Consider the following 135,361-nt stretch of genomic DNA (forward strand, 5'->3'; position numbering starts at 1 on the left):
TGGCTCTTTCGGTTCAGCTGAGTCTAGTTTCCAGCTTCCAAAGCTTGTTGATTTTGCCTCATTTCCTTTTGGACTAACCGTGTTTGCATGTAAAAAAATACATTTGCTGTTGTTTTCATGGGGTTTCTGGAGGATACAGAAGTAGATGCACATGTTCAGTCTTCCATCTTCATCCAGAAGCCTGCATTCCACCCTTCTAAGTGAAAAAAAAAAAAATCTGATATTTTGATTCCCATCTGAATTAGACACCATGTAATCAGGGAACAAAACCACATACTTATCTTAATAGATAGAATGTAACATAAAGAATTGTTAATCAGGTGTAAAGAATTGTTAACACAGTGACTGACAAAGCTAACAAAAGAATCTCAGCTATTATGGAGATAGAAATTGCAGGAAGCAGCTACCACCCCTAGGCCTGGAGGAAAAAAGAGAAGAAATTGGAGTTATTAGAACTTAGAAACATAGTGAAACGGCCTCACGGAGCTGAAATTCAGACCTCTGAGGAGGAGCACTTCTTACCTGGGGCTGATGCCCTCGAGGGGACAGGCTGAGGCTGGCTGTGACTGTGCTGGCCTCAGCTGCTTCTGGACTGGACGCTGCTCTGGGGTGAGGAAGAAGCATTGTGACACCAACAGGCAGAGGAAGCCAACAGGAGTGGACAGAAATGCGCATGTGCATTCCTCCTCCTCCAGCCTCGCAGTCTCTCCCGAATGGCCTTATTGTCAGAGCCTAAAAGATATCCAGCTCGCAAAGGAGAGACGTGGTGCGCGGCACCCACTCCCAGCATCACAAAGCCACCCAGAAGGCAGGGCTTGAAGCTGAGTGACAATAGCTTAGTAACTAGTATAGTCTCTTCCTTCTGGTACTTGGATGTGTATGCATCCCGTTAAGCTTACAGAGAACTTGCCTACACAACAAAATACACTGTTTCCACCTTCTCACAAAACTATTCTCACTTCTCCCCAAATGGGGAGATACAAAGTCCAAATGCAATTGTATCCATATGTGGGAGCTGGTCTCACTATTTATTCCTGAGCTGCATTAATTACTGATCAAATTCAAATTTAGTCATAGTCCCATCCAAATATTCTGTTTCTAAACACTACCTTTTAAAAAAAAATTAATAGGGTATAGTTGCTTTACAATATTGTGTTAGTTTCTACTGTACAGCAAAGTGAATCAGCTATACATATACATATATCCCCTCTTTTTTGGATTTCCTTCCCATTTAGGTCACCACAGAGTACTGAGTAGAATTCCTTGCGCTATATAGTAGATTCTCTTTAGTTATCTATTTTATACATAGTGTCAATAGTGTATATATGTCAATCCCAATCTCCCAATTCATCCCCCCACCCCTTTTCCCCATTGGTATCCATACGTTTGTTCTCTATGTCTGTCTCTATTTCTGTTTTGCAAAAAAGATCGTCTATACCATTTTTTTTCAGATTCCACAAACATGCATTAATATATAACATTTGTTTCTCTCTTTCTGACTTAATTCACTCCGTATAAACAAGACAAAAAAGACAACCCTCGGAATGGGAGAAAATATATGCAAACGAAGCAACTGACAAAGGATTAATCTCCAAAATATACAAACAGCTCATGCAGCTCAATATAAAAAAAACAAACAACCCAATCAAAAAATGGGCGGAAGACCTAATAGACATTTCTCCAAAGAAGACGTGCAGATGGCCAACAAACACATGGAAAGATGCTCAACATCACTAATTATTAGAGAAATGCAAATTAAAACTGCAATGAGGTATCACCTCACACTGGTCAGAATGGCCATCATCAAAAAATAAAAATTATCTTTTGACCCCAGTTTTCCTCCTTACTTTCCCTCAGTTGGTTCAGAATTTGGGGTGAGAAGAGAGGGGTATTATATACTGACCTCTTTTTTTTTTTTTTTAAGGCTCTTTATTGGAATATAATTGCTTTACACTCGCACCAGTTTTTGAGGTACACCAAAGTCAATCAGCTGTATTTATACACATATCCCCAAATTCCCTCCCTCCCGTGACTACCCCCCACCCTCCCCTCCCCGGCCCTCTAAGGCATCACCCACCATCGAGTTGATCTCCCTTTGTTACTGACCTTCTTAAACACTAACAGGTATGCTTATTGTCAACAAGTTTATCAGCTACTGTGCCAGTTTACATTCATTCCCAAGACCAGTATAAATGAGTTCTGGCTGTTCCCCATCATCCGCTCAGTATTGTCAGACAAATGTTGCCAATTTATGAATGAAAAATTGTATCTCATTATTGTTTAATTTACATTTTCCTTATTGGGGAGGCTGAACATGTTTTTGCCGTTTGCTTATTGGACTTGGGTTTCCTCTTCTGCTCATATTTTTTGCCCATTTGTCTAATTTTTTCTTCTCAATGATTTGTAGGAATTCATAAAATTTTTTTGGTGAAACATTTGAAACATACAAATGAGAATAGAGAATAATATTAAAAACACGTTTCCATCACCCAGCTTCATTAAATTGTCTTATTTGTTTTCATTCATTGTCTTATTTGCTTCAGATTAAAAAAAAAACAGAGACACATACACAGTGGACACTCTGCATCCATGGGGGGTCCTGTAACCAATCCCCCATGGATCCTGAGGGATGACTGTATACACCTGAGATCCTTTTGGTTCCTTTTTCCCATCCTGCTCTCCTCTACCCCTCCCACAGTAATCACTATCATGAATTTAATGTTTACCATTCTCATGCACAGTTTTTATACTGAGTAGGAGTTATATTCTGGATACTAATCTTTTGTTAATTTTATGCATTTTGAATTGCAAATATCGTCTCATTCTGCGCTGTGTTTTTCACTTTGCTTATGGTGTTTTTTGATATTTGAAAGTTTTAAATTTTAATGTGATCATATTTATCATCTGTTTCCTTTATGGTTTGTGCTTTTTGTGTTATATTTTAAAAATCCTTTATCTTTCCTCTACTCTTTTGGTGGATGTATGTTTTATCTCCTTGATGAATGTCTATGGTCCCTTGAGGAAAGAAAGACTCATGATTTATAAACTTCTTTCATCCTCTACAATGTTAATTCCAGTAATTTCCAACTGGTAGGTCAGAAAGACCCGATTGGTGACAGTAGTTTGTTGTCTTTCTCTGCAGATTGGGCTGTAGCTGCTGCTCTCTTTAGTCACCATCTTGGGTCCTTTCCTCTCTTTTCCTTTTTTTTTTTCCATATCTGCGTTTCTCCTTCTCATTCTTTTACACAGGACTAACAAGTTTAGAAGCGTATCAGTTGCAGAAAACTATTAAAAATAAAGGAGATTAATTGGCTCATACAGGTGGAGAGTCCTTGGACTTCAGCTTTGATTCAACAGGTCCTTGATGTGAGCACTAAAGGAACAAATAAGATATCTCTCTATCTTTCTGTCCTATTTCCTACCTGGTCAGCTTTATTCTAAAGCTTGTTCTCCCTCACAGCCACATGATAGTTTTATGCCTAATTCAGGATTTCTCAACCTTGACACTAGTGACATTTGGGCTGGATAATTTGGGGGCTGGGAGTCTGTTTTGAGTGTTGTAGGATGGTAAGAAACATCCCTGGGCTCTACCCATTAGACACAAATAGCATTCCTCCTCCCCACCCTGAGCTGTGACAACCAGATGTCTCCAGACATTGTCAAATGTCTCCTGGGGGTGAAATCACCCCTGGTTGAGAGCTTCTATCCTAATTAGATAAACTTGAATTGCATGTCTGGTCTTGGAATAATGAGAGCTGGCTGAGGGATAAAGGTGCTAATTGGCTTAAGCTGATCTGGATTTATTTCTAGAGCTGGCTCGACTTTTGGTCTGTTTTGATGAAGGGCAGAAACTAAAAAGAAAATCTAGGTGTTAGTAGAAAGGGGGACAGTGGAAGCACTACTGGGTAGTCAAGCAACAGCCATCCCCAGAAAAATCTGATCTGAGACCCAAAGGGACAGCTAAGCGACCCAATCAAAGCTAAGCTCTCACCATTAGCTCTTCCATTATAATAGAAAGAGAGGGAAGGAGGGAGGGAGGGAGGGAGGGAGAGACACAGAGAGAGGGAGAGAGAGAGAGATTTGGTGTTTCTTTTCATAAGAGCACTCATTTCATCATGAGGACCCCCCCCCCCCCCCGCCATTACCTATCTAAACGTAATTATCTCCCAAAGGCCCTAAATAAGTCACATTGGGATTTAGGGCCTCAACATGTGAATTTTGGAGTGGACATAGTTCAGTACATAGTATTACTATTTGGAATTTTGGTAATTAGGATTCATTTAGAGGATAAATAGAAATTATATTCTTCTGTTATAGATTAGCCTCTGATCAGCAGCTATGCCCATCAATGAATTTTTATATGACACTAGAATGAAGAAAAGACTTTTTAGGGACTTCTGTTGCAGTCCAGTGGTTGAGATTTCACCTTCCAATGCAGGGGATGTGGGTTCAATCTCTGATCTGGGAGCTAAGATCCCACATGCCTCAAGGCCAAAAAACCAAAACATACAAAAGAAGCAATATTGTAATAAATTCAATAAAGACTTTAAAAAAATTATTTATTCGGTTGTGGCAAGTGGGCTCCTTAGCTGTGGCATGTGAACTCAGTTGCTGCATGCATGTGGGAACTAGTTCCCTGACCAGATAGAACCCTGGCCCCCTGCATTGGGAGCACGGAGTCTTAACCACTGTGCCACTAGGGAAGACCCAATAAGATTTTAAAAATGATCCACATCAAAGAAAATCTTTAAAAACAATTAGTGTTAAAAAAAAATAAAAAGAAAAGAAAAAAATTTTTTTTTAAAGTAAAAGAAAATAGAAAAAAAAGAAAAGACTTAAAATGTGCAGATATGTCAGTTTTCACCTTACCTAGCATAGATTGGGCCCCCTGGGAATGGTTTTTCTGACCAACAGTTTAGAGAGTTTAGGTAGAAGTGACTGATAGGAGAGTGCATTCAGGACCGACACCTGTAAGGATGGTAGGGAAGCAGAACTGGATAGGGGACCAAAAGGAACTGTGATAAATTTGTAACACAACTGCAGCCAATCATAAGGCTGAGAGTTGGGATGGCCCGGCAGGGTTGCCTCAATTGAGGCAAAGGGTTCAGTCCTTGTACCACCGCCGTGGCTAGTCATTAGATACAAGCTGCCTCCAGGGAGGGTGCAACATAGGCTGAGACAGCTCTCTAATGCTGAAGGCAATTCCTAGAAAGGAAGTAGCCTTCAGTCCTGGAGAAGTGGGCTGGGGTGGGGTCAGGTCTGCACAGCACACCATAGACTTATATCAGCCAAGCAATCTAAAAGCAAGCGACTCAATGCTCATCATCAGGACTGTACTGCAAGCGATTGTGTTTCTCTGCCACTTACTTGTTAGGTCTCCCGGCAAGCCTACTTTCTATTGTCTCAAAAACAAGTTTTCTCATAGCTTCCAAAATTGCTTTAATGCCTGGTTTATCAAACTGAGTCCTACTTCTTAGTAATATAATTTCAGTGGAGTAAAATGTCTTAGTTTTTGGTCAGAAGCCTCTGAGACAGATGGCTTCAGGGAGAGAATGATGGCCTATGTTCACACCTTCTCCATTATATCTGAACCCCTGGGGATGGTGTGTCTGTCCACTTCCTCTGGTGATCTCTTGGTCTTGGAGTGTGGACCATCCTCTGCCACAGTGTTTGGTTAATGAGTGTGGTGGCTCTTGAGATTTTAGTTGCAATGATATCACCACCCAGCAGGCATTTGCTTTTTTGCTCTGCACAGTAGAGACTGGTTACTCCCAAGCACATTTCATTCACGAAAATAATTTTATGTTGTGAAATATTGTATTTTTTTGCATGTTCAGTCTCTTCTGAGAGCCTCACAGGCATAAATAACTGTCCATCCCAGTAGCTATATTTGCCTAAAGCACTTCAGATTGGAAATGAGTTTATTAACATCATAAATTGATACAAAATGGGTCATCATTATACTCTCCTTCGAGATAGATGGCAGAGGGAAAAGAGGGCTAAAAATGAAGAGCAGAAGTGCTAGTCCTACATTTGTAACCTGCACTTTAGAAATATCCTGAGGCCAACAGAGCTGCATGTGGGAAATTAGTACCTGGCTCCTGTATAATCTCCCCTCCTTCCCATAAAATAAGATCATGGGAAGAATTTCACAGGAGAAAACCCACAGTTTGAAGAAAATATGGTACCTGCTGAAATGTTTTCAAACGTTAGGAAACTCAAATTGTTTTGAGGTATAGAGAGGAACTATTGAGTTAATTTTATCGGAAAATTAGGGAAGTCAGTGTTTTGTTTGCTTTATAACAACAACACAAGTGAAAGATATTGCTAAGTATGGAAAATTATTAAACATTGAAAGAAATGTTGGTTTCGTTAGCAAATTTTGACATTCTTTGACCTACGCTCTAAAATATGCATGTATATATACATTTGGCTGCGTTTGGTCTTTGTTGCTGTGTGTGGGCTTTCTCTAGTTGTGGTAAGCGGGGGCTACTCTTAGTTGTGGTGTGTGGGCTTCTCATTGCGGTGGTTTCTCTTGTTGCAGAGCACGGGCTCTAGGTATGCGAGCTTCAGTAGTTGTGGTGCACAGACTTAGTTGCTCCATGGCATGTGGGATATTCCCAGACCAGGGATTAAACCCACGTCCCCTGCACTGACAGGCGGGTTCTTAACCACTGCTCCACCAGGGAAGTCCCTAAAATATTTTTCTAAATGTAGTACTTTAAAATGAAGATTATTTAAAAATAAAGTGTTCTGGGGACTTCCCTGGCAGTCCAGTGGTTAAGATTCTGGGTTTCCATTGCAGGGGGCATGAATTCGATCCCTTTCAGGGGAACTAAGATTCTGCATGCCATACGGTGTGGCCAAAAAATTAAAAAATTTTTTTTTAAAAAATTAAAGTGTTCTGGACTAGAATATAATGTACAAAAAGGCAAACATATTTTATTACAGAAAATCTACTCTGATTAAAAAAAAAGAGTGATATATGTGTAGAAGCAGAATGACAGCAGCAATCAGATTCCTATCTGGGTCTCATGTCTAACTCACAGAGATACCAATCAAACTCCACACACAGTGCAACAGAGAGCACTTCCCTCCAGATTATACTGGGCTTCTATTTATTCAAAAGGAATGACTGATGATCTTGATAGATGACTCCTTTTCTCTAGCTACAGTGTTCATATGAATGTTTTATGAAAAATTCATGTTCACAATTCTCACACGTAGCCTCCCACGGAACAGCATTTTGCATGTACTTTACAAATGGTTTCAGTTTTTTCTCTCTCACACGATTTTCATATTCACCTAGACTGCAAAGCTCTTTCTTTTGGGAGATTCCCCTGTTTGCATTGCACAGCTCAAAGGAGCACCGTTTACATTGCAATTTCTGTGGCAGATGACTTCAATCTCTATGTGCCAGTGTTTGTTAACCTCTCATTCACTGTTTTAACTATTTACTTTTTTTCCTCCATGCTTCCCTAGCCTTTGGTTGTGGTTTTTTTTTTGGATTGTTAAAAACTTGTGCATAGGTATTTTGGTGATTTTTTTTTAGCTCTTTATTAGAATATAATTGCCTTACACTGTTATGCCAGTTTTTGCTGTACAACAAAGTGAATCAGCTGCATCCATACATATATCCCTATGTTAGCCTCTGGTTTTGACAAAAAATTTAATAAACAGTGCAGTGTAGTGAGAAGCCGTGTGGATTAAAGTATTGTGATGGCTATTTGTTGTTTGCTGCCCAGCAGTCACTATCCTTTCCTCCTGACAACATTATTCTGTTTCCTATAAGGGACTTCAAACTGCCTTGACTTTAAGCCAGGTGACCCCTTACTCCAGGGGCAGGGTCTGGCAGTGATCTGTGTACTCCAGTTAGCCTATTATTTTCCCCAGATCTCAATGATTCATTCAGGGATAGATGTATAATCCAATAAAAGCTAATTTGACGGAAGAGATATTTGTTAGGGCTTCTCTCAGTTCTGTTTAAGCCACTAGAAATAATTCACCCTTTCCTGCTGCATGGAAAAAAGACTGTGAACAAAGTAGCAAATTCCTATCCTCGAAAGAGCACACATTCCAGCAGGAGGAAGCAGGCAGTAAACAAGTTGTATGGAATGGTGCTTGGAAACAAGGAGAAAAATTTAAAAGATCAGGAAAAGTGGCTAGAGAGGTAATGGGAGGCAAGACCTGCATACAACTCTGTAGACTGTTATGAAGACTTTAGCTTTTACCCTGAGTGAGATGAGAAACCACTGGGGGTTTTAGGCAGAGCAGTCACACGATATGACTTAAACTATAATTGGACATCCTGGCTTCTGTGTTGAAAGGGGAAAAGAGTGGAGGCAGGGAGATCAGTTACAACAGCCACGAGGCTGTAGTATATTGAAATATTGGTTCCAATTCTTCACTCCTCTTAATAGAATTAAATCTAGAGAGAGGGAGGCATATCTATAAAGAAATTGTGAGTGCAGCTTTTGACATATGGAGCTGACTGGAGTCAAACACATAGAAAATCCACTAAGTTTCTTGGAAAAGTTTCTTGGCAAAGCACTACCAACAACTAAAAGAGGCTGAGGATGTGCAAGATGTAGACATCTTTGTGCTCTCAATTTTCTACAGACAGGAATCAGGTTGAGAACCCCCCTTATCCATCCCAAAGGGCAATTTCCCAATGCCCTTTCCAAGGAAAGATGCATGGAAGATGATGGAAAAAGAATGATTTCCTAGATTGTAGAAACGAGAGCTATGGAGACTAGACTGGACAGTCTTTCTTAGGAAGTAGAACCAGTGCCTAATCATGAAACATTATCCTCCCTCCCCAAATAGAGGAACCTGATGACCTTTGCTTATAATTGGGATTCTATAATTGTTATGAACCAGTGACTGCTATTTGCTTCCATTGTTCTCCTTTTTGAGTGAGAGTAATTTTTGGTGGTTATATTATCCCTGTCCGTTATTTGTTGTATGTTGGGTGTATGAGAAAACACTTGCTCTTTTAATTCATAGGTCTCTACAAGAAGAGCCATATCAAGACCTGATGTAGATCTTGGACTTCAAGGATTTGATGGATGTTTTTAGGGGCCACGGGATAGGAGTGAATGAATTTTGCATGTCAAAAGGATGTGAATAGGGACTTCCCTGGTGGTCCAGTGGTGAAGACTCTTCACTTCCAATATGGGTTCAATCCCTGGTCGGGGAACTAAGATCCCACATGCTGCATGGTGTGGCCAAAAAAGAAAAAATGATGTGAATAATTATAACCAAGAGTGCAGATTGTGGTAGATTGAGTTATTGTTTCCTTACAGCTCTTCACTACCTTGTAGTATATACATACATGAGGCCTTTGCCATGGTTGCAAGGTAAGCAGTTCCTCACCTTTTTTTTTTTTAATTTATTTATTTTATTGGCTGTGTTGGATCTTTTTCGCTGTGTGCGGGCTTTCTTCAGTTGCGGTGAGTGGGGGCTACTTTTCGTTGTGGTGCACGGGCTCCTCATTGCTGTGGCTTCTCTTGTTGCAGAGCATGGGCTCTAGGTGCGTGGGCTTCAGTAGTTGCAGCACATGGGCTCAATAGTTGTGGCTCACGGGCCCTAAAGCGCAGGCTCAATAGTTGTGGCGCACGGGCTTAGTTGCTCTGGGGCATGTGGGGTCTTCCTGGAGCAGGGATCGAACCCGTGTTTCCTGCATTGGCAGGCGGATTCTCAGCCACTGCGCCATCTAGGAAGCCCCCTCACCTCTTGACTTTGGGCTTGGTCAGATAAATTTCTTTGGTCAATGGGATGTCAGTGGAAGTTTTACGAGCAAAAGCTTAAAATAGTCTCCCATGTTGGCATTTCCTGCTTGTGCTCTGTGACCACCACGAGAACTTGGGTAGCAGTCTCAGCATGGGCTCTGAATAGGACACATGAAGCAAAGGGACTGTAGTTGGCTTTTGGGCTCACAGCTTGAGGCGGAGCTTCCCCAGCCAACCCACAAACCCTTAGCTCAGAGCAGACCTGAACCTACTCTTAAGCCTGAAGTCCAGCACAGCTCAGCTAAAGTGCTGCAGGTCTACAGGTCCATGAGAACAAATAATCGTTTGTTGTGCAGCATTAATGTGGCAATGACCAACATAGAGGTCATTGGAATAATTCGTGAGAGAGATGATGGGAGCTAGGACCAGGGTGGTAACAGTAGAAGTGGTCAAATTCTGGGTATATTTTGTGATAGAGTCCACAGATTTTGCTGATAGATTGTAAATGGGGTGTGAGAGAAAGAGACAAGTTGGAGATTAATTCTAGGTTTTTGGCTTGAGCAAACAGAAGGATGGAATGGCCATTTTTCAGAAATGGGAAAAACTGAGGGAATTAAAGGTTTGAGGGGTAATATCAGGAGCACAAACATGTTACTGGACATATTAAGTCTGAGTGGCATATAGACATCCAAATAAGGCTGTTAAGCAGGCAGTTGATTATACAAGTTTGCAGCTGGAGGGGAGAAAGGGCCAATGTATGCAGGTATACATCTGGGAGTGATCAGTATGTAGGTGGCTTTTAAAGCTGAGACTGGTTGAGATCAACCAGCCATTGTGATCACTTGAAAAGGCATCCAAGGACTGAGCCTGGGGGCATTTTAGTATTTAGTGGTTGAAGAGTTGAAGAATTAGCCCCAAAGGAGATTGAGAAGGAGCAGCCAGAGAGATAAGAGGAAAATCAGACACATGCTAATAAAGTGTTAGTTCCTATGCGTTGTCCTAACATCACACCCATTCCTACCTTCTCCTCTTTCTTCTCCTCCTTCACCAAAAATATCACCATCCCTAGATGTGTGTGTGTGTGTGTGTGTCTGTATGTACTGACTTGTATGGAAGGAACAGTTTTAATTGCTTCACATATATAACAGAATTATTGAAAAAGTTAACAGGTATCTTTTTTTTTCCCCCATGCTGTATATTCACTGGAAAAAAAATCTTTCTCTCTTCTGGTCTTCTCTCCAGGACAGGGAAGTGAAGTCTTTGCATTAATTCTGGGTCCTCTTGATAATCTCCCAAGAAGGATGACTGTTTAGGGAGTAAGGGGGTTGGATTGGAATAGGTACTTTCAATGAAATGAGGGAATGAACAGCTGGAATCCTGGAGGGCAGTTGATTATTTTTTTTTTTTTTTCTCTTGAAGCCTGGGAGAAGGGCTTAAGGATGGGAGGAAGGGGTCCATTGGGGATTAAAGACTTGTGATTAGCTAGCACGCAGCTCTCTATTGGCAGTAAGACCTTGGAAGAGGGATGGCTGCCTGGAGGTGAGTGGAGATTAGAGGATGAATGTCACAACCTTGAAATCATTGGTGTAAGTCATCCCTACTTGGGTGGAGAAGATCACTTGGGTGAACTTCTGTTCTAGAGCCTGATAAAGGCTCAGTAATAGGGAAGGGCAATAGGGTACCTCAAATGGGCATCTTTTTGCTTTGCAAAAAGAGAATATCTGCACTTAAGGATATAAGTGCATAACATAACAGCTGGTTTTAGAAGCTCCTCAAATCTGAGCTGCCCAAGCACGTTATTGAGCTTTGGCTGTGTGACTGTGAACTAAGAGAGGTGTCACCCTAGAACCAGAGCATGGGACATCCACTGTGGTGCAGACAGGAATCTTAACCAGCCAGGACATTACCTCAGTCTGCTGGTAGAAGTCTACGGCATTAATTGACGACTCCACTTTCTCTCCATTTTGTTTTGGGAAGGGAGCCACATCTTTTGGTCTAAGATATGAACCCTTCAGTTTCTTGGATATTCAAGGGTGGGGAAGCCTCAAAAAAGGAAAACTGAACTTTCTGAAAATAAGGCATTGGAAGCTTGAATGGTTCATTGAAAAAAAAAAATGACATAGGCTCCTGAGTTTGTGAAACAGATATTATCATTTACACATAAAAGAAACTTGGGAAGTTTTAGCTAAAGAAGGGGGCATTTATGATGTTTTGATAGCTTTTGGGGCTTTTTTGGTAAATATTATGTATTAGTCTTGCTCTGTGTGGTTCTGGAGAGCAAGACAATAAAAAAAACCTGTCAGCTGCCTGACTGTAAGAACAGATATTTACTACTAAATCCGAGCACATGAATTGTGCTCAATACATTTTTTTTTTCAATAAAAGACTGACTGCGTGCATGACAAATGAAAACAAATGGGTGAAACTTACAGGGAGACAGATTTTTGACTCAGCTTATCTTTCCAATAATTTGAGTTATTCAAAAAACTAAATGGACTATCCTTGAAAGGCAGTGAAATTCTCTACTACTGGCAGTGAAGCAGGAGCCAAAGGACTATTTTTCAGGGATGTGATAGAGAGAATTTAGTCATTAGATAATAGTTAGATCACACAGCCTCTGAAATCTCTGAAAACTCAGATACTCCTGCTTTGTAACTCTAAATCCAAGGGTCTCTTGACACAGACTTGGGAGAAGTATAAATAAGACTCGTGATCACAGAGAAATCTTCTAGAGGCATGTGTTCAATGGCATGTTTATTAAACAAATGCTCACGACAGATTTTCACAACAGCAACAAATGTTATTTCACTACATCAAATCTCACTAAGAAAAAAAGACAATCACAACAAAGTTGATGGATTTGGATTTTTATGTGTTTTCTGGGGGGTAAAGCCAATCTCCTCACTCGTTTTCCTCTGTTTTGTTTTCTTCAAGATCACTTGATTTCATTTTCTTCACCTCCTCTCTGGCTAAGTGTCCCCGGAAGGCTGCTTGGATTTTGAGAGCAGCATTTTTCTCCATGTCCTTGCCTTCTTCAGAAGATTCCTTCTTGGAAAGGAGAAAAAGTAAAAGACTTCTTAAACATCCCATATATTTTGATGCCATAAAAATAAGTGCATAAATTTAATCAATTTAGAGATGTAACAACTGAGATGGGTTACTTCCTGAGGGAATTTTATATAACATCACGTTGTATATGTACCAAATAGTGAATGCCAAAATATCAGGCAGTTTGTTTTGTCACTCTTTGATATGTCTCTGCAATAAAAGATCATTGCCAACTTCTTCCCCCCAAAACAGCTCCTATTTAACAGCTTCCTATTTAACATTTTTTTGGGGGGTGGTAATAAGTGAGAATCCGTGAAGCAGGATAAAAATGCCAAGAAGAACAGTAAATGTGCTGTTTCAAAATAATCATGATTACACAAAATGGATTAAAGTATTCTTAATTTTTCAATGATTAGCTAATTAAAATCATACATTTAAAGTGAAATGCTAAAGAGAAATCCATTTAGCCCAATAAATCCATTTTAACACGCTGCGTTAAATTTTTGTACATAGCTTATTTTGAAAAAAAACCTAGGTATAATTCACAGATAGTGAAATGTACAGATCTTAAGTGTACAGGTCAATAGATATATAGCTTTTAATATATTTTTTAAATTATAAAAGTGATCCATATACATTTAAAAACTTAAATACCATTGGTAGTGAGTTTTCTCCATTTTCCCAAATCCTATACCTAAGAGGCAGCCATCGTTTTGGATCGAATATCTATATCCTTCTAACATTTCTCTATATACAAATGTATTCATATGGGTATATTTTTGCCTTTTTATTTAAAAAATGAGATCATGCTAATCACAATGTTCTGCAGCTACTTTTTCCACATAACAATGTATCTTGGTTCCTTTTTTCTATGTTATTTAGTATATAATTCTGCTCATTCCTTTTTTTTTATGACACCCATTGTAGTCCACTGTACTGATGTACTTTGATTTCTTTTTTTTAATAAATTTATTTATTTATTTATTTTATTGGCTGTGTTGGGTCTTTTTTGCTGTGCGCAGGCTTTCTTTTTAGTTGTGGTGAGTGGGGGCTACTCTTCATTGTGGTGTGCAAGCTCCTCATTGCCGTGGCTTCTTTTGTTGAGGAGCACAGGCTCTAGGCATGTGGGCTTCAGTAGTTGCAGCACATGGGCTCAACAGTTGTGGCTCACAGGCTCTAAAGCACAGGCTCAATAGTTGTGGCGCATGGGCTTAGTTGCTTCGCGGCATGTGGGATCTTCCAGGAGCAGGGATCGAACCTGTGTCCCCTGCATTGGCAGGAGGATTCTCAACCACTGCGCCACCTAGGAAGCCCTGTACTTTGATTTCTTTACTCATTCTCCCACTAATGGACCTTTGGGTTGTTCAAATCTCCCCTCCCCCCATGACAAAGAGGCAAATTTAGCTCTTTAACTTTAAAATGCAAACAGATTGGTACAAAATCCTCTAAGATGATGCCCTAATGGGAGCAAATGAATTATGCTGAAGTTGGAAATCAGTGGGTTCTCAATTCAAAGTCATAAAAACCTGTGTAAGGAAATGACACTCCCTTCCTTCTTTCCTGACCTCCCATTGCATCTTATGCTAATATTAGGCTGAGTTGCACTGATATAATTCTGAGACGACTTATAAAGGTTATAAGGAAAACTTATGTCCCACCAGGTAGGAAGTAAGGTATTCCTTGAGGGGGATGCCCATTTTGGGTGTCAATTATTGGGTAACTAACTGGGACATTGATACATGAAAAGAAACTTGGAAGTTTGGCCTTCAACATTGTAGAGAGTGAACTATTCTTTCTCTGTAGGCTTGTCCTCTTGAATCTGGACTATGAAACTTATAGACAGTGATATGCTGGTAAATATTTAACAATTGGCTCTCCAGAAAAGCAAAATAGTCCTGATTTGTAGTATTTATGATGATCTCAATACTTCCACTGTGGCTGACTTCAGGCTATCAAAGTGATATTACTGAACATGGAGCTGTGTAGATATGTGCATAACTGTCTCTTAAGAGCTGGCTTTAGCATACCACTGAATACAGGCATCTTTGAGAGTGGACTGAACCTAACCCATTGTTGCTTGGATGTAGGCTGTCAGGCAGGAAGTCATTTTTGTAGAGTGAAATGCATGGAAGATGAGTAGGACTCATTGTGTAAAGCCATTTTATTTGTCTGTATGCAATTCCCCATGCATTTCCTTTTGTTATGTCTGAACCTTTGCCACTGTGTGGTGGTGACAGCATCAGTTAGTGAAAAGTTCCTGAAGTGGAAGGTGAATCTGAAGGATCAAGACTGAGGCTGTGATTTCTGACTGTTCTTCCCCTTGGGGAGATTTTCCCATCTGTTGATAATCTTGGAAAATAAGATTTTATTTTTAAGGGGAAGAATGAATTTTCCTTTATTAAGAGGCATAGCTAAAAATGATCCACCAGTTAGTATATCACTGATGCTAGCTATCTAGGAAGCAAAATCATGATCTTAGCAATATGGATAACAGACTGGATTCATATTTGGAGTATAATTTTAAATTGAGTGATGCATTCTTTGTAGAAATCCAATAGTACATGGAAAATATAACTTACTAAGGCTGTCTCCTCTTTCATAGATATCTGAGACTTTTCTTTTTCAGGCTCAAATTTCTCAGGTGGTTCTTGCTCCTGGAGAGAGGGGAGAGGACCAAATAGGCAATGTTTCCAAAACAGTAAAGTCTTGGATCAAACTACTTAAAGGTAATTAAATATTACTTTAAGTTATTGATAAGTGGTGGGAATTAAACACATGATTTGTTAACAAGGAAAGTAGGTTGGAAGAAGGAATAAAAGAAAACTCTCAAGGGAATATGCATAGACAAATATAAAGAGTAAGGAATTGGTTTAAAAAAGTTTGATCTTTTGCTTTTGGAATGTGTATAGTATTGTTTTATATTAAAAACAAACCACTGGAGATGGAGCTATATGTAATGAGGTGGATAGAACTACAGTCTGTCATACAGAGTGAAGTAAGTCAGAAAGAGAAAGACAAATATTGTATGCTAACTCACATATACGGAATCTAAAAATGGTACTGATGAACTAAGTGACAAGAACAAGGACGCAGATACAGAGAATGGACTGGAGAACTTGAGGTTTGGGAGGGGGCGGGGGCTGAAGGGGAAGCTGAGACAAAGTGAGAGAGTAGCACAGACATGTATATACTACCAACTGTAAAATAGATAGTCAGTGGGAAGTTGTTGTATAACAAAGGGAGTCCAACTCGAGGATGGAAGATGCCTTAGAGGACTGGGGCGGGGAGGGTGGGGGGGACTCGAGGTGGGGAGGAGTCAAGGAAGGGAGGAATACGGGGATATGTGTATAAAAACAGATGATTGAACTTGGTGTACCACCCCCCCCAAAAAAAACCAAAAAAAACCAAAAAAAAAACAAACCACTGTCTTTTACTAAAAGTTGATATGATGCCGTAATGAATCCTGAACAAGGAATAAAAAAGAGGTGTCAATAGTTTCTCAAATAGGAATGAAATAAATGCTATTCCATTTCACAGTATGAGGTCAAGCTGACTTTTTAATGAGGTTTGTAGATTAAAAAAGAAAGTCAAAGAAGTAAGTTTTGCTGTGAAGAAGGGTTTAAATAGAAAAAGGGGGAACCAGCTCTGTCTATTTTGACATGGTTACTGAAATCTTACTCCAGAATAGAAGCATTGTTAATTCACAACCTATGGGAAGAGCTTCTTTAATTTATAAAACATAAATTTAAGGACATAGACATATCAAATAAAGCCTTTAGAATTCAAAAGAGAAGAAAAACCACTCTAAAACTGCTATGTGACATAACATTAAAATTTCTCAACATTATTCCTTTGATTTCAATAAAACCTGAACACAGAGAATCTAGTTAAATGGAAATAAACAGAACATCCCCATATCTGGCAGGCACAAATGGATGGAAGTTCACTTTTGAACTCATGGAATAAGTGACAGGGAGATTTCCTCAGGAAATCCCCGAAATCTACAGTGCAACACCATCAAAATTTGACCTTTGTTAATTCCTTTTAATTCTAATATCTGCTGATGCTTCATGACTAATGTATTATCACAGTTGTCGAGAGTAGTGCTTCTCAGATTTTAATGCACCTACAAGTTACTTTGTGGATCTTGTTAAAATTTAACTTCTGATTTGCAGACCTGGGGTAGAGCCTGAGATTGAATTTCCACCAAGTTCCCAGTTGGTGCCAATGATGTGGATCACACACCTTCCTCAACTGGCGTTCCTCTTCGAGATCACAGAGCACAGAATGCTTTAAGTGATTATTTTCTCAATTTTCCCAAGGATGGTACATAAATAGAATCATTCTGGATACAAAGAAGAGACATTGATTCCTTACATGCAATGGTTGCCTTTGACTTAGGGCTTAATTTTGTTGAGGAGTCTTGGTTGAGAAAGGCTCATTCTAAGAATGCTGCTAAAGAGAAGGGTTCTGTCTCTGAACAGATTGGCTTAATAGAGAAGACTCTATACCATTACCATCTTTAATGTTAATCAGTCTTTTGTAAGATGTCAACGATAAAGAAATAACTGGACGAATAGCATTTTATTTTATGAAATATCATTCATTAATTCAATAAATATTTATTGTGTATCTGCTATTGATAAGCACTGTGATACTCAATAACACTTGAACAATAAATGAAAGTAATTATTCTATCACTTTCAAGTACATTCTTCCTGTTGATCATCTTTAAATTTAAGCTAAGTACTCCACATGATTCAGATACCCTAGAAAAGAGTTTCTTGCCAGAAAGAACAGTACAATTAAAAAGATCTCATAAGATATTTGTGATGCCTCTCACAATATTCATGATTTGAGGAGATACCAACAGTCTCTGTATTGGAGACTGGGAGAAGAATGAACCAAATCCAATAGCTTCACAGGACCATACCTTGAATGCATGGTTGTTATAGAAGCGGTCGTCTACCTTAGTCCCCCATTCTGCTGGATCAAAGCTGGTTTCTAAATAACAAAGATACAATAATTTCAGACTTATTTTGAGTTCATTAAAGTAAATGTAGACTAGTAACATAAAATGTTTTTTTTTTCAAATTATAGGTCCTTTACTGCCAGTTGAAAATTTTATTGACGCACAGAGCCTAGTGCTGTAGATATAACCAGTGATTACTAAATATATGATGATGAATTAAACATCAGATGAACCCTTGAGGATATTGAGAAAGGCAGCTAAAAAACCTAATCACTGCTTTCATAGTTTATAATAAAATGGGAGAGACAGAGAACAAATGCTAAGACTTAAAGTATAGAAATTTATTATTATATGATTATAGAAACATTATGTATTAGCAAACATGGGGAAAATGTAAAAAAAATGCTTAATAGTAAGGAAGCTTGGAAAAGTGAAGGATAGGAGAAGTTTTTAAAAAATTAGGCATACTATGTAGTTAGTTGACATAGACAGAAGTATTTATATTTAAGCAGAATTTTTCTTTAACTTTTCATTATGAAGAATTTCAGACTTAGAAGGTAGAGAGAATAATACAACAAATTTCCATGAGCACATTACTCAGATTCAACAATTTTAATCTCACGATTAATCTTATTTTATTTGTAACTTCACTCACTTTCCTGCCCTTTCTTCTGATTATTTTCAAGCCAATCCCAGGCATTTTACTATTTTATCTACAAATACTTGCTTCAGTATGCATCTCTAAGATATAAAGCCACAACACCACTATCACCTGAAAATACTAACTATAATTCCTTAATATCAGCAACTATCCAATTTCTCCCATTGTCTAATATATTTAATTATCTATTTTTTTTACTGTTGATTTGTTCAAATTAGGACCCAAACAAAGGGCACACATAGCCTTTTGTTATGTCTTTTAAATCTCTTTTAATTGAAACCTCCCTACCTCCCACCCCACATTTTTTCCTTGCAATTTATTTGTTGAGGAAATTGAGTCATTTTTCCTTTGGAGCTTTCCACAGTTGAGATATTCCTGATTCCATTTCCATTATGATTTTTTAACAAGTTCCTCTGCCTCTGAATTGCCTGTAGATTGCTAGTTGAATCTACAGGTTTGATCTGATTCAGGTATGATTTTTTTTTTCAAGAATACTTTATAGGTAGCATGGTATAATTTTGTCAGGAGATATTCAATATCTGGTTGCTTCTCTTTTTACAATTTTTACGGGCCCATTGATGATGACAGCTTAGATAATTTCTTTAGGGGTTGCAAAATGGCAATGTTTTAATTTGATCATTACTTCTTTATTTCTGGAGTACTCAATAAAAAATACTTTCCCTATTTGATTACCCTGAAATACAGTTCTTGCATAAAAGGCAGGTTAAAGGTTTGATTCTTTTCCTTTACTTACCAGTTTTCAGATTAATCAGTTGGTTCCTTAGGGTCCTCTCAAGGAGGTTTTTGTTTGTTTGTTTCTTTTTTTTTAGTAAATAATTATGAACTAATGAACATTTAACAAATCGAATGAATTTTAATCCACTGCATTTTTTAATCTTATAGATGCACTAATTGTCCAATATTGGCAGGAGCTTATTCAGGTGCTCAGATATTTTTGAGTCCTTTGGAAACAACTCTACTAATCTTTGATAGTTTTCTTATTTTCTGGTATGGCAAGGTGTTGAGGCTCATCTTGCACATTTCCTGCCCAGTTCATGGAATATGTTTGTTCTCCAAGAAGCCCTGGTTCATGGAAAATGGTGGTTAGAGGCCACAGTCTAGGGACTAGGTGCTCACTGGTATTGGGTTGGTCATTGTTTTGAGGCCTCTAAAAATATATTGAGAGGACGTCCTAGGCTGTGCAGTGGTTAAGAATTCACCTGCCAGTGTAGGGCACACGGGTTCGATCACTGCTCCAGGAAGATTCCACATGCCTTGGAGCAACTAAGCCTGTGTGCCACAACTATTGAACCTGCACTCTAGAGCCTGTGAGCCACAACTATTGAGCCCATGTGCCTCAACTACTGAAGCCTGTGCGCCTAGAGCCTGTGCTCCACAACAGAAGCCACCTCAATGAGGAGTCCGTGCACCAGAATGAAGAGTAGCCCCTGCTTATCACAACTAGAGAAAGCCTGTGCACAGCAACAAAGACCCAACTCAGCCAATAAATAAATAAATAAACAAATAAATAAAAAAATTTATTTTAAAAAATATAGAGAGCTAGAAAATAATACTTTCATTTTTAAAAATTTTTAAATTTTTATTTATTTTATTTATTTTTTGGGTGCGTTTGGGTCTTCATTGCTGCATACTGGCTTTCTCTAGCTGTGGTGGGCAGTGGCTACACTTCATTGCAGTGTGTGGGTTTCTCATTGTGGTGGCTCCTCTTGTTGCAGAGCATGGGCTCTATCTTCAGTAGCTGCAGCATGCAGGCTCAGTAGTTGTGGCACACAAGCTTAGTTGCTCTGCAGCATGTAGGATCTTCCAGGACCAGGGATCGAACCCATGTCCTCTGTATTGTCAGGTGGATTCTTAACCATTGTGCCACCAGGGACGTCCACTTTCATTTTTTAAGGAGAAAATACATCATGAAGTCACAATGATATTTTTCAATTCAAATTTAGAATTATGGAATTTTATTAACTTCTTTCATTTTTATATTTGTATATCATTTTTCTTACACTAAAAATTCTTTTCCTAATAACAGTAGGATAGTTACTTATTTGCTATGTTCTACAATATATAAAAAATTTCAGAATAAGTATGCCATAATATTGTTAACAGTGATAATTGAAAACAATTTAAGATTTTTTTTAAAACTTCATTTTGTTTTTAGCCTATATCCATCAGGAATGCACAAAGTATTGTGCTATAAAGTCACTTCAAATAATTCTTTTTTGTGTGGTTATGTTACCCACTTAATACTAGTTATGTTCGTTTCACTTTGCTTCTAAATTTAGAAATTTCTTAACAATTTAAAATTTTAATTCTATTTTATAACTGTGAAACATATACAATTTTGTATTCAAAATATATTCAGACAAGCCTAGCTTCTATCCTGTTCCCTCCACTCTCTTCCTTCTCCCCCTAGAGGTAAATGTTAAGTTTTTAAAGATTTATTCTTTCATTTAAAAAATATAAATGAAGTTATGTATTCATATCGACATCTCTTTGTTAGATGATTGGTAGCATACTAAATACATCTTTTCCACCTTAATTTTTTTCACTTAATATATCCTGAAGATTACTGCACAGCATCAGAGAGATCTTCCTCATTCCACTTTTTTGTTTGTTTTAAAGCTGTACGTTAATCAGTAGTGCAGATGTTCTCAAGTTTATTCAAAAAACCCTCTATGATGAATATTTGGGTTGCTTCCTCAAGTAACAATAGAATGAAAAGTGAAGAAGTGGAATTTCTAGGTCAAAGGTAAAATACGTATATAATTTTAGTAGATATTGCTAAGTTCCCCTCCTTGGGGTTGTTTCATTTTGTATCTCCCTAGCAATGTATATGAGTGCTTATTTCCCCTCTAGCCTTTGCCTAGAATAAATTGGCAAACTTTGGGCTTTTTGCCCATCTGATGGGGGCAGTCATGGTGGTTGGCGGTTGGTACCTCAGTGTACTTTGGGTATGGGTTTCTGTTATTTTGTTATTGCGGGTTAGTTTGAGTAGGTTTTCATATGTTAAGAGTCATTTGCATTTATTTTTGTGTAAATTGTTTGCTCATATCACTTGCACATTTTTTATACAGGGTTGTTGGTTTTTCTGTCATGATTTTGACAAGCTTTTTATTTACTACGTTTATTAACCCATTGTGATATAGATTGCAAATATTTTTTTCTGTTTGTCTTTTGTAGTTTTATTTTCCATGTGGTGATACTTTCTCTAATTGCTTTTGGATTTTTTAAGTATAGCAACTTAACTAGTAAAAATTTTTTCCTCTTTTATGTTACAGAGAAATTCATCCATGTTTTCTTCCAGTATTTGTATGGTTTCATTTTTAAAAATATCTAAATCTGATCAATTTGGAACTTTATCCTGGTTTATGATATAAGAAATAGATCCATTTTAATCTTTTTACATCTTTATCTCAAGATCATTTAATAAAAAGCCCACTTTTTCCCTAGTGATTTGCCACTTATATGATATACTAAAACATTTCTTGCCACAAAAATCAAAATTTAGACTAGTAATTACCCACGAGGAATGCTGGCATGGGAATTCTTGCACTGTGTGAGAGACTAGGCTAGAGGGCTCTTTTCTTTCTTTTTGGAAAGACTAAATCCTGATCCTTGTGTCAGTTGGATAATTCACCTTGATTTACGTGAGTGGAAATGGGTGTGGGGCTTACATTTTTTCAAATAGTTTTACCCATTTTTTATTAGAGAGCTTGTATTCTGAGACCATTAATCTGAATCACCAATTGCTTTAATTATCCTGATCTGACTACAAATGACAAATGTTTTTGTAATGAGATATTTCTGAGGTCTAAAATTAAGCAACTAAAGACTTTTTAGCCATGAATTTGTAAAATTAATGTTATAATAACAAAATTAAATTAATGTTTATAACAATTCACCTCTTACTCTAAAGGATGACTCTTAATAGCTTTTTTGTAGCATTCAAGTTTCAGATTGTGCAACAAATATTCACCCTGGATGGAAATGGAAAAGACCAGCAACTCAGGAAATTGGCAGAGATTTTGAGCTCTGTTAGGGTAGAGAGAATTGGAGAAGAGGGTGGAGCTGAGAAGAGGGTGGAGCTGTGCAGTGTGTATGGGTGTTGTTTCAATTTGAGCCTCGTGGTAGGTTTCCTCCCTCTGTAAAATGATTAAAAATGGAATGTTTATTTGCTTGTGACTATTTCTAGTCACCTTTACTACTATGTTGGAATACTGTAATCAAAAGTAATGAGAATAGCTTAAACAAAATGGTTGTTCTAGTCAAGGTTTTAATAGAAACTTATAGTTGTAATAATTCCTATTTTGACCAGTGGGTCAGGTCTTGACAGTCATGAACTTTCAAGGCTAGGGATTTGGAAATTTAACTTATGGAAGCGAAGAAACTCTGCTTTGGCTCTCAACCAAAGAGTCACTGTTGGCATGAATCTTAGTCTCTGGACAGGATGGGACCTTGGAATATAGAAAAAGAATATAAATTACCTTCCCAAGCTGGAAGTTCACTTTTCAAAGCAGTTTTTCTCTGTACCTTTATTGAGGAACAGTTTCCCATATCCCTGCGAATACCAACTTATTTAATCTAAGGAGTATAGATTTTTTTTTTTACAACACTTAATAATACTTTCAAATAAAGAAGAGTCAAAATGTAAAGAAAACCACAAACTCTCCTCCCAGGAAGAATAGACAGTCAACTGCCTGGGAGGCACAGGAACAGCATGCTGGAAAACAGACAGCTAGAGTGGGTGCTCTCCTGAGCTCCTGTTCTACCCAACGTGTCCATGAGAAATACAAAGAAGAAGGCCCGAGTGATAAACAGGTAATCTTCAATAGTGTGAAACAATAAGATTTAAGAGAGCCTGTCAAAAAGGCACATGCTGTTTCAAATAGCAAGAACGGTTAGTTGAAAATACCTGCCTCATAAAGGCTTTCTGTGGAATAGGAATACTCTTAAGCAAGTCTCACCATAATCAAATAGTCGGTCTCTTATTTAGAAAAAAAAGCCCATTTTTAAAAAACTTACTCTCTCTTTTCTCTAGAAGATTCTCAAAATATGCTGCTGCAAAAGCTGGTATATTGTCCGGTTGCTCCCTCAGAATCTCGCGAGTGAGCCCTTCAAGAAGATTCCCAAATCCTTGTGGAATTCGGCAGTGGGTATTGGAGAATGGAATCGACATCTCCTTGGGAGGAACTGCCTATTGTACCTAGAGATTCATTAAAGAGTACCGTCTTTAAATTTGTCTGATATTACTTATATAACCACAACTATGAAAACAAATTATTTCTGAGACCCCAAATTTCTGGACTTCAATCCTTTTTTCCCCAACACAAGTCCATCCAAAGAGTTTTGAAATTTTCCATTATTAGAATATTAAAAATATTTAATAGATGAAATCATTTTTAAAAAATTACAAAAATCACAGATTCTTCCCTATAATACTAAGTACTTTCCCCTCTCTCCCTCTGTCTCTGGCTTTAAAACGGTAATTTTTGCTATCCCACAGGAATTTAGAGAGAATGGTTGTTAAAAACTCATCTTACATTGCCGAAAAGGCCCTTATTTAAGATCTAAAATTAAAGAGAAAAAAGAACTAGTCCTTGTTATAGAAATTAATTTGTCGAATGAATGTTTCACCCTTAGTCGTTCCCTTAGTTTCCATTTCTGAAGCATGACCTACAATGCCTCGTCGAAGCATCTACATACTCTGGAAGAGGCAGTGGGGGCTGTGGGGGCGGAGGGGCTGGGGGCAAAGTCATGATTTTGCAATTCCAGCCTCCAAAGTTTTGGGATTCTTAAATTTTCTGGTTTTGTCTGGACCAGGTCTTCTCTTCCGGTTTTGTAATACAAGGGCCAGATAAGGATAGCGGCTAAGCAGTGGGCTGGGCTAGCTACTGAGTCTGCAAACAACACTCAGGGACCTGGCCTGCTTGTGAGAGTGTCAATGCCGAATAAGGCCGGAAGCCGTGGTAGGGGTCTAGGTGGGGAACTAGACGGCTTAATGAGACCGAATCTGTGAAGTTTTTTCTTCTTTTTTTGAGGGAACAGGAGATGAGACATTAACTCATTGGTCGGTGAAAGGAAGAGACCCTGAACCAATGTGGGGAGTGGAGGGCGGTCGGAGGAGGTACACAGGTCTAGTCGGGGGCGGGACGTGGAGGATCTGGGATTTCAGACTCGCACACTGGGCTGCTTGGCTCCCAGTCTGCCCTAGGCTTCCCGGAATGCGGCGGGAATACTAGAGGCGAAGGGAAAAGGCGAGGTCTCGATTTCGAAGAGTAAATGGGATAAACCGCCTCACCTCTTCGTTCTCTCAGAGCTGGAGCCGATGGTTCCGGTTGTTTTTTCTCGTTGCCGGGAAACTGTTTTTTTTTTTTCCAGTCAACTACGGCGGCCGACGAGAGGCACGGGCCCTCCCGGTGGCCGCGGACGGCTTCGCGGACTGAATGGCCCGCAAAGGGCGGAGTCAGGCCTTTTCCGCCCCGCTCAGGCCCCACCCCGCGGCCCCGCCCCCGCTGTTGTCCACGCCCAGAGGCCCGCGCGGGGGTGTCGGCTTCTCACAAACATGGTCGCACCGGGATTTGTCTTTGGGCTGGTGTTATCATTACTGCTGCGGGCCCACGCAAGTGCAGGTGAGGCGGCCGGGCTCGACCCGACCCCTGCCCGTCGGTCAGCCTCCGAGATCCCGCGTCCTCCGCAGGACCGCCTCGCGCGCCCTTCTCTCTAGGTCCCGGAAGGAACCCCGGCAGGAGCCGGATTCTCCCACCCAGGCCTAGGTTGCGGGTGTCTGCTGGGCAGGAGCCCGGCCCATCCGCTTCCTCCATTCCCTTCCACCGCCCCAATGATGCAGTGTGTGGGGCAGCGGGAGAGTTTCGTTTATCTGAGGAGGGGAGGCTCAAATGTGCCCCGACCGAGGTCCTCAGTGTCTGAATAGCTGCAGGGGAGCTCGAAGGGGAGGGGGCGAAGCTAGTTAGGTAATATTTGGAAACTGGTGACTGAGTCATCCAAAACATTTCAGTGTTGCCCCCTCAGTGGTGCCCCTGGGGAGGGTTTGCTTCAGGCTGGGTTCCTTGGGGGAATTAAATTTTACTAGTTTAAGTGGGGATTAGGGCTAAGAAAGACAGACAACCCCCTCACTAGCTCAGAGTATTTAAGTCTCAGCTTTGATTCCCGATGCAGCTCGCAGACATTGGCGGCGGGATAATGTGCGTGGCATTGGGGTGGAGGATGACTCACTTTGACTATTGTCCAGGTCATATCGTGTCATTTGAATACCCCAGGCTGGACCCTGGGTCGTAGAAAAGGAAAGCAAGTTGAGGTGGGAGAACAGACGGAGTGCAGAAAAATGACTGCTGCTCTGCCTAAGAACCGGCAAAGTACCCAGATGCAGACAAACTGCAACCCTTAAGTGGTTTTTCAGTGTTTAACAAAAGTGTAAACTAGCAGCACTCTATCACTGCTTGACTCATCCCCATTCAGTGACCTTTGAGTCCAGTATATGAGGTAGGGAGAAGGGAAAGAGGAGAATAGGGCCATTATTCTATTAATTTTTCTGTTAAAGGCTGTTAACTTTAATATTACTATCTTGGCCTTTGGGTCATCTTGCTACATCACCTTCATTAACAGTGACTTTATTTTTTAATTCATTAATGCTCTAAATTTTCTTTCCTTCTTATTTGGTTGCATATCCTGACTTCTTTCCTTGAAATCATTACCCCTGTGCCCATGTTTATCTCGTAATATTTGAAATGTACAAAAACATATGTAGCAATGAAACAATAAAACCAGCGCCCAAGGGCTCTAAGCAATTTGAGAGCTAGAACGTTGTAGTTTTCTTGAGACTCCATGGACATTCCTCCCTGATGCATCCACCAGACCCTCACCAGAGGTAACCACTGTCCTAATTATGTCATTCTGCTTTTAACGATTACTTTTAACTTCCCAGAACACTAATTCCTGTTTTTCTACTCCAACACCCTAACAAAGAAGAAATTTGAAGACCTAAAAAAAAAAAAATTCAAATGTTAAGTGTCTTGTATTTGACAAAAACAATCACCAGTCCCACTTCCTTTCGTTTCACTGTCTACTCTTATCAGCTTGGAATGTGAGCTTTATAAGGACAGGGAATATGACTTTTCTTTGATTTACCACCAGTACCTAACTGTGGCAAAGCGGAAATTGCAATAACTTTGGAATCAGGTGGCTTGATTTCTTGTCCTGTCCTAAACTACCTATGTGATTTGAGGCCAAAGAAGTTTAACATCTGTAGTGTGTTTAGCTCAGTGCCTGCCACAATTAAGCGTCCCAGTAGAATGTAAGCTCCCTGCTGGCAAGGAGTTTTGTCTACTTTTTTTCCCCTTCTTCCTTTCACTGTTATATCCTCAATGCTTAAAATCGTGCCTGGCACACAGGAGGCATCTTTATTTTTTTTTTAATTTATTTATTTAAAAAAATTATATTTGTTTGTTTAGATTGCATAGGGGCTTTGTTGCTGCACACAGACTTTCTCTAGTTGTGGCAAGCGGGGTCTACTCTTTGTTGTGGTGCTTGGGCTTCTCATTGTGGTGGCTTCTCTTATTGAGGAGCACAGGCTCTAGGCTTGTGGGCTTCAGTAGTTGTGGCTTGTGGGCTCTAGAGCACAGGCTCAGTAGTTGTGGTGCACCAGCTTAGTTGCTCCGCAGCATGTGGAATCTTCCCAGCCCAGGGATCGAACCTGTGTCCCCTGCATTGGCAGGCGGATTCTTAACCACTGTGCCACCAGGGAAGTCCCCATAGTAGGCATCTTTAAATATTTGTTGAAATAATCAATTAATATGCAAGCTATTTAAAAAATTACCCAATTTACTTGGGTTTCAGTTTGTTAATCAGTAAATAACATAATTATATCCCAGGATGTAAAAGATTCTTTCCACCTCTAAAATTCTTTAACTCTGAGTAGAGTCACGCACAGAGAGGTTCAGTGAATGTGTGTTGTTGAAAACAGACTGACCAGGAAAAGTATTTTCCCCAACATTTGAGAAGGTGGCTGGACACCTCCAGAGCCCCTTACTTGCATGGGCTCATGGCTGCAGCAGCCAGTTTTCTTCAATCCTTTCTCTATCCCATCCTCTTTCTGCTTAGCTCTTAGGCCTTTAGTTTTCAGGTTTTGTTCCATAAGAAGCGCTTACCCAAGACGAGGCCTTCCCACACACGCGCCTCTTCCCTTCCCTCCAGCAGGCTGCCAACGTGCTTATGCAATTCTGGGCTGTTGTAGTCTCTTCTTAGAGTGTTTTGCTCCTGGTAGCTGTGCACCTCCAGCCTAGTGGGTCTAATGGATGATCTTTGATTGTCATGTAGGTTTTATGATGGAACAAACTCCTAAGAGAGAGCTGAGGATGTCTCAGGACTGGGCTGTTATTCAAAGTGCAGGACAAATAGGCCACCAAGTCTATGCAGGAGACCCCATTAGCTGTGCTGCCCTGCATAGCCTAAGGGGCTGTCATCATTTGTAGCTTCCAGGGAGGAAAATGTCAACTTTGTTAGTTCTGATTCTCTTTCCTGCCTATCATTTATGTTTAAAACCCTTAAAAAAAAATCTTAATTTTGTTAATTATTTTCTTCTAGGGAGTTTTGTCTGTTTTGTTCAGACAAATTGGGATGTAACTTAAAAAGTTTTTTTTTCCCTGTATTAAGTTTTGATGAGGAACTCACTGAGACAATTTGGATAGATGCTTGTTATTAATAAAATACTTCGATATAGGCTGGATGTTAAAAATAGGAATGATCTCGTTAAAGCAAATTCTTATTCAGTCTTGTTAGTGACTGTCTAGAATAGAATCCACAGTTTCAAGTGCTCTTTCTCTTTTTGTATAATTTAGCTTGTGAAATGGGTGAATTGCAATGAAAGATCTTTTGTTCAGACACTTTGACCTTCTGTCTCTCACTAACCTTATTTTTTGCACCTTAATTTATATGAATTTACCTTAGAAGGAGGCAGATTTGTCGCAGATATTCATAAATGTTTATTTAGAATTTTCAGTGGGTTGTCAAAAAACACGATAAGGAGAATTATTTGAGGGAAATTGACATTGGGAGGATGGAAAGGGGGAGACAGAGTGTGGAAAAAGATTAGAAAAGGCTGTGTTGCAGAGGGGCAGGCTTCTTTATTCCCAGCCATGAGGAGTGGGAGTCATAATGGGAAGTAGGGAAAGGAAGTGATTTATTTTTCTCATAAATACCATCTGTGAGGTGCATAAAAAGAGCATTTTAGTGATTTGGGGGCGGGGGAGGGTGGAGAGAGTCAAGCATTAGGGCCAAGCCTGAGAGCAAAGGAAGATGAAGAGCTTTGAAGGGGAGGAGGCTTGTGGTAAATGGGCTGCCCTAGGCTCTGAGTTTTCCTTATTGGTCATCTTGTTCTATGAGGCATATTGCTGGAGACTGTTCTTGTTATGCTGCTTACCTAATTAGGAGGAATAAGATCTCATTTTAGAAAATTAAAAGGACTGGGTATCTTCACATTCTCATGCATTAAGACTGTATGTTCCTTGCTGTTTAACCAGATTCAATCTGGTGATGAATCTCTCCAATGATGCTCTTCTAAGTGTTTGCTCAATTTTTTAGATGTTGGTTTTCGCTTTGCTTCCTACATCGATAATTACATGGTGCTGCAGAAGGAGCCTGCAGGGGCAGTGATCTGGGGCTATGGTGTATCTGGAGCCACAGTGACAGTGACTTTGTGCCGAGATCAGGAAGCCATCATGAAGAAAGTGACCAGTGTAAAAGGTAAGACAGGTCATCCTCTGCTCAGCTTTTGGCTTCTTCTGCCACCTGCTGGATGATCTGAAAATGAATGCTAATACTTCAGCTCAGGTTATCCATCCATCTATCCATCCATCCATCCATCTGGTTATTTGAATATTTACCATGTGCACTGAAGATACAAAGGAAAAAAAGACCAAGTCAAAGTCCCTGTCCTCAAGGAGCTCATGGACTAATGGGAATAGACATCAAGCCATACAGTGCAGTGTAATAGGTGCTCTGATGGAGGTGGATATGGGGTGTCATGCAATACACAAGAGAAACATCTAACTCAGATTGGATGGTAAGGGAAGGTTTCCACTGAAGGTGACATTTGAACTGAATCATATATAAAGGAGAAGTAGCATGGAGGAAGGGTTAAGAACCTAGGCTCTGGAATTCACTGTCCCCATTCAGATCCTGACCCTGTCACTTAATGGCTATATAACCTTGGACATGTAATTTAACATCTCTGTGTCACAATTTCTTTATTTGTAAAGCGGTGATAATAATGATATTTAGGATTATTGTGAGGATTAAATGAATTAACACACGTAAAGTGCTTAGAACAGTGCCTGACACACAATAAGTACTGAATAAGTGTTATTGTTGTTTTTATTATTATAATATTTAGTTAATTACTCAAATTTTTACTGAGTGCCTACTAAGTGCCAGATACTGTGCTGGGTACTGGTTATACAGTGATAAGCAAAACAGACGTGATCTCTCCCCTAATGAAGCTTATAGGTCAGAGGAGGAGACAGAAAAATAATAAGCAGTTATAGCTAAGTGTGGTAAGTACCACGATGGAGAAGTACAGAGTGCTTTGGGAGTGCTTAGGGTGGATAATTAACTTAGTCTAAGGCTTATTTTGAAAGATGAGCAGGGCAAGCCAGGTAGAGGGAATAGTCTGGGCAAAGGCATGGAGGCGTGAGTGAGGCTGGGTCACTGGAGGAATGTCAGGCAGGTTGGTTTGTCTGGGCCACTGGGGTGTGTGACTGGTGGTGGATGGCAGGAGGTAAGGTTGGAAATGTAGGGAGGCTTGTTTGTTGTTGCCATGGAGCATATACTCTGGATAGATGGATATGTATTCATAGAGCATATATTTTGGATAGATGGATTTTAAGCAGCAAAATAACACAATCAGATTTGTATTTTAGAAAGATTACTCTGGCAGCACTGTGGCAGAAGGATTGGAGATGGATGAGACTAGAGGTGGTGGGACCTGTTAGCAGGCTGTTATGATATTCAGGCAATAGACACTGAGAGCTTGACCCCAAATAGTGGCTGTGAGGATGTTCAAGAAAGTGAGAATTAGCAGTTAGCAGGCTTCATGAGCAGAGAGGTTCTACAGAGGAGTCTCTGGCTAGAACAGATAAAGATGTATAAGATAGTGTGTGGAGGAGCTAGAAGTTACTGGATGCAGGAAGGCATGCCCAGGGCTGGGGCAAGTGGAGACCTGGTTGTATCTTAGTCAGAGGTAAGTATATAGCTATGGGATGTTGAGGTGAGAGTCAGACAGGTGAGGAGTCTTCTCTGGGGGAGGGAGTGGAATTAATGTGGCGGTTGCTGGTTTGAGAGGGGACTTGGATATATATGTGACAGTGAAGCTTGTGGAAATTTTATTGGCCCCTGAAAACAAGGATTACCTGATTAGTTTTGTCAACATACAGGACCGATATCCAAACCAGAGTGATCAGATGCTGGTGCAGACTTTTAATAATTCGTTTCCATTCAACAAACATTAAAAAATACAAAGTACCAGACACAGATGCAAGGTAAGTGCTTTAGTTCTTGGGTTTTAAGATTTTTTAAGGTAAGAAGCTTATTGGGTGAAATTCAGAGGCCTGAAAGGGAAGTTTAAGCTGATTGAGAAGCTGTTCTCCGTGAGATTTAAATGCTATTGGTGACTTGTAGGATATACTTAAAATGGAGAATTCAGGAGACTAGCGATGCTTTCTTTTTGTGTTGTGTCCGTCTCAGAAATGAACAGTACAGAGTACAGATAGTGATACTCTCAGTAAAATGACATTGATCTAAAGAATTGATGTAGTTTAAAAACAAGAAATAGGATTTCCTTGGTGCTAATAATTAACATTACCAATAAATACTTAGGAGACAGAGACTTCCCAGTACTGTAGAAAGAAAGCACATAATATATAGCATTTCTATTTAAAAAAATGTTTTTATGCATTATTTTTGGTTTTTCCCCCTTCATGGCTGTTGCAGGACCAATATTTGGAGTGGCCAGAGACAAGGCGGTAGGGGAGGTGGTGACAAGGAGTAAAAGGTAGTAGTTAGAGGATGAGCCCCTCTTCTCTGCAGTGATCGTGAACCTGCTCACTTATCTTGAGTTTAACTCTATAAACATCAGCCAAGGGCTTATTATGTATAAAACACGGAGCTAGAAACCCTAGAAAACACAGAGACGAATGTAAATAGTGTCTGCCTTCCAGGAACTCACTCTCTCATGCTGTCCTTTCACATTTAGCAGTTTAGGTTCAAGTAATGCTTCAGTTGCTTCACTGCAAAGTGATGCGTCATTTAGAGTTAAAATATCCAGAAGCAACTTAAGGGATTCGTAGACTATTGAGGTAATTTCACAGAAAAACTGTTATTATTGGTGGGGTGGCGGATAGATCTGTTTGTTAGGCTCTCCACACTGGCTTGGTAGAGAAGGAAGGTATTGTAGTTTATACAGATCCACAAACCTACTGCAGTGGACATCTTGCTCTGTCCTGCCCATGAAGCAAAATGGATGAAGTGTTATTTAGAATAAAACAGATAGACCCTATTTAAAGGGCTCACCTCAGTTAGGTCAGGCCCACCCAGGATAATCTTCCTGTGTATTAACTTAAAGTCAACTGATTAAGGATTTTAATTATATCTGCAAAACCCCTTCATCTTTTCCATGTAACATAACCTAATCATGAGCATGGCATCTTATCCCTTTTGCTATTTTCTGTTGATTGGAAGCAAATCATATATTCTCCCTACACTTGAGGGGAGGGACTATACAAGGGTGTGACTCATGGGGGGGGTCACCTTAGGGTGTGTCTGCCATAGCATGCTATTGTTTAAGTAACTTGCATCAACAGTTTTATTGATATATTTAGGCTTTTTTTTTTTTTAACATTCATATTTGGTGGTGGTGGACATGAACTTTATACAGAATAATGCAGGTCAGGAAGGGGCAGTTTGGGCAGTAAGGCTTTCTTTACCTCCAAGTCACTTCCACAAATCAATGAACCCGTTTGCAACTGGTGAAGTGCCAGGGTCCTGTAGGGGAAGAGGTGATCAGGGCTGCTTCCAGCTCTAGGCTTTTCCTCTTGGGAAGGGAAAGGTTGTTGGATAATTTTCCTTTTTCTCTTCTTGGCTTCTGAGATTTGGCACAATAACCTGAAAAATAATTAACATCTGATGTGAACAGCAAAGAGAAAAAAAGCAAGATGCACTTTATGACTAATCATGTCTCTAGACAAATTAATTAATTTTTTTTGCCTTTGATTGTTTATTCTTCCCATTTTGCAGTGGGGGTTGGTCTCGGAGATGGAGAGAACATGGAGAGAGTTCTTTACTTATGCCCTTGGTTGGAATATGAAGAGAAGAGGGACAGTGAGAAGTAGGTCACCAGATACGTTAACCATTGGGCAGGAAAACACAAAGCCCCAGTCAGTTTGCATGGCTTTCTTGTCAGTATAACCCAGGGCTGGGGTTTACTCTCTGCCATTTACTTGACGGAGTGCCCAGCACATGGTAAGCGCTCTTAGTAGCTGTACTACCGTGAAGGGAGGACATGAATCCTCCTAGATGGGAGCAGAAAGAATGGGAGGAAGCAGAGATTTGAATGCAACAAAAATGAGCATTTATAGAAACCTGGGCCTGGATTGGTAAGAGAGATTGCAAGACGGCAAGTGATGGGGGCCCAGAGGAAGGAACAAGAGTGACTGTTGCTTAGAAAGCCCATCAGGATCAGCAAAAGCCAGCTGGATGGTGAACTTCAGCTCTTCATGGTCGGTCACTCCATTTTATTGCTTGGACTCAACCTAATGGACTTGGTGGGTCAACACAGTTTCTGAAATCTATAACCGGACTTCACTGGCCTGTGGTTAGCTCCACTTTAACCAACTGGTCCTAAACGGACAGGCCTAGGCCTGATCAATTCTCCTGGTGAAATGTTCCACCCTTGCCTTGAGCCTAAGAAACAGTCTTCACAAGGGCCGCTCTCCTTTGTACTATATACTTACATGGGAGTAAATCTGCATTGTTTTAAATGAATTGTTTCTGAGTTAGTTTGACCATTAATAATAACCTCTCTGTAGTGGATCTGGTTTCCCCCGCTTTGCGTGGCAGTTAACTTTACTTAACACTCATTGTTGTGTCAGAGTTTTTCTTTTATGAAGTGGGAGAGGAGAAGAGCTAGAAAGTAAAAGAACTCGAGGACTAGAACAGAAGCAAGTTCTCCAAGGTCTTTGAGGAAGTTGAGTGGTTTCCTCGGGGGAGCAGTTCTTGGGAACAAGGCTCAATCTCAATGCCTAGTTCTCTTCAGACTCTTAGGGCCTAGAGGGAGCTCATCTTCTCACTGTAGTAGGATGGTATTGCCCTGTTTTGCCCCAACGTCTGCCCCTTTCCTTCTCTGTCTTTTTATTGCCAGGCAGCAAAGCTTTTCAGAAGCTCTGGTGAAGGTAGTTTTCCGCACCAGCCATATTGCTTGGATGGACACTAAGTGTGAATACCTAATAAACAGTAGTGACTAGGAATAGCTTGTACAGTAGTAGAAGGCTCAAAAATAGTCCTGTCCTGGGTTTTCTAGGGATTGACCTCATCATCACAAATGAGTAATGTTGATGGCAGGAGGACAGGGCTCCAGTAAGAAATGTCAGTGCAAGAAGCCTGGAAAGACCTTGGCAAGGCAGCGGTTGGGACAGATTGGAGAGTCTGCCTGCTCAGACGAGAGAGCCATACGGAGCACATCACACCTGTGCGACACAATCTGTACGAGCTGCCCACTGTTTCCAAAACAGTGATTTTTCTGCTTTAGGTGAATTCTGCGTTTAATATGTTGATGTCTGTGGCTATCAGTGGTATAAAAACAATAGTGAACATTTGGTCCTGGGCTTCATTGACCTTGCACAGGTGGGAGTAGCAGGCTCAGTCAGCTGTGCTTCTGAGGGGAGCGACCTGTGCCCTTTAACTGATGCCTGAGGGTTTTGAACGTTTCTCCCAGGACCCCGAGCAGTTCTTTAAGATTGGAGCCTTTACCCATCTCCTGCCGTGCGTCTGGACTTCTCTCCTTACCTCTCACTGATTAGAAGAAACTTAGCACAGTGCCTGGCACAGAGTAGGCACTTGGCTAGTATTTTTTAAAAAATAAATTTATTTATTTATTTATTTTTTTGGCTGTGTTGGGTCTTCGTTGCTGCACGTAGGCGTTCTCTAGTTGCGGAGAGTGGGGGCTACCCTTCGTTGAGGCTTCTCAGTGTGGTGGCTTCTCTTGTTGCAGAGCATGGGCTCTAGGCGCTCTGGCTTCAGTAGTTGTGGCACACGGGCTTAGTTGCTCCGCAGCATGTGGGATCTTGCTAGACCAGGGATCGAACCAGTGTCCCCTGCATTGGCAGGCAGATTCTTAACCACTGTGCCACCTGGGAAGTCCTTGGCTAGTATTTTTATAATTATTTTTTTCCGGTTGCTGTAATAACCTTAGGTGCCTTGTTTCCAGCTCTTGCCATTCTTTCCCATTGAATTTACATTGATCGGAGGGGCACAAATTATAAATCAGTCCATATTCTTTGGTATTATGCCAAGAATATTTATTTTAAAATGATTATCTCTCTATTTTATCTATTTTCTCCCTCTTGTTTCTTCAACTTTTTCCCTGTTTGGTTCTCCCAGGCATAATTTTGCCACTTGGAAGATTTTTTTCTTAAGTTTCCGAGTACGATGTTGGCAGCGGTGGTGGCGTGAGTGGGTGAGAGGTGGGAAGGTGGTAGGGGGGTGGTTCCTAAGGAATATGCTATGAATTTCTGAAATAGGGTCTTGGATAGCTTTCCATCTCCCTAATTGAGTCCGAAAACCTTAAGTCTGGTAAATAACTCTGTGAAGATAATTAATCGGGCAAGTTAAGTATTTTCTTCAAAGAGAGATTAATTTATATGCCTCCTACTACTTCTTTATGTGTCAGTTTCTCCACTCACCTGTTTAACTGTTGACAGGAGAGCCCAGAACCGCTGGTGGTATTAATCTCTGAGAGCAACATGCAGAGGAGGTGGGGGGCTGGTTGAAGACAAGGATGATACCATCCAGTCAGTTTCAGATGATAAATGATTTTCTCTAACCTGTGCTCACATTTGATTGGATAATTACAAGTTAGTTTGGGGCCTTTGTAAATCTGTTAGATTATGATTATGTTAATATTGACAGTTGGCTGGTATAGGAAGAATTTCTATTTTATGTTTTTTGTATTAAGCTCCTTTGAATTTTTATCTGTGTATTTTTGTCTATCCTCGTTTAGGATTATAACTGGGTGATTTATTTTTTGTGTAAATGCTTCAGTTAAAAGTAAGGAGGGATTGGTACAGATTAAAGATAGCGATGCTGCTTCTTTTGTTATTCCTGTTGACTTGTCTGAAATTTGGCCAGTCTCCATAGCTTTGAACCCAGTTCATCACAGAAGCTGGGAATCACAAATGAGGCTGATGCATGATAGGACTGGGCTTTAATTTCATTTTAGTTGACTGATTGATTAATTCCCTGGAGCCTTGTTATTATTTCAGTGCACTCTAATAGCTGGATGGTGGTACTGGATCCTGTGAAGCCTGGTGGACCTTATGAAGTGATGGCACAGCAGACTGTTGGGAGGAAGAACTTTACCCTGAGAGTTCATGATGTCTTATTTGGAGATGTCTGGCTTTGCAGTGGGCAAAGTAACATGCAGATGACGGTTTCACAGGTAATTTGCAGAGTCTCAGTGTTAATAATGTTGATGATGAAGGAGAAAAAGGAGGAAGAGGAAGGGGGCAAGCAAGAGAAGGAGGTAGAAGCCTTCTTTTTATGGCGTGCCAAGATCTGTTAAGTGCTTTCTTTGCATGTGTTAATTAATTCGATTTAACAAATTTATGGGGTAAGTACTTATAAGATATTCGTATCTCACAGATGAGGAAACTGGCCCCACTGAGGTTAAGTTCCCGCCTAAGGTCACAGAGTAATTGTGGAGCTATGATATGAATGTGACCCCAGAGCCTACTTTCTTAATCACAACTAGTGTGCTGTCGGTGTGTGGGGCACTATTTTCTCACCTTCCTGGGCTAAAGGCAGAAGCTAGAGAGTATCTAATGATAATGGAGATTTCATACCATATTGAAGGCAAGGTAGATTGCTCTTCTTTTTGATTGGTTTTAGAAGATGAGCTTCTGGAAAGAGCCTAGGAAATCAAAACAATTAGATTTTGTTTTGATGCTGAGCAGCTAACATACTGTGTCTTTTGTTGTCATGGAGATTTAAAAATTGAGACTGAATGTTGGCTTTGCCTCTTACTAGTTGTATGGCTTGGAGCAAATCACTTGGTCTTTATGAAACTTTGTTTTTAAAAAATGCTTTTAAAAAATTGTGCTTAAAATGAATATAACATTTATCATTTTAACCATTGGTAAGTGTACAATTCAGTGGCATTAAATATATTCACAACGCTGTGTGTACCCATCACCACTATCTATCCTCCAAACTTTTTCATCATCCCCAATGTACACTCTATACCCATTAAACCATAAATCTCCCTTTCCTCTTCCTCCGTCCACTGGTAACCTCTATTCTGCTTTCTCTCTATGAATTTGCCTCTTCTAGGGAGCTCATATAAGTGGAATCATACAATATTTGTTTTTCTGTGTCTGACTTATCTTGCTAAGGTTTATGCTTTTCCAGGTCCATTGTATTCCATTATATATGCCACAATTTGTTTATTTGTTCAATTGTTGATGAACACCTGGGTTGTTTCCACCTTTTGGCTGTTGTGAGTAATGCTACTATGAACATTGATGTACAGATATCTGTTCCAGTTCCTGCCTTCAATTCTTTTGGCTATATGCCTATGAGTGGAATTGCTGGGTTAGTTCTACATTTAACTTTTGAGGAACCACCAAGCCATTTCCCACAGTGGCTATACCATTTTACTTTCCTACCAGCAATATACAAAGGTAATTTCACTATATTCTCACTAACATGTGTTACTTACCATTTTCTTGATTATAGCCACACTAGTAGGTATGAAGTGGTATCTTAATGTGGATTTTTTAAAATTTAATCAATCAATTAATTAATTATTTTTTTGGCTGTGTTGGGTCTTAGCTGTGGCATGCAGAATCTGCGTTGCAGCATGAGGGATCTTTTGTTGCAGCATGGGGGAATCTTTCATTGCGGCATGCAGGCTCTTCACTGCGGTGTGCGGGCTTCTTTCTAGTTGTGGTGCATGGGCTTCTCTCTAGTTGTGGAGTGTGGGTTTTCTCTCTCTAGCTGTGATACATGGGCTCCAGGGTGTATGGACTCTAGTTGTGGTGCGCTTGCTCCAAAGCACATGAGCTCTGTAGTTTGTGGCACACAGTCTCTCTAGTTGAGGTGCTTGGGCTTAGTAGTTGTGGTGCAGGTTTAGTTGCCCTGTGGCATGTGAGATCTTAGTTCCCCCACCAGGGATTGGACCTGTGTCCGCTGCATTGCAGGATGGATTCTTTACCGCTGGACAACCAGTGAAGTCCCTTAATGTGGTTTTGATTTGCATTTCTCTAATGACTAGTGATGTTGAGTTTTATTTCATGTACTCATTGGCCATTTGTATATCTTCTTTATTTAGGTCCTTTGCCCATTTTTGAATTAGGCTGTTTGTTGTTAAATTGTAGGAATTATTTATATCTTCGAGGTATTAATCACTTGTCAGATATATGATTAGTAAATATTTTGTCTCATTCTGTAGTTTGTCATTTCATTTTTTTGAGCATGTCCTTTGATACATAAAAGTTCTTAAATTTTGTGAAGTTAAATTTATCTGTTTTTTCTTTTGTTGTCTATGCTGTTAGTGTCATCTTCTTAAAATTATTGCCAAGTCCAATAACATGAATATTTTCCCAATGTTTCTTCTAAGAGTTTTTTAGTTTGCGCTTTTAAGTTTAGGTCTTTGATCCTTTTTGATCACTTTTTGTATATAGTATAACGTGAGGGTCTGACTTTATTCTTTTGCAAGTGGTTATCCAGTTCTTCCAGCACCAATTGTTGAAAAGATGGTCCTATTGAGTGGTCTTGGCACTTTTTTCAAAAACCCATTGGCCATGTATAAGAGGGTTTATTTCTTGGATTTCCAGTCTATTGCATTGGTCTATATGTCTCTTCTTATGGCAGTACCATACTGTTTTAATTACTGTAGCTTTGTAGTAAGTTTCAAAGTGTGAGTGCTCCAACTTTATTCTTCTTTTTCAAGATTGTTTGGCTATTCAAGATCCCTTGTAACTCAATATGAATGTGAGGATATGATTTTCCATTTTTGGAATTTTGAATTCCAAAATTTATGTTGGATTTGTAGATTGTTTTGGGTAGTATTGACATTTTAACAATGTTAAGTCTTCCTATCCATGAACATAGGATGTCTTTCCATTAATTTAGATCTTCCTGAATTTTTTTTTTGGTAATGTTTTATAGTTTTTCATGTACAAATCTTTTACTTACTTGGGTAGATTTATGCTGAAGTATTTAATTCTTTTACATACTATTATAAATAGAATTTCTTTGTTAATTTCCTTTTAGGATTGTTCATTGCTTATAGAAACAAATGGTTTTTGCATTTTGATGTTGTACCCTGATACTTTGCTGAATTTGTTAGCTCTAGTAGCTTTCTTGTAGATTCTTTGAGATTTTCTATGTAAAGGAGCATATCATCTACAGTTAGAGATAGTTTTATCTTTTTCTTTGCAATTTGGATGCCTTTTATTTCTTTTATCTTGTCTAACAGCTCTGGCTAGAACTTCCAGTACAATATTGAATAGCAGTGGTGGAAACAGATATCCTTGTCTTGTTCTTGGTCTTAGGGGGAAAGTTTTCAGTCTTTCTATGACATTACTTGTGGGTTTTTCTTAAATATCTTTTGTCCTACTAAGAAAATTTCCCACTGCTCCTGGTTGTCTTAGAGTTTTTATCATGAAAATTTGTTGAATTTTGTCAAATGTCCGAGGCTTAGTTTTAATGACTATACTACAACAGTATTATATCTGACTTAATTAATGGGGCCATTATGAAGATTAAATTATTTTGTCTCTAAAAGACCCTTATAAATTGAAAAGTGCCGTCTAAATATAAGATGTCATTATTTTAAAAACTTTTTATTGTAAAAAATTCAAACACACACAAAAGTTAAGAGACTTATAAACACCTATATATCCATCACCTAGATTGACAGTTGTTAGTATTTTGCCATATTTGGTTTATCTCTTTGTTGTTGTTGTTGAACCACCTCAAGGTAAGCTGCAGGCACCTTGATACTTCAATTAGATGTCATGTGTCAAATTGATATATATATAATTAATATATCTATATGTATATATTTTCTTTATACAGAAAGAAGAAATAATAGGCCACTGATGACTCTTTTTTGCTCACCTTTTTCATAGGCTAGGATTTCTTTTGTTAGTGTCAGTTTTTTTCTCTGTTTCAGTCATGGCCTTTGAAGATTAATTTTTCTTAAATTTTGAGAACTAGCATTTTTTCTCCCTTATTGTAGCTATAGTTAGGCCTCACTGGGCTCTGTTTTCCCTGATAGAATGTTGGGAGAAAGAGCACTACGTGGGCTCCCAGCTAGGGATGTGGCATATCAGTACATGGAGAATAAAGTGGGGCAGGACAAGGGAATTCTGACCTGCTGATACATTGTCAGTGATGAAACTCATCTTGAAGTGTTCCTCTCCTCTTAGAAGATAGGGAACCCCTCTGACACATGATGACTGAGGTCTCTCTCTTAAGCTGGATAAAAAGGACATTGAAAAAGTTATCAGGGGAGTAAGTTTCATTATTGTTTATTGGTATTCTAGCAAGACAATAGTGGTAGAACAAAAGCCTTGGTGCTGTATGTCTTTAGCACTGAGATTTCTTTTTGTAAACAACTCTACTTTCTAATTGAACACAAAAACAGTCTAGAATAAAGGGAGGGGATTTCTAGATATGGTGTGATGGGGTTATTGCTTTTGGGCCTCAGAATTGTCATTGCTTTGTTTGTGTAGTGGAAGCTATCTGATTTGAAAGTAAAAGTAAGGGAGACCATTGCTGTTTAATTTATATTGGGTTGGCCAAAAAGTTCGTTCTGACCTTTCCCGTAACATCTTACAGAGAAACCCAGATGAAGTTTTTGGCCAACCCAATATTAGTATCAGGGCTGGACAGCAGCAGGTTCATAGACATATTTATAGTTTATCAGCTTAAAATATTGCTGAAAGATGAGTAAATATTTTTTACTCAGTATCAGACATCCAGAGAAATTAGTGTGAGTTAAGTTCTTTGGCACATTTGAAATTGGGATAGATTTTCTTTGCTTGTTTGTATTTTCTGATTTTTCTATAAAGAGCATGAAATAACTATAATTTTTAAGAGAAAGTTATAAAAACAAGAAATTGATCTTCACCTAACTGATATTTTAAATATCTATCAAAGGCTCAGTTTACAATAAAGAGGCACATTATATAAATAAGAATCTTAGGAATGAATGATTTAATTTGCATTATTGAGCAGAACTAATATGTTTATATACTTTGATGCATACTTTCATTTGTTTCCTTTAATAAGGAAAAGGTTAAGAACTTGAAAAGATTATTGTCTTACCTAGCTCCTTCTTTAAAACTTAGTTCCTCCTCAAGTTGATTTTTATTTTCTTGCCTGTTTTCATTATCTACTTCTCCATCTTTGAGAAATATTTAAATTTGAGATTTAAAAATCTCTACAGGTAGACCATGATCTTAATTCATCTTTTAAAAACATTTATAAAATTGAGTCCTTGCATATACTTATGATTTCTTGTTTTGCTTCTATAGCTTCTACCCCCTTATGGTTTCTTTTTTTTTTAAATTAATTAATTAATTAATTTATTGACTGTGTTGGGTCTTCATTGCTGCACGTGGGCTTTCTCTAGTTGCGGTGAGTGGGGGCTACTCTTCGTTGCAGTGCACTGGTTTCTCATTGCAGTGGCTTCTCTTGTTGTGGAACACGGGCTCTAGGCATGTGGGCTTCAGTAGTTGCGGCACATGGGCTCGCGGGCTCTAGAGCACAGGCTCAATAGTTGTGGTGCACGGGGCTTAGTTGCTCCACGGCATATGGGATCTTCCTGGACCAGGGATCGAACCGGTGTCCCCTGCATTGGCAGGCGGACTCTTAACCACTGCGCCACCAGGGAAGCCCTGGTTTCTTCTTTTTTAAACAATTAATAAATAATGCTCCTAAAAAGATTCTACTCTGTACATATCTACTTCCTTTCATTATGAATCTTCTAATTTAAAAATCTAAACCCTTGCATTTATGCCTTCCTAACCAACATTTTACTTAGTCTTGCTTCCTGCCCTACTAAAATATATGGAAACCTTTTGAACTTAAATGTTTATTAAAGAGGACTTTAACTGGGCTCCCTTTTAACATAAGTGAATAGAAGCAAAATTGAAGTTTTATCTCTTGATAGAAAGCATGGTTTTATATAGAAGTGGGATTGCTGTTAACTCATTAAGGAAAACAGTATTTTCCTTAATGCTTTAATTGCAGTTCTCTGTTTGCACAGAAAGGCGTGGACCAGATCTATTTGTATGTGTAGAGTCAAGTTCTCAATTGCAGTCTATGCCAGGGGATCTCATCCCATTTTCTGTCAAGCTAAATCCGATTTTGATTGTTAAGACAAACACATTCTTTCTGCCTGGAATTTACTCTTAAGCATCTTCTATATTAAACTAAGGCTACAAGCTCTGAGATACAGGGAAATAGAAAAAAGATTCCATCTGAAAAAACCAATTGTTAATTTTTTTGTTGTTGTTTGTTTTAAATCACACAGTTAGTCTGTAAGACAGCATTTTAGGTGCTGACAGTACCAAAAGCCAAGTTTTCTAGTCTCTTAACACTCTGTAGGACTTTGTTTTTTGATCAGAAAGATGCTTCACATGACTCCTCCTTCATTCCTTTTGCTCCTTCCCGCCTGAAGACTCCCAACACACAGACACAGACACACAGACACACACACACGCACAGACACACACACACACAGTGTCTCTTTCTCCTTCCATGTGACTTCTCTGAGGAGATAAGATTTCCACTATAACCAACTACTCTTCACAGTCAAATGAAGGAAATGGCAGATTGTATGCCCATCTTGTTGTTAGTGTAAAGTGGAATTTTAAAATCAAGTGCTATTTATAACACAGAGTGAGATGTTTATAAATGGAGGAAAGTCTAAATGTTCATCTGTCACCTCCTAAGTCAGAATATGTCTTAATACTTGGATATTTCTAGTTAGGCTCAGAAGAAGATGGCCAATGTTAGATAGGAAACCCATTTTCCAATATCTCAGCAATTCTCACATTCCTGCTTTACAAATAAGGGAATTAAAACCAGAAGAGAAGGGCTGGTGCCACATTACAATAAAAGATTCATAGGGGTTATGATGACTGGCTTATTTGTAGTCATTCTCTCAACTTTAAATCTGCTATGTTGTACTGTGGTAGAAGGTAAAGTAACATGCAGGATCCAAATTCTTTAAGTTTCCCTGTGCCCTTCAGTGCATGCATGCACACACACACACAGACACACACACAGACACAGACACACACACACGCCTTGCTCCCCCATGCAGACCCCATGCCAAGATTCTCTGAGGAAATAGATTCTTGACGTTTCTTCATTAATTCAAGAATGTGGTATAAAGGTTACAAAATGAACACCGGCGAGCAGCTGCTTTGATGGTGAGCTGCGTGTCCCCAGAGAGGCCGTGGGGCTCTCCCAGTCGCTGCAGCCTTAATGACTTCAAATACCTTGGTATTCATTTACATCCTCATTTCAATACTTGGTAGAAAAATAATTACACTGAGGTGTTTGATGAGATGAAATTTGATCTCAGCAGATGGAGTAAGGCTTCCCCTCTCATCAGCAGGGAAACCAAGTGTCATTTAAATGAAAATCTTCCTGAAATCTCTTTATTCCTAAGTTTGCTGCCAATATCCCCGAGGAAATGCTTCCATCAAAAAGGCTTGGTGATATTGGGAAAGGATACCAATTTCAGAAGTAATTGTCATCAGGCACAGCAAGAATGTCCCCCCACCCCCGTTTTCGCTAACACTTTCTGTGGCTTTCGAGTTTTGGCTTGAAATAATACACAAATGTGGGTTTGAAAGTGGACGTGTTCCAGCCAATGCTTTGGATCCAGTTCTGTGAGCTGGTAACAATAGAGGAGGATGCCAAGCCCCTCCCCCCAATTCTGTTAGCCTTGCAGTTCTCTACAGTGTTAGCAACGGGTCTAAAAGACAAAATGCATGTTCGCTGCGCTGCCCTCCCTACCCCCAAGCTGGCATCTCCTTGCGAGGAGGCACTGGAGTTCCCAGTCGGTGCGGAAGCTGGTGTGGGTGGAGAGAAGGAAAGCAGTTTCATCCCCTGTTTCCATGGAAGCAACATATGATCCTTAGCGCTTGGTGCAGAACTGAATTTCAAGGGAGGTGACTTTTTACAGGTACTTGCTGCTGAAAAATAACTTCCCTGCCAAAATATACTGTGAGTGCATTAGCCTGTTCTTAGTCTTTAATGTTTATTTTACATGAAACTTGCCAGGCAAGATCCTGAACAAGCAGGTCTGGATTTCCTATGGAATTTTCCTGAGACCATGTGTGGAAGACCAGTAACCCTGACAGCCTAGAGCTGCAGTTACCCAGGGAGAATTTCAAGGCTGCGGCGCCCACTGGGACCAAAAGAGCCATTTCTTTTGCATCTGGCCGTCTTATTGGCCACAGCAGGCTCAGTGGCAAGTCAAAAGGCAATTCGGCAACAGCGCATTTCAATGAAATGCTCTGTGGGGGCACTCTGGCTGCTCCTACACTGTGGGCCGAGGGGGCCAGCTGTGTTCTCTGTGGCGGGTGGGAGGGAAAGCCAGCCAGCTGCACACTTTGTGGCCCGCGGCCAATGGAAAGCGGCCCAGCCTCCTGTGCCTCTCGCTGTGGCAGGCCGGTCGCAGCTGGAGCTCTCGTTCCCTGAGGTCAATGATAACTGGCCTTCTTGAGGCTCCTGTTAGGCCTTTGTTTGGGGAAGACCAGACTGTCCACGGGGATGGAGAGAAGACTAGAAAAAATGAACACTAATTAAAAAGCAAACCAATATATTTATGATACATTCTTTTTAAGATAAAGAGAAACATAACTACTGAAAAATCAGGATTGAAGGAAAAGCCCAGAGAGGAATGATGCTTCACAGGACTAACAAAGAAACCACTCAATGTAGCACACACATTCGTGTCCAGAAGATCCCTAAGCTAGTCTTGTCATTCTTGGCAACTGGTGAGGTTTCATAAAGTGGTTTGGGAAAAAGTGCTGTGTCTTTGGATGGACCCTTTTCTTTGGTTGATTGGGACTGTTCTCAGCAGTCACTCTGAACACCACCTTTCACTCTGCCAGGCCTCCCGTGCTTTTCTCAAGTGACTTGCCAGGACTGAGATGAGAAGGTGAGCATCTTGAGGCTGACTTCAGGATGTTTCAGGAGTTCAGAAATCATTTCTCACAGGTGTTTCGTTCGACTATACATCTCTTGTGGGGTATGGATTACATAAACCTACCTCCCCATGGCCTTTTTGGCTCCATTAAAAAAAAAAAAAGAAGTTAATGCCATGGCCTTCTATTAACAGATACTTTTCCTGAATAGAAGTATTTGAGTTTCAAGATATTGGCCTTCCTTAGCCTAAACCCATCCATGGCTCCTCTCATCTAACACTGAATTGTCCTTGAGATCTCAGATTTCACTGTGTTCCCACCTTCTCTGGGGATGTGATTTATTATGGTCTTTGTTGGTCAAGGTGGATCAAGGCGATCCCGACCGGCCCATCGTTGGTTTTGGTTATTGATTTGGTTTTGGTTATTGATTTGGTTTTGGTATCCTAAAGGCCCACAAGTTGTTCGGAGGGTTGGTAGTGTTTACCAAGAGGCAGTAGCATCGTTGACCATCTACTAGGTTGGTGTAAGAAATGATGCTCCTGCTTCTTTTCCAGATATTTAATGCCACCAGCGAGCTGTCAAACACAGCTGCCTATCAGTCAGTCCGCATCCTCTCCGTGTCTCTCAACCAGGCTCAGCAGGAACTGGAGGACCTTGCCAAGGTTGACTTGCAATGGTCCAAGCCCACCTCAGGTAAGTGATTGCTGGAACGTGTGCCATCTCTTCTGTGAGGGGTTGGTGCCCTGCGTGGAATCCACGACGCTGTACTTAGTTCTGATCTACTCATATCATGATTCACCCATCCTTTTATTCGTTTCTTATTGACCCCCTCTCCCCGTCCCTAATGGTACTTGTTTCATACATTTCTTCCTAAGACTCCACAGTGACTCTTCCCCCTTGCTCTGAGCAGATGGCTCTTCCTCCAGCTTCATCGGCCACATCGAGGCCACTCAGCACAAGCTCCGCCAGCATCTCTTCAGTACCTGGTGCTCTCTTCTCTTCTTCTCTTTCTTCCTTTGTTTCTGTGTCTGAACACAACCGACTGCTTCCTTTCAGGGCTGCCTCTGATGCGGGCTCTTACCTTCTCCAGGGCTTTCCCTTATCCCTCAGGCTCTCTCCTTTTACCCCACTGTCCAGTCTACATGAAATTTTTTTTAAAAAAATTATTTATTTTTTGTCTGTGTCGGGTCTTATTTGTGGCACGCAGGATTTTTCATTGCAGTTGGTGAGTGGGCTCTTTGTTGTGGTGCACGGGCTTCTTTCTGGTTGTGGTGCGTGGGCTCCTCTCTAGTTGTGGTGCGCGGGCTCTCTAGTTGTGGTGCATGAGCTCCAGAGCACAGGGGCTCAGTAGTTGTGGCTCACAGGCTTGGTTGCCCTGTGGCATGTGGGATCTTAGTTCCCCAACCAGGGATCGAACCAGCATCCTCTGCATTGCAAGACTGATTCTCAACCACTAGGGAAGTCCCTGCACGGAATCTTTAGTTCAGGCTGCTCTGTGCTAGGCTCTGCTCTGTCAGGCTCTGTCCTAGACCCCGAGGGTGCAGCTGTGATCCAGACAGACATAGTCCCTGCTCTCAGAGCTTTGCTTTTCTTTTATTCTAACAAAATAAAGCAAAACCAAGCACAGCCAAACATAACATCTCTATACCTTCTCCTGGTACCTCACCTCTCTCCTTTGCTTTGTTAAACCTTTTTAGAACATCTTTTCATTCTTTTCACTGCCTTCCTACATGTTCACTCTTTAACCCTTTATATCTGGCTGGTCAACGACTTGTTCTCCCAAGGTTACTACTGTTTTGCGATGCACTCTGGACACCCTGTAGCATTGGTGCTGCTGACAGCCGCTTTTAGAAGCTGCGCCTTCCTCTGAGCTTGCATGGTACTTCCTTTCCCTCAATCTCCCTCTCTGTCCTTTCCCTGCCTGTTTCTTTGCTTTCTTCAACCCCCTCCTCCAGACATGGTCCCTTGGGCTCTTTCTAGTCTCTTTTCTCTTTCATTTGTACATGCTTTACTTTGGTAACCTCAGTTGGCTCCTACATTTTCAAGTATTAATTCATTCAGCCAATAGTTGGGTGCCTACTATGTTCTAGGCGCCATTCTAAGTGCTGGGGATATAGCAGAGAATAAAGCAGGCAGGCACGCCTGGTCTCCTGGATGGAACTTACAGTCTAGTGGAGGAATACAGGAAATGAATAATAAGATTAGTAAATTATATATGAAGTATTGATACTAGTCATTATCACACTGTCTGAACTTTCCCTTTAAGAACTCAGGAACTGAATAGATTTGGGAAAATTTTTAAATGAATCCTTTGGTCTGTGAACTCTTACTTCATGTCATCCAAAACTCAGGAGCCAGTTAGATTTGGATAAGATATTATACCTTGCTGCTGGCTCCCTTTTACTCTCTGAACTCAGAGACCCAAATTTTTAAGCATCAAGGGATAGGTTAGATGGCGGTATGCGTGGAGACAGAAATAAGCACGTAAAATGCATCAGGGAAGGGCGGCAGTACTGCTGGGGCTAGGATGGGGTGGTGGTTTCCAGTTTAGAGTGGCCATGGAGGTCCCAGCTGAGACAGGTAGCATTTCCATAATAACCTGACAGAGGTGGGGCTGCGCAGGTGTCTGGGGAACAGCCTGGTAGGTCAGTCCCTCTCACGTTTCAAGTCTCTCCTGCCTTTTCTACTGGCCTCATATCTCTGAATGCAGCTGGGAAGGGTCGCTGGTTTTAAAGACTCTTGTAATGAGCTTGGACCTATCTGGATAATCCAGGACAATCGCCCCCTCTTCAGGTCCTGACTCTTGAAACATCTGTGATGTCTCTTTAACCACATAAGGTTCATTCACAGGTTCCAGGCCTTCGACTGTGGACACCTTTGGGGGCTGTGCTGCCCACCACACATTCTCGGTCTCACTTATTTTCAAGTAGCTTTCCATTTTCTTTACTCCAAGATGTGCCTCTAACATCCTCTCCAGTTTTATCTAATACCATTCTTCTTTTGTAATCTATGTTCTAGTCAAATACTTAAAAAATGTTCCAGTTCTGTGTGCCTTTGTACATATTGTTTCTTCTGCCTAGAATACTAGCTCTGCTTACTGAACTCCTGTCTTTCAAGGCCTCCCCAACTCTCTCCCCTTCCCTCTTTTTTTTGGCTGTGTGCAGGCTTTCTTTAGTTGTGGTGCGTGGGCTCCTCATTGCCGTGGCTTCTCTTGTTGTGGAGCACAGGCTCTAGGCACACAGGCTTCAGTAGTTGCAGCACATGGGCTCAATGGTTGTGGCTCATGGGCTCTAAAGTGCAGGCTCAAAAGTTGTGGCGCATGGGCTTAGTTGCTCTGCAGCATGTGGGATCTTCCTGGAGCAGGGATCCAATCCGTGTGCCCTGCATTGGCAGGCGGATTCTTAACCACTGCACCACCTAGGAAGCCCCTCTCCTTCCCTCTTAATTACCTTTTTCCTCTACCTACCCATCAGTGAATCCATCTATATTCCAGCTACCCCATAGCAGCTGACAAACATTCCCTGACTCTGTATTGGGTACCAGACATTGAGAATACAGAAGTCCTAGTGGTTTACTGGAGTGAGGGAAACACCAGGCACAGGATATGGCCAGAGCACAGGGAAGGAGGTCCGCCTTTACTGGGCATTTTATGATGTGCCTTTCATTTGATATTCTTTCTCTTACTGTTAAAAACCGTTAACACTTGTTTGTACCTCTTAAAGCACTAAACCATATTGTGCCATCTGTTTTACTTAGCTGAATATTTGGCTTATTCTGTAGAATATAAGGCCTCTGAGCGGAGGTTCCATGTCTCTCTGTGTCCCTTTAATTACTGTATCACAATCATTTAGAAGTGCCTGGCGCCTGGTAGGTGCTCAATCAATTTTAATTGATTTGAAACCGATTTCAATTCCTACGGTTACACTATCACATTTTGAGAGCCAGAACCATATTGAGTTTAGATCTTTCACGTGCCAAGGCAGTGACTTACACCTAGTGGTTCTTTAACAGCTGTCGGATTGGACTGATCCCATCAGCTACATGTGTGCATGTTCCCCTCTCCACCAGCCTTCTTCTAACATGGAAACTGCCTGTTCTGGTCTGTATTGGTTACTGGGCCATATGGATGAATGAGCGAGATGATGCTGAACATTTAAACACTGGTTTTGGTTTCTGTTGCTTTCCCTTTGGCCAAACTGCCCATCACTTGTTTGTTCTTGTTTTCATTACCACAGCTATAAAATTGGGTGTAAAACTACCCAGAAAAAATAAACCTTTCTTCTCGACATTCCCGTGTGCTTGTTTGTTTCCTTCCGCAGACTAAGTGGGGGTGGATGCTGGGAAAGAGGAGCATGTGGGTGAGAGTGGACTGGAGGCCAGCGGCCTTTCAGCCCCTCACCTATTGCAGAAGAGTATAATATTCCTAGATTCTCAGGGCCCTGCATGTGGTGGGGAAGCAGGGGGAAGCCTACTTGCCTGGCCAGAAAGCCTTTGGCTTTCTGCTCGCAAGACAACTGCCTGTCAATCTTATCCTACTCTTGGAAAGTCTCAGAAAGGAATGCAAGGCCTGACCCACACCCGTTCTTCTCGCTAGACCCACCTAGGAGCTGCACTCCATATCCATCTACTTTTTCCTTGACTGTTTTTCTTTAACTGTTTCTCTGAACAGAAAACTTAGGCCATGGCAATTTCACCTACATGTCAGCAGTGTGCTGGCTTTTTGGGCGTTACCTGCATGACACGCTGCAGTATCCCGTGGGGCTGCTCTCCTCTTCATGGGGCGGGACGCCGATTGAAGCCTGGTCATCTGGAAGGTCACTGAAAGCCTGTGGGGTCCCGAGGTAAGGGTAAGAAAGCATTCTGTGGTCTGGGAGAAATCCTGCCAGGAAATTTTGTAAGCGAGAAGGATCACGGTCTCCTTTGGGGGGTCAAGTATGTGTTGAATGTACACATATGTATTAAATGTATGTAACTTATTCAGGTATTATTTTCACTGTCATCACTACCACAATCATCTGAGAATATGTCAAGAAGTAATTATGACCCTTTTCCTTAATAATAGTGATAGCTAATACTTGATAAAAGCTTTCTAAATGCTGGATACTATTGTAACAACTTTACATATGTTAACTCACTTAATACAACACTCTCTCAAAGGATGGGTACTTTTAACATATGATGGATAAAGGTACTAAATCTGAGAGAGGTTTAGTGACTTGCTTGTGGACACGACTAGTAAGTGATAAAATCTGGTGTCAGTTTCTGTGCTCTTAACCACTGTGCTGTGTTGCCTGGGAGAATAAACACAGTCTCACAGGTCGGAAGGACAAGTATGCATGTAATCAGGGAAATGCATCAGGAGACTGACGGTGAAAGCGTGCGCAGGGAAAGCTGGATCAGGAAGAATACTTGGGGGTGGGGGAAGGGAGAGAAAAGGCTGGTTCATACCATCTTGACACTAATGTTAAAATAGAGATGAACAGTATGTGAGCTGCTTTCACAGACCTTGTCTTATCAGCTCTGGGAAGAGCATGGACTTGAGCTCTTGGTATATCTTGGGTAAAGGCCTGCCTGTTGGGGTGTGAAGTCATCCAGTTTTGGAACAGAAAGACTTGTCTTCAGTAGAGTTGGAGGAATCTAAAGCCAGGCTTCCCAGATCTCTGGGGACATGGCAGGGATGACAGCAAGGGGAAGTGGGCATTCTTATACACAAGTGTAAATTCATACAAGTATTCCACAGAGACAATTTAGGGACGTGTTCCAAATCTTAAGAAAACGTGCCTTTTGACCTGGTAATCTCACTTCTGGGAATTTATCTTAAGGAAATAATTAAGACTGTATGTAATGATTTAGCTCTAAGGAAGATAGTCATGGCATTGCTTAAAAAAGCAAAGAGCTTAAAACAATCTCAGTGTCTGTCCACTGAGTACTAGTTAAATAAACTTATTGCCTGTGTGATAGACTCATTAAAACACTCCTCCTCTCTGGTCTTAATCACTAGATGGGAATGGGGATGGCCCTGTCTGAACTCACAGAAAGCTGACTGGTACATTTATTCTGGGAAGAACCTGGAATGAAATTAGGAGACTGTTCACATGTTTTCATGGAAACAGAGTGGTTGAATTGACCTCTGTGTTGCTTTCATCAGGAGTTTGCCCTGAGTGAAGCTGGAGAGATGCCCAGCTCAGGGATCGTCATGTGATCAGTCACCAGCTCTCTCCTGACACTTGTGCATCTTACTGATTTCAGGTTCATGCCATCTGATCTTGAAACTGGTCCCAGTGAATACTCTGTTCTCTGGAATGCCATGATCCATCCACTCTGTAATATGACTCTGAAAGGGGTGATATGGTACCAGGGTGAGTGTTCAGTTTGCTGGTTTTCCATTGTATCAGTTAGCTGTTGCTGCATAACAAACCACCTCAGAACTTAGTGACTTCAAACAGTAATAATTTTATTTAGCTCACTGTTCTCTGGGTTAGCAGGTTAGTTTTTCTGTCTGGGCTGCTTCGGTTAATTTCTGCTGGGATGTCTTAGGTGTCTTTGGCTGCCTGACAGGTTGTCTGGTGGCTGGATGACTTAGCATGGCCTCTCCCTCATGTCTGTTAACTGGGGCCGTCTGTCTGCCGGGGCCTCCTGGTTCTCACGTGGCCTCTTGTCCTTCAGCAAGCTAGTTCAAACTTATTTATCATTTACATGGCAGTGTCAGGGTTCCAAGTGTATCAGGAGAGAACAAACCCCAGAGCTGAATTGCTTTTCATGCCTCTGCTTGTGTCATGTTTACTGATGCCCCATCGGCCAGAGCAAGCACAGGGCTAGTCCAGAGAGACTGCAGGAAGGCCTGCTGCCTAAGGGCATGGATAGAGGTTGGGGAGCAATGTGTGGCTGTCTTTGCATCTACCCTAACCTCCTCTCACAGTCTTGACTGTTTTCAGGGGAGTCCAATATGAATTTTAACAGGGACCTGTACAATTGTACATTCCCTGCACTCATTGAGGACTGGCGCCAAACCTTCCACAGTGGCTCCCAGGGGCAGACAGAGCGCTTGTTCCCATTTGGATTTGTCCAGGTATGTGCCAAGAGGGTTCATGGGCTTTGGTGTGGGCAGGTGCTGTTGAGATCTCTTCCTTGGAATACATGTTCCTTTATTTGTCCTCATAGCCTGCCTGCTGGTCAAGAACTGAATGGAACTTAATTCATCTCAGTTTATTAATGGGGCAATTAAATCTTAAAAAAGTTAATAAGTAACCAGTATTTCTTATTAAAAAGCATTACATGTTCATTAAAGAAATATTAAAGAGATGGGCAAACAAAGAAGCTAAAAACACTCATAATTCCACAATCCAGAAATAAGCAGACCTTTTCTGCTCACTTATTTTTGAAATAGGATTCATACTATAATACTGTATCATATCTTGCTTTTTCTCTCAATGTCATATTGTGAACATTTTTCATGTCAATAAATATTAATCTTCAGCACAATTTAGAATGATTGGAGGGTATTTGGAAATATGGTTCTGTTGTAATTTATTTAACTAGTCTTCCATAGACAGGCTCTTAGGTTGCTTTAAACATTTTGCCTTTATAAGCAGCGGCATGTTTATTTTCCTTGTAGCTAAATCATTGCACACATGCTTATTTCCGTAAGATAAATTCCCAGAAATGAAATTACTAGGTTACACTGCACACTTTTGTGTGTGGCTTTGAACATGTCCCCAAATTTTTCTGTGGAAATATATCCATTGTATAAATTTTTACACTCTCAGCAATTACGTGTGAGAATGTCCACCTCCCCACACCCTGCCGAACTTTGTGTTATCCCTCCCACCCCTTAGAATGAACTGCGCTCTCACTCACGCCCAGCCCACTGCGCATGCTCTCTGCGCGAATCAGTCGTTCTCTCCCACGCTCCGCTAGCTAACGTTTATCATCCTTTAGGTCTCAGGCTGGATGTCAATTAGGAAGCCCTGTGCGACTGCCCAGAGTCTGTCTCCATACGGGTGACTGCATAGCACCCTCCACTCCCCCTTTTTACTTGTATGTATGTCGTGCACATGACCGCATTTTCCTGGATCACATTTATAGCCCCAGTACGACCTAATTGGTCGGCACTCATTAAGTACGGCCCATCTCACAAATGAAAAAATACATCAAGAGAAATCACACTGCCAGTTCGCGGTACCTCCTCAGAAGGATTCTGCTCTCAGCCTTGCCTGAAAGGAACAGACATATTTAACCAAGTTCATAATTGCCTTGCCCCACCTGTTCACATGACCCTCTAAGACCTAGACGTCCTAGCAGGGTGTAGTTCTGACTTTTCTGGAACATAGGAATTAAACAAGTACGGTGTTATAGAAACGAGGCCCACCTCACAGCATAAACACGGAATAGGCTTTAATATCTGAGTTGGACGCACCTGCTCACAGGCGTCCGCCTCTGTGTGACCCCCAGATGCTTTCTTCTCACCATCCCCCCATTCCTCTACCTCCTCCTACTTCACATACCTTTTTTTGGATAAAGATTTTTATAGACCTTCTTTCTACTTATAATTACTTTACATTCATTTTCTTCCTTCTTTCTTACATTTGTTTTGACTTCGAACGAGAATATTCTGCTCGTTATTTTCAAAATAGCAGCTCCTGTCACCAGTTCTATGTTACCGTTGGTGGAAACTACATTTGGTCTTTGGAGGTACTGTTTTTGTCTCTCAGCCTGTGTACATGGTAGTTTGAATGTGACTTCGACCAATTCAAGCCAAAAATATGTTTAAATGCCTGTTATATGCCACGAACTATGTGAGGTACTAGAAACATAGCTTCAAGTGGAGAGACCTGGTCCTTGCACTTGCGCATGTGGTTTAGTAGAAGTCCCTTAGCCTCGGCTGTTACTTTTATTTTCAGCAACAGTATGTGGTTGTTTGTGGAAGATTGGAAATAGAAATATTTAACTTCAAAGGGAATGTCAAATATGACAACATGATGGCTCAGGCCATGGTCTGGGGATTTGAATCCCAGCTCTGGCACTTCTTTAGCTGTGTGATTTCGAACAAGATATTGAACCAGTTTGTTATTTTAAGTATTAAATGAGTTAGTCCATGTAAAGCCTGGTGCAAGCTAGAAAATGTCAGTGTTTATTACTGTTAATGAGAGAAGTCAGAAAATCTGGAGGGACAGTTGGTCTGTAAAGCAAGATGAATTGACCTGATAGAAGGGCTGAGTGTGAAATGAAGGTGGCAGTAACTAGAGCACAGTTAGAGGCAGCATGCGAGCTCCATGGAGAGAGCAGGGCTAGACACCTGTGTCTTGAGTAGAGAGGTGACCTGAGGCCTGGGGAGAGAGAGAGAGGAGCCAGAGTTTAGGAACTAGAGTCCCTAGGAGTATGCTTTTTTAAAAGGGTTTTGAAGGAACAGTGGAACACACTGCAAACTGCAGATGTTATTGTAAAGCCCTTCGAATGTGGCTACTTTTATATTCTTTGGCTATTATATGCCTTTGTAGTAGAAATACTAATCACTGCAGGAGAGGGAACAAGTGCCCTGCCTTATCCCAGGAAAAATACAGGAAATTCATGTGGGTGTGGAGTCTGCTGGTGCCCCCATGTGGCCAGTATGTAGTAGTGCAATGGATGAAATAGTGGAGAATTACTGCAGGAATTCTCAGCAAACTGCCATTTTGAGACAACTCCCTTGGCTTGAGTGGCTGTTGGTAGCATTTCTCCCTCCAAGCTTCAGGTTAGCACTCACCCTTGACTCCTTCAGGTGGCTTTGCTGCAGTGATCCTCATCGTGGCGATGGTTGGTGAACGTGGCTCCACTTTCAGTCTTCTTTTGGGTTTTGTGTGGGAAGAAGTAGGGTCACTCACTGCATCTTTTTATTGCCATTTTCTGGTTTTCATGACATTTCATTGTGAAGCTTCAGCACCTTTTATCATTTCATATGTTAGAACAAATTTGCATAAGAGATTTTAATAAGAATCAAGTTGGGGGGAAATGTCCTCTTTCTCTCAGTGGGAAAAATCACAAAGCCATCTCGCAAGAGGGTGTGGCTCTTGGAAGGTGTGAAGAATTGGGGTCTTTGATGCAATCTGCCACGCGCTCAAGGGCAGATTCCTCCCTGCTTCCCTACAGCGCTTTGCCCCATGTTGTACACTGACGTATCAGTGACCTATTGCTTTGTAACAGACTACCTCAGAACTTCGGGGCTTACATCAGCCATTGTGTTTGCGCGTGATTCCATGGGTTGGCCAGGCAGGCAGGGCTCAGCTGGGGTGGCTCACCTCTGCTCTGTGACATCACTCAGGCTTGCTGGTGGAGCTGCAGTTTGAACTGAAGGATCTAGAAGTCACATGACTGGCCCCTCAACTGGGATGGCTGGGACGTTAATACCCTCCCCTCATGATCTTCCAGTTTTCCAGTTTCCGAGGCTGCTGTCTTTGCATTTTTCTAGCAGGGTAGCTGGACTTTTGTTACATGGCCATCTTGGGGTTCCAACAAAATGAAATCAGAAGGCAAGGGCTACTGAGGCAAAGATTCAGAAGCTGCACACCGTCAGCTCTACTGCATTCTGTTTGTCAGAGCAAATCACAGGCTTAGCCCAGGTTCAGCGGGAGGAGAGACAGACTCCGCCTCTTGCTGAGAGGGACAGCAGAGTTCCATTGTGGCCTGTGGGATGAGAGGTTAAGCCACAAGGGTGAGAGGCTCAGTTGGTGCATGCTGGATGAGCACATGAGCGAGTGAGAGAAGCAGAAGCAGGGTCTGCTTGTGAAAGAATCCAGTGTAGGTTTCTTTAAAAAATTTTTTAATGTTCTTCCAGCTTTATTGCAGTGTAGGTTTCTGATGCAATAAAATGCTGATGTACAATGTCTACTTTCTAGTTATCTTCATATTTGTCTGGTGCAACCCCAGATGATGGATTTCCCCAGATCCGGTGGCATCAAACAGCAGACTTTGGCTATGTCCCCAACCCAAGGATGCCCAACACTTTCATGGCTGTAGCTATGGATCTCTGTGATAGGAATTCGCCTTTTGGCAGGTGGGTGCTTCTTGGGCTTTGCATGAACAATAATGTATGTTCTCTGTCTGTGGCCTTCACTCTGATGTTCCCTTGTGAGGGGGCCTAAGGATTGGACATTAGAAGTAGGATTTATCAATCATTCATACTGGATGTGCTGCAGTAACCAAAAACCCTCACCATCCCCGTGCCTTGATGCCACAGAACCTTATTTTGTGTTCACACTCCATGTCCAAAGGAGGTCAACAGAGAGGCTTTGCTGTCATCATTCACAGATCGAGAGCAACGGAGGCTCCAGGGTGATCTGTGCTTCCACAGGCGCCTTACAGCCTCTTATTGGCAATTAAATGCTTCCACCTGAAGCAACACAGGTTGCTTCTGCTCACACTGCACTGGCCAAAGCAAGTCCCATGGCCACGCCTGTCTTCAGCGAGAGCAGGAAATGGAATTCTACCATGGACTCAGAGGAGGACTACCGGGAGGTCTGTGACCAGCCCCAATGACGACCACCCGCTAGCTGCAGGATACCAGGGGATTTCAGTGTGAAATGGAGCCCAACACAGTGTCTGGATTATAGTAGGAGCTTGAATGAATATTTATTTTTGAATGAATGAATGTTTATTGAGTGAACAAATAAAACCTGGACCAAGTAATGAACAGTTGACTCAGATGAAACACAGGACTTTTAGTGGTTGCAACAGTCTTATGAGAGCTCTCCTAGGTTCATTCCAATACCTGCCCTCCCCCCTCCTCTCCCTGTATTCCTTCCTTCCCAAGTCTTCGGTTATTTCAAGGTTTCCAACCCATGGAAGGCCCAGCGCCCCATGTATGGTTACAGTTCACCATTTCTCTTAGGCTGCCTAGCCACAGATCACTGGCTATTAGATTCATCAACTTTATTCTCACCTTCTTAAAGGGTGCTTTTTGTATAAGATTTCCTTTTTAAAAAAATGTGATTATCGTTGAGCCCAAACCCAAAGTTCTCTACCTATTCTTTATCCCGTAGCATACACCCTCGAGATAAGCAGACAGTGGCCTACAGGCTGCACTTGGGGGCCCGTGCCGTGGCTTATGGGGAGAAGTTGATCTTTCAAGGACCACTGCCTCAGAAGATAGAACTCCTGGGCGACAAAGGGATGCTCAACCTCACATATTCCCAGCCAATCCAGGTGCAAAGACATGACAAGATATTTGAGGTGAGAAGTGCAGAAACAATAGGGGTTCATCCTGTGTGGGGGTCAGGATTTCCTCCGCACCGAGGCCCATCTCTAATTACAACATGACTATGAGGCAGGTCTTGGTTGGTCAGGGCTGAGTTTATCTCAGAGTAGCTACTGATGCATTCACTTAGAGGCAGTTTTGTTTTGTCTTGTTTAATTTATTTTTGGCTATGATGCATCTTTGTTGCTGCGCACGGGCTTTCCTATTTGTGGTAAGCTGGGACTACTCTTTGCTGCAGTGTGCAGGCTTTTCATTGTGGTGGCTTCTCTTGTTGCGGAGCACAGGCACTAGGTGCACAGGCTTCAGTAGTTGTGGCACATGGGTTCAGTAGTTGTGGCTGGCAGGCTCTAGAGCACAGGCCCAGTAGTTGTGACACACGGGCTTAGTTGCTCCGAGGCATGTGGGATCTTCCCAGACCAGGGATTGAACCTGTGTCCCCTGCACTGGCAGGTGGATTCTTAACCACTGCACCACCAGGGAAGTCCACTTAGAGGCAATTTTGATGGGACAATCAAGGAATGGAAAATGAGTCCATATTGAAATGATATTCCTTTTGTATTTTCCCTCCCAGATCAACTGTCTTTGCTCAGGAAAGGGCCTGTAGCTTTATTTGTAGGTACCTATTAAGAGGACCCTTGCTCCAGAATATTTCCCTCATCCTTGGACATCTTTTTTTGTCACACTATCCTAAATTCTGATTTTCTTTTGAGTTTAGTCTCTCCTTTAAGAGGTTTAAGCTTGGTGATTTGCAACTTAGTATGAATTATTATAATGGAACTCTGTACTTGCTTCTAATACCTAGTGAGGATCATTCCACTGTGGAACTGGGGCTATTGATGAAACAGCTTATTTAGGAGTCTTCTAAGGTCGGGGTGGGGGGTGGAGGCATTCCCAGGTGGAGCATTTAAATGAGTGTCTTTGGGAGTCCTGAGGCCGTTAAGCTGTGGGGGGTGGTGAGTGAAAAGAGGGCATTGGAGTGGGGATGAAAGACCGTAGAAGAGGAATTTCAGTTACACAGGAGTTTATCCAGGACTGTTCCTCCTCTGGAAGCCTGACCAGAGTATCCACCTGCCTCAGGTGCCTGCTCAGCACCTACTCCACTTAGCTTTTCTGGACACTGGGTTTTAGGAGAATCCTAGCTCCAAGGAGTCTGTGTGTTCTGAGTTCTCCCCTCTAGTGAACTGCTGGCAGTCTGCCCATCATCTGAATCTGACATCTTAGTTGGGGCCAGGACAGAACTGAACCTTTGGGAACTGGATGTTTTATGCTCCCTTCACGGGATTGCTTTCTGACTTGAGCACAGCTTACCATCCAAAGTTCCTCTGTGCCCCTTCATTCCCCAGCTCCTTTGGGAGCCAGAGAGCAGCACACTGGCTGGCTTACTTCGCCCACTCAGACTCCTATCTGCTTTGCCGTTCGGCAGGAGGATCCCAGAAGACTGTTCAGGGGAGCCTTCCCTAAATGCTTCATGTGACTATGCTGCTTTGTCTCCCTCAGTAATTTAATGTTTTACTTACTGATTTAAGCTATTTATTTTATCACGTGAACTTTTATTATTGATCTGTGGCTGTGCTTACCAGACCCAACCTGGACTCAGGTTTATTCTGGTTATGGTAGGAAATGTGTCCTTGGCTGAGGGCGGCTGCTTCTCCGTCTCTCTGCACATCCTCCCAATGTCCTAACTGTTCCTGTTTATGACTCTCCTGTTTAGATCTCCTGTTGCAGTGACCATCAGTGCAAGTGGCTTCCAGCTCCCATGGAGACTTTCTCCACCCAGACGCTAGCCCTGAATGTCAAGTCTTGTCATGACACTCTGGTTGCTGTTCGCTATGCCTGGACCACATGGCCTTGTGAATACAAGCAGTGTCCCCTGTACCAACCAACCAGTACCCTGCCAGCTCCACCCTTCACTGCTTTCATTACAAACCCAATTCCTGGGTATTGCGGCAAGGTTGCTAAGTGATTGTGTTGCAGTATGATCACGTCTTAGACATCAGCGTGGATCCTTCAGATTTCGTCATTTAGTTTAAATGACAACTATTGCTTTGAATGGAAATTAATAGAACTGCCTCATTGATAGTGCCTGGCTAGCACACGGCTGTTTCCATATTCTGAGTTGCCAGAGCTGGTGGGCAAATGAAACGCTTGCCTTTTGTCCCAGTTAGGCCAGGTATCTGTATTAGACGAATTCCGAACTATAAACAACTTGAACCTCAACGTCATTCATGTCCCTCATTACTGGGGTGAAATGTCTTAACACTTTTGTCCCCTTACCTCCAGACCACGGAAACTCAGGGTTGGAAGAGATTTCAAGGCCGTGGAAGGCGGCTAGCAGTTATGTGTTTTTAAATAAAATCTGACAAGTGGTTATCAAACTTCTGTACAAAGTTTCCCTTCTAAACTTCCAAAGAGTTTTTCCTCATGTGGAACTGAAATGTTTCTTCCACTATACAGCAATCTTTCAGAGGACTGAAGACAGCCCTATTTTGTTCTAAGCCAAAAACAATTCTGTTCCTTCAGTCTAAATAATGATAATGTGAGTGTTTAAAAGAAAGAAACCAGAACCACATGCAGGCATTCTGGGAGGTGCTAAGGGACAGCCTCGAGGAGGGAAGAGAAAGGGCAAGGCGGTAACAGCCCCTGGGGGAGCCAAGTGAGCCAAGGGGCCACTGAGAGGCAAGCAGATATCAGGCTCTTTAAAGGTAATAGGTTTAACTATGAAAAGGATATTCCAGATGGAAGAGCAAAGGAAGGATGAAAATAAAGCTACACGATAACCATTTAGAAAAATAATCCAGATGGGACAAATGTGAAAGAGGGCTTTTGTGTATACTATTAAGAATCATAATGCTGTTTATTGGTAGATTAAAAACAGCTAAAGGCACTTGATGATTGTAATCTATAATAAGCTGGAAACAAAAGTATAATCATTGGTCACGTGTACACGTTTATGTCTAGTCAAAATTGGGTTAGGAAGGGGCTTGCAGCTTGTCCTCTGAAGCTGAGAAAGCAGTGAGCCTTATCTGTGGGTAGTTTCCTTTCCCTTAATGTGAAAAATGAGAAGGGAAACATAAGCACCACCCTCTCCACACCTGCCCCCCAAGGGGTCCTGGTGTAACTGAACAGCAGGAATGCTTGTCAGCGCCAGAATTTTACTTAGTAAAACCGAAAACAGCTGCATGGCTTGCAAGGAACTCTGGCTCCTTTGAGGACTTCCTACCGTACAATTAACTCCCAACACTTGAACCTTGGTCTCTTACTCATCTGACCTAATAGGAACCACGAACCCAGCAACAGACTCCTGAGAAAAAGGAATCTACTGTCCACCCCTCCCCACCCCCAACACACATGTGCTCAGTGGCTGTTCTATTTTGGAGGCAGCTAGAGACAGCCAAGAGCTCTAGGCCAGGTGCCCTTCACCTCCAGTAACCCAGGCACACAGTTATAAAGTTAGGTTCAGGTGGTGGATATCTTAATAAAAAGTCATGTGAAAATTTATTTTTAATGGTTGAATCATTTAAAACATTCTGTGGGAATTCAGTTTATTTCCCAAATGAAAATAACTGTTTTCATTTAAAAAATGAAATTTATAATTTCTGTAGAAGACCTGGATGCTAAAGAAAAGTATAAGCAAGTAAAAATCACCCCCAAAATTATCATTTGGAAACACTTAATATTTTGGTGAACATCACTTGACTTGTTTGGGTCACATTTTACATACTACTACAACATATATTATTTTGTAATCTGTGTTTTTGACTTATTCTAGCAAAATAATTTTCCTATATAAAGTAAAAACAGATTTAGTTTGTGGGAGACCCATACTTTATTTAACCAATTTGCCATTAGTGGACATAGAGGGTTTTAAACTAATACTGTGATAACATTACATGTACACACCATACTGCACTTAATCCCTTAGGGTCCTTAAAGTGGAATAACAGGTTTAAGGATAAATAGGTTTAACATTCTGATACCTAAAGCTTAACCTTCCCAAAGGGTTCAACAGTTTACATTCCCACCAAGGCACAGTCCCATTTTTCCCCCATTCTCACTGACACTGGATGTTGTCAAATTTAAGAAATCTTTAACAATCCAATAGATAAAAAGATTTTTTAAGTATACTAGCTTAGGGCAGGGTTCTTCAAGTTATTTAAAACTATGATCCATAGTAAGAGCATTTTACGTCATTCCATGTATCCTCACGTGTATTGTGTGAATGGTATACAAACACCTATATACACACTACAGTTGAAACCAAAGTTTCAACCTTTCGACACGTGATGCATTCCAATATGTTCTAATTGTCTTCTAATTTAAGGTTAAAAGATGTGGGTCTTGACTGCCTAAGTTTAAGAACAACTAATGTGTTGAGATTTGTAGCTTGAAAAACACTTTTAGGAAAGCTACAAAATGAATACTTATTAAACTGCGCACTACCTTATATAAAAATTTTTTAATGACTTTCTTAAAATGAAGCTCACTTTGAACCTGTGGTTAACTCAGGTTGTAACAGAATGGAAAGATTGGTTATGTGATAAAAGCAGCAGATACCATTTCTGTGTAAGTACACATGGCTTCAGGCATCTCATGCAAAGAAAAAAGAAAAACATTAACAGTTGTGAGTAATCTTTCTATCCCTGATTTGCTATTATCCACATTTTACTATTTTTTTTGCACTGTAAAAGCTATACAAACTTATAAGACTATAATAATTAAGGGTCATAAAACTAACATTACTTACTTTAGTTTCTGATACTTTATAGTCGCCAGTGTGATGTGCTCTGAATGCTGCATCTGATCCCTCCCTCTGCCATCCAGACAGAGGCCTATAAAATGCTTGGCCCATTTGTTTTCTCCCGTTAGCAGCTATGGATTGTAGCACAGTGACAATCCAGTTCTCACTACTCCTTCCCCATTTTTCTACTTCTGGGGTCCTCTTGTCCCTTCTCATTCCAGTCAGCCCTGGTACCTGGCTGTGTGGGGGCAAAGCATCCCACAAGGTACTGTGGAGTGGTATTGGTGGGGATCAGGTGATGCAGTGAGCCTCTACCTTAATGCTGTAAATAGAGTCCAAAAAATTCAGTTATATAGAATGCAGAGTTACATTATTACATGACTAATGAGCTGATGGGGTGAGTCTGTTATGGACAATGGGAACCAATTATGTTCTATCTAAATTTGTGTTACCATGTTGTTTCAGTATATTTAGATAAAAGCACATTCTCCAGTAAGGAGCCACAAAGGCAATGTAGAAAGGGTTAGAGAGGATTTTCTGATCCCCTTGTGAAATGTGAAAAAGATGAACAGTGGGCCTTGGACTGGACCTTCCAGCTTGGGGATAAGCAGGATTTGATTTTAATGACACTGACATGAAAATAAAGCAGCAGCTGGTTGAAGGGCTGGGACTTAATATTCATTGACCTGGGATTAGAATCAAGGGTAGAAGGTTGTCAGAATCTTACTACCTTCCTCATGAGTCAGCAAGCCATCTCTCCCTCTGGTTTATAAAGGACTTAAGTTTACGCTGCCTCAGACAGAGCTAGGCAAAAAGATTATATCCTGATTACAACAAGATGAAAATAAGCAGAACTGTCGAGAGAAATTTATTACTAAAAATAAAGCAGCTGAAGTTTTTCCCAGGAAAGCTGTCACCATGGGAACCTCCGTGACAAAATGTGTTAATTTACTATCTTCTTCACGCCTGAGTTGCTGCCTTCTTCCACATAGCCTAAGTTTTAGTTTAAGTTAAAAAATCCATCTTGATGAAAATGAGGTGGTACTGATCCCTTCTTGTTCAGTCTGAAGACTGAGTTGGGCTACACTGCGACGGAGACTTCAAGTGCTGTAGGTGAGGGTCTACTAAGGGTTCATGTGTCAGGAACATAGGTTGGTAAGAAGACACAAAGGCTGTAGGCTGAAGCTCTGGGAGGTCCAAGGATCCTGGAGAAAAAAATTCTTTAAGTTCCACTGCTGTCTGGGAATCTCAGGAGACTGGCTTGATCAGACACATAGATGTCCTTTTAATGCTTTCAACTCCTTTGCCTCTATCAGCCCAATTTTGCCCTTGTTTGGTAAGACAGGACAGATATTTACTTTTTCTTTTTTTTTTTTTTAATTTATTTTTTTAATTTTTTTGGGGGTACACCAGGTTCAATCAACTGTTTTTATACACATATCCCCATATCAGATATTTACTTTTTCAATGAAGAAAACTGTGGTTGAAATACAGCAAGTGGTGTTGGAAAAATTGGACAGCTGCATATAAGTCAATAAAGTTAGAACACACCCTCACACCATACACAAAAATAAACTCAAAATGGCTTTAAGACTTAAATATAAGACATGACACCATAAAACTCCTAGAAGAGGACCCAGGCAAAACATTCTCTGGCATAAATCGTACCAATATTTTCTTAGGTCAGTCTCCCAAGGCAATAGAAATAAAAGCAAAAATAAACAAATGGGACCTAATTAAACTCACAAGTTTTTGCATAGCAAAGGAAAGCATAAACAGAACGAAAAGCCAACCTACAGACTGGGAGAAAATATTTGCAAATGATGTGACTGACAAGGGCTTAATTTCCAAAATATACAAACAGCATATACAACTCAAAAACAAAAAAACAACCCAATCGCAAAATGGGCATAAGACCTAAATGGACATTTCTCCAAAGAAGACATACAGATGGCCAACAAACACATGAAAAGATGCTCAACATCACTAAACATTAGAGAAATGCAAGTCAAAGCCACAATGAGGTACTACCTCGCACTAGTCAGAATAGCCATCATTAAAAGGTCTACAAATAATAAATGTTGGAGAGGGTGTGGAGAAAAGGGAACCCTCTTACACTGTTTTTGAATGTAAATTGGTACAACCATTATGGAAAATAGTACGGAGGTTCCTCAAAAAACTAAAAATAAAATTACCATATGACCCAGCAATCCTATTCCTGGGCATAAACCCAGACAATACTGTAATCTGAAAAGATACATGCACCCCTATGTTCATAGCAGCTCTACTTACAATAGCCAAGCCATTGACAGACGAATGGATAAAAAAGATGTGGTGTATATATATATGTACACACACACACACACACACACACACACACACAAGTATTAGCCATAAAAAAGAATGAAACAATACCATCTGCAGCAACATGGATGGACATAGGGATTATCACACTAAGTGAAGTCAGTCAGAAAGAGAAAGACAAATATCACATGATATCACTTATATGTGGACTATAAAATACAACACAAATGAACTTATCTAGGAAACAGAAATAGACTCACAGACATAGAGAACAGACTCATGGATGCCAAGGGGGAGGGAAGGACTGGGAGTTTGGGATTAGCAGATGCAAGCTATTATATATAGGATAGATAAACAACAAGGTCCTACTGTACAGCACAGGGAACTATATTCAATACCCTGTGATAAAACGTAACGGAAAAGAGTATGAAAAAGTATATATGCATATAACTGAATCACTTTGCTGTACAGCAGAAATCAACACATTGTTAATCAACTATACTTCAGTAAGATATTAAAAAAAAAACCAAAAACTGTGGCTGAAATAGATCAAGTAACTTGCCTACGGTTACAGAGCATAGTAGGCAGAGACAGAGACGTAAATTCTATCTTGTTTCCAGTCCAGAGTTCTCCCTGTAAGACTCCCATGCCAGATCCCCCAATCACTCCACTCATTTGTGGGAGGGAATCCATGAACACAGGCAGGACCAAGGCCATGACCTGATCCCCTTTACTACATCTGAAATTTCAGTCCCACAGTACACTTTCCCTTGTATTCTGCTTAGGTTATTATTTAGGTTAGAAAATGAGGCACCCTAGTTTCTCAGGGAGCCCTGTCTCACCACAATCTCAGTCATGCCCTATGACTCCTGCAAGGGCTGCCCATGGCAAGAGCAGGGAAAGCTTCTATCACTCACTGCCCAGATATGTGGGGTACTCAGCGATGAACGAAGAGGGAAAGGTGGTGTAAAAATGGTCAGTTTTTGAGCCAGAAGGGAAAAATAAAAGATACCTTGTAGGATGTGATTGGTATGATCTTCATCGAAGGTCTGTTTCCGAAAGGCTTCAAAGCTTGTAGCTGCGTCATTCTCTAGCTGTCCCTGGGGTGGGGAACTGTCTCCTGGTTTGCACACATCAAACTTCACCCACTGGTAACTGCAGGACCAAAGGGATCACTATGGAGTTGTCTGTTGGCCATTATAACCCATTCTTCCCTCCAAAGGGATCAGGTATTTTTTCTTTAGGTCTCTCCCATATGCATCTGAAAAACATATTAACTAACGAACAACGAAAAGCAGTCTTCTTTAGTGACACTTTGTGCACAGAAGTAGCTCAGTAAATAGACAAACAAATAGAGCAGTGGCCGCCAGTTTAGGTCCCTGGCCCACTGATCATGGAGCTTCTTTCAAGGGAATGGATTTGACCCCACTTACTTGACACATTTTCGAGCTCCTGGACAACTCTGGATCAGGTTGTGGATGGTTGGATGAGAAAACCCAAAAAAGTCAGCTCCAGATGGATGCAGGTTGGGCATTAGTTTCCCCCTAAATAGGAGAAGGAGAATTTTAGTTTGAGAGCTGAGATAGAGATGAGAATGTGGGTATGAACACACAGAATAAGCTTTCCTGACTTGGACACTCTGGAGACTGCAGCTGGTAAGACATTCGAAGGACACAGGATAGCTTCCTATAAAATAAGGGATCTCTACTCACTAAAAGCAAGAGAGAAGGTCTCACTCTACCCAAAGTGATCTTTTTAGCCTGCGTTTAAGCTGTTGGTCAACTTACATAGAAGCACTTATGGTCTTGAGCAGTTCTGCATGACAGGCATCTGCAGAAGAGCTGACAATGGCACTCTGGGGGTCATCTTCAGGAACAATTTCAAACTGAGAAAGACAAAGGAGCTATGAGGTCAGTCTTCAAGGAGAAGCTGGTAGAGAGAGTCGTACTACTACTATTACTGTTTCTTCACTCTGGAACCTGGAGCTGAGTACACCAGCTAGGAGGTGCGTATCATTTCCTAGAAGGCTGTGAGAAATTCCAAGCCAAGAAAACAAAGTCTCTTGATTGTTTAATTCTATACTCTTCGCTTGACTACTCTCCAGAGGGCAACACTTAATTTGTTATACACCTTTCCAGGTGCTTTGTTATCCACTTACTTACATTTATAAGTATAAATACAAATGGTATTTTAAAAACAAATGAGATCATTCTCCACATAAGCTTAGTTTACTTTATAATATCTAGGAAGAGAACAGGCCATTTTGACTGCAAATCCCCATTTCACTTTTATTTTCTGAGTTGTAAAATATCCTATTTATAAAAAGAAACTGTTAAACCAAAATTACACTAATACTGAGGAATTTTTGCGAAGAAACTATTTTTGTAACAAGTGCTATCAAGCCAACCTAATTCCTTGATGAGTTTTCTATACAGTTTGACTCTTTGCAAAAAAAAAAAAAAAAAAAAAAAAAAAAAAATCTGTAACAGATTCTACTTAGTCAGTTACATTTCTTGACCAGTTTTCTATAAAGTTCAGTTAAGCAGTTTCCAGTTTTTCAATGTTCAATCAAATTATTCCACATAGGATTAATTTATTTTCTGTATGTATGTATATATATATACACACACACATATTTTTTACAATGATTATTTTTTAAAAATCCAAAACAAACCTTACTGAGTACAGTTTCAACTGCTGTTAGTTTTCTTCTGTGGTTATTATTTCATTTGATTCAATTCTCCTGTGTCAAATTTTAGAGCTCTTTCAATTCTGTCAATAATAAATTACCTTGTGAGTAGTTTTAGTCAATGGTTTTGTTACTTCAATGACATATGTTGCAAGTTTAACATTCTGATGGTTTATATTGATTTCTCAGCTAACTTATGAAAAAACTGTGAACAATTATCTTTAAATATTTCAGGATTGCTCTTCTATTTGGTACTGGTCATGCCAATTCCAATCTTTTATGCTGTGTGTACACTATACATCCTATTTGAGCAAAGAGCAATTAAAAGGCCAAAATGCAGTATTTTGGTCTTGGAATCTCTCCCTACTTCATTCTTTTAACTGCTGTACAATATTACACAAGGTGGATATATCTTAATTTTTAACCATTCTCCTATTGATGGGTATTTAGGCTACTCCTAATTTCTTGCTATTGTAAACAATGCCACAATTACATTGGTATATGTAACTCTTTTGTTCACATGTGCACATTTCTCTAAAACATACTAAAGCATCTAGAAGTATTTTGGATTAAAGGATTCACACACTAAAATTGTTGATATTGCTCAGCTGCCTTCCAAAAATAAGGAACTTCACAAATTTTCACTCCTATTAGTGCCATTTGTACTTGTTTTCCTACACGCTGGCCAACATTTGCTATTATCTATCTGATATTTGCCTATGAGAAAAATAAGATTTTTGTTTTATCTGCATCTCCCTAACTACTAGTGAGGTCTGCTCTCATCAACCATCTGCACTGTTTCTGTGAAAAGCCTGTTTTATCTGATTGCTTTTTATCTTAGACCACAAGAGCACTTTATCTGGATATTAATCCACTGTTATATATTTCCTTCTTGTTTGTCACTTGAGTTTTTTTTTTAAATAAAGAAATTTATTTATTTATTGGCTGTATTGGGTCTCTGTTGCTGCGGGCAGGCTTTCTCTAGTTGTGGTGAGCAGGGGCTACTCTTTGTTGTGGTGTGGGGGCTTCTCACTGCAGTGGCTTCTCTTGTTGCGGAGCATGGGCTCTAGGCGCACGGGCTTCAGTAGTTGTGGCAGATGAGCTCAATAGTTGTGGCTCGCAGACTCTGAAGCGCAGGCTTAGTTGCTCTGTGGCATGAGGGATGTTCCCAGACCAGGGCTTGAACCCGTGTCCCTTGCATTGGCAGACAGATTCTTAACCACTGTGCCACCAGGAAAGCCCTGTTGCTTGAGTTTTAACTTTTATTATGGTGGTTTTTGTCATTCAGAAGTGTTTAAATTTTTAACAGTCATATCTCTTACTATTTTCCATTATGGCTTCTACTTTTCACATCTTGCTAAAGAAAACCTTTTTACCTCACCCTAGGATTATAAAAATATTGTTCTATATTTTCTTTTAACATATTTACAGTATAAAACATTCTATAAAGCTGAAGCAATTAAAAAGTCATACTGGTATTTATAGACAAATATATGACATAGAATCATCTGGAAACATACTTAAGTATTATATGTATTTAGTATATAGTACAGGTGTCACTTGATATTAGCTGGAGAAAAAAAATTAAAGTTCACAATGTACCGGAAAATAATGTCTGGATGGGTTAGTGGCTTAATAAAGGAAACAAAAAACCCCACAGACTCTTCTTTTTTTAAAAATATTTGAGCAATTTGTCTTTCAGAGGAAATTAAGGACCAGCTTGTCAATTGCCATTTACATTCTATTAGGATTTTGATTAGATTTTCCTTGAATGTATAGATTTGTTATAAATATTGCTATGATATGGAGTCTGTCTGTTACAGCACTTTCTAAAGAGAAACGCTGCATAGCCAAGGTCATCTGAACTCTCAGCTGCATCCGACAGCGTTCTAACCAGGATAGGAGTGATGTAATACTGTCCACATGTGTCAAGCAGGCTCTCAGCTTCCGCTCAAAGCTTCCTTCCCTTGCTTCTATCTCCTTTCACCTCGTTTTCTAGCGCTCTGTAACATCATCAGTCAGTGAAGCCTGGAACTCTGAAAATGGTCTATTTTCCCCCAATGATCAGAGGAGACAGTTTGGGAAGATGAACTGTCTTGAACCACAGCACTGAGAAGGATGAACAAAGGTATTTAGTAAGACTAGGATTTGGGTCTCCCAGGTCCTCAAGAGTATGTGTAGTCAGAAACTAATATGCAGTTTCTCTGCTACCTCCATTTTGGTCCCACCTGAATTGGCACAGTGTCAAACAAATCTTCCCTGAATGTGGGCCTGCACTTTACAAACAAGCAGCTTGACCAGGCTTCATGTGATCACCACACTGACATTAGCAGCAGCACGGTTCAAGAGAAGAGGTGTCGGTAGCAGAATCACACAAATGCAGACGACTCACATCCCAGCTCAATCACTTATTAGCATAAGTGTGACTCAGGGCCAATCACTTTCTGCATCTTACACAGTATTTACATCGGAAAGTGTCTGAATAGGTAATATACATTAAGTGCCTGCCATAGAGAAGGTTCTCAAAAACAAACAAACAAAAAACCCAGCAGTTATTCTTAGAGTGGGTACCTGAGGCTGGGTGCCGCCGTCCTTGATCTGACAGGTGTACAGACACTCCTGGTCTGGGCTCCTCATGCTGGCGTATACCCGAGTACTGCAGTAGCCCACAGGGTAGATGGCACTCTCGTCATGGAAGCCAGGTCGGTCTGTGATGATCTATAAAAAAAAAAGATTCCCCCAACCTGCCACTGAGGTCACTGGAGAATTTAATAGTCCAGGGTACTGTGGTACCCTTCAGAATCACCTGGGGCTGCAAAGAGTGACTCAAATCAGAAAGAGAAAGAGTGCAGGATGTGTAGCAGACAAAACTGACCTGGTTTCCTAGGGATTGAAGATTTTCTGGGGTTGGTCTGGATCAGCAAGGGGCTGCTGCTAATGGGAACAGGGAGGGAAGGCTCAACCCCACTCCCGTAGTTCTGATTCTCCTCTCTCTTCATCGCTGGTCTCACTCACCTCCCCCAGGCTATATACTGTTAGACCCCCCAGTCCGATGGGGAACACAGGCCGTCCTGAGGGATCCAGGGCAATGGGCTGAACCAGCTTGCGAGCACCTGCCTCCATTTTCTTTTTCTTGGATGTTTTCTTCAGAACTGAAACGCAAATCTGGGGTCACCCACTTTAGGCCCCTCCCAGTGCTGAGGGGAAGGGAAAAATTTACATGATGCTAAGAGCAATAAGCCAATCCCGTTCTACACACTCATTGAAAGGGCACATGGGACTTTCCCCAAAGCCCTAAGTATCATTCTCACCCACCCACCTGGCAGTACCCAATTTTAGTGTCAGTGCTTAGGATCTAAAAGCCTTATACTTTGTAAGGCCTCTGACTTCATTTATAAGGTCAGCAATTTCCCAAGCCATTTGCATGCTCAAAAGGCCACTGAGCCCATTTCCCTGCCTCTAGGAAAGACTGAACTGGAGGCACCCAGAGAGTTGGGAGTGTAAGGGAAGGGGGAGGCCTTGGCCTGCTCCCAAAACATTTAACTAGGTCTAACTGCAATGCCTCTACCTGGAGTGGCTTTAAGACACTTGGTTTTCAAGGGCTATCAGGGCTGCTTAAGGACCAGGTAAGAGTTTACGTCATCTCTGTGGCTGAGTGTCTGCCAGCTGGTACCAGGTCTTTGTCATTAGTTGTTGAGCCACTGGGGCAACTGATATCCTCTCCCCAAGGTACCTTCCAGTTTGTTGTTCTCTTTGCCTTTTTCTTTTTTCTCCTTCTTGGATTTCTTTCCAAATGGTTCCTCAGCCCCAGCGCTAGGCCCAGAAATTGGCCCAGCTCCCTGGATAGTTCCCACAGAGCTGGCCACACCGTAAGTCAGGGGCAAACTGGAGCTGTGGGAAGGAGCTGCAGCCTGTACTTCACCTTCGGTTAGAGCCTGGAGCTGGAGGAGCTTCTTTAGCAAGTACCTGAGGTCGGGAAGGCAAGGGAGCAGAGGTATGAGCTTCTGTTTTATCACAATTCCGTATTTTATTCAAGTACTGGGAAAAGCCAAAATGATACACAAAGATTATTCCATTCACAAAAATAAGATTCCTATTGGACCTTGGGAAAAATGAAGCTTCAGAGAATAATATTTCGAGAAGCCAAGGATAAAGGATTATAGTGTATCTCTTTTGCATCTGGAGAGCTCTTCTAACTGGATGTTGGAAGATATCAGGCTTCTGAACGGCACATACCATGAGCTGTATATGTACACATACTCACAGAGTACTACATACTGAATAACTATTTGTAGAATGATAAGCAGTTTCTCTTATCCCTTGGCTTTTATAACTGCAGAGTTAGGTTGCGACTTTCTCTGTACCAGATTAGTGGCCAGTGGGCTGTGCAAAGCACAAAAATCACAATGGAGGAAAATTCCCAGGAACAGTAACACCATATCAATCACCAAAAAATGTAATTCTGAACACAAAATGAACCCGGCTCACCGTCTTTCTTCTTTTGCTTTAATAAATTTTTCCTCAAGACGAGCAATTTCATCACAAATAGCAGCATTTTCCTTGAAGAAAAATATTGAATATAATCACACAAAATGAATAAAAGATCAAAGTATTATACTGAGATGAGGAGGTATATTCCAAACCAAAGAAGTCTGTGTTGCTGGGTGAAAAGGAAAAGCTAGTCTACCTTGCAGGCAAACTGTAAACAAACCTATAAGTAAAGGTAGGGCAGAGTAATTAGATAATTTATAGAAACTGGGGCACCTTTGAGTGAAAAGGGGGAGCTATTAATGATTCTGCCAGAACAATCTGGCAAAGTAGGGCTGTCCTAGGCAAACTAAGATATATGGTCACCTAAATTAGAGCAGCCTTTAGTAGAGGAAAGGGCATACCGCTCAAATCCATAGATGCTTAAACTCAACCCTTATAAATATGAGGAACGTCCATTCCAAGTGCTTTGACTCTTTGGGAGCTTACAAAACCAACCTAACCCAAAGCATCCCATGCAGTATGAACCTTAAAGAGAAAATCTGGATGGAACAGAATCAAGTCTAGTCTATAAAATTCTTAACCTTCATAACCTATTTATGTGTATTCAAGCATCAGCTTTCTTCACTGATGATTCTAAATATTTCCCAAGCAGGAGTCCTGAGGGGACTGCTCCAATCTGGATGTTCCGTAGTTGGGACCTTAAACTTTGAACGATCAAAACAATATCCTTTCTCTTTACAAAACCTTCTTCATGGACTTGATGGAATCACTATCCTAATAACATAGGTCCAAGTTTTAGGCACCGTTGACATTTAGGGATAAAAGAAAGGTAACAAATTAGATACTAAATTCTCTTAATTCTGCTTTTCTTATTTCTCTCCAGTGTACATGTCAACTGCCAAATAAATGTTTTTGGAATGAATGTTCTAATTTCCAAACCTTTCCTTATGCTTCCAAAAAAAGCTGAGGGATGTTCACGCTTATGCTAGAAGAATAGGTGAGGTGGTGATTCAGATGTGGGAAGACATTTGAGACGCTTGCTGTTTCCAACCCCTGAAGTGAGCTTAAGCAAGCCAGAATATTACAGCACTTAGCTGTGGCTGGCAAACGAGTTCATTCATTCAACAAATCCAGTGCCTCTAGAATAAAAGATCGGCAGAAACACTCGGAAGGGTCAAAAGAGGATTGGGGGTGGGGGAGGTGTTATTGAAAGCTTCGTGTGCCAGTTCAGGGAAGGGGTCAGTTATGGGTATGCGGGGTGCCTGGGAAACATGCTGCGTAATAGGAGTAAAGAAACTAGAATCAGGTGTTTGAGTTGGAGCCAGGGCTCTGACATAGCGCCCTTGAGCAAATCATCTCTCTGGGCTTCGGTGCTGCTATTTCAAAAACAGTGCCTCATTCTTAGGTTTCTCCCGAGGATCAAAGGCATTTCCACGAGTTCTGCGGTAATAACAATAATGGCTAAAACTTATTGGCACATCTTCTAGGTATCGAGCGCTGGACTTTCCGAGCACTTGACTTTCCTCATTTAACCTTCATCACCTCTGCAGGGCAGTTATTAGCTCTCATTTGCAGATGAGGAAACAGGATTATAGGATTTACGTAATTTGTCCAAGGCACAAGGCTAACAAGAAGTAGGGTACACTGTAAAAGCTACCACTATATTAATACCGCCACTCTGGGAAGGGTTCGTCTGGGGAAAGATTTCGCGAGTTAGGAGAGGCTCGAAGCTGAGAAGGGCTGAGCGTCGGTCACACTCACAAACACCGTGGCTTTGGCCGCTTTGCGCAGCCGCAGGTACTTGAGCCGGTACTTCTCGTTCTGGCTCTTCTTCGGGAGCTTTTTCATCCTGGCCTTGCTGGACTGCAGCGGGGTCCGCGGCGAGGAGGCCGGACCGCCCAGCAGGCTCATGGTCCGGCCCCGCTACTGGGGCTCCAGGGCGCGGCCGGCATCAGCTGCTCTGCCGAGGAGCAGCTCCCAGCGCCGGCTTCGTCTGGTTTGGGCTGGCGGAAGTGGGCCTCTCCAGAACGTTCACGAAGCGCCGCGCTGAGCGAGAAACCCCGTTACCAAACCGGGTTCCCGGCGCCTCCTGGCACTTCCGCGTCTGCCTCGGAAGTCAGCCGTGACCGGAAGTTACGTCACGGCGCCGGCCGCGTGTAACTTCCGGGGCTAGGACGGCGGGGCTCCTCGGAAGGGCTGATCTGCGGCTCGGGAGGTTGGGGAGGCGGGGAGGAAGGCGGGGCCTGGTCAGGAGTCAGGGCGGTTGGAAATGACCTTTGGAGGGGGCGCACGTCGGTGAGGCATGTAATTGTTGAGCTGAAGACCAACACACAAAAATCTTCCCAACGCCATTCTTACACACGCATCCTAAGCCCGCAGTGTTTCAGCACCACTTTTCCACTTCCCGTACACACTGGCCTTCCCCTGTTGTAGGACGGACTCCAGCGCATTGCTGGGACTGCTGCTTTCCTTGCTTCCTTTATACAGCTCATGTAGATGTTTCTTTATCTTTTAAAATTTTTATTAGAGTATAGTTGATTTATAATGTGTTAGTTTCAAATGTACAGCAAAGTGAATTCGTCATACATGTACATATATTCACTCTTTTTTTAGATTCTTTTCCCATATAGGCCATTACGGAGTATTGAGTAGAGTTCCCTGTGCTATACAGTAGGTCATTATTGGTTATGTATTTTATATATATTGGAGTGTATATGTCAATCCCACTCTCCCAATTCCACCACCCCCATCCCCTCTGGCAACCATAAGTTTATTTTCTACATCTGTAACTCTATTTCAGTTTTATGAATAAGTCCATTTGTACCAGTTTTTAAAAGAACTTTTATTGAGATATAATTGACATATAATAAATTGCATATATTTAAAGTGTACAAGTTGATTTTTTTCTTAGTAATGCATGTATGACAATCACAATCTCCCAATTCATCCCACCCTGTGCCATTTTTTAAATATTCCACATATAAGTGATATCATATGATATTTGTCTTTCTCTGTTTGATTTACTTCACTCAATATGACAATCTCTAGATCCATCCATGTTGCTGCAAATGGGATTATTTCATTCTTTTTTATGGCTAACATTCCATTGTATATATGTACCACATCTTCTTTATCCATTCCTCTGATGTTTCTTGAGGGCCTATTACACTCTCATTTTACTGGGAGCTCAGATTACAGTGGTGAATAGAAAAAGGTCCTCTGCTCTCAGATTAGAATCTAGTAGGGAAGATGGAAGATTTAACGGGCACTTTTATTAACATACTTGCACTAAGTAGGCACTCAGTAAATATTTGCCTAATGAAACCAAAAGTAAGTTTCTGTGCCTAAACTTATATAGCTCTAGCTCTGTAATCAAGGTCTATCTAAAATCATCAAATAAGTAGAATAGACAATACTTTAGAATGCAGTATTGGCAAATGTGCTGGGCTGGAAAGCAGAAGGCTTGTAGTATTCATTTTTCTCCCAGCAATGCTACTAAGTAGTTGAGTGAGCCTCTGGGTCACAGGTTTTTCCTCTCAAAACTGAGTATACTCTTTATAACAATGAGGTGAAGGAGAGTTATAAACTGAAAGGTACTCTACTGAAATATAATTACTGTTGTATATACTCAGAATTTAGACTTCTAGAATTGTATACAGAAATTAAGGAAAATATATACAGAGTTAAACAGTAAGTTCAGTAAGTTACTGGTGAAAAACCTAATGCTACAATAAGTAACTTACAGTCATTTAAAAAAAAAAAAGAGGTTTAGAATCGATAGCCCAGGTACTTCATTTATGGGAATTGTAAGAATACTGACAGTTTTAACAAAATGGTTTTAACACAGAGAGAAAGATTATGAGTCCTTTTTGTCCATCCATATTATAAGCTGCCCTGTTGGACCTCATGGTTCCAGTGTGCTTTTACAAACATTCTCAAGGCAGCCATATAGATTCATTTTTGAAAATTGCCAGGAATACTTTCAGCCTACAAAATATCCATACTCATGCCTTTCATATTATAGATCAGCACTTTACCTTGGAACCTGAAAATAGGTAGTTCTGATTGACAGGAAGAGATTTTTCTTTTTTTCTTCTTTTTTCTTAAACCCTTATTTGCTAACTGTATGATTTATTTGCTGTTCAGCTGTATTTTGTCCTTGCAGGCTTTGTGATCTTTCTTTTCACTATTCCTCTTCATATACATGTATCCTACCTAGCGGGAACAAAGTATCAGTACTATCATTTGCCTTAGTTTGCAAGCTGCTCTGGCCAGTGGATTTCAGTTGAATTTGTATTAACATATTTATTGTTTCTTCTTAATCAGAAACACATTTTTATGATTTATAAAACATTTCATGCAAAATTTAGAAATTTAGAAAATATTGTAGAAAGACTTTTAAAAATTCATAATGCTGCCACACAAAGTAAATCACTTTTAACATGTGTGTTTAATTTTTATATTGAAGTATAGTTGATTTACAACATTATACTAATTTTGGGTGTACAGCATAGTGATTCAGTACTTTTGCAGATTATACTCCATTAAAAATTAAGATAATGGCTATGATTCCCTGTGCTATACAATATATCCTTGTTGCTTATTATATGTGGTACTTTGTACGTTTACTATTTTAATGAATTTGTGTTGATATACAGGTTAGATCATACTGAATATAATGTTTCCTCTTTTGTTCACTTACCATTATTTTTGTCATTTTGTAGTGTTATAATTTCTTTACAAATGTAATTTTAGATGGCTGATTAATATTCCACTTTGGTATAATAATTTTACACAATTATTTATTTCCACATTTGACTTTTTGGTTATCACTTGCCGTGAAGTCCATGTTTGTGCACAAAACCTTTTCAGTACAGGGTTATTTAGTGGCTGGGTCTGCGTGCTCCAGGCAATGTAATGTTCCCAAGCAACTCATTCACTTACTTATTCAGAAGAATATTTGTTTATGAGTGCCTATGATGACACAGCCTTTAGCAAACTTATTTAGGAGGGAAAGACAGACACATGGGCTACATTTACAGTGTGATAAGTTTTGTCTCAGAGGTAGATGTCGGAGGATATGGCAGCACCCAGTTAGGGAAGGAGGGAGGGTATGGGGAAGGCTTCTTGAAGGAAGTATGCCTGGGTAGATCTTGAAGGAGAGCTAGTGGTCGGCCTAGTGAAGAACAGAAGAGCGTAACCTGGGCAGTGGGGACAGCATATTCACAGGCTCAACATCGTGAGAAGCGTGGGAACTGCAAGTCATTGATTAGAGTGGAAGATGTATATGGAGAGAGGCAAGAGGAGAGACTGAAGAAGCAGGCAGGATTCGGATTGTGAAGGTCTTGTGTACCAACTGAAGAATTAGGCTTTTACCCAATGACAACAGAAAGCCATTGATGAATGTCTGTATATACCTTTGCTTGTTTTAGGTAAGCTTATCTGAATCTGTCTAACTTTTCTGCTTACCTATATGAACAGGGGTCTAAATGACCTATGTAAAATTTCCCTGAAGGAATACATAATGTACAGCTCTACAAAGAAATAGCAAATGAGAGACAGCATGACCTTGTGAGTCAGATCAAGGTTCTAAGCATAGGAATGGGAGTTAGAAGCTAGGATAGGGAAGAGAGAGATGGGGTCCCATGAGCACTTTACTGTCTATCCTGGTTAGATCTAAGCACTTGCTATCAGTGATTGTCTATAAGCGGAGTTAGAGCATCCTCTGGGGTATTAAAAGCATATCTGGGCCCATCAAGAATTATGGAGTCTGCAGCCCATAATCCCAGCCCTTGGTGAAGTGAGTCCCTGGTTTAGATGATGAAAAAGCATATCTGTACACCTCAAGGCTCCACCCACAGCTGATGCATGGCCCTGGCCTTATTCTAGGCTGTCCCCAAGAGCAGATTACAAATTCAAGAGCAGATTACAAATTCCTGCAATCAGTATCTCCTGGCCCATTGTGCAGGCCGCAGGGTCCCTGGGCAAGGTTAATGACTTCCACAAAACAAGCTGGGCAAATTCCTAGGATTTGAGGCCACACCACAGAGTTTCCAGGGATTTCATATTTTTATTCTCTTACCACATTACCCCACTTGCTCTTTGGGGGAAACCAAGTGTGTATCCTGGAAAGGCCATGGAGTAAATACAGTGACTAGAACCTGCCTCTGTTACTAGCCTGTAGAACTGTCTCCCTTTGTACAATGTCTTAACTTTAATTTTAGTCTTAGTTTTTTTTCTGTCTTCATATTAAGCTCTAGACCTAATTTTTTAGTTATTGTAGTCATCAGCTCCAACTTTCAGATTTATTTCCATGTGTTGATTATATCATCTAACCTTTGGGATAACATAATACTGGATGTTTGATTCAGCTCAATCCGAGCTTAGCAATCCTAAAGTGGGTGTTTTTGTATATTAGTGCGTGAGGCTTGTGAAGAAGAGGAGAGGTTTTTACTTTCCATAAAACTTCTTGCTTCATGGTTTCTTAACTATGGGTTTTCATCACACATCCCTTGGGCGAGATGTTTCGGTTTTGAGGGTTCTAAGCCAGCCAATAAAGTCATGAAATCAATCACTGTGTCAATGTTATGCTTCTGAGTGGTCATGTCCTTCAATGCACACAGGACACTCAACCAGCTAAAAGAGATGAGCTCAGAGATGTTGGCGCGGAGAAAAAGAAGGATCACATTGAGGTCATTGATGGGACATCCCAGCATCTTTCTACTGAGGAGATCAAAAGCCGGGAGCATCTCATAGATGGATAGGAGCCGTTTGTCCCACCGACACAGCCGGGTGAGGTTGTATATTATCACTGGAACCAATAGAGTGTATATTGCTACACTGGAGAGACTAACGATCTGGAAGACAGACAAAGAGGTCAGCCTGCATGTGATCAGGTCAGGGATATGGGTCTCATCATGTAGCAACCCTGTCTTGATGGAACAGCTGAATTCCTCTTGAAAGAAGATATCCAGGTGGAAGTGGCCAAGGTACAGGTAGGTGGCTGAGGTGAAGAGGAGCAAAAGGGAGTTCCTCAGGAGGTAGGTGGCCACTAGTGAGTGTGAGCGCTGCTTGCAGGCCAGGTATCGCTCTAGCAAGGGGAATTCAAAGTATCGTTCTTTCCGAGCCCTGGGCAGGGGAAGAAAGGAGGCAATATTAGGAGGGACCATTTAGAACTATATCCTGAGAGAGCTATGTGGGGAAGTAACAGATTCTGTGTATCCAACACAGCATTCTTGGCTCTTAGGACTATCTGCCTTCTTTGAGCATATCCATTCCTCTCCCCAAAAAGAGGTGTATGAGTGTATCTTAGTTCTCCAAGACATGAGTACAATGTAGTACACCCAGTGAATGATCAGTGAATAATGAGTGATCACTCTGGATCTCTGCCCAGCAAGGCAGACTAAATCTCTGAGCTGAAGTAGGATCCTTGGGAAGCATTAAGACATTAAATTAGCACTGGACTGGGATTCTGAATAACCACATTCTGGTTCTTGGTCTGTTTCCTTTGTGTATGATTTTTTTAGGCTGGGTCATTCATTTTATAAAAATAAATGTGCTAATAAGTGTTGGTTGAGGACTGTGGTGTTCAGGTAGGTATAAATAGTGCCTGCTCTGAAGAAGCTTGCAGTCTGGCTTGTAGGGAAGGGGCAGATGAAATATGCAAATAGGGAACAAAAATAATGCTTGATTTTTTGCTAAAATGATGGATGGAAACCATGGTAGTTGTAAAAGTTAGGAGAGACACATAACAGTGTGAGCTGGAGTGTTCAGCAACTTCTACGGAGAATATTGTCTTAGATTGGCCTTCCAAAGGTAGATAGGGTTCAGAAAGAGAGACAGGAAAGGACCTTTTTTCAGAGGATAGAAATGTGCACAAACTTGAAGCAGAATAGGGTTTCACATCTTAGTTCAACTGTGCTTTGAGGGGGCCTGTCCTGGCCACCCTATCTAAAACTGCACCTCCTTCCACCTCCTAGCTTTCCTGAGCCCCTTACCCTGCCTTGTTTTCTTTATACCACTTATCTTCTACCACATAATTTGCTTATGTGTTTTGCTTATTCATTGTTTGTTTTACCTCCATAGAATATAAGCCCTCCCATCCCTCACATACATACACACATGCACGTATCCGCAGCACCCACAACTATGCCTGGTGCTCCGTAAATGACAGATGAATGCTTAAATGAATGAACAGCTTGTTCAGGGGAAGAGAAGGAGACTGCCTGGGGGAGTGGAAGGTTTCTGTCACTTGGTTGTTCAAGAGATGTTTGAGAAAGTAGTCGATGACAGTGTGTGGAGGTCCTAGGAAAAATATTTGGGAGAATTTGGATTTTTTTTCTGTAGGCCTGGTAGGAGCTATTTAAGATTCCGAGAAAGTGGTCTGTTAGAGGCTAACCCTTTTGTGACTCAATGGGTTCACCTGACAACTGGAGGCAGAGTCCTTTTTCCTCTCCCCGTACAGAAATGATAGAAAGTCAATGAGATGTGTTAGGAAAGGTTGAATTCTTGAGAAGAATGGTGCAGAGGATAGTTTAAAGATTACTCTGCAAGATACCATTTTAGGGCTCAACCGAGTCTTTCAGAAAGGAGTAGAGGAGACAACTCACTTCTCCAGCTCGTCCCAGAACACGTGGGGGTCCGAGCTCTCCTGCCGAATCTTCAGCATGTGCTGCACTAGGCGGATGGCGCGATTGTAGGATTTGTCCAGCTCGCTAATGATGAACAGCAGATCTGAGCTGAGGGCCGGCACAGCTGCATACTGCCACAGCAGAACCGGCAGGTACATGGCCACGGCCAGGGCCAGCAGGGAGTAGGGGAGGACCTGCAGGGAGAGAGCAAGCTGAGGAAGGAGGCTCAGGGCGCCCAGACCTTGCAACCTTGCAGGAAGGGAGCAGAGTGAGAGGCTCTCATTCCGTTTCTGCCTTGGAAGGGGCGGGGAGAGAGAGACACAGACAGAGAGACAGAGACAGAGAGAGACAGAGACAGAAAGGGAGGCAGGGAGGAAGAGAGAGCAAGAGAGAGTGCTAGCTTCCCATTCTCCATTCCCCATGCATGTTAGCCTGGGGAGCTAACTAGAGATCATGGCCAATGGTGGTCATGACATCCTGGAGGAGAGCATCTTCATTCTCAGTCTTCCACTTTTCTTTCTCTGACTGCTCCAGACATCCAGAGTCCATTAGCTTTCCAAGTCCTGCCCGGGGCCCTGACATGGCTGACTTTTACTGCGACCCTCCAGAGAGGAGGTCAGGTCCCATTTCCTCCACGTAGCCTGCCATGGCTCCTCTCCTTTGCAGTGGCCTTTTCTCATCTCTGGATTCTTGGTAATGTGAACTACACCATCAGGCACTGTCTTGGAATCCTTGGGGGCTGTTTCTGCCCTGTATATGTATAAGCTGACATTGAGGTATGTATAAGGCTGGTGTCCTCCACTGCACTATTTGCTACCTGAGATAACGGACTTTTTCTTATGTTTCCTCATCATACTCACAACACCTGATGGGTTGGACCCACTATTTTGCCCACAGTAGAAACTCTACAAGTTAAACGACATTTGTGTTGTGCATTATTCATTCATGGTCAGGTACTATTAGTATTTGTCTTACAGACAAAGAAACTGAAGGATGCAAATGCTAAGAAACCTATGCAGGGTTATATGTCTAGTTGATGAGTGGTGAGCAGGATTTGGAACCAGGCACTCTGATTTTGGAACTTATTCCCTTTAATAAGTACTGGACTATAGCTTCTACTGAGCCAGGGATACTTTTTATTTTAGAGGAGAGTTTGAAGAAAAAAGGGAGGGTGCATATGCAGTTTGTGTGTGTGTGTGTGTGTGTGTGTGTGTGTGTGTGTGTGTGTGTGTATGTGTTTCTGAACTAAACAAGAGAGGCTAGGAAAGGTATATTAGGCCACGAGAGTAAATGAAAACTTTTTTACTCCTAAGAAATGACGTTTCTTGAAAATGAACTCTTTACCCTAGAGCTTCTGTTTCAGTAGGTTTAAAGTAGAGCCAGAGAATCAGGGCTTAAAGAGCTCTCAAGCCATCTGATGCCTGACAATTCAACTCTTTTCTCACATATGAATCCCCTCCGCAGAACCTTGAACTTGTTACCATCTAGATCCTGCTTGAACACTTCCAGGGACACCTCATGAACTCTTTCCACTAAGTCTCTGGTTTTGTCTGGGCCCTAGAACTGTGGCATTTTGAGGCCCTGTAAATTGTCATAACTAGAAAACTAGTGACTTCTGATTAAAATTGTGATTTGGACATACATATTACTCCTGCTCTCTCATGAAACCCCACTAGAATGACAATAAAGGGACCCAAAAGACATAATCCTATAAGGACAAAGAAAATAGGAGAGGAGACAAGAGTAACCAAGTGTTGAAACCTGGGAAGCAGTTGCATGATGGAAGGTACCAGCCCACGGAGAGGATGGGAGCTGAGGCGGGTGCAGCCAAGCTGGTTTTCACCATAGAACCAGGAAGACCTAGGAATGGGAGATACCAGGTATGTCTGAAAAATGAGGGTGCAGGTGGGGCTGGAAACAGGAGTACCAAGAAAACAGACCCACAGATCCTTTCTGAAACGTGACGCATTCAGTTGACCACCCTTTCCCTCCGCTGGTAGAAGGCTTGTGGTTTATTCTTTGGAAACATTAAATCAGACAGATTCTGCAGTTGGGTCCATTGAGGGAAGGGGGACTATATTGAGAGCAGGGTTAAGCTGAAGGAGAACTGAATGCTGACACCCACGGCTGAGTTCCCTCCCAGAGTGTTGGCAGACAAGCTTGATACCAACTGCCCACTGATACCAACATGCTGCCCCCTCTGCACAAATGAGGGATCGAATGAATCTTCTTGGGAAAACTGACCAGCCCAGAATATCAGTTTACAGATACTGATATTTGAGGTTTTCCTAATGAAATGGCCCAAAGGGATCACCTTGAACTGACAGCCTCAACCCTAGGCACAAAACTTCCAATCAGATAAAAGTGGGTGAGCACATATGACCAGATATTTGAAGAATGCCTGAAACATGACCAAAATAAAAAAGCAGAGGCAGGTAGGAGAGAACCTCACAATGCAGTTCTGTCCCCTCCACCCAGCCATAAGGCCAGCCTGATAGAGCCCCAGCCACTTTACCTTGTGAGGCCAGAGGGATTTCATCTTGTAATGGCCAGACTCATCCTGTTCGTGGTGAACCAGTGAGTCCCAACAGGAACTGTCCACGTAGGCAGCCTGCCGGATGCTGAAGTTACTGGGACAGAAGCAGCTGATGGGAGACCCTGTAACAGGAACACAGCTTTGAGGCAGCCCTGGGTTGGGGTGGAGGAATGGGGACCTAGGGGACAATCAGCTAAGAGCTTTCTGACCATTTCTGTATCTGGCAGGCACTGTCTTCTTCCCAGGCCCCGGGTTTCTGGGTTCATACTGTGGGTGAAAGAAGAGGTGGTGGGAGGCGGACACACCGCCTTGGGAAAGGCGGTGAGCTCACCACAAAGCCAGAAAAGAAAGCCAGAAATCCCAGCTCTGAGAAAGTCCACGTTGTCTTTAATAGAGGTGGCAGATTTGCTGAGTTAATCTAGCACCGAGACCACTAGGTGTATGTGTTTGTTAGTGTTGGTGCATGTGGCTGGGGTTCTTGGAGAGGAAGGAGTGGATTTATTCAGCACTTGTGGTGTGCCAGACTCTGTCAGGCATTTAACATATGTACTCAAGTCAATAAGCCTGGAGGTGGGGAGTAGGAAGAAGACTCCAAGAAGATAAGAGATTTACCTAAAGCTTGGCTAATTGAGACCTTTAGAGATCATAGGTCCTGGAAAAATGATAGGATCCTAAAATCTCTTTCATCTACATGAAAATCAAAATAAAACTTTAATTACTGCATTGACACAAAATATACAAATACTGAAATTAAGACTACAAATTTTTTATTGGAAAATTTTAGAAATGACTTCCAAAGTTTTTCGGTGCCTCTGCTTTGCTGGTGTCCTAAACAGAGGCATAGTCTGCCTTTTGGGTGATGCCCGGCCCGAGTCATGCCATCTAGACGGCGTGGGGATTGTCTCCCTTCAGGGCCCACTGGGTTTTGGAAGCCACTTACCTGAGGAGAACTCCTGGGCAAATGCCAGCGACATCAGCAACAAGGGGGAGCCCACGGCTACGAACTTGACCATGCGGTCCAGGGGAAGCTCCAGGCGCAGTGCTTTGAGGCGGGGGCCCTTGCGGTCGGGCAGCAGGGCATCAGAGAGCATGTACTCTGCAGCTGTGTGTGCGAGCGACATGATGCCCCAAGCCTGGGTGCAGGGGTGGCAGCAGGGGTCCTGGAAGAGTGGGGTCAGGAGGTGGCAGCTTCAGGCAGCTGGCTTTCAGCAGACGGTGCCTGCAGCCCCGGCCTCACAGATATCTGTGCGAGGAGTGGGCGCTGGTTCTCTAAATAACAGGCCAGGCCCTGAGCCAGGCACCTGGTAATTAGAGGGAGGCAGAGCCTAGTGGGTCCTCGCTGGAGGAGGGTCGGGTGTCAGCTGGGGCTGGTGCCAGGCTGCCCTCTGGATTGTCCCCGAGCAGATGCAGTCCTGTGGCTTTATGCTGCCCTCTCATTAATAAAGTATTTTTGGTGGGGTGGTGGAGAGGGGGAGGCCTATGGAGCAGGCCCGCATGTAATTGGTGTGGAATTTGGGTGGAGATTGCTTAAATGTGTTGAAGGCCCTCATTTTGTGGTCTGGGGTGGGAATGGAGCCCCCAAAACTCAGCTAGGGTCACTGCTCCTACATAGTAATCTTTGTTCCAGCGATGATTTTTGCTTTGAGTCCGGGCTCTTTCCCAGAAACTGATCTGTGTTTGGTGTTACATTCCCTTCCCCGCCTCTGGTCTTCTTCTAAAATGTTTCAACCACGTATTTACAATTTGCATATATTTACAATTTTTTTAAAGCTCCCATCAGTTTTCTTTCTTTCTTTTTTTAAAGGATTTTGCATTTTTTATAGAACAATTTATTTTTATTTTTGGCGGCGTTGGGTCTTAGTTGCAGCATGCAGGATGTTTTGTTGTGGTGTGCGGGCTTCTCTCTACTTGTGGCATGCGGGTTTTCTCTTCTCTAGTTGTGGCACGCAGTCTCCAGGGCTCGTGAGCTCTGTAGTTTGTGGCACACGGGCTCTCTAGTTGAGATGCTCGGGCTCAGTAGTTGTGGTGTTTGGGCTTAGTTGCCCCTCAGCATGTAGGATCTTAGTTCCCCGACCAGGGATTGAAGCTTCATCCCCTGCATTGCAGGACGGATTCTTTACCGCTGGACCACCAGGGAAGTCCTCCCATCAGTTTTCTAGAAAGCTGAGGGATGGGTGGCAGGGTTGAGTCGTAGAAAGAACATGACTTTTGAAATCTGGAGGGAAAAGTCTTCCACTGGAGACCTAGCAGTACTCGTGCTTTATTCCACTTTTGGCTCAGTATTCTCATCTATTAAATGGTATTATATTGATTGTACAAAATTGTGAAGATTGATGAAGATTGTTGTATGGGAAGTTGCATTCATTGTGAACTGTAAAGTGTAGGGTAAATGTCAACTCTTACTCTACTTTGGCGGGGTTGGGTGGGTGGAAGAGCAAACACTGGAGCATACGTAATCTTCTTGTAGTGCCCTTAGATTTGGCAAGACAGGCCCTGACCTTGGCTTTCACGCTGGTCCCCTTGGGCTGTGCAAGGCAAGGAGTACATGGGGCCAAGGGGATGTGCCCATTCAGAGCCCATGCACCTGCTCTAGACCACTTTTCCAGCCCCTGGGGTGCTGTATTTCCCTGCCCAGATGGCCCCAGCCTGCTTCCAGGGCCTGTGCAGGCCTTTTCCTCAAGTACATCCTCCCATCAGCAGATCATGCTGTTGGTGTGCACCCTTGGGCCTAAGGAATGGCTCATTGTGGGGGTTTGGATGGAATTTAGAAGTTCTGGATGTCCACACATGCAATTGTGAGGCTTCTTGCAATGTGGGACTTAACTGGATTGGGAAGAAGGGATCTGGGCAGTTTGAGGATTCTAAATTTGAACCTGGCAATCCTGACCATTATGAAGGGGTGTGTATATGTGTGTATATATGTCAAGGCAAGCAGATAGAGCATACTTTAGTTAACAGTTTGATAGCTTGATTTATAACTTCTAATTTTTTAGATATATGGTATGTGGGCTGGCAATGCCTCTTTCCCCATCCCCAGGCTACAGGCCAACTCTGAGTCATAGTTGTCTCGTGTGAACTAACTGCAGTGATCCAGGCCTGGGAGCAGGAGAAAGGATCTTTTATTTCTACTCCCCATCAGCCCCTCCACGCTCCCCTTTCTGCATCTTTTCATTACGTGTGTTTTTGCCGAATGTATTTTGCCAAATATCATTGGTTTGTATGCATGTATTTTCTTTTGCCTTTTAAAAATAATTTACATTTTAATGATGTATAATATACATACATTAATATACACATGTCCCATAAATTTTCATCTGATCAAGAAACAGAACCTTAGTTAACACCCTGGAAGCCACCTTTGTGCTCCTTTCTAATAACCACCATTTCCCAAAGGATAATCATTAGCTGAACTTCTAAATGCATAGATTAATTTTGCCTTCCTTATAGAAATGGAATCGTATGTATATATTCTTTTGTGTTTGGCTTCTATTGCTCTACATTATATCTATAAGGATCCATTTTATTGCCTGTTTTTGTACTCTATATAAATAGAATCATATGTATACTTTTTTTGTGTCTGGATTCTCTGATCAACATATTTCTGAGATTCATCCATGTCATTGTGTGTGTCAGATTTCCATTCCTTTTTATTGCACAGAAACACAACTTGTTTGTCCATTCACCAATGGATACACATTTGCGTCTCTAGTTTCTGACTATTATAAAATACTGCTACTGTGAACATTCTAACTTGTGTTTTATGGTAAATACATGTATGCATTTCTGTTGGTTATATACCAATGCAAACTGGTATATTGGAATTTCTGGGTCATAATGCTTTGCATGTTTTCACCTTTACTCGTTTTCCAAGTGGTTATAGTTATTTACGTTTTCATCAGCAGTTTGTGAGAGTCCTGTTTGCTCCATATCCTTATGTTTTTGCCATTAAAAAAAATCTGGCCATTGTGGAAGGTGTGTGATGACAGTGGGTTGGGGTTGAACCTGCATTTCTCTGATGAGGAATGCAGTTGGCTACTTTGACCATTTGGAAATCTTTTGTGACGTGTATGTTTAAGTCTTTTGCCTGCTTTTCTCTTGGGATGTATATCTTTTGAATATTGATTTGCAGAATTTCTTTTTATATTCTGCATATGAGACCATCACCAGATATATGTTTTATTTATATCTTTTGGGAGTCTCAGTTCCTTGTTGGGTGTTGGCAGGAGGCCTCAGTTCCTCACCAGGTGGGCCTCTCCCTACCCCCCACCTCTCACTGGGTGATCCGAGAGAGAGTAAAGCAGGAGCTGCCCTACATTAATGACCTAACCTCTGAAGCTGCAACTGCTACTTCTATTTTTTCCTATTCAATAGAAGGAAGGCACGAAATCTAGCCTATATTCAAGGGGATGGGAATTGGACTCCACATTTTGAAGGGAGTGTCAAAGAATTTGTGGAATATTTTAAACCATAATTTTTAAGGAAATTGTCCAGTTTTCATCCAAAATGTCAAATTTATTTGCATATCATTATTCATAATATTCTCTTATCATACTGTATTACTCTTATGAAAAAATCTTAAAAACACAGCAAAGTTGAAAGAATTTTACAGTGAAGATTTAAAGTAGTTAATTTTATCATTAGCATTTTACTTGGCTTGCTTTGTTATGTATCTATTTATCTATCCACCTCTCTATCCACCCATAAAGCATTTAATTTTCTTTCGGATTCACTTCAAAGTAAATTGCAGATGTTGGTATACTGCTCCCTAAATACTTCAGCACGCACATCGCTAACTATACTCCAATATTTGTTTACAGTTTGTTTCTTTTAAGGTAAAATTTATGTACGATGAAATGCACAAAGCTTAAGGATGCATACACAGATTTTGACAATGCATACACCTGTGGTAATCCACACCTCAGCAGGGGTAGGACATCACTCCAGAAAATTCCATTTTATTCTTTTTTAGAGATCCCAGTTTTCTGATGGAAATCTCCATACTTTAATCTAATTCATCCATCTTTTCTTTTCTTGATCATGTTAATCGGAGTTACTTTAAAGTCCTTATTGCTAACTTCAGGATTGGGGTAATCTGTAGATCTGCTCCTATTGTCTACTTTTTGCAAAAATTACTGTTTGGAGTTTGCATTGTATGCTGAACGATGTGGGTAAAGGACAATAGGAACCAGAGATGCTTTGGATGATCCTGTCTTTCACCAAAGATGGTTCCCCTTTATTCTATTAGGTGTATAGCGTGAGGAGCTGACCATTGAATCCAATCAGGTTCTGAGCTGAGTTAGGTCTGTGCTGGAATTGTAGTTAAGAGTCAGTATACATTTAGTTTTTCCTATTCCTAGAGCCTGATCTTTCCGGGATTTTGATTGAGCCTGTTGGATCTTTGTTTCTTAAGCTCTGAAAGACTATAAGAGGGTCTATTTTCCTCTTCAAAGGATTTCATTTTAGCTTGTTAGCCTCTTGCTGCATTTAGCTTCTCAATCTGGCAAATGCTTTGAAGGTGAGACAGCCTCATTGAGTCTGATCAGTGACTTTAATGCAAGACTCTTCCCTTTGTAGTGTATTTGTTTCATTATTAGCACAGAGTGTAGGAGATTTCACTTTGCATTTTAGAGGCTTTTAGTCTAGTCCACACAGCCCCAGTGCTCAGGAAGTGTCCTTTTGGGAAGACTGGGCATGCATTTGAAGTCTCTCAAATTTCCAATTGTCACTCCACCCTTGTAACAACCACTAAAAGCTTTGATGGTTCATTTTTCCCTGACAGAGGCCCTCTGCTTGGACTAAGACCAATGGTGAGTTGGCACCCAGAAGCAGGAACTTCCTCCAGGGAAAACTTCTTGAAGATTCTCTTCTTACCCCTAAATGGTTCTAACCCCCATGGAATTTTAATTCATCTTGTCTTCATTTCTTCCACAACTTCCTAATATTCACAAAACATAGTTTTTTGTGTAATACAGTTTTTTCTATTAGTGCTGCAGGAGCAGTTGCCTGCTATAACATACTGAACTTTGCCTGAAAGTCTGCACATTATAATTTTAATACACCTAAGTGATTTTATGTTTTATATTTTATTTTCTTACTTTAAAAAAAAACTCATCTCTGTACCTCTAAAAGTCCATCAATGTGGCTGTGTACACAGATAATGTATTATTTCCACTACTGCAAAACATTGCATTTTATCGACTTGTTAGTCTGTTGATGAGTATTCATTTTGCCTGCACTCCTTATACCACAAATAATGCACATTTCCCCTTATGGTCCTATGAGAGAATTCAATTGAGATATACATCAAAGACTAGAATTTCTAGATTGTGGGGCAACATGTACTTAACTTGTCTTAGGTGGTGTCATATTGCTCCTAGAATGGCTATAATGCATAGTTTCTTGTATTTCCACATCTTCACCAACAGTTAGAACCATCCAACTTAAAAATTTTTGTTCGTCTGTTTGGATGTTAAGCAGGGGTTCTCAAAGTGCAGTCCAGAACCCCCTGTGAGTCCCTGAAGCCCTTGTAGGGGGTCTGCAAGGTCAAAACTCTTTTCACACTAACATTGGCAGTATTTGGTCTTTAACTCTCATTCCTGCATGAATGTAAACTTTTCTGGAGGTTATATGGCATGTGATTTTTCAATGGGTTGACGGCAGAGGCAGATATGAGATTCCATCTATTTTTCATTAAGCCAGGTATTAAAGAGATTTGCAAAACTATAAAGCAGTGGCACTCTTCTCACTAAATTTTTGTTTTATTTTGGAAAATATAGTTACTTTTCACAAAAATATTTATGTTAACATGTAATAGGTTTGTTATTCTTATTTTAAAATGAATATTTAAAGATTTTCAGTTTTAATTTCTAACATGGTAAATATAAATTGATGTATCTCACGTATATAAAAGCTCTTTGGTCCTTGATATTTTTTAAGAGTGCAAAGGGGTCCTGAGATTAAATGTTTGATAGCTGTTGGTATAAAGTGATATCTGTATTTTAATTTGCATTGCTTCTGATAATCCATGAGTTGAATATCTCTTCATATGTGCATTATTTATTTCTGTGTAACAAATTACTTCAAAGCTTATCAGCTTAAAACAATAAACATTATTATCTCCCAGTTTCTGTAGGTCAGGAGTTTGGCAGCAGCTTAGCTGGGTTGCTCTGGATCAGAGTCACTCATAAGGTTAAAGTCAAGAGATTGGCTGGGGCTGCAGTCATCTGAAGGCCTGACCGGGGCTGGAGGATGTGCTTCCAAGCTCACCCACATGGTTCCTGGCAGAAGGCCTCAGTGTGGCAGGCAGCCTCATTTCCTGACCACGTGACCCTTTCCATAGGGTCAACTACATGGAGAACTCCATGTTCTCACTTACATCGCAGCTGGCTTCTCCTAGAGCAAGCAATTTGAGAGAGGACCAGGAAGAAGCACGAATGCATCAGACCCCTAGAAAAATCCCAGAGCTTCTGCTGAAGGCTTTGGACTTGCTCTCTACGAAGCTGATGCGGAAGATGCTAAAAAAAGAAAAGGCATAGGAAATAAGGACTGTTAGCCTAGTGAATGAAATGTTGAATCAAGTCAAAGAGAAAACTGTCATATCACTATTAGGCATGATAATGGATGAGAGAAGTATTGACTGACGAATAACTCACAGAGGACAATTTTAATACAAGGCACAATGTCTATGGTTGAAACCAACCAACCCCACTACAAATACTGCAGCTACCAGCAGGACCTGGTGAGATATGAGGACACAGTGGTCATGGGTCAGCAAGTAATGCTCAGCCATGACAAATACAAGCAAGAAGTGGAACTGTGACAAGTAGCCCTCAAAGGAAATGATCTTCTCTGATACAAAGGTCATCAGTATTTTAGGGGTAATAACAGAGCAGTTGTAGATATCCACAAATGATGAATTTCTGATGAAAGTAGTATATGGGAGCATGAAGTTGAGAATTAAGAAAAGTTAGAGCAGTTAAGACTGGGTGCCCCACGAGGGCACTCCCTGGAAGAGGGGGAGCTGGAGCTCTGGCCAATTTGTTAAACCTCCAAGAATGAGCTCTGTCCCTGTAGAGTGATTTTCTGCATCCATTCCCTTCCAGGTGGGAGGCCTGTGGTAAGACCAGGTAAGCTCATACCTAACAGTTTCCTGTGTCTTATCCAACTCACTGCTGCTAATGCTTGTTAGGAGTCAGACCAGATGGGCAGTTTCAGAGACCAGCATGGTTAGATGAAATGGGCAAGGCCTGGAATTTTTACTGCCTACAGCTTCTTCATATATTTAGAGATAAAAGTTTCTGTTTTATTTCTTGGACATGCATTTCGCTTCAGAGATTTAATCTCCCTTTTCTTATAGCCAATTCCAAAATATTCACCAGAACATGATAATGTAAAGCTGACATTATCTTAAATCCAGGGAGTACTGTGTGGTGTGCTTATACTACTTACTGAATGACAAGTCACGTCCTTATCTATAAAATGAGAAATAAAAATATCAACTCCGATGGTGTGTTGTAAGCACAAAATGGAATAATGCATATTTTTCAAATGCTCAGTTGGTATAGAAATGTGAATTGTCAGTAGGCCTCTGGAACCTGACCTTAGCTTTCCCCTGGACTTGAAGTTCTGTGATATAAGTCGGCAGGTATCTCCTTACCTTGGGGAGAGTCGTTACCAGCTACATTGCAGGGCAGTAGTTGGGGTGAGAACATCACGTGGTGGTTCCTGAGAAACCATTCCAAAAAGGAGTACAATTTGCACCCTGACAGGCCAGGCATATCTGTGTTAATGCAGCTTGACTAATTGGATTTTAATGCACACAGATGTAAAAGAAGGCCATGAAGAAACTGTGTTTGAGGTACCTGCATGTGGCCTGTCTGTAGCATGGCCTGAGGTAGCCAAAGAAGAAGGAAAAGAATAAAGAAGGAGGGATTACACACACCCGCAAAAACATGCATGTTATCACAGTTACGTGTTTGTGAAAAATTGTATATATGCTTATGGGCATATGTATTGAAAATAAAAGATGAAGTAGGATATAGCACTTTGTGTTTTTATGCCAACAACTAGGTTTGCTATGCATATGAAATTGAATCCAACAAATTGGTAATTGGGCTTAAGTTCTATGATTGTTGAAAAGCCAGCATCTCTGACTCTAGACTGAAGGCACTGTTCTACTAAAGAAAGATTAAAGTATAGCAACTGAGAGTTATATAGTTTGAAAAATCAGGGAATCAGAAAAATTTTGTAGCTTAAAAAATTGGTCAAATTAGGCTTGGAATGTAGTTTATCCTGAATAAAATAAGGGAACTAAGAAAAAAAGATGATATCTATTGCTTCTTTTGTGCACAGAGGAGCTCAGGAAAATTCAGGTTAGGTCAGGTTAGAAGTAGGTGGAACTAGAAATAGAATATGACACTCACAGATCAAAAGAGAATGATTTAAGTGGGGAATCAGATCCCCCTCTGCTCTGTGACCTTTGTAGTTGGGTCCCAAGAAGTCTGTCTGTCCTTGACTTCCTTTTCTCATGTCACATTCTACCCCTGAAATTGGAGTATGTGGAAATATTAAGAAGAGGCACATAGAAAACTATGGGGACAATATCTACTCTGGGAGAAAATAAAATGGAGCAAGTAAGGAAATGTAATCATAGTAGAGTAAACATTAAGTGTTGAGAAATGAAAATTGTGATGTACCCATATTGGGAGGAAAGGAGAGGAGAACAGAGGATTGGGGAATGTGAGAGAACTAAATCCCAGTCAAATTGAATTGGTGGTAATTCCCTAAGCAAATGATGAAATAACGATTATGAGTTAGCTACTCTCCTAGGCCCTGAATCAATGAATTATGTCTAAATTAGATGAATCAACAAATAGCATTGTAAGCATATTTCTTAGAAACCTTGATTCTAATCTTTGCTGTGTGACTCTGAGCAAATAATCTGACCATATGAAACCCGAACTTATTTACTTACAAGTTGGGAATTATTACACAGCTACTTCATAAGATTGTGAGGTTTAAATTACTACCATACCTGAAAAATACTGTTTCAATAAATTTAAACTCTTGCATTATTATTATTGTTATTTACCTGTTCCTACCATGGTCCTTACGCAAGGCACTATTATTACCATCTGCAGTGGCAAAGGACTCAAACTTCAGACGTGCTTGCTAGAAGCGTGGATCTTCACTGTTGGGAATCTAAACTGACAGACATCTCTGTGTCTGAGAAGTACTTCCTAAAATAAAAATAATTTAAATTCTAGCTACTTTAGTTGCCTAACTTATATAATTAATGCTATTTGCATAATTCAGGAGAGTTTATGCATTCTTTTCACAAGTTTAAATCTTTTAATCCTCATAAAAATCTTGGGGGCAGATGGTATTTATTAGCAGGAATTATGTTGTTTTTTTTTGAATTGGTGAAGAAACTCATGTGTAGATAGAAGAAGAGATTTGTTCAAAGTCACAGAACTAAGAGAGGTGACTTGGAACTTGAACCTGAAGCTTCTGTGCTTTTTTCTTTGCCTCTAGTTCAGTGGTTCAGTGTGTAGTCCCCAGACGAGCATCATCAGCACTGCCTGGGAAATGGTAAATCCTTGGGCCCTACTCCAGACCTGTTGGAAACTCTGGAGATGGGGCCTGGCAATTTGAATCTTAACAGCTTTCCTAGGTGATTTTGATGTACATTAATATTTGAGAATTGCTGCTCCAGTTTGTAGCCTTTTATATCTGCACACCTATGTCTCTCAGGCATGTGCTTTACTCTTGGTGTCTTATTATCAGCATGGCATAGGGAAAAGAGGAATGCTGCATTACCGTTTTCATCTTCTAGGAAACAGAAGCGCAAGAAATTACTCGTTACCCAAGGTCACATAGCTTGCAAGAGGCAGACCTGGGCATGACCTAGAACCCAGGATTTCTGACACCAGCCCATCCTGTCCTCTCTGTAACATGTTGTTTTGCTACGACTTACTTTTATATAGGATTTTATTTTTTCAAAGTAAAATAGGTTTATTGAATTTCTGGGGATAAATGGGATCTTACTGCTGTATTTCATAAGCATTTTTTAAGATTTCAAAAGCAATAGATGTGCATGAAGCAAATGAGAAAATATGAGTAGATAAGAAAAAATGAGAAATTAAAAACACCATATTTCCTCTACCTTCTTAACTACTTAATGTCTATCCTTCCCAATATTTTTGTATGGATACATATGCCTTTCTTTTTCTGAAATGAGATCATATTACATATACATGGTTTTGGGACTTCCCTGGTGGTCCAGTGGCTAAGACTCCATGCTTCCAATGCAGGGGGCTCAGGTCCGATCCCTGGTCAGGGAACTAGATCCCACGTGCCACAATGAAGATACCACGCGCCGCAACTAAGACCCAGAGCAGACTAATAAATATTAAAAAATACATGGTTTTATATGATTTCCCTCCCACTGTGCATGTGCGCACACAGACAGACAGACACACACACACACACACACTCCGCCAACAATACCTGCCCCAACCATGCTCTTTTAGGCTTCAGATTAAGTGGTAAAGACAGGGAACTCCACATTGCGTCATAAGCTTTACACCTTAAATTGTGGTGCCAGAAATGGCATCATTTATTCATAACTACAGTTCTGAGTTGTGTTTATTCTCCACATTTTAAGATAAGGCGTTTGAAGTTCAGTGAGAGGTTAAACAAATTTACCACTGACATCCAGCTAGGAAGTGGCAGAGCCAGGATTTGTACTGAGATCAGACTAATTCCAAAGTTTATTTTCTGAATACTTAGCAGGGACATATATTTGTAATTCAAGTGGGATGCCTCAGATTTGAAAGGGGTTGAGTCTAGAGTGATGTCAGTCAACATGGCAGAGTAGGGAACTTCCAAAGTCCTTTCTTCGACAAAAAGCAATAAATAAACTGGCAAAAAGTTTAAAAATAAACTTCCTTGGAATGCCTGGATACTAAGCAAAAGCTTGTAGCAACTAGGGCAACACAGTCAAGAAGGAAAACTGAATCTCGGTAAGAGAGCTTTGTGGCATTTTAACTTATGCTGGCTGCATCTCCTGCTCCCAGCTCAGGGTTGGCCTTGAAGACAGCAGTCTGTATTCCTGGTACAGGTACCAGTACTGGAAGGAGCAGAACAGACTTTATTCTCCAAGGACTGTGGTTGTTTGCTTTGACCTGTCTGGTGGCTCTCTGAAAGATCATCAAAGGGCTTGCCTCTATTTTGCCTAACCTGAACTCCCCCAGCTGATGGGGTGACAGGGGAGGAGACCATGTGTGGAAAACATTTAAAGGCAAATGTATTAGTCACTGCCACCTGGGGCAAGGGATAACAGTTGGGGCACACAATCGATTAACCAAAAATCTTGGGAGGAAATACTAGGCAATGACATGATTTCAAAAATAAGGGCTTTGAAAAGAGCCCATGTATTCCTGGGAACCTAGAAGGCCACACACATGGCTAGGGCTGGGCACATGCTCAGAAAAGACCTGAGAAGACCCTAAGCTCTCACTTCTGGCCAAATTTCAGGCAGCATTATTAATAATAGCCCCCAGGTGGAAATAACCCACCAACTGATGTATGCATACATAAAATGTAGTGTATCCACACAATGGAATATTATTCAGCCGTAAAAAAATTATGTACTTATATATGTTACAACGTGGACAAATCCTGAAAACATTAAGCTGAGTGAAAGAAGCCAGATGTGAAAGGCTGCATGTTATATGAGTCTATTTATATGAAATGACCAGAATAGGCAAATCAGTAGAGACAGAAAGCAGATTAGCAACTTCCAGGCACTGGGGGCAGAGGGAATAGGAAGTGACCAGGTTTCTTTTCGAGCCAATGGAATGTTCTGGAATTAGATAGTGCTGATGGTTGCACATTATTGTGAATTACTAAAACCCACGGTTTGGACACCTGAAAATGGTGAATTTTATGTTATGTGAATTTTACCTCAAAAAGTAAAAATAAAATAAAAAAACCTGAAAGCACAAACATACAAAAAAGGGGTTGCTCTAATAGCTTTGAAATGCATTTGAAACGATGCTTCCATGGCAACAGTTTCTGAAGTAACACCAACTCAGAGGAACTTTCCCTGATGTTGCATCATCCAGACAAGAGCTCTCAAAGGTTTTTAGAGAAAAGTCAACTTTTAATGAACCTCTGAGGTCTTATTTGCCCTTGAGTCCCAGGGAGAGTCTGCCTTCTGGGGCTTATTTGAAGTTTGTGATAATGAATTGTTTTTCTCAATTTGTAATGTATCTGCTGCTGAAGCAAGCACTACTTTTCTCTAATGGAAATTTTCTGCAGTGGGATTAGGACAGGGATTGGGATTTATTAATGATTTTGAAGGATGTAGCAAAATTCTAAGTGACCATCTATAAATAGGGCACCATTGCTGCTGAGTCTTTGTTGAATACTGGTCACAGAGAAATATAAGCAATTATTAACTGTGTACATCTACCCATAAACATAAACCGGCCTTGAAGAAGAAGGGATGGGTTTTGGCCTTTGTATTATGATTTCATAACTCCTCCAAGGGGACTCCAGCACGTAATTCTTACCAAAAATATATCTAACCCACCCACTCGCTGAGGATTTAATTTCCCCAAATTGAGATCTTTTGCTTTGGCTGAAAGGTCTGTCTTCATTAAAATAAAAGTGTCCTTAATAAGAAATGTGGATTACAGGTGGTCACATGCCAGCTTTATTAGTCCTTGAAGAAATGACTTTATCATATCCCTTCCTGAAATCAGTCATATAAGCTATGGAATTTAGAGATCCCAGGGCTGAGTGTTTGGAGAACAGAATTAGGTGTATGTAGGTATCTTTGTGAAATGACTTATGATTTCTGAAAATGTTCAGAAAATTCTTTTGCTCCTATAAACTCTCACTTTATCTCAATTTTTCTTTGCTTTGGGTTAAGGTATGGTTACTGAAGTGCATGATAGAAATGTACTGCCTAGGTAGGATATTTCATTGAGCCATGTTTACCCAAACGGACATTAGAATAGCTAATATTACAAAACACAACTCTGGCCATGTCTTTTCCAAGTATAAGTACAAATAGTACCTTCACAATGAGGCCTAACCGCACCACTCTACTTAAAATTGTAGCCCATACCCCTCCCTTTCTGTCATCTTTCCTTGCTTTATTTTTAAGGATATTAAAAATTGAGAAAAATATCATATTTATCCACCCATTTTTTACAATTTTAGGTGCTCCCCAAGTTTATATCTACATTGTATCTCCAAGGTTAATCTTTACAATTTTAGGGGCTCCCCACTTTTCCATCTGGTATCTTTTTCCTTCTGTCTGGAGAACTTCCCTTCACATTTCTTATAGGGCAATCAGGTGGCACCAGATTCTCCAAGTGTTTGTTCGTATGAAGAAATCTTTATTTCACCTTCAATTCTGAAAGATGTTTCCACTGAATATAGAATTCAAGATTGACAACTTTTTTTCTGTACATTCAAGATGTCATTCCATCATCTTTTTGCTTTCATCTCTTCCATTTTTGATGAGAAGTCAGTAGTCATTCTTATTTTGTTCCTCTGTATGTAATGTGCTTTTTTCCTCTGGTTGCTTTTAAAATGTTCTCTTTATGACTGACATTCATCAATTTGACTATGATGTAGCTTTGTGTGGTTTCATTTTTGATTATTCTGCTTGTAGATTCATTGAGCTCCTTGGATGTGTGGGGTGTATAGTTCATCTAATTTGGAAAAATTTTAGCCATTGTATGTTTAAATATTTTTTTTTCTCCCTTTCTTCTGCTAGGACTCAAATGACACCTATGTTAGACTGCTTGATATTGTTCCATAGGTTACTGAGGCTCTATTCATTTTTATGCTAGTCTTTTTCCTGTGTTTCATTTTAGGTACATTCTACCATTATGTCTTCAAGTGCACTGTTATTTTCTTCTGCAGTGTTGAATCTCATGTTAATACAATCAAGTGATTTTTTTCTTCAGAGATATATTTTTAAATATCTAGTTGTTCCATTTAAAAAATATCTTCCATTTCCTTTAGCATGTTTATTTTTTCCTTTAAATTATTGAGCACATTGAGTATATTTATCATAGCTAATTGTAAAGTTTTTTTTTTAATTGGAATATAATTGCTTTACACTCTTGTACCGGTTTTTGAGGTACACCAAAGTCAATCAGCTGTATTTATACACATATCCCCATATTCCCTCCTTCCCTGGACTCCCCCCCACCCTCCCCGTCCCGGCCCTCTAAGGCATCATCCATCATTCAGTTGATCTTCCTTTGTTATACAGCAACTTCCCACTGGCTATCTATTTTACAGTTGGTAGCATATATATGTCTATGCTACTCTTTTACTTCGTCCAAGTTTCCCCTTCACCCCCCACCCCCCCAACCTCGTGTCCTCTAGTCCATTCTCTGCATCTGCATCCTTATTCTTGTCTTGTCACTGGGTTCATCAGTACCATTTTGTTTTTTTAGATTCCGTATATATGAGTTAGCATACAATATTGGTTTTTCTCTTTCTGGCTTACTTCACTCTGTATGACAGCCTCTAGGTCTATAGGTCTATCCATCTCTTTACATATAGCTCCATTTCATTCCTTTTTTTTTTTTAGGCATTGAAACGTATTTTATTTTATTTAATTAATTTATTTTTTATTTTTTTTAAATTTATTTATTTATTATTATTTTTTGGGTACACCAAGTTCAATCATGTTTTTATACACATATCCCGGTATTCCCTCCCTCCTTCGACTCCCTCCCCACCCCAATCATCTGTTTTTATACACATGTCCCCATATTCCCTCCCTCCCTCGACTCCCCCCCACCCTCCCTGTCCCAGTCCTCTAAGGCATCATCCATACTCAAGCTGAACTCCCTTTGTTATACAGCAACTTCCCACTGGCTACCTATTTTACAGTTGGTAGTATATATATGTCTATGCTACTCTCTCACTTCGTCTCATCTTCCCCTTCACCCCCCGCCCCTACAAACCTCGAGTTCTCCAGTCCATTCTCTGCATCTGAGTCCTTGTTCTTGTCTTGTCACTGAGTTCATCAGTACCATTTTTAGATTCCGTATATATGAGTTAGCATACAGTATTTGTCTTTCTCTTTCTGACTTACTTCGCTCTGTATGACAGACTCTAGGTCTATCTACCTCATTACATATAACTCCATCTCATCCCTTTTTATAGCTGAGTAATATTCCATTGTGTATATATGCCACATCTTCTTTATCCATTCATTTGTTAATGGGCATTTAGGTTGCTTCCATGTCCTGGCTATTGTAAATAGTGCTGCAATGAACATTATGGTACATGTTTCTTTTTGGATTATGGTTTTCTCTGGATATATGCCCAGGAGGGGGATTACTGGATCATATGGTAGTTCTATTTTTAGTTTTTTAAGGAACCTCCAAACTGTCTTCCATGGTGGCTGTACCAACTTACATTCCCACCAACAGTGCAGGAGGGTTCCCTTTTCTCCACACCCTCTCCAACATTTGTTGTTTCTAGATGTTTTGATGATGGCCATTCTGACCGGTGTAAGGTGATACCTCATTGTGCTTTTGACTTGCATTTCCCTGATGATTAGTGATAAATACATTTATTTATTGGCTGCATTGAGTCTTTGTTGCTGTGCACGGGCTTTCTCTAGTTGTGGTGAGCAGGCAGCTACTCTTCGTTGCGGTGTGTGGGCTTCTCATTGCGGTGGCTTCTCTTGTTGCGGAGCTCTGGTTCTAGGTGCAAGGGCTTCAGTAGTTGTGGCATGTGGGCTCAATAGTTGTGGTTTGCAGGCTCTAGAGTGCAGGCTCAGTAGCTGTGGCACACGGGCTTAGTTGCTCCACTGCATGTGGGATCTTCCCAGCCCAGGGCTCAAACCCGTGTCCCCTGCATTGGCAGGCGGATTCTTAACCACTGCACCACCAGGGAAATCCTAGGTTGTAAAGTTCTTATCTGCCAATTCCATCATCTCCGTCATTTCTGGGCTGTTTCTGTTGACTTATTTTCCTGCTGTTTACAGGCCACATTTTTCTGCTTCTCCCACATCTAGTAATATTTGATTGGATGTGGACAATATAGATTTTATGTTGTTGAATGCTGGATTTTATTGTATTCTTTTAAAGTGTGCTGGGCTTTCTTCTGGCAGGTTTTACTTATCTTTAGAATAAGGCTGACCCTTTGAAGTTTGTTTTTGAGCTTTCCTAGGGTACATATAGAATAGCCTAGGGTATGCCCCATGCATTTATTGAAATCTCTTCTCTTGGCTGGTAGGAATTTGAGTGATGCCAGCTGTGTGAACTCTGGGAGTTGTTCTGCTCATTGCTCTCTGATAATTGGTTTTGTCCAATAAGCTCTTTTTTTCTTTTTCTTTTTAACCTGATCTCATGAAACTTAACTGTACTCAAATTTGGTATTGAGCCCAAGTCTCTGTACAGGTTTGTGGAGTTCTTGTTTGCACAGCTCCCTATGCTCCAATACTTGGCTCCACAGATTCTAGCTGCTTTGGGCTCCGTGAACTCCAGCATCTGTCTCCTCAGTTCAGTGAGACTACCGAGCTTGGTTTGCTTCCCTTTCCCTGCATTCCTGTCTGGAAATTGCGTCTAGAAAGAAAGAGTAATCACATTTGTTTTTCTTTTTTTCTCAGAATTAGATTCTTCTGCTGCCTTTGGTCAATGTCTGAAAACAGCTGTTTCATATATTCTATTTTTCTAGTTGTTTAAGGCATAAGGAAAGTCTGAACCTTGTTGCTCCATCATGGTTGGAAAAGCAAATCTCGACCCCAGTTTTTCTCAAGTATCTTTTCTGTAGTTTTTTAAAAAAATTAATTAATTAATTAATTAATTAATTGGCTGTGTTGGGTCTTCATTGCTGCACGCTGGCTTTCTCTGGTGGCAAGCAGGGGCTACTCTTCATTGCAAAGCACGGCTTCTCATTTCAGTGGCTTCTCCTGTTGCAGAGCACAGGCTCTAGGCGCACGGGCTTAGTTGCTCTGAGGCATGTGGAATCTTCCCGGACCAGGGCTCGAACCCATGTCCCCTGCATTGGCAGGTGGATTGCTAACCACTGAGCAACCAGGCAAGTCCCTTTTCTATGGTTTTAATGTGCATTTCTCATACGAGAAAAGTTGAGTGTCTTTTCATATGTTTAAAAATCATTAATATTTCTATCCTTTCTGAAATCTATTCATATCTTTTGCCCCATTTCTCTTGGATGGTAGGTCCTTTGATTCTCAATTTTTAGAAGCTCTTTATATTCAAGACATTAGCTTTTTGTCTGAGATATAAGTATATACATTCGGATACATTTGAAATTTATACTTCTTATGGTGTGAAAAATGAATCTAATTTTATTACTTTTCATATGTTTATCCAGTTGTATCATCATTATTTAAAAAAAACGGGAACCTACTTTTTTCCCTGCTGATTTGAGATGCTACCTTCATCATATATTACATTTCTATTGTTCTTGGATTTATATGTGAGCTTTATATTCTATTTCAATATTTTACCATTCTATTCATGTGCTAACACCAACCTGTTTTAATTATAGAAGTTTTATAATGTTTTTATGCCTGTTAGGTAGGTTTAACTAACAGGTATGAAAACACACACATGTGCGTATTCAGGATTTTTCATACTACTCTTGCTTGTTCATTCTTTCATATAAACTCTATAAGCAGTGTGCATTCTTCCTGAAAAAAATATCCTGAGGCTATTTTTACTGAAATCATATTATAAACAAACTTAAAACTGATATATTTTGGTTGAATATTCCAATCCAAGGGCATGAAATGTTTCCTATTTTTCTTTATGCTCTTTAGGTGTGTTTATATCTTTAGTCATATGGGTTTTGTAAAATTCTTGTTAGATTTTTGCTTGGGAATTTATTTTACTCTTCTATTGAAATTAGAAGTACATTCTAACAGGTTATTGTTTGTATATGAAATATATTGATTTCTAGTTTTATTCCTGCAATTTTAATGGTATTATTTTCAGCATATTTTCATTGATTCTTTTGACATTCCCAGATATGTAATATCAGCCGCACACAGAGGTAGTTTTACCACTTCCTCTCTGATTCTCCTCCCTGTAAATCCTTTCCCTTGTCTAATGGCATTTTCTTTTCCCTTCTATGCAATATTAAGTAAGAAGAGATGGTGGGCATCCTGTTCTTGGTTCAGGTTTTAATAGGAATGCATCTGTATTAGTTTGCTAGGGCTGCCATAACATGATACTACAGACTGGGTGGTACAACAGAGATTTATCTTATTACAGTGTTGGAGGCTGGAAGTCTAAGATCAAGGTGTCTGTATGTTTGGTTTCCCCTGAGGATCCCCTACCTGGTTTGCAGATGACCACCTTCTCCCTGTGTCCTCACATGGATTTCCCTCCTTGTACACACCCCCCAGGTGTCTCTCGTTGTGTCCAAATGTCCTCCTTTTATAAGCACACCAGTCAGGGTGGATTAGGGCCCACCCTAGTGGCCTCTTAATTGTAACTTAATTGTTACCTCTTTAAGGGCCTTATCTCCAAATACTGTCACAACCTGAGATACTGATGGCTAGGCTTTCAATACATACATTTTGAGGGGGACACAATTCAGCTCATCAGAGCAATGAATATTTTTACATTAAGAATGTTGTCAATTCATCTTACGAATTGTCTACCAATTTCTATTTCATTTAGTGTTTATAATAATGAGTGAGTATTGAATTTGATCAGATGCTTTTCCATGTGCTCTTGGTCCCACTCCTTCCCGTTCTCCCAGGTACTGCAAATCCTCAAAGTTCTATTTTCTTCCTTGTACCTTCAATATTCTTTTCCCTGTTCTTTTCTCCAGTGTACAAACATAAGTGTACCTTCATTACCCTAGAAACATTCCTGCCAATGCACTTTCTCTCCCTTTTCCTTTAATCGTAAAAAATTTAAAAATAGTGATGCATGCCTTCCTGTCTACCTTTCAGGCCTGGTGTTGATTTCTAAGTGTTATACTATTCTTTGCCCATCTCTCTCCTGTATCCATGTACTATAAATCAAAATCTGGGCATTCTCTGTGTTTTGGAACTTGCTGTGTAATGACCAAGTGTTTCCTGGGTTAGAAAGTGATCCTGAGCACGTTCTTTGATTCCTGTCCTTGAATTTTAGGCATGTTGCCACCAGGTGGCAGTAGCAGTCACCTTCTGAACTGACATTGAAGATGTTTAGGTCCTTGCTGATTTTTAAACACTCCCTTCTACTTTTCAAGATGGAAATATGTATATATACACACACACATATACACACATATATATATTCATATACATGTATATATATACACATACATATATAAAGTATATATAAATTTACATATTTGTATATACACACATATATACACATATAATTTATTTAATGGGGAATATATACATACATTCATACACATATACATAGTATTCAAATATTTATATATTATATATATGTATTTTTTTTCAAAAGTATATAAAATAAAAGCAAGCACTATAGTTTTTCATGTAGAGGCTGTTAAAAGTCCTGCCCAATTTCCAGGTTCCCAAATTGTGTTACTGAATTTTGGTCATCTTTGTAGAGATCTAATGTAGAGATTCCTATTAGCATCAACCCTGGGCCCTAGGGCAAAATGGGGGAGGGGGACAGAGTAGGCCCCTCCCTCCATTGTTCTGGGGTAAACAGTGCCAAGGTTGAAGTGAAGTTGTATATGGTAGTGGTTGAAGTGTGTTTCATGTGTGAACTCAAAGGCCACAATTTCTTGTTTTCTCTGGGAAAGAGGGAGCTACCTCTTGATCACTACTTAGGCCTCTAATATATTTACATGTGAAATAAAACTCTTCAAAAAATATCATCTTATGGCCACAATGACATGGACACATGACGCTTCCCTCCTTCATTTGGTAAGGAGGCTCGGGCACAGCCTTAATCAGAAATCATGGTCTTTAGTTCAGAATTCCAGCCAAGATAATGTAGAAACAAAGGGACTAGGCTTTTCTTTTCCTACCATAACAGAGAAAAGAAGGATCAAGGTCCAGGACTGTCCCCCTCTCCCTTATCTGAGTCTTTTCCCTCCCAGGAGCCCAAGAGAAGGGACTACAGGACCCTCTCTGATGACACCAGTGGGAAAGTGGCCACATCCCTTGTCTCTTTAAGTCCATCCTAACCTAGAGTCGTGCACTGGGATGCTTTGGATTTGGATTTTGGTTTGGCTTTGTCCCCTCCCCTTGTTTGATCTGGGTGAGAGATGATGATGTCTCTAGGTCTCTTCCTGGGTCTCAGTCTTTGGACCTGGTTCAAAGCCAAATTCTAAGCAGTCTAGACAACTACTGAATTTCTCTGAGATGCTGTGTAGACTGGATTCTGGTGCACAGCCTAAAGGAGCCCAGCCAGGACTGGTGATGTGCCCAGGGTGGAGGCGGCAGGGGTGGGGTGGGGGTTGGGGGGTGGGATAGGATGAGCACCTATAGAGGGTTCACACCTGCAGATGAATTTATAGGGGAAGGGCACACTTAAGTGTGGAAAGGGGCAAGAAGAGAGAGCCATTGCTACCTTGCGCCTCTTCCTCTGCACGAAGATGAGCCATTCTCTTGATACAGAGAAAGAAATTCTCATTCTGGAGGTAAGGAACTCGTCCTACCTCTAATAAGGTTCTTCTTTTCTAAACCTAGAGATCACTACCCAGAAGAGGGTGGCTCAGCTGTGATTACTGAGCCCTGCTGCGGTGACACACAGGCCAGAGCTGCCGCCATGCACTTCTTCCTGATCTTAGGGAAGCCGGGGCTTCACCACTTCAACTGCCGAGTCACTCAACTCCCCACATTCTTCTTTTTTCTTCTCTTTAGTGTCTCCTTCATAGATCTCTTCTATTCATTTTTCAGTTCACCCAAAATGATAATAGGGCTTAGGTCATTTATTCATTTCGTTATCATTGGTGATCACTGGGTTTTGATAGTAGTGGCCCTGGGGTCACTATTGACGCTATGTTCTCGAAGGATTCCTTCCTGCTCATGCTTGGTTCTGATGTTTTTTAGAGTCATGACTTGACCAGGAGACATGGACTGAACAATTTTTGTGACCACAAGAGCAACGGCTTTCGCAGGTGTGCTGTGCAGCTCCCTTCCTCGAGCTCTCCTGCATGAGCACCTATGGCAGAGCAGGTGCATTTCCTGTCATGGGCATCAATTTTGTGGTTCCAGTCTTGGCATCGTTATCTCATGTTTACATTCACTTTATCACCTTAGGCATCAGCGTTTTTGTTTTTTTTTTTTTCAGGCATCATCTTTGAAGAGGACTTGTCCAAAGTTTCAATACCTGCAGACTCTACTCAATCCTGGTCACTCTCTCTTCCTCTTCCTTATTCTCTCCTATTCCCCCACCCCTCTTCAGGATTCATGTACTTCAGAGATCTCTTGGAAATATAGTCTAGGGTAAACCATCCAGTTTGAGTGCTGCTGTTTTCTATAGGACTCTGAGGGATATTGTCTTGATTTTCTGGGCAAGCCCTCAATTTCCTTGACTTGGACTCCAACCTTACCTCTTACCAGCCCCTTCCCTGGGAACTGACTCTGACTGTGGCCCTATTGTATATGGAAGGAGCACCAGGAAGCAGGAGAATGATTCCTCCCTAGCTTTAAGTATTCCTTCCTGCCTTTATGTTCTTAGATCCTGTGCCCCATTCACCCATGACTAGGATTCCTTATTCTCCCTGACTCACCAAACACATAGATTTGCTCTTCTCCACAGAGCCTGTGCACTAAACCTGCATTTTGCCAGGTCAGGAATAGTTGCCTGCCCCAGCAGCACAGGGCAAGGAAGGACAGGACACAGGGAAGCTAAGATTAAGATTGGTAGGGACACATCTCTCTGCTGCCCCCCACCCCCCATATATATCTGTAGAGAGGTTTGCTTTAAGCAATTGGCACACGTAATTGTGGGGCCTGGAAAGTCTGAAATTTGTTGGGCAAGCTGGCCTCTTGGAAATTCAGGTAAGAGTTGATATTAGTTTTGAATTTCCAACCCATCAAGCAGGCAGGCAGGCTGAAAACTCAGGCAGGATTCTATGTTACAGTCTGGGGGCAAAATTCCTTCCTCTCTGGGAAACTTCTTTGCTTTAAAGGACTTCAGCTGTTTGGATGAGGCTACTCACGCACGTTCTGGAGGACAATCTGCTTTACTGAAAGTCAGCTAGTCATGAATGCTGATCGTACCTAGAAGATACATTCACAGCAACATCTAGACTAGTGTTTGATCAAACAACTGGACACCATAGCCTAGCCAAGCTGAAACATAAAATTAACATTCATGGTATACCCTTTGTCAACTAGGTATCCATACACACCTCCTTTAACCATCCTGATATCCGTATAAAGACGATAACAAATCCATACTTCCACCCAGAATGATACGGCCAAGCTGACATAGAAAATAAGCAATCATACCACTCTTCCCCAAAGCTCTCCTATTTCACTCTTCAGTAGACTCAGTGATCTAGCCATAGTATCCCCTACCTTTCCCTAAATACATGTGGGTTTTCTGTATCTCCATGTCTTTTTTCATGTTGTTTTTTCTGCCTGGAAACCCCTCCCCCATCCTCTGCTGGTCACCTACTTATCATTCAGGACTCAGAGCAATGAGGTTTCAGAACATCATAAACCTGATTGTGTATTTCCATAGCAACAATGTTAAAATAGGACATGGTTTCTGAGTGAAGACAGTATAAAATAAAGGTATGGCCAATTATCTGTCATAAAAGTAAAGACACACTGTATATTACAAGCTATAATCATTTAAAAACATAAAACCATAAAATAAATTTTATAAAATGAACAATGAGCTACTCTTTGTATTCTTTACATAAGGCACCTCAATAGACAACAAAGGGGGTGTGTGTGTGTGTCTGTGCGTGCATATGTGTGTCACATGAAACATAGGCCTCTACTGTAAGAGTGGGTGTTTAAGATATAAATGCTAACTAAGCCACATGTTAAACATTTAAACATTAATGATGTCATTAGCTTTATGTGATTTTGGAAAGAATTTTGGGGATGTATTAAATTATTTTAAAATGTAGCTCTTGTGAGACATATGGCCTACAGACTTCTCCTCCTCTCTTCCCCAAGGATGTTATTCTCTGGAAACATAATCATCTGGAATCTGGTCTTTATGTATATTTCCCCCCTTAATATACCAACAAAAAGAGCACGGAAGGGAAAAACAAGTTTAAATACATGAGCATCATGTGGAAAGAAGGGGGAAGGGTGGTTCCCACTTTACCAGGAAGTTGGTGCAGGGGCCCACAACCTATGCGGGGAATGAGAACACTGCTCCCTAGCCTGGGTGCCCTCCTCCACTCCCTTCCCTCGGGTACTCCATCGTGCTGGCTTCCGTTATAGCCAGTGACAGTTCCTGGCTGAGAAAAACAATCTGACTCATTAACTTCAGCTGGAAATAAATTTATTGGAAAAATACGGGGTTATTGGCAGAATTGTAGAGAAGCCTAGGGAGCCAGGTTTGGGAAATAATGAGGATCCAGGGGAAGTCAGGTGGCTAGAATCACAGCTAAGGCCACAAGGAAGGAGTGTACTGCTCTAAGAAGCACCGGCCACTGGCCGTTACCATGGCCCCACCTGATACACGATGTAACACAGCTGGTTGCAAGAGGGAGTCATCTTTGTCTTTCCATAATGAACTAAAAATTCTCCTTGCTTCTGTGTACCGCTTGCCGCAGAAGTAAAATCCTTAGTGGGGACATTTGACTGGCTGAGGTTGAGTGTCCCTCTGTCCATTTTAGAGGCCTGGGGAACAAGGGTCTGGCCTTACCAGCTACCATGTGGGAGATTTCAACTAAGACTCAAACAAGGGTGGGTTTCCAGAGAGAGAAGGGGTTTGCTGGAAGCTAAATATCACCTCCACTTCCTATGTTTCAGGTCTCTAAATTTCACTTCTTCAGTGAGGCTATCCCTGACCTTGGGATCTCAGTTCATTTTCCCCATTTAGTGTTTTCCTCCAACTCTGGGAACACTTACCACACTTCTAACTCATTATAATAACACCTAGGGCCTCTTTATATAACGAATCCAGGCCCATACACATGTGAGTACAGGTGTGGTTAAAGATCCTCAGGGGGGAGGGTTTTCCTTTTTGCCCTGCTCCATTCAGAGCCAAGGCTGAGACTAGGCTGCATTCTCACCATCTCTCTGGGTGGGGCATTTTTCTGTATTCATTCACTAAGGCCTCACTCTCTTTGAGCATGCTTTTACAAAAGGGTGGTACGGAGGTAATGTGGCCTAGAACTCCACTTTCCATCTGCCTGGGCCCTGAGCCTCATCTCTTGTCCCTCATGTGTGAAAATCTAGGCTCTCTGCCTCTGAGGACCAGCACACACCCCCACGTCAGCGCTGGCTCCAACTTCTTGTACGCTATCAGATTCCTGCTTTCTTAATTTTTTTTTTTTGCCTTCACAGCAACGTCCATTACTTTCCCACAAGCCATACCATGTAGTAAAAGGTTGCTTTAATATTGTTTATACACTATTTTTATGTGTCTCTAGCGATAGTTTTTCTTCTTTTGATTATATAACCAGAAAGACCTGTTTCAATAAATATTTTTCAATTTAATGAATGGATATTTTAATAATTATCTTTAACACACAGAAATATTTCCTCTCTTTCATGTGCTTCTTGGTCACTGCTGTGGACTTGGTGAATTTTCTGTAGGAGAAGGAAGAAAGGGAGAAAAGCCATTTTTCCAAAAATAAACCCAGAATATTCAAGGTTGGGACTGAGCTTGACTCTCAGGGTGGGGAGAGGTGATTGGACCCAGTGACCCAGACTCTTCAGATTTCCTGTTCCTTTCCTTGGGTCCCTATCTGATGTCCGCCTGCCAGCTTGCACGTCTCAGAGGGCTTCTGCTTCCCCTTAACACTGGACAAATGCCCATGACCTTGCTGCCCTGTGCTGCATCTGGAGACAAGGCCAAAGGGTTCCAACATGACTGTCTTAAAGGCCAGGGGATGACAAAAGGGAAACAGGTGTGGAACGCATCTACAGCCAATGTCTCATGAGATATTGTTTGATCATTGTCAGCTTTGGGGTCCCACAGAGGTTTCCGCACCCCAGCTCCTGTGGCACAGGCCATCCTTTCCCCTCATTATCCACATCACATTTGGACCTGTCTGCTTCTCAAAGTCCAAACGGAGAGTGCACATCCTTCATCTGCTTGTTTCATTATTTCCAGCCCAGTCCCAATAATGAAACTTGGTCAGTGTATGATTCACACTTGGAGCTGCCTTATTCCAGATCTCAAGAAAAGAGAGGAATAAGGTGGTGGAGACCCTCTGCTGCACTTCATAGTGAGAGTAACACACTGGAGGGGACTCCTGGGCAAGGGGCACCAGTGGCAGGAGGAAGCCCATAGCTATGAACGTGATGCTGTGCGGGCACCAGGGCTTCCAAGAGCCTGTGCTCTGCGGCTGTGTGTGCAACAAGATACTGCTGAGCACGGGGCTGGGGAGCAGAGACAGCAGGAGGGATCCCAGGATGGGCAGGGTGAGGACCCAATCACTTCAGGCAGATGGCTCTGAGCAGTTATGTGTGCTAGAAGCAGGCGATGCTTCTCTAAATACCTGACCAGGCCCCTGGTAACTGGAGGGAGGCTTGGCCTTGTTGGCTTTGAGCCAGTCTTTGCTGGAGGAGGACCCAGCTTCAGCTGGGACTGGTGCCAGGCTGCTTACCCCAAGCTGTCCCTGAGCTGGTAGAGCCCCATTGCTTTGTGCCAAAGTCTTGTAAATGAGACGTTTTCAGTATGGTGATGGGGAAATGGGTCCTATGAGGCTAGCGACCCTATGTAATTGGTGTGAAAATTGCTTAACTGTATCGAAGGCCCTCATTTTGTGGTTTGGAATGAGAATGGAGCCCCAAGACTCTGCCTGGGATTGTTATACCTCCATTTATTATTTTTCCCAATGAAGGGCTGTGGTTCCTGTGCCCAAATTGCTCTGCATTTAATGATGCCTAAGGCCATCCTTCTGTGCCCACACCTTGGGCCTTTTCCAAGCAGTTTAAACTACATGAGATCTTTGAAAACACTGGAATGCGGGGCAGGAAACAGAAGTAGAAAGGGCATGAACTTTCACAGCTGCAATCGAAAGACCAGAGATGATAGTACCAGTTTTTCACTGCGTGACTTTTGAGAAACTGAGTATACAAACACATAATGGCCAGACCATGTGTAAAAATAGAATTCTTACCCACAACCCCAGCAGCAACCATCCCAGGAAGCCAAACCACCGTCTCTGCAATAACCAGCCCAGAATGAGCAGAACTTGGTCACTGTCTGCCAGCTTCACTATTTTTTTTTAACCCCTGCCTCCAGCTTGAGGCCAATCAGGAAAAGCCAAATATCCTCCCAAACCAATCACAAAGGATGCCTTGCTTAGCTCCCCTCTAGCTTCCCCGAGCCAACAACCTCTAATGAGAGCACACGTGAAGCCTTCCCCTTTCTTCACTATAAAGCTTTCCCACTCCCTTTCTGCTTATGAGTCTCTGGCAAGGGCAGTGATGGTGGCTGGGTCCCTTGCTAGAGCAGGCGCTAGATAAATAGCATTTGCTTGTTCTCATTTGGTGGTCTTTGTCTATTCCACACCTGGGACACGAGACTTAGCCCCATTTCTTTTATTTCTAAACGATCTATAGATGATCTCACAAGATTGCGAGCATTGATAGATATTGAGTGTGAAGATGCCTTAAAAAAAACTGTTTTGAGGTATGATTGACACAGAAAAAGCTGTATTGAATGTACACAACTTGATGAGTTTGGAGATAAGTATACACCCTTGAAACCATCACAACAATCAATGCCGTAAACATATCCATCTTCTCCAAAAGTTTCTTCCTGCCTATTTATTTATTGTGATAAGATCACTTAACATAAGGTCAACAGTATTAGCAAAATTTTAAGAACATAATACAGCACTGCTCATTATAGGCCAAATACCACAAAGTGATCCTTTGAGGTTTAGGCTGCATGCACTTCTCAGGGGACACATCTCTCAGAGAGCACTCCCTGTGTACATATTCCTTCTATCTCTAATGGTATGAAAAATGAATGAGATGCATGAAATAAACACTCACATAGCCTTCCTCTCGCTACAAGAAAACACTATGCCACCCATAATAAGGAAAAAAATACTCCAAGAAAGCTGAAATAAAATTTGTCTTGAATTTAATATGACTTTCCTGCAAAGAATGGTCTTTTGCATATACATTTAAATTCACTCTAAAAAAAAACATGCTTTGTAAACTGTAATATATGGGACACAAACATCTTATCTCAAGTGTGAGACCTGCCAGCTGGGGAGAGAAGCAGCAGCTATGAGCAAACACAGGGGCAAGGTCACCTTTCTGCACCGCAGCCATAGCAGCCTCCTCAGACTGGGTGAGAGGTACCTGTCTTGGCCCTTCTCTGGCTGGATCCAGAGGGGTGAATGGATCCAAGGGGGTGAATGGATCCAAGGGGGTGAGTGGATCCACGGGGCTGTGCACAGGCAGATCCTATGTACCTCCTTCTGGACTTTGCTTTCAGTGTTGGGATACAGAGTTCCCTGCCCAAATACCCTGTGCCTGCCAGGGAATGGCTGTGTGCCAGGGTATGGATGGAGTCCTTGTTGGGTGGGACAGAGCAGGGAGTGGGATTAGAGGGCACGAGCTGTGGCTGTTGGGAGTGGGGGGCGGCGGCTGGGGACCAGAGAGAGCCTTTCCTTTAGTAGTGTGTTCGGGCATGAGATGCTTAGGTTCTGAAATTTCTAAATTTGAACCTGGCCTTCCAGCTTGTTATAAAGGCATATCTGTCAGCGTAGGTAGGAGAAAATATTTAACACGTTGTGAATAATATTTTTAACTTCTAAATATTTAGAAAGTCTTTCCTGAAGACCCACAAAATTATGGCTGGGCTGGCCTGTCTCCCTATCCAGCAGTTCAATGGGAGCTCTGACCTGGGGCCTGTTGGGTGAGTTGACTGGTATGCAGCTGGGGGTGGGCCCAGGAAAAGGAATTTTTATTTCTGTTTCTCTTTTTCCCACTCCCTCCTTCCATGCATCTTATCTCTCTGGTAACCATTCTAACTTGCTTAATGTATATTTTATCAATTATGCTTTTTTCTCTCTAAATGTGTTTTTTTCCCTAGTTTGTGTGCTTGTAAGCTAAACATACATAAGTAATATTAAGTTTTATAACTCATTATCTTTCTTACTTTGCTCATACACCACTATAGCTCTTGGCTATATGGCCTATAGTTAATCCTTTGCTTCAAACTGCTGCAAAGTCTCCACTAAAGTTTACTTACTACCTACCCAGTGGTGGGTGTAAAGAAATATCTTATTGCTTTATTTGCGCTTCTCTGATTAGCAATTGGTTTGAGCATCTCTTCATCTGCTCAGAGGCACTTCAGGTTTTCTCTTCTGTCAGTTTTTCTGTACACTTTGCCCATTTTTTCTGTTGATGTTGAGTTTCTAATATATGCTAGTTAGATATCTTCTTCCAATTTGTTGCATTGCTATTTATTCTATCTACAGTGTCTTTTGCTGAACAAAAATCCACTTTTTTGGTAGAAACAAATTCAATTTGATTTGGCCGTATAGTTTCTCACCTTTAGATAACAAAGATATTTTCCTTCATTTTCTTCTAATTAGAGGGGATCTGTGGTGGTAGAGATCCTATCTCTTGCTGGAAAAAGGCCAGGAAATAATAGGTGGACAGTTGGGAATGGTTCTCTCACTATCCATTCTACCCTCCTTCTGGTCAGGTTAAAAAGCTAAAAATTACATATTCCAGATTGCCTTGTAACTAGAGCCATGGATGTGAATTAGTTTCCACTAATTAAATGCTTTTGTGGTGAGATTTGAAGGGTGGAGTGAGGTGGTTCTCACTCCTTAGTGTATATCGGAATCACCAGGAGGCCTATTACACACAGATTGCTGGGCCGTGCACAGTAGTTCTGGGTGTGGAGCAGGAACCCCAAATATGCATCTCTACAAGTTTGCAGGTGATGCTCAATCCCAGGGTTCAGCTCTTTATTTACTAAGCCAAGTTTCCATAGTGAGATGGGGAAAACAATAATACCAACCATTGCGAGGTGTATTTCAAATAATGCATATAAAGCATTTAGAAGAGTTGCATGGCTCAGAGTAAGCCTCCAAAAACATGGTAGTGGCTGGCATTATTATTATGTTACTAAGGAAGTCACATAAAGGGATCAGGTAGAAGCTCTTGAGCAGGAATAAGTAGGGAGGAGTGGAAGAGGGGAGAGGAGGAAGTGTAGATGTGAAAGGCTCTGGGCATCACTTCTTGGTGACTCTCAAATCCACCTCTCTCTGCCTGTGTCCTCCCAAGTGTGAAAAAGTAGGAAGTGGGTTGAGTAGTATTTTCTGTATAGAAGGTAATAAAACACTTAATGACTCTCAAACTCAATGCTGAAAGTTCAAATTTTTAAAAATTGAAATTTAGCTGACTCAAAATATTAGTTTCAAGTGTACAACATTGACTCAATACCTTTATAGTTGCTCTATTTAAAGTTATTGTAAAATAATGGCTATATTTACCTGTGCTGTATGATATGTCCTTGTTGTTTATTTTATGCATAGTAGTTTGTGCCTCTCAATTCCCTACCCATAACTTGTCCCTCCCAGCCCTCCCAGTAACCACTAGTTTGTTCTCTATATCCAAGTCTGTGAAAGTTTAAAATTTACGTTAAATTCCAATTAAGATAGTAGAGTTTACCTAAGGGCTCAGGATAGAGAAAATGTTTCCCAAATGAGAGAAAACATGAACTTAAAATCAGCTGGTTTCAAACAGAAATGAGAGGAGACAGAGGGCAGGAAGGAAGAGGGAAGGAGGCGGTCACTCAGCCATGCAGGGACGGGATTGTTTCCCATCACAGGTGGGCGAGCATGCAGAGGGCTTCCCTCTGGTATTCACAACAACTTGTTTTTAAACTTGAGAAAGACAGCATTTGCAGCAAAACAACTTTCCCCTGAGAGTTTTCTGCACGGCAGCCTTTACCTCCTTATTCCTCAAGCTGTAGATGAGGGGGTTCAGCATGGGGATCACTGTGGTGTAGAACACAGAGGCCACGTTCTCCTGGGCCAGGGAACTGGCCATGGAGGGTTTCAAGTACATGAATGCAGTTGTTCCATAGAACATCCCCACGGCGGCAAGGTGGGAGCTGCAGGTGCTGAAGGCTTTGGACCTTCCCTCTGTGGTACTGATGTGGAGGATGCTGGACAGGATGAAGGCATAGGAAACAAGGACTGTTAGTCCAGTGACTATGATGTTGAATCCAGCCAAAAAGAAGACTGTCATCTCAATATGATAGGTGCTAGAGCAGGAGCACTTCATGAGGGCGATGATGTCACAGAAATAATGACTGATGAGGGTGTCACAGTAGGGCAGTTTCAACATGAGGCTGGTCTCTATGGTTGAGCCAATGAGCCCCATGGCATAGATCGCAGCCACCAGCAGGGAGCACACTCGATGTGACATGATGACATTGTAAAGCAAAGGTCTGCAGATGGCAATATAGCGGTCATAGGCCATCACTGTCAGCATGTAACACTCAGCAACGACAAACACAATGAAGAAGTAGAGCTGGGACATGCACCCTGCATAGGAGATGATGTTCTTCTCTGTCACAAAGTTCACCAGCATCTTAGGGGTAATGACAGAGGAGTAGCAGACATCCACTAGTGACAGATTGCTGAGGAAGTAGTACATGGGAGTGTGAAGCTGAGTGTTCAGACAAATCAGTGTTATCATGCCCAGGTTCCCTATCGTGGTGACTGAGTAGATCCCAAGGAAGAGGAGGAAGAGAGGGAGCTGGAGCTCTGGCCAATTTGTTAAACCCCCAAGAATGAACTCTGTCACTGTAGAGTGATTTTCTCCAGCCATTCTCCTCTGGTTGGGAGCCCTGTGTGGACAGCAGAGAAGAACCCCATGAAAGGCCACATCTTACACTGCTGGGTGAAGCTAGTTTTGAGCATCTGGGGTCAGCTGAGTGATCCTGGTATCCTTCCTTATGAATTATCCCTCATCCTGGTATTTATTTTGGGAAGAAGACCAGACCCTGGGTATTTCAAAGGTCATAGAGAGGAGAGGCAAAAGGGGGCAAGATCTGAAAATTTATCACTTTCAAGTTTCTCACATAGCCTAGAGCAGTGGTTCTTAGGTGTAGTCCCTGCACCAGCACCTTTGGCATCACTTGAGGACATTAGACATATAAACTCTCAGACCTCACCCCAGACCTTGTCTCCAGGTGATGCTGATGCATGCTCATGTTTGAGAACCTCAACCCTATAGGTAATAAGCATTATATTCCATATCTTGTAGTTTGTGGTGTATTTTGCTTCAGAAATCAAATTCCCCTGTCATTTATACAAGTCCTAAATATTCGTTGCATGTGAACATGTGAATACGTATCTCAAATTGATGTAGTGTCACGGTGATATGGTTGTTACAACAGTATCATTGAGTTACAAGTCAATTTCTCAATCTTTAAGATGAAGAAAATAGCAATACCAGTTCCAAAGATGGTTGTTAAAAGTGTGGGATAATGTATATTTAGAATTCTTTTCAAGAAGTCAGTTCCTATAGAAATGTGTGTTGTTATTAGGTGTCTGGAATTTGTTCCTAGTGTTTTACTGGACTTCAGGCCCTAAGGCAGTGATTCTCAACATTATTTGTGTATTATAATCACCTGGAGCATTTAAAAAGTATCAGTGTCTGTGTTCCACCCAGAGAGGTTCTAATTAACTCACTGTGGTGAAGCCTGGGCCCTGGCACCTAGTATAGTCCACAGAAAGTGCTCAATAGCTACTTATATATTATTACTATTGTTGTTGTTGTTGTTGTTGTTGTTGTTGTTGTTGGTTTTATTTTCAGATCACAATATCAAACCATGGCCCCATTATCTCCTTAATGACAAAGTACTGAAATTACAGACATGCTTCTCTAAGGAGCATGGCTCATCATTGCTGGATATGATACTATAGATATCCCTTCTCTGACGTGTATTTCTTAAGCTAAACCCCTTAAATTTTCACTATTTTAATTGCTCTCTTATATAATTACTAACTTTTGTGTAAAGCTCTTCAAAAAAATCTCATTAACTCCTCCCAAAAGTTTTAGGTATGGGGAGAAATGTGTCTAAGAGCAGAATTTTTATTCCCATGTTCATATTGAGAAAACTGAAGTGCCAGACACTAAGTCACTTGTCCAAGGCCTCTGACTTATCAACTGCTTTCTTCTGATCATGAAATTCTTCCCTTGGCCCAAGTGAATAGCCTTATAAATCTGCATACCAACAGCTCTAAGCAGTGTTGTGGTAGAACATGCTCTATACATGATGCCTTAGCTTGTGCATAACATATAAAAAAGAGGAATGCTGTGTTATTTTCCTATTCTCTAGGAAATAGAAGCTCTAAAAGTTAAATAAGTTACCCAAAGGCAGAAAACTAGTCAGACACAGAACTGGGTCTAAACATCAGGACTTCTGTCCATCAATCTGTTATGTTTCCACTAAACTACGTTGCCTTACTGTAGGTTATTTTGTTTGTAGCACTTTATTATTATTTAATGAACTTAATTTATTGAACTTTTGGACAGAGAGGATAGATTTTACTTCCAATTTCAGATGCATTAAAGAAAAATTACCAAGCCAGTATGTGTGCATTGTAGAAAATCAAACATACAAATAAGCAAAAATAAAATATCCTTCCTGCTCCTTGGAGACAAGCAACAGTCACCACTATCCTTTCAGATATTTTTCAATGCATATATGTATTTAAAAAACACTTTGTAACCTGTTTTTTTTAATGTAGCACTTTAAAATACATTGTCTCAAGGATTAATCTCCAAAACATGCAAGCAGCTCATGCAGCTTAATACCAAAAAAGCAAATAACACAATCCACAAATGGGCAGAAGACCTAAATAGACATTTCTCCAAAGAAGACAGGCAGATGGCTAACAAACACATGAAAAGATGCTCAACATCACTAATCATTAGAGAATTGCAAGTCAAAGCCACAATGAGGTATCACCTCACACCAGTCAGGATGGCCATCATCAAAAAATCTAGAAACAGTAAATGCTGGAGAGGGTGCAGAGAAAAGGGAACCCTCCTGCACTGTTGGTGGGAATGTAAATTGGTATAGCCACCATGGAAAACAGTATGAAGGTTCCTCAAAAAGTAAAAATAGAACTACCATATGACCCAGCAATCCCACTCCTGGGCATATACCCTGAGAAAACCACAATCCAGAAAGAAACATGTACCACAATATTCATTGCAGCACTATTTACAATAGCCAGGACATGGAAGCAACCTAAATGCCCATCAACAGATGAATGGATAAAGAAGATGTGGCACATATATACAATGGAATATTACTCAGCCATAAAAAGGAATGAAATTGAGCTATGTGTAATGAGGTGGATAGACCTAGAGACTGTCATACAGAGTGAAGTATGCCAGGAAGAGAAAAACAAATACCATATGCTAACTCATTATATGGAATCTAAAAAAATGGTACTGATGAACCCAGTGGCAGGGTAAGAATAAAGATGCAGTTGTAGAGAACGGACTTGAGGACACAGCGCTGGTAGGGGGTGAAGGAGAACCTGGGACGAAGTGAGAGAGTAGCATTGACATATATACACTACCAAATGTAAAATAGATAGCTAGTGGGAAGTTGCTGCATAACATAGGGAGATAAACTCGATGATGGGTGATGACTTAGTGGGCCAGGATAGGAAGGGTGGGAGGGAGTTGTGGGAGGGAGGCAATATGGGGATATATGTATAAATACAGCTGATTAACTTTGGTGTAAAGCAATTATATTCCAATAAAGAGCTCATTCCTATGATAACAGTAACTCTGGCAGTCACTTTATTTCTTTTTCTAGGTGTAAAAATCCTTGAGATGTAGTATGAAGACAAGAAAACCTGTATTGCATTGTAAACTGTACATGTTGTTATTCATGATTCACTTGTTAACTTTATAATAACTACTATCAGAGGTAGCTAAGATTTTTTGAATATTATTTTCATTTATTAAAAAGGAGAAAAAGCTCTTCTAGGTAGGAACTACAGATTAAAAATACCTTACATATCCCCTTCTACTCAATTTCTGCCTCTTAAAATAAAGGAAACATAGGAAATCCACCTAGAATGTATCATTGCCAGAAATCAAAGTGCTTTACAGAGCAGTACACAGTGAACATCATTTACTTAGTGCAGTGCAAATAGGAAAATCCTAGACAGCACTGATTTAATTATTTACTCCCATCATCATCTAATAATATAAAATAGGAAAACATGACACCATATTTAATATCAGTCACTACAATTATTATCTCCAGTTCTACCAGACCTTCAGAGGCTCAGAGTTGCTGCCAATAAGAACACAGCACACAAAGAAAAAACACGTAGAGATGAAGGTAAACATAATGGTTGAAAATAGCCCGCATAGAAGCAGGAGTTCATGGAAGAAATATTTTTCTCATACAATTGCTTTAAATCTGTAATTAAATACCTGTGCTGAGGAAAAGTGGAACACAGTCTCCTGGAAATATCAGGGGATGCCTCAGTTCTAACAGTCAAGAAATAAATATCAGGAGATAAGAGGACCATATAGATTTATATCTAGTCCTAAATTTACCCGAAGTGGCCAGCACTGTCATGAAAAATGGGCTATTGAGGTTGGGAGACTTGAGGGTCTGTTTACATATACATGGGCAGAACTTCTCCTGGGATGCAGTCACTTCAGAGACTAGAGTCCTCAGTAAAGGAGCAATTAGAGTCTTGGTTTACACCTGTGCTGAGAATCATGTTTTTGTCTCCCAGGTGTGTTAATTTTTCTTTTATTGGGAGAGTCAACTTGCTGCTTGAGAAGCTATAGTCTAATCCCTCCATTCAAATATTTTATAACCAACAAACCCATCATTATCATTGACATCAACACCAACAGCATCATCATCAACACCAACATCATCACCACCACCCTCACCATCACCACCACCACCACCTCGGTCATTACCATCAACACCATCTTCAGTCGCTACCATTATGGTTGTCACACATCATGAGTTATTCACCATCAGGCATAATCAACTACACTTAAAAGTTTTATTTGAAAGTGTTTTTAAAACAGATTTGAATATTTTAATAAAACAAACTATAATTTCACTAAAGAAGTGTTATTTTATAAGGAGAGCTAAATTTGTCACCCTGATGTTGCACATCTTGATTGACAGTGTAGAATGGCAGGAGGTTGACGGGCATAAGAAGATAGACTTATGAGAACTCTTGTCATATATTCTCATTAAGAAAGAAAATATGTTTATAAGAATATGCAGTTTTCAAGAATATGTTCAGTAATATATAATCTATGAAAATGTTGCTAATGCAGATTTTAAATTAAACTTTTACTTTTGAGTTAATTGTAGATTCATATGGAAGTACAAGAAATAATGTAGAGAGACGCTGTGTACCCTTTATGCAGTTTCCCCCAATGGTAACATTTGGCAAAATTATACTACAATATCACGTGTGGGATATTGCATGTTGTCGTAGACAATCCACTGATCTTATTCAGATTTCCCCGGTGTTATTTATACTCATTTGTGTGTGTGTACATTTACTTCAAAGCAATTTTATCACATGCACAGATTGTGCATCCACCACCAGAGTTCATATAAAAACACATCATCTTAATTTTCTAATTTTCAAAATAATAATTTGTTACAGTTTTTTATTATCTACCAAAGATGACTAGTTATTTTTCTTTAGTACAATATCTTTATATTCTCAATAATTTAATCATATTTTATGTTTTAGTCCATTGCAGGTATTGTCCCTTTGTTGCTCAAAATTTTCTAACTTTGGCCTATGTTATTCTCTTTAGTTTTTCTCTTGAGTCTTTTGGACACAGTGCTATTAGTCTTTAATATTTACTATCTGAGATGACAAGGTGTTCTAAGCTCCTCTTATACATTCCATTCTTCAGACCAGAAATCAACCCTTTCCTCAAGAGACTTATTTTCTTTTAGTGGTGAAATGGTGTTTCAAGGCTAAAAATTAGATGCTAAAGGGGCTTATTGCTTCTGGGTTATTGTTTCTAGGTCTTTCAAAAAGAACCCAAAATTTGTACTACATGGTTCTCAATAATTTTATGAGGTTTTGTTTTGATAGTCATTCTTCGGAAGTTTTCTTAGGTGTGATGTTTCTTTTCAATATGTCACTTCAAAGATCTATACTGATATCTATATCTATCCCTATATCTTCCGCTGTGTATGTCTATGTCTATGTCTGTGTCTATGCCTATGTCTACGCCTATGTCAATATCTACATCTATGTCTGTATGTATCTCTATTTACCACTGGGAAAATTTCCTTGAATCATAGTTTTTATTCTTTGTTCTGTCCCGTGCTTTAGTTTTTTCCTACTCACCGTAGATTAGATCTTCTCTGCCTGGTATCTACACTTGTTACTTCCCATAAATTTCTTCATTTCTTTTCTCTTTTTCTTTTCACTCCTTTTTTTTCACCTTCTGTTTCTCGTAAAGTATTATCTGTTGTGTTTATTGGCTCTTCTATTACTTCTAATTCCATTTAATGTCCCCAAATCATTTTTCTTTAAATTATAGAAATTTCCTGAGATATTGTGTAATTATTGAGTTCTTATAATTCAGAATTTTGTTGCTCTTTCATACCTTGTATCATTTTCAAAATGTGTCAGTTCATTTTGATAGAATGTAATTGTATTCATTCACTTGTAGGCATGTGGTATGGACTGCATTGTGTTCTCTCCATAAGCCATCCACCATAAGCAATTAAAAACGGGACAAAATATATAAAATAGTTGTTAGACACTGGATAACAGTGATGCTGAATTATGGCCCAAGACAGAAATGAATAAATGAAGTGAGCCCTATATTCACTCTGATTCTGGGGGAACACTTTCTAGATCATGGCCCAAAGAAGATATATGCCAACAGAGCAGAGCATTTTTTGTGAGTTGAGAAGAAACACACCAGAGTTTTGGGAGCCTGAAGTGGCTGGATTGGGGAGCAAAACATACTGAAGGCACAGAGAAAGAACTCCAGAAATCTGCATATGGGCCTCCTTGTGCCTTTGTCTGAGCTTTTTCTAGGTTATGTGTTTCTAAGATAGAACACCATGAAGCTGGGCAAAGAATAAATACCTGGAAGCTTTAAGCTAAATAATTGATTCTCAGAGCTACACAGAGCTCAGGGATGGTTATCTTCCAACCAGCCAGTAAGGAGATCTCCTTGAACACCTGTAGCATTCCCTAGAGAGCCAAGAAGGTTTATGTCTTAACATTAGTGCTAAATTAGTTCTAGAATAAAAGCTATACTTGATATGTACTAACAAAACTTAGGTATAGCCTCAAAAACATCAAGGCAATCTGTAAGTAGTTTAACTGGCTGCCAAAACAAACTTGAAGATATTTTAAAGAGATGAAAAATGTTTGAGAGTCAACAATGTGCACCATCTTATCAAAAATTACTAAACATTCACATAAGCAAGAAAATGTGTAAGAAAAGCAGGAGAAAATGCCCATCAACAAATGAATGGATAAAGAAGATGTAGCACACATATACAAAGGAATATTACTCAGCCATAAAAAGGAATGAAATGGAGCTATATGTAATGAGGTGGATAGACCTAGAGTCTGTCATACAGAGAGAAATAAGCCAGAAAAAGAAAAACAAATACTGTATGCTAACTCATATATACGGAATCTGAAAAAACAAAATGGTACTGATGAACCCAGTGACAGGGCAAGAATAAGGATGCAGGTGCAGAGAATGGACTGGAGGACATGGGGTTGGGGGGGCAGGGGGTGAAGGGGAATCTGGGACGAAGTGAGAGAGTAGCATAGACATATATATGCTACCAACTGTAAAACAGATAGCTAGTGGGAAGTTGCTGTATAACAAAGGGAGATCAACTTGATGATGGGTGATGCCTTGGAGGGCTGGGATGGGGAGGGTGGGGGGTTGTCATGGGAGGGAGGGGATATGGGGATATGTGTATAAATACAGCTGAGTCACTTTGGTGTACCTCATAAGCTGGTACAAGAGTGTAAAGCAATTATATTCTACTAAAGAGCTCAAAAAAAAAAAAAAAAAAGGAAAAGCAGGAGAAAATACATGTAAATAGATATTACAGATCTGATGAAATTAAGACAGTAATTTTAAATGATATCTTGGCATATTACATATTTTAAGCTGAAGGAGTTTTAAAAAGTGGAAGAAAAGTGCCCTTCTTCCTTGAAACAGGTCATAAAACTCCCATGTGAAAAGTACCCTCCCTGTGCTAGGAGGAAGGAGGACTTTCTGTGTCACCAGAGATAGGGAATTTGGGGCCGATGTTGTATAAACAAACTGTGTTAAACTAACCCTTATCTTTCTAGTTACTTCTTCACCATTTACTACTCCTATCCCAAACCCCTTTGTGTTGTCAATTCCTCACACATTTTTGTCTAGGAGATATAAGAGCTTTCTGCTCTGGTCACTTCTTCAGGTCTTCATTCTCTTGTGAAGAATTTAATAAAAATGTAACAAAATTTGTGTACTCATAAAAAAAAGACAGTAATTTTAAAACAGCTATTATTAATTTACCCAAGGATTTAAATGAAGATGTGAACATAATGAAAAGAAAAATGGAAGATATAAAGGAGGATGAAATAGTACTTTTAGAGATGAAAAATATGAAATAAAAGTGAATTGAATGGATTTATCAGTGATTAGATATTGAAGGAGAAAAGATCAATGATAGAGCAATAGAAACTATTAAACTAAACCACACAGAAAAAAGTGAACAAACACAATGAACTGTAGAACAATATCAAGTGGCCTAACAACTGTGTAATCAGAGTCCCAAAAAGAAGAGAGGAAACAAAACATACTTGAAGATACAATGGCTAAAACATTTTATACTTGATGGGTGGAGAAAGAGGTGATAAACGAAGTACAAAATCTTGATATTTGTTGAGGTGGGTGTTGGGTATATGGGTGTCTAGCAAACTGTTTTCTTTACTTCGTACATGTTAAAATTTTTTTATATGTAAAAATTGTAACTTAAAATAGATACTAGATCTAAGCATAAAAGCAAAGACTAAAACTTAAAGAAAAACCAAAATATTCATGATGTTGGTATAGGCTAATAGATTATTATATTATATTATATTATTTTATTTTATTTTAATAGAATTAATTAATTAATTGGCTGTGTTGGATCTTCATTGCTGCCTGTGGGCTTTCTCTAGTTGTGGCAAGCAGGGGATACTCTTCACTGTGGTGCATGGGCTTCTCATTGTGGTGGCTTCTCTTGTTGTGAAGCATAGGCTGTAGGCACGCGGGCTCTAGAATTCAGTCTCAGTAGCTGTGGTGCACTGGCTTAGTTGCTCCAAGGCATGTGGGATCGTCCCGGACCAGGGCTTTAACCCATGTGCCCTGCATTGACAGGTGATTCTTAACCACTGGGCCACCAGGGAAGTCCCAAGGCTAATAGATTTTAGAATAGCACAAAAGTACTCACTGTAAAAGACAAAAAATGACAACTGGACTTAAGAATAAAAACTTCTATTCTTTGAAATAGACGACTATTAAAGAAATGAAAATCCAAGACACCGACTGGGGGAAGATATTCCAAGGCAGCCTCAGGACCAGCCAAAGGACTTGTATTCAGAATGTATAAGAGCTCTTAAAACTCACTAGTCAAGAAGACAAATAACTAAATTAAAATTGAACCAAAAATGTGGATAAACAATTAATTAAAGAAGAATTTCAAATAGGGTACATATGAAAATTTGCTATCATTAGGCATCAGGTAAACGCAAGCTGAAAACATACTGACAGAACACTACATACCTAGGAGAGATGTTAACACTTAAAAATGTGACAATAGATGGAGAAAGATGGCAGCAGAGTAGAAGGAGGTGGAGTTTGTCTCTCTCCATGGATGCATTACGAATACATCAATAGATGCAACAATTCTCACAGAAAATCAGCTGAACACTAACAGAAGATCCTGGACACCGGAAAGGATGATAAAGATCCCTGCATAACTGGGTAGGATGAAAAAAGGAGGGGAGAAAGAGGAGGAGAAGAAAAGAAATGGGACCTGAAACAAGGGACAGGGGAGCTGAAGAAGGGGAGAGATTCTCGAATTCAGGGAAACCCCCATCTGACAGGGAAACCCCTCTCTGATGGGGAATTCCATTGGGACAGAAGGGAGGCATTTGGTGCTGTCCAAAGAGGGTGAAGCGGCTGATCTGTGGCAGACAGGACACAGTGAGAAATACACAGATGGTCCATACTGTGGCCTTGGGTGCCCTGGACTGAGATGTGTGTTAACAGGAGTGTGGGGACCCAGAGAACAGGCCCATGGTGAGAACTGCTGTTGGCTGTGGGGAGACGGACAGAGGGGACAGGAGGGAAGAAATCCTCAGCAGGGAAAGCCTACTGGGGAAGACTGGGCTGCCACGGAAGCAGGGCACTACTGCTGAGTTACACGCAAGGGGAGGAACCATTATTGTAGCCTCTCTCTTGGCGCCCATGATGAACAATAAAGGAAGCCCTCTCCAGGGCTGGCTGCCATGCACCAGTTAATGAGTAATAGAAAAAGCCTCAAGGGCTGGCCCTCGTGTGCCTGCTGATGAGTGCCAAAAAAATGACTGGCCAGGACTGGCTATCCCTAGGGCATATCTCGTACACCTGTGGCCGCTGGCTTCCCTGTGCATTTGGTGCACTGCTGGGGCTCCTACAATCCAAGCAGGGTGTTACTGCTGACTCACATGCGGGGGGAGGAGCCACTATTGTACCCTGTCTCTCCCCACACACTGGTGCTTGCAGAAAAACAATAAAGGCCTCACTGAGGCCAACCCAGGAACTCCAAGGCAGCCTCAGGATCAGACTTCTGTGGGTGGATCACACGCAGAGGTGGGGATAAAACCAAAGCTGAACAACAGGGACAGGGGGACTAAGGAAGAGGTTCTAAAATCTTTCCATCAGCTGTACAAGCTGCAGATAAAATCCCCATGATCAGCTAGGTAGACCCTGTGTCTTTGGAATATTTGAGTAGACAATGAATGTTCCCACAAATGAAAAAGGTCTAGCTCTGGCAGCTGTGGACCTTGGGAGCAAGCACACGCAGGAACTGGGCCAGATCAGAGCCTAAGTAGACCCCACAGGGCCCACAGCAGGTCCAGAGTCAAACCCAGAGGCAGAGGAGGGGCTCTTGGGGAGGCAGAGGTGGCCTGTGGCTAAAGGTGTGTACAAGGACACTTACAGATGAGGCCCTAAGAAAAAGGATTATTATTATTAATTCTATTGTTTTGATTCATTCTGTTGTTGGTTCTGGATTTTTTTTTTTTTAGTCTTATGGAATATTTGTATTTTATAACATTTTTTACATTTTATTTTTATTTTTACTTTTTTATGTTTCTATTTCTAGTTGGTTTTTCTGTTGTGCTGTGTTCTTTTCCCTTATCTTTTTTCTTCTTTTTCTTTAATACATTTTTATTCTTTCTTTTTCTTTTTATATTTCTGTTTATACTTTGCTTTTCTGTTGTTCTGTTTTATTGCTTTTTATTTTATCTTATTTTATTTTTAATCATTATTATTGGTTTGTTCTGTTTCATTGCTTTATTCTTCAGTTGACACACTGTTTTGGTTTTTGTGTTTAGGTTTTGTCTTTTTCTTAGTTCTGATTCTAATGGTTTGATTTCCTTTTGGGCTTCTTCAGTTTATCTGGTTGTTCTCTTGCTCTTTGTTACATTTGGTCCTTGTTTCTATTTATGTAGGTTTGATTTTGTTTTTATCATTTCTCTGGAGGTTTGTTTGTCATTTTTTTCTTTTCTTTTATTTTGCTTTTCCTTTTTAAATTTTTAAAATATGTTTCCATTTCTACATTGCTCTTCTGTTTTTGTCTTCTTTCCCCTTTCTCTCTCTTTCTTTTTTATCATTCTTGTCGGTTTGTTTTGTTTGTTTGCAGTTTTTAGTTGGCACTCTGCTTTGGTTTCATTTTTTTGGTTTTGAGTTGTTGGTTTTCTTTTTAATTGTCTGATTCTGTTCTGGGGTTCTTTTGTCTGGTTGTTCTAGTGCTTTATGCTTTATTTGGTTCCATTTTTGTTTCTCTTGTGTGTGTACATGTTCCCTTGTTTCAATATTTGTTTGTTTAATTTAACTTTTTACCATTAGTCTGGGGCTTGGTTACTCTTTTTAAATCCCCCTTATTGCCCCTGTGGGGTCTTGATTCCTCGACCAGAAGTCAGGCCTGAGGCTCTGGGATGGGTGCACTGAGTCCAGGACACTGGACCCCCAGGCCACAGAGAAGATTAATCACTGAGAACTCTCATGGAGGTCTCTATCAGAGTCCAAGACCCAGCTCCACCCAACTGCCTGCAGCTCCCAGCACTGGATGCCTCACACCACACAGCAAACAAGACTGCAACACAAACCCACCCATCAGTACACAGACTACCTAAAGTTATACTAAGCTCATAGACACCTCAAAACACATCACCTGACACAGCCCTGCTCATCAGAGGGAAAAGACTTAGATCCACACACCAGAACACAGGCACCAGTCCCTCCCATCAGGAAGCCTACTCAAGACACTGGACCAACCCCACCAAAGAGGGGAGAGAACAGAAGCAAGAGGAACTGCAACTTGGCATCCTAGAGGAAGGAGACCTCAAATACTGTGAATTAGATAAAATGAGAAAACAGAGAAACACCTTGCAGGCAAATAAGCAAGATAAAAACCCACAAGACCAAATAAATGAAGAAGAAATACGCAAATTGCCTGAAAAAGAATTCAGAGTAATGACAGTAAAGATGATCCAAAATCTTGGAAACAGAATAGAGAAAATACAAGAGACATTTAACAAGGACCTAGAAGAACTAAAGAGAAAACAAACAATAATGAACCACACATAACTGAAATTAAAAAAAAAAAAACTCTACATGGAATCAATAGAATAACTGAGGCAAAAGAACGAGTAAGTGAGCTGGAAGATAGAATGGTGGAAATAACTGCCACAGAGCAGAATAATGAAAAAAGAGTGAAAAGAATGAAGTCAGTCTCAGAGACCTTGGGGACAACATTAAGTGCACCAATGTTTGAATTATAGGCATCCCAGAAGAAGAAAAAAAGAAAGAGTCTGAGAAAATATTAGAAGATATTATAGTCAAAAACTTCACCAACATGGGAAAGGAAATACTAAATCAAGCACAAGAAGTTCAGAGAGTCCCATACAGAATAAACACAAGGAGAAACGTGATAGGACACATATTAATCAAAGTAACAAAAATGAAACAAAGGAAAAATGTTAAAAGCAGTGAAAGAAAAGCAACATGTAACATATGAGAGAACCCCCATAAGGTTAACAGCTGATCTTTCTGCAGAAACTCTGCAGGCCAAAGGGAGTGGCAGGATATATTTAAAATGTTGAAAGGGAAAAACCTACAGCCAAGAGTACTCCAACAAGAATCTCATTCAGATTCAATGGAGAAATCAAAGCTTTACAGACAAGCAAAAGTTAAGAGAATTCAGCACTACCAAACCAGCTTTACAACAATTGCTAAAGGAACTTCTCTAGGTATGAAATGCAAGAGAAGGAAAAGACCTACAGAAACAAACCCAAAAACAATTAAGAAAATGGTAATAGGAACATACTATCAGTAATTACTTTAAATATAAATGGATTAAATGTTCCAACCAAAAGACACAGACTGGGTGAATGGTTACAAAAACAAGACCCATATACATGCTGTCTACAAGAGACCCACTTCAGACCTAGGGACACATACAGACTGAAAGTGAGGGGATGGAAAAAGATATTCCATGCAAATGGAAGTCAAAAGAAAGTTAGAGTAGCAGTACTCATATCAGATAAAATAGACTTTAAAATAGACTATTACAAGGTCAGGAATGAGCCAGGAAGAAATAGAGAATACAAACAGACTAATCACAAGCACTGAAATTGAAACTGTGATTAAAAATCTCTCAACAAACATAAGCCCAGGGCCAGATGGCTTCACAGGCGAATTCTATCAAACATTTAGAGAAGAACTAACACCTATCCTTCTCAAATTCTTCCAAAATATAGCAGAAGGAGGAACACTCCCAAACTCATTCTATGAGGCCACCATCACCCTGATACCAAAGCCAGAAAAAGATGTCACAAAAAAAAGAACATTACAGGCCAATATCACTGATGAATACAGATGCAAAAATCCTCAACAAAATACTAGCAAACAGACTCCAACAGCACATTAAAAATATCATACAAAAAAAAAAAAGATCATATACCATGATCAGCTGGGGTTTATTCCTGGAATGCAAGGATTCTTCAATATATGCAAATCAATGTGATACATCATATTAACAACTGAAGGATAAAAGCCATATGATCATCTCAATAGATGTAGAAAAAGTTTTTGACAAAATTCAACATCCATTTATGATAAAAACTCTCCAGAAAGTGGACACAGAAGGAAACTACCTCAACATAATAAAAGCCATATATGACCCACAGCCAGCATCAATCTAAATGGTGAAAAACTGAAAGCATTCCCTCTAAGGACAGGAACAAGACAAGGGTGCCCACTCTCACCACTATTATTCAACATAGTTTTGGAAGTGTTAGCCACAGCTATCAGAGAAGAAAATGAAATAAAAGGAATCCAAACTGGAAAAGAATTAGTAAAATTGTAACTCTTTGAAGTATGACATGATATTATACATAGAAAACCCTAAAGATTCTACCAGAAAACTGCTAGCACTAATTGATTAATTTAGTAAAGAAGCAGGATGCAAAATTAATGCACAGAAATTTCTTGCATTTTTATACACTAACAATGAAAGAGCAGAAAGAGAAATTAAGGAAACACTCCCATTTACTACTGGAACAAAAAGAATAAAATACCTAGGAATAAACCTGTCTAAGGAGGCAAAAGACCTGTAGGAAAGAAAACTATAAGACACTGATGAAAGAAATCAAAGACAATACAAACAGTGGGAGAGACATACCATGTTCTTGGATTGGAAGAATCAACATTGTGAAAATGACTGTCCTACCCAAAGCAATTTACAGATTCAATGCAATTCCTATCAAATTATCAGTGGCATTTTTCACAGAAGAAGAACAAGAAATTTTACGATTTATATGGAAATGCAAAAGACCCCAAATAGCCAAAGCAATCCTGAGAAGGAAAGACAGAGCTGAAGGAATCAGGCTTCCTGACTTCAAACTATACTACAAGGCTACAGTGATCAAGACAGAATGGTACTAGCACAAAAACAGAAATATAGATCATTGGAACAGAATAGAGATCCCAGAGATAAATCCATGCACATATAGCCACCTTTTGTTTGACAAAGAAGGCAAGAATATACAATGGAGAAAAGATAGCCTCTTCAATAAGTGGTGCTGGGAAAACTGGGCAGCTACATGTAAAAGAATGAAATTAGAACACTTCCTAACACCATACACAAAAATAAACTTAAAATGGATTAAGGAGCTAAATATAAGGCCATATACGATAAAACTCTTAGAGGAAAACATAGGCAAAACACTCTATGACATACATCAAAGCAAGATCCTTTCTGACCCACCTCCTAGAATAACAGAAATAAAATGAAAAATAAACAAATGGGACCTAATGAAACTTAAAAGCTTTTGCATAGTAAGAGAAACCATAAAGAACACAAGAAGACAACCCTCAGAATGGGAGAAGATATTTGCCAATGGAGCAACGGACAAAGGATTAATCTCCAAAATATACAAGCAGCTCATGCAGCTCAATATCAAAAAAGCAAATATCCCTATCTACAAATAGGCAGAAGACCTAAATAGACATTTCTCCAAAGAAGACAGGCAGATGGCTAACAAACACATGAAAAGATGCTCAACATCACTAATCATTAGAGAAATGCATGTCAAAGCCACAATGAGGTATTACCTCACATCAGTCAGGATGGCCATCATCAAAAAATCTAGAAACAGTAAATGCTGGAGAGGGTGCAGAGAAAAGGGAACCCTCCTGCACTGTTGGTGGGAATGTAAATTGGTATAGCCACCATGGAAAACAGTATGAAGGTTCCTCAAAAAGTAAAAATAGAACTACCATATGACCCAGCAATCCCACTCCTGGGCATATACCCTGAGAAAACCACAATCCAGAAAGAAACATGTACCACAATATTCATTGCAGCACTATTTACAATAGCCAGGACATGGAAGCAACCTAAATGCCCATCAACAGATGAATGGATAAAGAAGATGTGGCACATATATACCATGGAATATTACTCAGCCATAAAAAAGAATGAAATTGAGTTATATGTAGTGAGGTGGCTGGACCTAGAGTCTGTCATACAGAGTGAAGTATGCCAGGAAGAGAAAAAGGAATACCGTATGCTAACTCATATATACGGAATCTAAAAAAATGTTACTGATGAACCCAGTGACAGGGCAAGAATAAAGATACAGATGTAGAGAATGGACTTGAAGACATTGGTTGGGGGGCGAAGGGGAAGCTGGGAAGAAGTGAGAGAGTAGCATTGACATATATATACTACCAAATGTAAAATAGATAGCTAGTGGGAAGTTGCTGCATAACATAGGGAGATAAGCTCGATGATGGGTGATGACTTAGAGGGCCAGGATCGGGGGGTGGGAGGGAGTTGTGCGAGGGAGGGGATATGGGGATATATGTATAAATACAGCTGATTCACTCCAGTATACCACAAAAACTGGCACAAGAGTATAAAGCAATTATATTCCAATAAAGAGTTTAAAAAAAAGCAGACAAAAAAAAAATAGATAGCTAGTGGGAAGCTGCTGCATAACCCAGGGAGATCAACTCGATGCTTGGTGATGATCTAGAGGCGTGGGATAGGGAGGAGGAGAGGAAGCCTCAAGAAGTAGGGGATATGGGGCCATATGTGTAAATACAGCCAATTCATTGTGTTGTACAGTGGAAACTGCACAACATTGTAAAACAATTATATTCCAGTAAAGATGTGAGGAAAAAAAATGTGACAATATCAAGTTTTGTTGAGAATGTAGAGCAAGTGAACCTCTCATACACTGCTGTTGGAAAAAAAAAATTAAACCACCTCTTTGTAAAATCATTTGGCAGTTTCTTATAAACTTGCCTACTACCAAACAATTCCACTTGTAGAAATTTATCCAAGATAAATAAGAACAGATGTTCACAAAGAGTTCTGTACATGAATGCTTACGTATCCTTTATTCATAATAACCCAAACTGGAAGCAACCAACTGTCCATCAGCAAGTGGAAAAACTTGGATATATTCAGGCAATGGATTACTACTAATCAAAAAGAAATGTATAACTAATACACACAACAACATGAACAAATTCAAAAGCATTGTGTTGAGCGAAACATATCAGACATAGTAGAGTACATTTTGAGTACTCTGATCAGGCAAAACTAATCAACTGTCATAGAAAGTAATTAGTAATTGCTTGAGTTCAGGGATAGAGGGGAGATTCCACACTTTGGACATGTGAAAGCCCCATTTCTTTTATTTGTAAACAGTGTATAGATGATCTCACATGATTGCAAATATTGATTGATATTAGGTGTTAAGATGACCCCGCTCCTTTTTTTTTTTTTTTTAAAAAGAGCCATTTTATTGAGTTATGACTGATACACCAAAAGCTGTATATAATGTATACAACTTCATGAGTTTGGAGATAAGTATACACCCATGAAATCATCACCACAGTCTGTGCCATAAACATATGCATCATCTCTGAAGTGTCCTCCTGCCTTTATTTATTTACTTAGTTATTTACTTATTGTGATAAGATCACTTAACCTAAGATCCTCCCTATTAACGAAATGTTAAAAACACAATGCAGGACTGCTCATTACAGGCAAAACCACAGTGACCCTCTGAGGTTTAGGCTGCGAGTACTCCTCAGGGGACACATCTCAGCACTCCCTGTGTACATATTCCTTCTATCTCTAATGCTATGAAAAATGAATGAGGTGCATGAAATACGCACGCACATAGCCTTCCTCTCTTTTTAAGAAAACACTATGCCACCCATAATAAGGGAAAAAGTACCCCAAGAGAGCCGAAATAAAATTTGTCTTGAATTTAATATGACTTTTCCACAAAGGATGGTCCAGTCGTTAGGACTCGGTGCTCTCACTGCCAGGGGTCTGGGTTTGATCCCTGGTTGGGAAAATAAGATCCCGCAAGCTGTGCAGCACACCCAAAAAAAAAAAAAAAAAAAACCAAAAAACCAAGGATGGTCTTCTGCATATACATTTAAATTCACTCTAAAAAAAAACATGCTTTGTAAACTGTAATATGTGGGACACAAATATCTTATCTCAAATGTGAGACCTGCCAGCTGGGAGAGAAGCAGCAGCTATGGGCAAACACGGGGCAAGGTCACCTCTCTACACGGCAGCCATAGCAACCTTCTCAGTCTGGGTGAGGGGTACCTGTCTTGGCCCTTCTCTGTCTGGATCCCTCCCCAGGGGGTGAATGGATCCAAGGGGCTGTGCACAGGCAGAGCCTATGTACCTCCTTCTGGACTTTGCTTTCAGTGTTGGGATACAGAGTTCCCTACCCAAATACCCTGTGCCTGCCAGGGAATGGCTGTGTGCCAGGGTATGGATGGAGTCCTTGTTGGGTGGGACAGAGCAGGGAGTGGGATTAGAGGGCACGAGCTGTGGCTGTTGGGAGTGGGGGGCGGCGGCTGGGGACCAGAGAGAGCCTTTCCTTTAGTAGTGTGTTCGGGCATGAGACGCTTAGGTTCTGAAATTTCTAAATTTGAACCTGGCCTTCCAGCTTGTTATAAAGGCATATCTGTCAGCGTAGGTAGGAGAAAATATTTAACACGTTGTGAACAATATTTTTAACTTCTAAATATTTAGAAAGTCTTTCCTGAAGGCCCACAAAATTATGGCTGGGCTGGCCTGTCTCCCTATCCAGCAGTTCAATGGGAGCTCTGACCTGGGGCCTGTTGGGTGAGTTGACTGGTATGCAGCTGGGGGTGGGCCCAGGAAAAGGAATTTTTATTTCTGTTTCTCTTTTTCCCACTCCCTCCTTCCATGCATCTTATCTCTCTGGTAACCATTCTAACTTGCTTAATGTGCATTTTATTAATTATGTTTTTTCTATCTCATTGTGCTTTTTTCTGGTTTGTGTCTATGTAAGTTAAATATACATTATACATGAGTAATATTGTTTTTTTGTTTTTATTTTTTTTTGTGCTGCGTGGCTTGTGGGATTTTAGGTCCCTGACCAGGGACTGAACCCAGGAGCTTGGCAGTGAGAGTGTGGAGTCCTAACCACTGGAACACCAGGGAATTCCCAACATTGAGTTTTATGTCTCATTATGTTTCTTATTTTGCTCACACAGCACTACAGCTCTAGGCTATATGGCCTATAGTTAATCTTTTGCTTCAAACAGCTGCAAAGTCTCCACTACAACTTATCTATTACCTACCCAGTGGTGGGTGTACAGAAATATCTTATTGTTTTATTTGTGCTTCTTTGAGTAGTAATTGGTTTGAGCATCTCTTCATCTGCTCAGAGGCACTTCAGGTTTTCTCTTCTGTCAATTTTTCTGTACACTTTGCCCATTTTTTCTGTTGATGTTGAGTTTCTAATATATGCTAGTTAGATATCTTCTTCCAGTTTGTTATATTTCTATTAATTCTATCCACAGCGTCCTTTGCTGAACAAAAGTGCTAATTTTTGATATAATCAAATTCACCAGTTTATTTGGCTTTATAGTTTCTCACCTTTAGATAACAAACATATTTTCTTCATTTTCCTCTAATTAGAGGGGCTCTGTAGTGGTAGAGATCTTATCTCTTGCTGGAAAAAGGTCAGAGAAAATAGGTAGACAAGTTGGGAATGGTTCTCCCAATATCCATTCTATCCTCCTTCTGGTCAGGTTAAAAAGCTAAAAATTACATATCCCAGATTGCCTTATAGCTAGAGCCATGGAAGTGAATTAGTTCCCATTAACTAAATGCTTTTTTGTGATATTTAAGGGTGGAGTGAGGTGGCTTTCATTCCTTACTATATATCAGACTCTCCAGGAGGCCTATTACACACAGATTGCTGGACCATGCACAGTAGTTCTGGGTGTGGAGCAGGAGCCCAAATGTGCATCTCTAACAAGTTTGCAGGTGATACTCAATCCCAGGGTCCCATTGTTTATTAAATAATGTTTTGAGTATGAGAGGCATTTTTCATGGTGGCAGTGGTCACAGTCTCAGTTGGAGCTTCTTGACCTGTGGGTCATATCTATTGTGAAGTCACTTTAGGGGGTATACTCACCGTTTCTCTCTCATTCAATTAACTGTAAGCACGTCATTCCTTGTTTTAATTCCCTTTCTGCTTAAGTAAACAAGAGTTATACCTACTTCCCATGATAAAACACTAATTAATACAATAGAAATACCAAAACTAGCTAGAAATGACAAGAAGCTGTCTATAAATCTTTTGCACTGTATCAGGCTGCTGAGTCTAAAACATGTATCCTTGATATTTGTATAAACAAGGGGAGTGGGGAGAAACTTTGTCCCTCTGCCACCGCATTTCCCGAGTTTGGCAGTAGATCGCTCAGTTAGTTAAGCAGGACAAGAGATTTTGCAGCAATGTGTAATCTGGGTGACCAATCACCTGGTTTGTCTGGGGCCAAGGGGTTTCCCAGGGTGTGGGGTTTCCGGTGCTAAAAGTGGTAAAGTGCTAGGCAAACAAGGTGAGCTGGTCACTCTAGTGCAATCTTTCCTTATTTATACTGAGGAGATTGCCTGCAAATGGGAAGAGACTAGAGCAGATGATAAAAGGTGGGGGTCTGAGGAAGTGACTTCAGGAAGCATCTGAAATCAGAAGAGCACGGTTTGGGGAGGCTTATAGGCTGTTCAAAGGGAGCCCCAGCCTAAAGCAAAGGGGATGTTTGAGAGCCAGGAGTGTGGGCTCCGGAGTCACTCAGACTTGGGTTTGAATCCCAGTGAATACACCAAATTCCACAGGGAAATGGGGTTAAGAAGGGTATCTAACTGTTGTGAGGTGTAATTGATATAAGGCATATAAAGCATTTAGAAGGACTGTGTGGCTCAGAGTAAACATCTCCAAACGTGCTAGTGGCTGGCATTAGTGTTATCATTACTAAGAAAGTCACATAAAGGGATCAAGTAGAAGTTCTTGGGCAGGACTCAGTAGGGAGTAGTGGAAGAGAGGAGAGGAGGAAGTCTAGATGAGAAAGACTCTGGGCATCACTTCTTGGTGACTCTCAAACCCACCTCTCTCTGCCTTGTGTTCTCCCAAGTGCAAAAACTAGAAACTAAATTGAATAATGTTTTCTACATAGAAGAAAATTGAATAGTGAATGACTCTTGAACGCAATGCTGAAAGCATAGTTTTTTATTGAAGTTGAGTTGATTTACATTATATTAGTTTCAGATGTATGACATTTTTATAGGTGACTCCATTTAAAGTTACTGTAAAATACTGGCTATATTACCTTGCACTGCACAATATATTCTTTTTTTTTTTAAAGCTCTTTATTGGAATATAATTGCTTTACACTCTTGTACCAGTTTTTGAGGTACACCAAAGTGAATCAGCTGTATTTATACATATATCCCCATATGCCCTCCCTCCCACAACTCCCTCCTACTCTACCTGTCCTGGCCTTCTAAGGCATCACCTATCATCGAGTTGATTTCCCTTTGTTATACAGCAACTTCCA

At 40.8% G+C, this 135,361-nt stretch overlaps 5 protein-coding genes across 9 annotated transcripts; 1 reads left to right on the top strand and 4 right to left on the bottom strand.

The window, feature by feature from the left end:
• Positions 1 to 12,455: 12,455 nt before the first annotated feature.
• SPA17 (sperm autoantigenic protein 17) lies at positions 12,456 to 24,874 on the bottom strand. 2 transcript variants are annotated; one of them, XM_057750090.1, is made up of 5 exons: positions 24,729 to 24,874; positions 23,453 to 23,633; positions 17,713 to 17,783; positions 15,359 to 15,433; positions 12,456 to 12,779 (listed from the first exon to the last, which is right to left on the bottom strand). In XM_057750090.1, exons 2-5 carry the CDS (start codon positions 23,604 to 23,606, stop codon positions 12,633 to 12,635), a joined length of 447 nt encoding a protein of 148 aa, XP_057606073.1. In that variant the 5' UTR covers positions 23,607 to 23,633; positions 24,729 to 24,874; the 3' UTR covers positions 12,456 to 12,632. The 2 variants fall into 2 exon arrangements, with proteins under 2 accessions (XP_057606073.1, XP_057606074.1); XM_057750091.1 differs by having other exon boundaries at positions 12,456 to 12,776; positions 24,729 to 24,865.
• Positions 24,875 to 24,957: 83 nt separating this feature from the next.
• SIAE (sialic acid acetylesterase) lies at positions 24,958 to 60,326 on the top strand. 2 transcript variants are annotated; one of them, XM_057748072.1, is made up of 10 exons: positions 24,958 to 25,059; positions 29,027 to 29,188; positions 35,977 to 36,152; positions 45,444 to 45,582; positions 49,559 to 49,730; positions 51,139 to 51,248; positions 51,825 to 51,958; positions 55,761 to 55,918; positions 56,904 to 57,093; positions 58,830 to 60,326. In XM_057748072.1, the coding sequence occupies exons 1-10, from the start codon at positions 24,993 to 24,995 to the stop codon at positions 59,079 to 59,081; spliced, it is 1,560 nt and encodes a 519-aa protein (XP_057604055.1). In that variant the 5' UTR covers positions 24,958 to 24,992; the 3' UTR covers positions 59,082 to 60,326. The 2 variants fall into 2 exon arrangements, with proteins under 2 accessions (XP_057604055.1, XP_057604056.1); XM_057748073.1 differs by having other exon boundaries at positions 45,522 to 45,582.
• Positions 30,905 to 73,455, bottom strand: TBRG1 (transforming growth factor beta regulator 1). 3 transcript variants are annotated; one of them, XM_057748074.1, is made up of 9 exons: positions 73,102 to 73,455; positions 71,338 to 71,408; positions 70,583 to 70,815; positions 69,865 to 70,001; positions 69,421 to 69,567; positions 65,948 to 66,045; positions 65,594 to 65,704; positions 65,173 to 65,315; positions 30,905 to 32,602 (listed from the first exon to the last, which is right to left on the bottom strand). In XM_057748074.1, the coding sequence occupies exons 1-9, from the start codon at positions 73,249 to 73,251 to the stop codon at positions 32,445 to 32,447; spliced, it is 1,248 nt and encodes a 415-aa protein (XP_057604057.1). In that variant the 5' UTR covers positions 73,252 to 73,455; the 3' UTR covers positions 30,905 to 32,444. The 3 variants fall into 3 exon arrangements, with proteins under 3 accessions (XP_057604057.1, XP_057604059.1, XP_057604058.1); XM_057748076.1 differs by lacking the exon at positions 30,905 to 32,602 and adding an exon at positions 49,644 to 49,715; XM_057748075.1 differs by lacking the exon at positions 30,905 to 32,602 and adding an exon at positions 62,712 to 63,061.
• Positions 73,456 to 77,828: 4,373 nt separating this feature from the next.
• PANX3 (pannexin 3) lies at positions 77,829 to 83,627 on the bottom strand. Its single transcript, XM_057695957.1, has 4 exons — positions 83,447 to 83,627; positions 82,486 to 82,628; positions 79,950 to 80,164; positions 77,829 to 78,468 (listed from the first exon to the last, which is right to left on the bottom strand). Exons 1-4 carry the CDS (start codon positions 83,625 to 83,627, stop codon positions 77,829 to 77,831), a joined length of 1,179 nt encoding a protein of 392 aa, XP_057551940.1.
• Positions 83,628 to 113,503: 29,876 nt separating this feature from the next.
• LOC130860917 (olfactory receptor 151-like) lies at positions 113,504 to 114,507 on the bottom strand. Its single transcript, XM_057749454.1, has one exon. The coding sequence runs from the start codon at positions 114,458 to 114,460 to the stop codon at positions 113,504 to 113,506; it is 957 nt and encodes a 318-aa protein (XP_057605437.1). The 5' UTR covers positions 114,461 to 114,507.
• Positions 114,508 to 135,361: the final 20,854 nt, after the last annotated feature.

This window comes from Hippopotamus amphibius, chromosome 9, assembly GCF_030028045.1.
Source record: "Hippopotamus amphibius kiboko isolate mHipAmp2 chromosome 9, mHipAmp2.hap2, whole genome shotgun sequence".
NCBI lineage: Eukaryota > Metazoa > Chordata > Mammalia > Artiodactyla > Hippopotamidae > Hippopotamus > Hippopotamus amphibius.

Bases quoted from the DNA above. Each gene is read 5' to 3' on its own strand.
- SPA17 (XM_057750090.1), bottom strand. From the start codon at position 23,606: ATGTCGATTCCATTCTCCAATACCCACTGCCGAATTCCACAAGGATTT. The intron at 15,434-17,712 runs GTATGGTCCTGT...CCCTCTCTCCAG, and splicing joins ATAACAACCATGCATTCAAG to GAGCAAGAACCACCTGAGAA. The intron at 12,780-15,358 runs GTAAGTTATATT...CTCCTTTCCAAG, and splicing joins TGAAAGAGGAGACAGCCTTA to AAGGAATCTTCTGAAGAAGG.
- SIAE (XM_057748072.1), top strand. From the start codon at position 24,993: ATGGTCGCACCGGGATTTGTCTTTGGGCTGGTGTTATCATTACTGCTG. The intron at 49,731-51,138 runs GTAAGGGTAAGA...TACTGATTTCAG, and splicing joins AAAGCCTGTGGGGTCCCGAG to GTTCATGCCATCTGATCTTG. The intron at 57,094-58,829 runs GTGAGAAGTGCA...TCTCCTGTTTAG, and splicing joins GACATGACAAGATATTTGAG to ATCTCCTGTTGCAGTGACCA.
- TBRG1 (XM_057748074.1), bottom strand. From the start codon at position 73,251: ATGAGCCTGCTGGGCGGTCCGGCCTCCTCGCCGCGGACCCCGCTGCAG. The intron at 71,409-73,101 runs GTGAGTGTGACC...TTTTTCTTCAAG, and splicing joins CGGCCAAAGCCACGGTGTTT to GAAAATGCTGCTATTTGTGA. The intron at 65,316-65,593 runs GTAAGTGGGGTC...TTGGTCCTGCAG, and splicing joins GGAGCTCGAAAATGTGTCAA to TTACCAGTGGGTGAAGTTTG.
- PANX3 (XM_057695957.1), bottom strand. From the start codon at position 83,627: ATGTCGCTCGCACACACAGCTGCAGAGTACATGCTCTCTGATGCCCTG. The intron at 82,629-83,446 runs GTAAGTGGCTTC...TTCCTGTTACAG, and splicing joins TGCCCAGGAGTTCTCCTCAG to GGTCTCCCATCAGCTGCTTC. The intron at 80,165-82,485 runs GTAAAGTGGCTG...CTCTCCCTGCAG, and splicing joins AATCCCTCTGGCCTCACAAG to GTCCTCCCCTACTCCCTGCT.
- LOC130860917 (XM_057749454.1), bottom strand. From the start codon at position 114,460: ATGGCTGGAGAAAATCACTCTACAGTGACAGAGTTCATTCTTGGGGGT.